At 51.1% G+C, this 140571-nt stretch overlaps 6 protein-coding genes, 1 long non-coding RNA gene and 2 pseudogenes across 12 annotated transcripts; 4 read left to right on the top strand and 5 right to left on the bottom strand.

Moving 5' to 3' along the window:
- Window positions 1–8271: 8271 nt before the first annotated feature.
- LOC140897232 (interferon-inducible GTPase 5-like) lies at window positions 8272–12538 on the top strand (annotated as a pseudogene).
- Window positions 12539–13920: 1382 nt separating this feature from the next.
- Window positions 13921–15884, top strand: LOC140897045 (uncharacterized). Its single transcript, XM_073309315.1, has 2 exons — window positions 13921–14664; window positions 15253–15884. The coding sequence occupies exons 1-2, from the start codon at window positions 14082–14084 to the stop codon at window positions 15792–15794; spliced, it is 1125 nt and encodes a 374-aa protein (XP_073165416.1). The 5' UTR covers window positions 13921–14081; the 3' UTR covers window positions 15795–15884.
- A 15068-nt stretch (window positions 15885–30952) lies between these two features.
- On the bottom strand, window positions 30953–34294 carry RNASE10 (ribonuclease A family member 10 (inactive)). Its single transcript, XM_073309314.1, has 2 exons — window positions 34163–34294; window positions 30953–33206 (listed from the first exon to the last, which is right to left on the bottom strand). Exon 2 carries the CDS (start codon window positions 33180–33182, stop codon window positions 32712–32714), a length of 471 nt encoding a protein of 156 aa, XP_073165415.1. The 5' UTR covers window positions 33183–33206; window positions 34163–34294; the 3' UTR covers window positions 30953–32711.
- Window positions 34295–38980: 4686 nt separating this feature from the next.
- Window positions 38981–48291, bottom strand: LOC140897043 (ribonuclease-like). Of its 2 annotated transcripts, XM_073309313.1 has the most exons (3): window positions 48119–48183; window positions 40816–41033; window positions 38981–39772 (listed from the first exon to the last, which is right to left on the bottom strand). In XM_073309313.1, exons 2-3 carry the CDS (start codon window positions 40828–40830, stop codon window positions 39317–39319), a joined length of 471 nt encoding a protein of 156 aa, XP_073165414.1. In that variant the 5' UTR covers window positions 40831–41033; window positions 48119–48183; the 3' UTR covers window positions 38981–39316. The 2 variants fall into 2 exon arrangements, with proteins under 2 accessions (XP_073165414.1, XP_073165413.1); XM_073309312.1 differs by lacking the exon at window positions 40816–41033 and having other exon boundaries at window positions 48119–48291.
- Window positions 48292–56329: 8038 nt separating this feature from the next.
- Window positions 56330–62860, bottom strand: LOC140896609 (uncharacterized). 3 transcript variants are annotated; one of them, XM_073308503.1, is made up of 2 exons: window positions 62746–62860; window positions 56330–58915 (listed from the first exon to the last, which is right to left on the bottom strand). In XM_073308503.1, the coding sequence occupies exon 2, from the start codon at window positions 58902–58904 to the stop codon at window positions 57873–57875; it is 1032 nt and encodes a 343-aa protein (XP_073164604.1). In that variant the 5' UTR covers window positions 58905–58915; window positions 62746–62860; the 3' UTR covers window positions 56330–57872. The 3 variants fall into 3 exon arrangements, with proteins under 3 accessions (XP_073164604.1, XP_073164601.1, XP_073164603.1); XM_073308500.1 differs by lacking the exon at window positions 62746–62860 and adding an exon at window positions 62592–62739; XM_073308502.1 differs by lacking the exon at window positions 62746–62860 and adding an exon at window positions 62607–62739.
- Window positions 62861–70899: 8039 nt separating this feature from the next.
- LOC140896608 (uncharacterized) lies at window positions 70900–77425 on the bottom strand. 3 transcript variants are annotated; one of them, XM_073308499.1, is made up of 2 exons: window positions 77311–77425; window positions 70900–73485 (listed from the first exon to the last, which is right to left on the bottom strand). In XM_073308499.1, exon 2 carries the CDS (start codon window positions 73472–73474, stop codon window positions 72443–72445), a length of 1032 nt encoding a protein of 343 aa, XP_073164600.1. In that variant the 5' UTR covers window positions 73475–73485; window positions 77311–77425; the 3' UTR covers window positions 70900–72442. The 3 variants fall into 3 exon arrangements, with proteins under 3 accessions (XP_073164600.1, XP_073164598.1, XP_073164599.1); XM_073308497.1 differs by lacking the exon at window positions 77311–77425 and adding an exon at window positions 77157–77304; XM_073308498.1 differs by lacking the exon at window positions 77311–77425 and adding an exon at window positions 77172–77304.
- A 30166-nt stretch (window positions 77426–107591) lies between these two features.
- On the top strand, window positions 107592–129810 carry LOC140897099 (ribonuclease-like). Its single transcript, XM_073309405.1, has 2 exons — window positions 107592–107697; window positions 128815–129810. Exon 2 carries the CDS (start codon window positions 128839–128841, stop codon window positions 129280–129282), a length of 444 nt encoding a protein of 147 aa, XP_073165506.1. The 5' UTR covers window positions 107592–107697; window positions 128815–128838; the 3' UTR covers window positions 129283–129810.
- On the bottom strand, window positions 109667–114362 carry LOC140896606 (uncharacterized). The gene is made up of 2 exons (XR_012154588.1): window positions 111550–114362; window positions 109667–110777 (listed from the first exon to the last, which is right to left on the bottom strand). It is a non-coding gene; the product is annotated as an uncharacterized lncRNA (long non-coding RNA).
- Window positions 129811–137525: 7715 nt separating the features above from the next.
- On the top strand, window positions 137526–137675 carry LOC140897433 (U4 spliceosomal RNA; annotated as a pseudogene).
- The last annotated feature ends 2896 nt before the right edge of the window (window positions 137676–140571 follow it).

Below are 140571 nucleotides of genomic sequence, written 5' to 3'. Positions count from 1 at the left end.
GACAGTGGACGAGAAGCTGGATATGAGTCAGCAGTGTGCCCTGTTGCCAAGAAGGCCAATGGCATTTTGGGATGTATAAGTAGGGGCATAGCGAGCAGATCGAGGGACGTGATCGTTCCCCTCTATTCGACATTGGTGAGGCCTCATCTGGAGTACTGTGTCCAGTTTTGGGCCCCACACTTCAAGAAGGATGTGGATAAATTGGAGAGAGTCCAGCGAAGGGCAACAAAAATGATTAGGGGACTGGAACACATGAGTTATGAGGAGAGGCTGAGGGAGCTGGGATTGTTTAGCCTGCAGAAGAGAAGAATGAGGGGGGATTTGATAGCTGCTTTCAACTACCTGAAAGGGGGTTCCAAAGAGGATGGCTCTAGACTGTTCTCAATGGTAGCAGATGACAGAACGAGGAGTAATGGTCTCAAGTTGCAGTGGGGGAGGTTTAGATTGGATATTAGGAAAAACTTTTTCACTAAGAGGGTGGTGAAACACTGGAATGCGTTACCTAGGGAGGTGGTAGAATCTCCTTCCTTAGAGGTTTTTAAGGTCAGGCTTGACAAAGCCCTGGCTGGGATGATTTAACTGGGAATTGGTCCTGCTTTGAGCAGGGGGTTGGACTAGATGACCTTCAGGGGTCCCTTCCAACCCTGATATTCTATGATTCTATGATTCTATGATTTATGAAGATATTGAATAAAACCGGCCCCAGGACCTACCCTTGGGGCACTCCACTTGATACCGGCTGCCAACTAGACATGGAGCCGTTGATCACTACCCGTTGAGCCGACAATCTAGCCAGCTTTCTACCCACCTTATAGTGCATTCATCCAGCCCATACTTCCTTAACTTGCTGACAAGAATACTGTGGGAGACCGTGTCAAAAGCTTTGCTAAAGTCAAGAAACAATACATCCACTGCTTTCCCTTCATCCACAGAACCAGTAATCTCATCATAGAAGGCAATTAGATTAGTCAGGCATGACCTTCCCTTGGTGAATCCATGCTGGCTGTTCCTGATCACTTTCCTCTCATGCAAGTGCTTCAGGATTGATTCTTTGAGGACCTGCTCCATGATTTTTCCAGGGACTGAGGTGAGGCTGACTGGCCTGTAGTTCCCTGGATCCTCCTTCTTCCCTTTTTTAAAGATTGGCACTACATTAGCCTTTTTCCAGTCATCCGGGACTTCCCGGTTCGCCACGAGTTTTCAAAGATAATGGCCAATGGCTCTGCAATCACAGCCGCCAATTCCTTCAGCACTCTCGGATGCAACTCGTCCGGCCCCATGGACTTGTGCACGTCCAGCTTTTCTAAATAGTCCCTAACCACCTCTATCTCCACAGAGGGCTGGCCATCTCTTCCCCATTTTGTGATGCCCAGCGCAGCAGTCTGGGAGCTGACCTTGTTAGTGAAAACAGAGGCAAAAAAATCATTGAGTACATTAGCTTTTTCCACATCCTCTGTCACTAGGTTGCCTCCCTCATTCAGTAAGGGGCCCACACTTTCCTTGGCTTTCTTCTTGTTGCCAACATACCTGAAGAAACCCTTCTTGTTACTCTTGACATCTCTTGCTAGCTGCAGCTCCAGGTGCGATTTGGCCCTCCTGATATCATTCCTACATGCCCGAGCAATATTTTTATACTCTTCCCTGGTCATATGTCCAACCTTCCACTTCTTGTAAGCTTCTTTTTTATGTTTAAGATCCGCTAGGATTTCACCATTAAGCCAAGCTGGTCGCCTGCCATATTTACTATTCTTTCGACTCATCGGGATGATTTGTCCCTGTAACCGCAACAGGCTGCAGAGGCTGTCTGCAAAACAATTTTGAAGGTCTAAATCCATCCCTTGGTCCCTTTGCACAATTGTCTGGGAAATTCCTCTAAAGACAGATACGGGGCAGCAGAACCCCACTTCCAAAGAGCCTGGAGTATAAAGCCAGCATAGTCACACACCAGCTATAAAGCTACTGGGCTCTCGTTGGGTGAGCTAGAGGCTAAACTACTGCTTTGAACACACAAAGTCACAGATTCAAATCCTTCATGACTTAAATATTCTGCTTTTAGTCAATGACCCAGTGTTACAAATAGAAGGTCCATGCTATCTTCTCTTGGCAGTCATTCATCTCTGGCCTCTATCACATTTTCAACAGATAATGATATTGTTTCAAGCTCTTGTAGAATAGTTTCAGTCATAAATGCTCAAGTCGTCTCTTTCAGTGGTACGAAACCCAAAAAATGTTCCTTTATGAGCACTTCAGTATTATCTTTATCTGCAGACTTTTCCATATTCACAAAACAAATGATCATCGTGATTTGTTCAACATGATTCACATCTGGTGTACAGTCCAGTGTTACTGAAAAACATTTTGCAGAATGGGCAGCGTCTACAATTTTTTTTTAATGGCATTTGCTGGGATTTGAATCAGTTCATTCTGCATATTTTTTCCTAACTAATGAACCTGTGTTTCATGATCAGTTATTTTACGTAGATGCTCCTTCATGCTTGGATCAAACAAAGCGAGGTATTCAACAAATTTTTAAAAGTTTCCATTACCCAGAAGTGTATAATTTTTCATTTCTACCATGGCTGCGGAATGCTAAAGTTTGCCCACCAAGAACTCTGACTAAAGCAATCAGATGCTCTAGTATTTGTTGCCAATGTTCTTCTTTTTCCTTGATCACACGTAAATTTTCTTCATCAATAGTTTTTCCTTTTTTCAATTGTAATTCAAGTTCTTTCCAATTTTGAAAACATTCCAAATGTTCTGTACTTCTTTCATGTGAAGAGAGAATTGAAGATATGTTTTTCCAGTCCTTCGAACCATTGTCAGTAAGTGATGTACCAATGCCTTGATTTCTCAACAATTTGCAGTAAAAGCAAAACACAGAGTCCTTCGACACTGAATACTGGAACCAGTTTCGATGAATTTCTTCCCCATTAATGAGTTTCCTCTTGTAATGCTGAGCAGAGAATTTTCTTTTATTTCCATCCTTAGCCACACACTGTCATCACATCTGGGCCATGAAGCTGGATCCCCATACTGTAACTTGTTTGTAACTTCCTCATCCTTTCTTCCTTCTACTTCATTTACTTCAATTTATACATTTGCTCTGAAGGTGAATAAATTTTCTCCACTTCTATATCAGCCTGATGCTGTGAGCTGCCTTCATCTAGTTTCCATCATCTTGAGTTTCCAAACTGCTTTTTTGTGGATGTAAGCTACCCTCATCTTGAAGTAATATACCTTCATCTTGATGTTCCAAACTGCTTCCATGTGGATGTGAGCTAACCTCCTCTCCAAGGAAAATTCCTTCATTTGGATGCTGTGAACTGCTTCCATCTTTATTTGGATTAAAGAGAAGATATTTCAGGAAGGATCCCTGCTGTTTTGCTTGGTCCTTTTCCTTCTCAGACTTTCATTTATAATACTCAGCTCCTGAGGGTTTTCTTTTTCCTCTTGCTGCCATGGGGCATTTGAATATTGTTATGTACTGTGCTCCCGACTGCAAGTATTATAGCGTTAAGGATGGCTGACACACCCACCACATTGTTGGCGATTTAAACCACATTGCAGCCATCCCAACACGTCTTTTCACTGCTTAAAGATTCAATGATTAGTAACATACACTCACTTACCTATTAAAACAGCTAGTTACAGTGTTTACACGGAAACAAAATGACCTTTTTCAACGTTATAACCCGACACCGGTTGTTTGGAAAATAATCCCCTCCCTCACGGTTACCCGCTTGGAGTGTGATGTTGTCACTTTCATAGTCTATTAAGCTTTAACGCTGTTATTTTTCTTTTATCGACCTTATTTATTACATGTGAACCAATTAAAACAAAGAAAGTTCATAATTATACAGCCCGATAATAACGCTAAGGTTTAATAACGCTTAAAGATACTCACATTTTGGATTTATAATGCTGAAAGACATTATTCTTTGGCACCAAGAAACACAAGTTTCCGCAATATTCCCTCAATTCTTAACCATCTACCTGTGACATGTGTTAAAATGACTGCTGGGCATAGGGAACTGTGCGCGGTTTTGGCGGGGGGGGCGGTGCTGTGGTTCTCACGTAACATGCTGGGGGCCACATTAAATCAAGGCTGCCAGGTCTAGTTACTTGGATGTGACATTTGCAGCCCGTCACCCCCATCTGCCTCTTCCCACCGGGGGTCTCGTGCGTCCATCTGGCTGCGAGCCAGTAGCAGGAGTGTCCCTGCCTTGTTTGCGTTACGCTGCTGAGCTGGGCAGAGGGTTTAAAATGCATTAAAACTATTCACGGATTCAGGTCCAATCCGGCAAATGGTTTCCGCTGACTAGCAAATGAGGCAAAACTTGCTCAAGAGTTGAAATGATTCGTTTCGACATTTTCACAACGGCGTGTTTCCACATTTTGTTTTAACACATTTCCAAGGCGAAATGTTGACAGGATGTTTTGCTCAACCCGAACCCTTTCCCGCTCTTTCTTTTATTAGTTTCTTTGTTTCAGTGAGAAAAACTGAAGGGAAAAAACAACGGTGTGGGTTAGAAATGAACCGATTGTTTTCCTGGTTTTTTTTTGGCTTAGCCACCAAACTGAAAAATTGCGTATTTGCTCAGCTTCAGTGAGGGCAGGTGAACTCCTGTTTAATGCTTCTGCTGCTGGGCCCGAGAAGCCTGGGCTGAAGGGAGGCGAAAAGGAGCAGGGGCTCCCGGGGCAGAATGAACAGGAGAAGAATGGGGGTGGGCAAAAAGGAGTATGGTGAAGCAGGGACAGAGCGCCAGGCTCCCCTCCCTGCAATGCTGCATCTGGCTCGTCTGATCTTCCCCCTCCCCTAAGAAATCCACAGACACCAGCAGAAAAGCAGGTTGCCCACACTGATGTGCAAGGCTCACAAATCACCCGGGTCAAAGGTTTGACTAGATTGTCCGTGTGTTGTAGGGACAGGTCTTGTTCCCTTCTGCCCTGAAGAGAAGCCCCCACATTCATCCCCTTCTCCCATGGCCCCGCCCCCACTCTGCCTCCCCCCCCAAGTCCCTGCCTCTCCCCACAGCTGCAGCCCTGAAAACAGAAAAGCTCTGCAGAGGGGAGCAAGAGCTCCTCCGCCCCGCCCCAATAGCTGGGGAAGATTTTTCCAGGGGCCCCAAATTGGCCGAGGCCCATAGCCCATGTGGGAATCTGCCACTGAGACCCCTTCCCCCGCCCCCCACGGCAGAACGAGGTTTGCGGAGGCTTAGCCTCTCCTAGCCTCCGTTATGCGCCGCCCATGAAGAAAATTTTGGATATAGAATCTCTTTTCTAGACAACCTCCCTATTACAGATAAGGAAATTACTCTGGAAAGAAGGAATGACCCCATTTAGCTTAAGATGGTGCACTATACCCTTTTGGGGTGGCCAAATCACAGAACAAGTAGCCAGGAAAGATGTGGCCAGAAGCTGTTTTTGGTGGCTGGTGTTAGATCAAGATATAGAAACCACCAGGCTCTTCTGCTGAAGGAAGACAGCGTTGATATTCAGATCTGTGAGATAGTTGGTAGAGGCCTCTTGATCCGCTGTTACTGGACGTGACCCCTGAAGTTACTAAAGATGGCAAAAGGTTTGGTTGTCAAGAGGAAGATGATGATGAGGAGGAGATGGTAGTTCTAGAAGAGGGTGCCCACAGCGAAATCGCAGCCCTCACATAAGATTACATTTAAGATTTTGTTTTTATTGTGCCTGTCAATTAAGGAATGTACTGAGGAGGAGGCTGGTGGATTGAAAACTGTGTTACAATGATAAGCTCTTGCTTTCAATGTCATAGAATATCAGGGTTGGAAGGGACCTCAGGAGGTCATCTAGTCCAATCCCCTGCTCAGAGCAGGACCAATCCCCAACTAAATCATCCCAGCCAGGGCTTTGACAAGCCTGACCTTAAAAACTTCTAAGGAAGAAGATTCCACCACCTCCCTAGGTAACGCATTCCAATGTTTCACTACCCTCCTAGTGAAAAAGTTTTTCCTAATATCCAACCTAAATCTCCCCCACTGCAACTTGAGACCATTACTCCTTGTTCTGTCATCCACTACCACTGAGAACAGTCCAGATCCATCCACTCTGGAACCCCCTTTCAGGTAATTGAAAGCAGCTATCAAATCCCCCCTCATTCTTCTCTTCCGTAGATTAAACAATCCCAGTTCCCTCAGCCTCTCCTCATAAGTCATGTGTTCCAGTCCCCTAATCATTTTTGTTGCCCTCCGCTGGACTCTTTCCAATTTTTCCACATCCTTCTTGTAGTGTGGGGCCCAAAACTGGACACAGTACTCCGGATGAGGCCTCACCAATGTCAAATAGAGGGGAATGATCATGTCCCTCGATCTGCTGGCAATGCCCCTACTTATACAGCCCAAAATGCCATTGGCCTTCTTGGCAACAAGAGCGCACTGTAGACTCATATCCAGCTTCTCATCCACTGTAACCCCAGGTCCTTTTCTGCAGAACTGCTGCTGAGCCATTCGGTCCCTAGTCTGTAGCAGTGCATTGGATTCTTCCATCCTAAGTGCAGGACTCTGCACTTGTCCTTGTTGAACCTCATCAGATTTCTTTTGGCACAATCCTCTGATTTGTCTAGGTCCCTCTGTATCCTATCCCTACCCTCCAGCCTATCTACCTCTCCTCCCAGTTTAGTGTCATCTGCAAACTTGCTGAGGGTGCAATCCACACCATCCTCCAGATCGTTTATGAAGATATTGAACAAAACCTGCCCCAGGACCGACCCTTGGGGCACTCCACTTGGTGGCGGGAAGCGCTGGGAGGTAGGCAGAGGAGCGAGGACGTAGCGTGCTCAGTGGGGATGTGGGGGAAGGGGAGCTTGGCTGTCTGTGTGTGCAGGGCACCTACTTATTTTTCCCTGTGGGTGCTTCAGTCCTGGAGCACCCATGGAGTCAGTGCCTATGGCGGGCAGCAGGAAATAACTCCGCAGACCACATGTGGCCCACGGGCCGTGTGTTTGAGATCCCTGGTCTAGAGCAAGGCAGGTGAGTTGTGCTGCTCTGCCTTAGGGAGCACCCTGCTTTGTCTCTCTCTGGTTTGAGTTCTTGTGTGTTAGGGCTTTGGATTCTAAGCAAGAATATCTGGGTTTTTTTCTAAGTTCTCTGTGAACATACTATTGGATAACTCAATTTAAAAAGCACTTTTTTGGTCATCTAGAGACAGACTGAGGTGGTTGAAATAAACCTATTCCCCAAACAAATCAGGGCCTAATTCCATACCATTTTATACCCACTTTGCATTTATTTGCACTATACGAGATTGTCAGGGTTTCCTCCCCACTCTGAACTCTGGGGTACAGATGTGGGGACCCACATGAAAGACCCCCTAAGCTTATATTACACCAGCTTAGGTTAAAAACTTCCCCAAGGCACAAATTCCTTTCCTTGTCCTTGGATGGTATTGCTGCCACCACCAAGTGATTTAAACAAACATTCAGGGAGGGGCCACTTGGAGCCCTATCTCTCCCAAAATATCCCCCCAAGCTCCTTCACCCCCTTTGTAGGGAAGGCTTGAGAATAATAAACCAACCAAATAGGTTAACAAGGTGAGCACAGACCAGACCCTTGGGCTTTTAGGACACTAAAAACCAATCAGGTTCTTAAAAGAAGAACTTTATTATAAAAAAAAAAAGTAAAAGAAGCACCTCTGTAAAGTCAGGATGGAAGGTAATTTTACAGGGTAATAAAAAGATTTAAAACACAGAGGATTCCCCTCTAGGCTCAACTTCAAAGTTACAAAAACAGGAATAAACCTCCCTCTTGGCATAGAGAAAATTCACAAGCTAAAATAAATGATAATCTAATGCATTTCCTTGCTATTACTTACAATTTCTGTAATTTTAGATGTATCAATTCAGTAGGAGCTGGATTACCTACTTGGTCTCTCTCTTTGTCTCAAGAGGGAACACAAAGAGAGCACAAACAAAACCTCCCCCCTTCCCCCCCCCAGATTTGAAAGTATCTTCTTTCCCCATTGGTCCTTCTGGTCAAGTGCCAGCTAGGTTAATTGAACTGATTAACCCCTTACGGGTAAGTGATTCTGTACCTCTGGCCAGGGAGGATTTGATGTTACTGCATACATAAAGGTTGTTACCCTTCCCTTTATATTTACAACAAAGATGAAGAACTATGGCGAATTGGGCCTGTATTTGTGGATTCTTACACCATCCAGGGTTTTCTTATTCTGCCTTTTTAAAACAAACAATGAGTGAAATATTCCCTTTCTTTTCTGGGGCAGATGGAAGCTCTCACAAATTTCATGATGGCCCTGGATCTGGACTCAGACCAAAAGGAAGTTGTCGAGATGGGTCTACAGAGCTATGGAAACCTCCTGGCTCATTTCCAAACTGAAGACCCATCAGAAGCAGCTTACAAAATGAAGGAGGAATTGAAGTCATTTGAAAATGCCACGCTAAATATTGCCATCACGGGAGAGACAGGTGCTGGAAAATCATCCTTCATCAACGCCATCCAGGATGTGGGACATAAAGATGAAAATGCGGCTGCGACTGGGGAGACATACTCCAAAGTAACATTCTGGGGCATACCAGGAGTTGAAACACCTGGTTTGAAACACCTAGATTTTCAGCTAGACCAATATCCTGAAAAAGTAAACTTTGACAGCTATGATTTCTTCATCATTATCACTTCTGAGTGATTCAAATCCAGCCATGACAAGCTCGCTAGGGAGATTCAGGGATTGGGAAAGAAGTTTTACTTTGTGCGCGCCGAAGTAGATGCCAACTTGTATAATGCCAAGAGGCAACGACCCTCCACTTACAAGGAGAAAATCTTGGAAGAAATGAAAGAGAATTGCATACTGCACCTGGAAGCAGAAGGGATGACCTATCCTAAGGTTTTCCTTCTCTCCAGCTTTGATCTAGAGAAGTACGATTTCCATGACCTGGTGGACACTTTGGATCATGAACTTCCCAGTCACAAGAGACAGGATTTCCTGCTCAGCCTGCCAAACATTTCTCCACAGACCTTACAAAAGAAGAAGGAAACCCTAAAACAGCAGATGTGGAAATTAACCCTCCTGTTGGGAGCTGCTTCTAGAGATGTGGCTGTGATTCTTGGTCCTCATGTCAAAAGTCTCTCTCTTGCTTTTAATGTTCCCATCTTGCTGAAACGCACGCATGATTATTCCAAGAGCTTCGGCCTGGAGAATGAAAAACTCCCTTGCATAACTCACTGAGCACTCTGGAAAATCTGTCAATGACCTGAAAGCCGTGATAAAAACCCCACCGGCAAAAGATCTAACAGTCAAATATGTGTGGGAATTACTGAAGCAGAGCCTGGTCCTGTTCACTTTAAAGTCAATGGGTGCTTTATTAACATCTTCAATGGGAGCTAAATTGGAGGCCATAACTGAGACTTGGATGCTGGTACCAGATTTTAGTGAGTATTGTAGGAAAGTCCTACCAGTGTTATGTGCCCTCACAGCTGGAGGAATTTCTTATAGTGCCCAGAAGCTGGGAATGGGCGACAGGGGATGGATCACTTGATGATTACCTGTTCTGTTCATTCTTTCTGGGGCACCTGGCACTGGCCACTGTTGAAAGACAGGATACTGGGCTAGATGGACCTTTGGTCTGACCCTGTAGGGCCGTTCTTATGGTCTTATGCCACCAGCTTCACGCTGCATAGATTCCTAGATGGTGTTGCTGAAGACACCTAATGAGTTCGGGAGGTTGTTTTGGAAGAAGAAGGGAAAAAAAATCTTTATAACAGCAACGGACTGTCCATAGCCTTGGGAGTGAATGAAAAAGCTGAACTCCGGTGAAGATTGGAGCTGGACTATTCGAAAGCCTCACCTATGCTAGCCAAAGGGAGACTTTTTTATTCTTGAATTTGCTCCAGCAGAAGAGAAGAAAATGCCAAACAAGACTTCAGGGTGCCTGTTTGATTTGTATTCCATTTTTCATTCACTGAATTAAATGAACTTTCCAAGATACCGCATGGCACTACTTATCCATATGAAATCATTGTGGGGTAAGCTTGCAAATTTATACCCCCAACATTGGAACAAGATCAGAAAGATAAACGCTCCTGTGATATGAGAGAGTTTGGTATGTCTAGAACTGAAAGGTGAAGGGTAATTATTTTAGTACTTCCCCAAATATGACCAACTGTTCCAGATCTTAGATTCATAGAATCATAGAATCATAGAATATCAGGGTTGGAAGGGACCCCAGAAGGTCATCTAGTCCAACCCCCTGCTCGAAGCAGGACCAATTCCCAAATTGTCCAAGATTGTAGCTTGCAGGTTTTTTGGATTTCAGAGTAAGGATTTTGAACAAAGAAGATAAATGGTCCCATTTGCTGTCTAAACAACGAAACATTTCCTATATAAACTGCTTCCCAGGTGGAGAAACTTTCTATTTTTTTAAACATATAATTACAACAATTCTGATATTCTTAGGGAGCTATGTTAAGTTCTTCCTTTGGGGGCCTTTATGTAGATAGACCTGAGTGTATGGAGATGGATAGATGGCTGTGTGTAGATAGACTGATGGGAGTGTATGGGGATGGCTGGCTGGCTGTGTGTAGATAGACAGATGGTAGTGTGTGGGGACGGATAGACGGCTGTGTGTAGATAGACAGATGGGAGTGTCTGGGGATGGATAGATGGCTGTGTGTAGATAGACTGATGGGAGTGTATGGGGATGGATAGCTGTCTGTGTGTAGATAGACAGATGGTAGTGTGTAGAGATGGAAAGATGGCTGTGTGTAGCTAGATAGATGGGAGTGTGTGGAGATGGATAGATGGCTGTGTGTAGATAGACAGGTAGGAATGTATGGGAACAGTTTCCATTAACCTTCAATTTTCAAGAGAAAAAAATTCCATTTTTGTCAAAAATAAAATCAGGTTTTTTTGAAAAAACAGAAACATTTTCCAGACTAAGTTTAGTTTTTACCTCCTGAATGAGAAGGTACAATATTGGCTTCGGGGGGGTTGTTCTATCGATGATGCCCTGAAAAAATTGTCATCCATTTATTTTGCACCAGCGAAAAATGTTTTTCAGGCAATTCTTTTGTCAGAAGGACTATCCTTTGCTCCCAAGCTGCAGACGACGTTGCAGACAAACCGACGTTTCAAGAACAAGGTAAAGAAACTTGGTTTAAAAAATTCCTTTTACATTTAGAACAACTTTGGCTCTTTGAAAATTCTTGACACGTGAGAGGGGAACGGGGCCCACTTTTACCAGGCAGATGATGCCAAGGCCACTTCTGCCCAAAACAAGACACATACCCTTAAATCTACCAGACACAGAGCTGGTACTTATTGTGAGGCTCATTTCTAGCCACAGTGCAACTGTGGCCATCTCTACAGACAGAGTTTTCGCTCTACCTGTGGCTGGAAATGTGTTATCCCCTCGGCAAGCTGCGGTTAAATTCTTTGCCAAGGCAGTAATTGGAAAGTGCAGTTCAAAATGTTACATCATAGAATAAAAACGTGTTTCCCATTTAAGGGTTTGTTACTCAGCGATTCAGGAGATGGGAAAACCTGAAATCCAGCGTGCTGCAGCTAATGCAAGATTTACTTAATCAATAAATATGGTTATTTTTCATGAAGGACTAATCTCTAGCTGCAAACAGAGAGGGCTCAAAGAGAAGGCGTCAGGACTGGAGAGATGTCACTGGGATTGAAAAGGCTGGGACTGTAAAAGGAGATGAAGGAGAGGGGCTGTGATAAAGGTTAGAAATGAATGACAGCTCAGAGGAGGTAGAACAGGGCCTTCCACGTCTAACACCAGGCAAGGGGTCATGGAAAGTGTGCAACAAATGGAATGGACACAGGACAGGAACATGTGACCTTTTATGGCCAAAACTGCAATCTAGGCTCTAACCCACGCCCTGGTGACTAAACACCCTTGCAAAGGGTAGTGTGACTCAGCAGTTTTCGGGGAATGTGGGTTCTAGTCAGTCTGGTGACATGGGTTCAAATCCCATTGTTGCCATGCTCTTCTCTTCAGAGGCATTTCTCACATACATGTGCAAACATCACAAGCTGTGTTTAGAAGCACATTCATAACAGCCTAAGGGAGCCAGGCACCCAAAGAGCAGTACTTTCTAGTGCACCTTAGTGACATTAGCATCCCACAGGTGTCTGCTCTTTGCTCCAGCTGCTTTCTAAAGGCAATTTGCAAAATCAAAACCTCTGGGCTTGTCAGGGATTTGAATGCAGGACCCCAGCACCCAAAGTGAGAATCATACCCCTAGACTAACTATCTAAACAGGGAAAGAATGAATTGGGGCTTCTCTGAGCTAGGATGGCTCCCACTGCACTCAAGCATCTTTGCCTCTTTAATTGCTGCCTCCACCCTGGGTGTCTCTGGCATTGACATCAGTCCATGAAACTCCCTGCCCCTGGATGTTACTCAGTCTGTCAAAAGGCTCCTTCTCATCTCTAGGACCCACACCTGTCTGCTCTGCTTTTTCAGGATGCTGCACCAGCTGTGGAGGATTTCCCTGCCTCCGTCCAGGGCTGGACGGTCACTCTGCAGAGAGAGGTTGTTCCATAAATGGCAAATTGAACAACATTCTCCTGTCATTGGGGCAACCTGTGGACTTACCCTGGCTTCGTTTGAATCTTTACACATAGTTAACCATTTTATCATCCATTAACCTTTGATACTGGGATGGAATTGAGACTCAGTTTTCCTACAGTTACTTTTGTGTAATCAACAGATCGTATCGCTCCTTTAGTTACCTTAATTTATACCACGGAATCACCTTCTTTCTTCTTTGTAGTTCATGTCATCGTGTTTGTTTTCATTCAGTTTCATTTTCTTCCTGTAGCATTTGAATTAAACATCATCTATTTCAAAGGTAAGTTCCTTTGCTTGGAGGATCACAGTGCAGGGACTAGCCCCTCCAGGGGGAGAATGAACCAGGCACAGATATTAACTGCTAGCCCCAACTCCAGCCTTTGTGCATGTTTGTCGGATGAGACAAGATGAGTTAATAATTCCACCGGCCAGACTGGGACTTCTCACCGGTCAGTGATTTGGAAAATTTGGGTTTGGCTTTGCATTTGCAGTATTCATTTTGAATGTTAAAATTCCCAGGGACTCACCAGTTTGAAGGACACCCTTTTGCCCCTTGAGGCAGGAAAGAGGAATATGAACACAGGACCTGTGACAGCTATAAGAACATCCAGCCATGTGCTGGGCCAAGCTAATGGAATTATGACAACCATCACTGACCCTAGCTGAATTCCTTTTGGGGGCCTCTGTATGAACAATGTGTTTGGGGGTGTGTGATTGTACTTGGGCTTGGCGACACCGAAAACATGACAGCGTCACAGCTGCGCAGCCATAATGCTGCAGTGTAGACGCACCTACGCCTCCCAGAGCAGTTCTCCCAGCAGCGTGGTTAATCAGCTCCCCAAGAGGCGGGAGCTAGGTTGAGGGAAGAATTCTTCCATCAACCCAGCACTGTCTCCATAGGCACATGGGTCGGCTTAACCAAATTGCTCAGAGGTGTGGATCTTTCACACCCCTGTGCGACGTAGTTAAACAATTTTCTGGCGACGACCGGGCCTCTGCAGGGAGGGCACATGATGTGGGCCTGCTCAGACAGACTGTGTTGTGCTGAGGATAACACAGTGAAGGAAGGGAATTGCTAGGCCTGGAGATCCCTAGATCCCTCCCGAGCCTTAGAGGGATTTCACAGCCTAGTGTGTACAGAGGACGGATTTTAACATTCAGCCCTGGTCTACGCTAGGACGTTAGGTCGAATTTAGCAGCGTTAAATCGATGTAAACCTGCACCCGTCCACACAATGAAGCCCTTTATTTCGACTTAAAGGGCTCTTAAAATCGATTTCCTTACTCCACCCCTGACAAGTGGATTAGCGCTTAAATCGACGTTGCCGGCTCGAATTTGGGGTACTGTGGACACAATTCGATGGTATTGGCCTCCGGGAGCTATCCCAGAGTGCTCCATTATGACCGCTCTGGACAGCACTCTCAACTCAGATGCACTGGCCAGGTAGACAGGAAAAGAACCGCGAACTTTTGAATCTCATTTCCTGTTTGGCCAGCGTGGCAAGCTGCAGGTGACCATGCAGAGCTCATCAGCAGAGGTGACCATGATGGAGTCCCAGAATCGCAAAAGAGCTCCAGCATGGACCGAACGGGAGGTACGGGATCTGATCGCTGTTTGGGGAGAGGAATCCGTGCTATCAGAACTCGGTTCCAGTTTTCGAAATGCCAAAACCTTTGTGAAAATCTCCCAGGGCATGAAGGACAGAGGCCATAACAGGGACCCAAAGCAGTGCCGCGTGAAACTGAAGGAGCTGAGGCAAGCCTACCAGAAAACCAGAGAGGCGAACAGCCGCTCTGGGTCAGAGCCCCAAACATGCTGCTTCTATGATGAGCTGCATGCCATTTTAGGGGGTTCAGCCACCACTACCCCAGCCGTGTTGTTTGACTCCTTCAATGGAGATGGAGGCAATACGGAAGCAGGTTTTGGGGACGAAGAAGATGATGATGAGGAGGAGGTTGTAGATAGCTCACAGCAAGCAAGCGGAGAAACCGGTTTTCCCGACAGCCAGGAACTGTTTCTCAACCTAGACCTGGAGCCAGGACCCCCCGAACCCTCCCAAGGCTGCCTCCTGGACCCAGCAGGCGGAGAAGGGACCTCTGGTGAGTGTACCTTTTAAAATACTATACATGGTTTAAAAGCAAGCATGTGAAAGGATTACTTTGCCCTGGCATTTGCGGTTCTCCTAGATGTAGTCCTAAAGCCTTTGCAAAAGGTTTCTGGGGAGGGCAGCCTTATTGCGTCCTTCATGGTAGGACACTTTACCACTCCAGGCCAGTAACACGTACTCGGGAATCATTGTAGAACAAAGCATTGCAGTGTATGTTTGCTGGCATTCAAACAACATCCGTTCTTTATCTCTCTGTGTTATCCTCAGGAGAGTGAGATATAATTCATGGTCACCTGGTTGAAATAGAGTGCTTTTCTTCAGGGGACACTCAGAGGAGCCCATTCCTGCTGGGCTGTTTGCCTGTGGCTAAACAGAAATGTTCCCCGCTGTTAGCCACAGGGAGGGGGGAAGGTTGAGGGGGTAGTCACGCGGTGGGAGGAGGCAAAATGCGACCTTGTAACGAAAGCACATGTGCTATGTATGTAATGTTAACAGCAAGGTTTACCCTGAAAGAGTGTAGCCACTGTTTTATAAAATGTGTCTTTTTAAATACCGCTGTCCCTTTTTTTTTCTCCACCAGCTGCATGTGTTTCAATGATCACAGGATCTTCTCCTTCCCAGAGGCTAGTGAAGCTTAGAAAGAAAAAAAAACGCACTCGCGATGAAATGTTCTCCGAGCTCATGCTGTCCTCCCACACTGACAGAGCACAGACGAATGCGTGGAGGCAAATAATGTCAGAGTGCAGGAAAGCACAAAATGACCGGGAGGAGAGGTGGCGGGCTGAAGAGAGTAAGTGGCGGGCTGAAGAGAGTAAGTGGCGGGCTGAAGACAGGGCTGAAGCTCAAATGTGGCAGCAGCGTGATGAGAGGAGGCAGGATTCAATGCTGAGGCTGCTGCAGGACCAAACCAGTATGCTCCAGTGTATGGTTGAGCTGCAGCAAAGGCAGCTGGAGCACAGACTGCCACTGCTGCCCCTCTGTAACCAACCGCCCTCTTCCCCAAGTTCCATAGCCTCCACACCCAGATGCCCAAGAACGCGGTGGGGGGGCCTCCGGCCAACCAGCCACTCCACCACAGAGGATTGCCCAAAAAAAAGAAGGCTGTCATTCAATAAATTTTAAAGTTGTAAACTTTTAAAGTGCTGTGCTTAAAGTGCTGTGTGGCATTTTCCTTCCCTCCTCCACCACCCCTCCTGGGCTACCTTGGTAGTCATCCCGCTATTTGTGTGATGAATTAATAAAGAATGCATGAATGTGAAGCAACAATGACTTTATTGCCTCTGCAAGCGGTGATTGAAGGGAGGAGGGGCGGGTGGTTAGCTTACAGGGAAGTAGAGTGAACCAAGGGGCGGGGGGTTTCATCAAGGAGAAACAAACAGAACTTTCACACCGTAGCCTGGCCAGTCATGAAACTGGTTTCCAAAGCTTCTCTGATGCGTACCGCGCCCTCCTGTGCTCTTCTAACCGCCCTAGTGTCTGGCTGCGCGTAACCAGCAGCCAGGCGATTTGCCTCAACCTCCCACCCCGCCATAAACGTCTCCCCCTTACTCTCACAGATATTGTGGAGCACACAGCAAGCAGTAATAACAGTGGGAATATTGGTTTCGCTGAGGTCTAAGCGAGTCAGTAAACTGCGCCAGCGCACCTTTAAACGTCCAAATGCACATTCTACCACCATTCTGCACTTGCTCAGCCTGTAGTTGAACAGCTCATGACTACTGTCCAGGCTGCCTGTGTACGGCTTCATGAGCCATGGCATTAAGGGGTAGGCTGGGTCCCCAAGGATACATATAGGCATTTCAACATCCCCAACAGTTATTTTCTGGTCTGGGAATAAAGTCCCTGCCTGCAGCTTTTGAAACAGACCAGAGTTCCTGAAGATGCGAGCATCATGCACCTTTCCCGGCCATCCCACGTTGATGTTGGTGAAACGTCCCTTGTGCTTCACCAGAGCTTGCAGCACTATCGAAAAGTACCCCTTGCGGTTTATGTACTCGGCGGCTTGGTGCTCCGGTGCCAAGATAGGGATATGGGTTCTGTCTATGGTCCCATCACAGTTAGGGAATCCCATTGCAGCAAAGCCATCCACTATGACCTGCATATTTCCCAGGGTCACTACCCTTGATATCAGCAGATCTTTGATTGCGTGGGCTACTTGCGTCACAGCAGCCCTCACAGTAGATTTGCCCACTCCAAATTGATTCCCAACTGACCGGTAGCTGTCTGGCGTTGCAAGCTTCCACAGGGCTATCGCCACTCGCTTCTCAACTGTGAGGGCTGCTCTCATCTTGGTATTCATGCGCCTCAGGGCAGGGGAAAGCAAGTCACAAAGTTCCATGAAAGTGCCCTTACGCATGCGAAAGTTTCGCAGCCACTGGGAATCGTCCCAGACCTGCAACACTATGCGGTCCCACCAGTCTGTGCTTGTTTCCCGAGCCCAGAATCGGCGTTCCACAGCATGAACCTGCCCCATTAGCACCATGATGCATGCACTGGCAGGGCCCATGCTTTCAGAGAAATCTGTGTCCATGTCCTGATCACTCACGTGACCGCGCTGACATCGCCTCCTCGCCCGGTATCGCTTTGCCAGGTTCTGGTGCTGCATATACTGCTGGATAATGCATGTGGTGTTTAATGTGCTCCTAATTGCCAAAGTGAGCTGAGCTGCCTCCATGCTTGCCTTGGTATGGCGTCCGCACAGAAAAAAGGTGCGGAACGATTGTCTGCCGTTGCTCTGACAGAGGGAGGGGTGACTGACGACACGGCTTACAGGGTTGGCTTCAGGGAGCTAAAATAAACAAAGTGGGTGTCTTTACATCAAGGGGTATTTCAGGCAGGACTTCACAGAGGGTTCCAATAAGAAATGGTGCACCTAAGTTATCGTTCTTATTGGAACAAGGAGGTTAGCCTGGCCTCTGATTGATACATGGCTAGATTTACCTCGCTGCATCTTCTCTGTGAGTGACTGCAGTGTGACCTAGAGGAATGAGTCCCCTAGACAGGGGAGGAGGCAAATGAGTACAAAACAAATCTGGTCTATTTCTTGTTTTGACCCACTCCATCTATCTTTTACATCTTTGGCTGGCAGCAGAAGGTGCAGAAAGACTGCATGCCATCCACATCTCATGGCTGCTCGGCAGAAGATGGTACAGTACGACTGCTAGCCATCCTCATCTCTTGCCTGCCTGGCAGAAGATGGTACAATACGACTACTAGCAATCCTCATCTCTTGCCTGCCTGGCAGAAGATGGTACAGTACGACGGCTAGCAGTCCGTATCGCCTGCCCGCTCACCATAAGACGGTTCAATAGGACTGACTGCAGGACTAAAGAGAATGACCTGGTCAAGTCACTCCAAATTTAGTCCCTGCGCCCATGTCTGCCCAGGCGCTCCCAGCCGACGTGGCCAGGAGCACTTCGGACACGATGAGGACGACTACCAATCGTATTGCACCATCTGCTGCCAGAAGGCAATGGGTTGCTGCTACTGTGCAGCAAAGCCGTACCGCGTCTGCCAGCACCCAGGAGACATAGGGTGACGGTTACCTGAGCTGGCTCCATGCTTGCCGTGGTATGGCGTCTGCACAGGTAACTCAGGAAAAAAGGCGCGAAATGATTGTCTGCCCTTGCTTTCATGGAGGGAGGGAGGGAACGGGGGCCTGACGATACGTACCCAGAACCACCTGCGACAATGTTTTAGCCCCATCAGAGTGCTCCATTGTGACTGCTCTGGACAGCACTCTCAGATGCCCGATTGTCTGCCATTGCTCTGACGCCGGGAGGGGCGCTTACAGGGTTGGCTTCAGGGAGCTAAAATCAACAAAGGGGGTGGCTTTCAATCAAGGAGTATTTCAGGCAGGACTTCACGGAGGGTTCCAATAAGAAATGGTGCACCTAAGTTATTGTCCTTATTGGAACAAGAAGGTTAGCCTGGCCTCTGATTGATACATGGCTAGATTTACCTCGCTGCACCTTCTCTGTAAGTGACTGCAGTGTGACCTAGAAGAATGTGTCCCCTAGACAGGGGAGGGGGGAAGCAAATGAGTACAAAACAAATCTGGTCTATTTCTTGTTTTGATCCACTCCATCTATCTTTTACATCTTTGGCTGGCAGCAGACGGTGCAGAAGGACTGCATGCCATCCACATCTCAGGGCTGCTCGGCAGAAGATGGTGCAATAGGACTGCTAGCAGTCCGTATCGCCTGCCCGCTCATCATAAGACGGTTCAATAGGACTGACTGCAGGACTAAAGAGAATGACCTGGTCAAGTCACTCCAAATTTAGTCCCTGCGCCCATGTCTGCCCAGGCGCTCCTGATCGACCTCACAGAGGCGACCAGGAGCACCTCGGACATGACGATGACGGCTACCAGTCGTACTGTACCGTCTGCTGCCACAAGGCAAGGGGTTGCTGCTACTGTGTAGCAATGCCGTACCGCGTCTGCCAGCACCCAGGAGACATAGGGTGACGGTTACCTGAGCGGGCTCCATGCTTGCAACGGTATGGCGCCTGCACAGGTAACTCAGGAAAAAAGGCGCAAAACGATTGTCTGCCCTTGCTTTCACGGAGGGAGGGAGGGAACGGGGGCCTGACGATATGTACCCAGAACCACCCGTGACAATGTTTTAGCCCCATCAGGCATTGGGATCTCAACCCAGAATTCCAATGGGCAGCGGAGACTGTGGGAACTGTGGGATAGCTACCCACAGTGCAACGCTCCGGAAGTCGACTCTAGCCTCGGTACTGTGGAAGCGCTCCGCCGAGTTAATGCACTTAATGCACTTAGAGCATTTTCTGTGGGGACACACACACTCGAATATATAAAACCGAGTTACTCAGGCTGACACCTCAGCCGCAGGCCATCAAAAGGCTTGTTCCTGTTTCAAGTGACCCACAGGGTCCTGCTTGGCTCTGTCAGGATGGTGCATCAGCGGTACTAAAGCTGTGGCAGGTGTCCCTGCCTCCATCCAGAGATGGCTTCTTGCCAGACATTCTTCCAAACGAGATTGTTCCATAAATGCTGAATTGTACCATCTTCCCCTGTCGCTGGGGTGACCTGTGGACTCCCACTCACTGTGGAATTTGTACCCTCAGCCCCACTTAATCATTTTATCACCCACTCGCCTTTGATCTTGGGCTGGACTTGGTACCTGCTGTTCACACGGTGACTTGTATGTGATCAGATTGGAGCGCTCTGTCAGTTGCCTTAGACCCTGGCTAGTCCGTCACTTTCCTCTGCTTGCTTTTCAGCACCTATTTCCGTTCCTGCCTTTTCCTTTTCCTCCTGTACCATTTTAATTGATGAGTTTTCATTAATGCCAATAGCCAATCCCTTGGGTTTGTCAGGGCTGCATCAGCCATCAGATGCCTGGCTCCACCTCCAAGGCCCTTCCTGGCCAACCTGTCTCCTCTCACTCCCCGTCACTGCCCACCTTCTTCCACTGGTCCCCTTTTCAAAGAGGCCCCTTCCTGCTTCCTCCCACACCTCCCCTCCCACCGGGGCCGTGCTCCCTGGGCATGGCGGCAAAGCCGCCTCTTCACCCTCCTTGGGATACCGCCTCACAACTCACCTTTGCCAAGAGGCCCCCAAAAATCAGCACAGCAGTTCGGCTGCTGAGGCCAGTGCCCATCACAGGTAACAACATTGTCTGTGGGTTCCCTTTCCTCCCCTATTTCCATCCCTCAGCTTTTGTCTTATGCTTCGATTGCAAGCTCTGTGGGGCAGGGACCCACTCTTCTGAACTGTTTTTGTGCAGCACCTGGCACAATGGGGTCCTGGGCCCCCACTTGGGCACCGAGGTGCTACAGCAATGATTCAAAACAATGCTAACGAACCAAGGGGGCAGAAAGGAGGATCCCCTTCCTGGGACAGCCTCCGACCTGATGAATGCCCACGCCCCAGCTTCTGAAATACAGGGGATGTGGGAGGAGAAAGTCCTGGGTGGGGAATGCAGAGATGCAAGGAGCTCGGCCAACACAAGCTGTGGAGGGTGTGACCCTCTGGTGAACCTGCCTGTTGTGTGTCCCGGAGAATCCACCACGACCCTTGGTAAGTCGTGCCAATGGGTAATTCCACTCACCATTAAAACCCTTCAGCTTCTGGACCAATGTGGAGAGAGGACTGGCAACCTCCAGATCCAGCAATTCAGCTGGAAAACAAGGGGGCAATTTGCTTGGGTTTATCTAAAGAAGAGTCCAGGGGGAGATTCACATGTTGTGTCCAGTGTTCCTTCTAATTTTTCCCACGCAGATGCGGAATGAATTGTTTTATGTGCACCAATATGGAGGTGATGTGTGGGGGTGTGGGCTTTGGGGTACAGGCTGCCCCAGGGTTACGGCTGGGAGAGAGGACTCCCCACAGCTCTGTCTCCCCACAGGAGCACCTGGGCTAGGGTGGAGTGGTGCCTCTTCCTGCCACGGCAGCTCCAGGGCTTGGCTGGGTTGGGGCTGGAGGGGAGGCACCTCTCCCCATTGTGGCAGGTCAGGGGCTGGGGCAGAGGTGTCTCTACTGCATGCAGGGCTGTCCTTACCCATATGCAAAGTACGCCGCAACACAGGGCACCAGGAAATTTGGGGCACCAAATTTCCTGGTGCCCTGCACAGCTGCCTGCTGCTCCAGCCCCTGCACTCACTGGTGGCGGGAAGTGCAGCAGCCTGGCCCCAGCCATGCTGCCGGTGAGTGCTGGGGGGGTGGGTTGTGCTGCCGGTGAGTGCTGGGGGGGGGGGGTGGGAGTGCTTGGGAGGTAGGTTCCCCCCTACCTCCCAAGCCAGCCCCCCCACTCCCTCCCGCAGAGGCCTGGGGTCCCACACTCCCCCACCCTGGAGGGGGGCTGCGTAGTGCCCCAGAATAGCTAGGGACGGCCCTGCCTGCGTGGCATTTAAGAGGCTGCTGCGTGACCATGCAGCTTAGAGGAAACTTAGGTCATGTCTGCAGCTGTGCACCGAGGCTGTTTTAAGAAGGAAGATGAGGCCAGGCGCTGACATCTGGAACTCACACATCCCGAGCAAGCAGCGAGCCACATGTTCAATGGAAGACTTTGAAAAGCAGCTCCTGTCCGCAGGGGACCCATAGCCACCTCAGGTGCGAGTTACCGTCCTGCTGCTAGCGTCAATGCATCCTTGAGGCACACTCTGGCTTGAATCTTGCTCTAGGCTCCACTACTTTAAATCAGCTGGGAAAAGTGCCAAATATTAAATGGGGAGATTCAAACTTCTGCCATAAGCAACATTTCTTTCCCCTCAGAGACTCAGGAGATGGCAAAAGCTCATGGGATGCCCCCCCCCCCGAAAGAGCTAGAGAGACAGGTGGGTGCAGATGGAGATGGAGAGATGGGCGGGGGCGGGTGGGGATAGCTAGACAGGTGGATGGGGTGCCTAGGGATGAACTGAGGGATGGATGGATGACCAGCATTGCTCAGGGCTTGGCAGATGGAGGGGAATAAGACCCCCAGCCAAAGGGAGAATGCAGCCACCAATCCTTGCTCTACACAGCACAGGCCTGAGCGATGGAGCTGTCGGGTCCACCTGCTCACTGAAATCTTCATTTATCTCGACCTTGGAGTAACAGCTGCTGCTGCTGGAAATGCCTCCGTCTTTCCAACGGCCAAACTGCAGCTGAATTGTCAGCCAGGTAAACTATCCACCTGGGAATAAAACCCCCTTCCCGCTTCTCGGGACTCGGGAAATGGGGAAGCCCCCACCCAGTTCCCTAAGGCTCCTGTGAGATTGTGATCAAAGACTTACCATTGGGATCTTTCACTGAGGAGGAATCTCTAGCTACCAACAGACAGAGCTCAGAGAAGGCCGCAGGCCGGGAGAGAGGGCTGTACAAAGAGAGATGGAGCAGGCTGGGGCTGTAAAAGAAGACAAATGAGAAGGAATGTGACAGAGGCTGGAAAGGAACGACCACCTAGAGAAGGCAAAGGAGACCAAGCAAGGGGGCCCTGAATGCTGGTAGCAAAAATTTATGCCACTGGGGATTTTGAATCTATAACTTCTTATAGCTAAATCTGCAACGTAATCACTCCATCGGGAGCAGGAGCTGACCAGAGCAGTGAGGGGTTTGAGGTGCTGGCTTGGGGCTCCTGTTTTTTCGGGGATGTCAGTTCAAACCTACCTGTCGAGGTCACTGACAGCCGCTTCACACACAGATATAAAGGGGATGATGGAGGGAGCTAGACGCTCACAGCTGTGTTCAAAAGAGCCTAAGGGGGTTAGGCACCCCATATAGTCACCAACACAGCAGGTCTTTCTAACCCATCCATAGCCTCTCCAGCAGACCTCAGTTCTGGGCCCCGTCAATCTCTTTTTCCCAGCTTCGGAACTGTGCCCACCCACCCTCTGGCTGCTTTCTACAGGCCATTTGCAAAGCCCAAACAGCTGAGCTCATCCAGGGTCTGAACCCAGAACTTTTCACGCCTAAAGCGAGAATCATACCACTAGAGCAACAAGCCACATGCCAAAACCCCTCCACCCATGGCACCCTCTCTGAGCCAGGATGTCTCACTCGGCCCTCAGGCACCTTGGCACCTTTAATAGCTGTGTCCACCCTGCAGGCTCCACCTCTCATGGGTGTCTTTGCTGTTGGCATCAGCCCACAGAACTCCCAGCCACTTGAAGTTACTCAGGCTGACACAGCCCCAGGCCATCAAAGGGCATATTCCTGTCTCTAATTACCCACAGGATCCTGCTCAGCTCTGTCAGGATGGTGCTTGAGCTGTACTCAGGCAGTGGAAGGTTTCCCTGCCTCTGCCCAGGACTGGCTCCTTTCCAGTCATTCTTCAAAGCAAGATTATTTCACAAGTGGTTAATTGAACAACATCCTCTTGTCAGTGGGGCAACCTGCTACCTTGCACTGGCTGTGTGATTTGTTTCTTTAGACCTAGTTAATAATTTTATCACACATTAACCTTTGATACTGGGCTAGAATTGATACTCAGTATGGTTACTTTTGTGTAATCAATACATTGTATCTCTCCTTTAGTTACCTTATATTACAGTTTTCAATCCATTTCTTTCCTCTGTATAGTTTACATTATCATATTTTCTTTCCTTCATTTTCATTTTCTTCCTGTATCATTTTAATGAAACATTTTGATTTATTTCAAAGCTAAATTCCTTTGGTTGGAATCCCCAAGTGCGGGCACCGGAATCTCCGGGGACAGAATGAGCCTGTGATAAACGAAAGGGGGGGGGGGGGGCAGGGGTATCTCCCTTTTTTGAACCGCCAGCCATTCAGGTTAGGTATAAAATCTCTCTTAGTAGCTGTTCTCTACTTGCTTTAACTGTAAAGGGTTAAAAAGTCTCCCTGCGATGCATAGGTAAAAGGAAGGGAGTGGGCACCTGACCAAAAGAGCCAATGGGAAGGCTAGAACTTTTTAAAATTGGGAAAAAACTTCCCCTTTGTCTGTCTGTGGTTGTTCTGGGGGAAAGGCAGACAGGGAGTAACTATGCTGTAAGAAGCTTGGGGCCAGGTATGAAAAATCCTAGGTATCATATCTAGAAACTACTCATTTGAAACCCCTGATACGTAAGTAAATCAGGAAATGTCTAGGAAGACACCATTAGATTTATTTCTTTATGGCTTGTGGACTCCTCTGTGCTAACCCCCAAAATTACCTTTTTTAAGAACAGAATTGGATTTTTGTGTCTTAAGAGGTTTGCGCCCATGTTGTTTAATTAGCTGGTGGCAACAGCTGATTTCCTTTGGTTTTTTTCCTCAGCTCTTCCCTGGAGGGGGGTATGAAAGGGCTTGAGGATACCCCAAAGAAGGAATTCCCAAGTGTGCTTTAATGGGTCTCAAAGGGGTTTTGCATTTGGGTGGTGGCCTCATCTACCACTTCAAGGTCAGAGAAAAGCTGTAACCTTGGGAGTTTAATACAAGCCTGGAGTGGCCAGTATTAATTTTTAGAATCTTTGCGGGCCCCCACCTTCTGCACTCGAAGTGCCAGAGTGGGGAATCAGCCTTGACAGAGCCAAACCAAAATTAACCAGTAGCCTCAAGTCCCCTTTGATCTTATTTCCCCTGAACTAGTCATAGGAGAAGCAATGAGTTAATAATTCCCTGTGGGAGACTGGAGTTTATCCCAGTTAGCAATTTTGAAAATGTGGGTTTGGTTTTCCTTTTGTAACTCACCAGTTTGCAAGACTCCCTAGAGACAGGACAGGGGAATATGAGCCCACAAACTGACAGATCTAACAATGTCTGACAATATGCTAGCCAAATTTATGGGACTAAGACAATTACTGAATTAAGTTTAATCCCTTCAGGGTCCATTGTATTGCAAAGGAAATTGTGTGTGTGTGCTGGCGGAATTGCACATAATTCCTCCAGGTGAATGACTAGTGCAATCTGTGGATAGCAGTAGGAACTTGAAAGGGCTTCAGACAACAATGCATGCAAAGTGGATTTCCTAGAAAGCACCTGAGAGAAGGGAAATGCACATTCTCCACAACCTTTTGAAGCTATGCCCTGGAGAGAGAGACCCATTATCTACTGGCGACCTGCTCCTGGAAACTCCAGATCAAAGATCCCCGAACTGTACAAAGGACAGACTAGACTTTCCATGAGCAGGCTACTTTTGTACTAAGGCTGCTCTGAACTTGTCAGCACAAAAGAGGCCCCCTTGTGGGCATTTGAAGGATTCACTAGAGCAAAAGTTGGAGACAACCAGGGTGACATCCATGAGGTTATTAGCACGTCTCGGTTCTTCTGTTGTTTCTGATATGTTTTCTCTGGACTGCTTTGACCTCGGGGATGGAATAGGCTTGCACAGGAAGTGCTGAGTGGTAAGTCGTAATTGTTGGCAAAGACTCTGTTAGTCTCAGAAGAGAAAGCAAGCAGGCCTGTTTAGGCAGGCTCTCTTCTGCTGAGAATAACGCAGTGAACTATGTAGCCTGCAAATACCTTGATCCGCCCAATGGCCTGTGTTCAGGTTTGGTAGTCAGAGACAGGAAAGCCCCGATCACTCTCCCTCTGGTTCGTGCCAGATTCTCATTAAAAAACTGACAGTGCTATTTGTCACTGAAGAATAATCTCTACTTACTACCAGAGAGGAGTTGCTCAGAGAGAAGGCAACAGGGCTGCAGAGATGTCTGTACAAATAGGATTAAAAATGCTGGCCCTGTAAAGCAAGACAATTGAAAGGGGACGTGACATGACTAACTGCCTAGAGGAGATCGATTGGAACCTTTCTTTTTTAACACAAGAACAAGAGGACATCAAACCAGTGTGTCAAATCTAAGTCATGCAGGATTTGAATCTGTAACATCTTATGTCCAGAGCTAGAAGCTAACCACTGGGCCACTAACCAGAGAACAGTTCACCTCTGCAGCTGGTTGTGTACTGCCATGTACCCTTCTTGGGAGGGATTTCACCAGTGCTTAATTTGTAATGAAAGAAGTGCTGGGGCTCAAACAATGTTTTTACTTTTATAACTGATGTGCCAAGACCACATGAACTGGGGCTCTGAACTGCCAGGCCCGGAGATGCCAGGTCTCTGAAGTGCCAGGCCTGGAGGGGTCGGGGCTCTGAACTGCCAGGCCCAGAGGTGCCAGGCCCCCTCTAGAGCTCTTTATCCCACCTTCACAACTGAGCTCACCCACCCCTGTTTGCGCCTTGTCCCAGATCTAGCTGCTTCCTAAAGGCAATTTGAAAAACTAGCACTGCTGGGCTCATCTGGGATTGGACCCCACGCCTCTCACATGCACCATGAGACTCAGGCCACTACCCCCCCACAGCAGACATCATGTTGTCTCTGAGCAGGGTTGTGTCACTCCGCACTCTGGCATCTTTGGCTCTTTTATAGCTGGCTCTGCCCTGCAGGCTCCGCCTCTCATGGGTTTATTTGGTGTTGACATTAGCCCACAGAACTCCCTGCCACTGGATGTTGATCAGGCTGACAGCTCAGCCTCAACCTGTCAGATGGCTCTGTCCCATCTCTAGTTACCCACAACATCCTGCTCAGCTTCGTTAGGATAGTGGCTGAGCAGTACTAAGGCTGTGGAGAGTTTCCCTGCCTCCGTCCAGGGTTGGCTTCTTTTCAATCATTCTTCCAAGGGATTTTATTTCATAAATGGCGAATTGAACAACATTGTCCTGTTGTTGAGGTGACCTGAGGACTTAGAGTGACTTTGTAATCCTATTTCTTTAGACTTAGTTAATCATTTTATTGTACATTCGCCTTTGATACTGGGCTGGACTCGATACTCAATGTTAGTACAGTTACTTCTGTGTAATCAACAGATCGTATCGCTCCTTTAGTTAATTTTTAGTCTGTCAAATCCAGTTCTTTGCTCCTTATCCTCTCCATCATCCCATCAAGGGCCTGTGCTCAGGTTTGTTTCTCAGAGACTCAGGAGATGGGAGAGCCCCAGCCCAGCTCCCTCGGGCTATTGCCAGATTTTTTATTAAAGACTGAATAGTGTTATTTGTCACTAAGGACAATCTCTAGGTGCCAGCAGAGAGGGCTCTGAGACAAGGCAGCAGAGCGGGAGAGGTCTGTATGAAGGGAGATGGAAAAGGCTGGGACTGTAAAAGGAGACGAATGAGAGAGGATATGCTAGAACAGTGGTCCCCAAACTTTGGGGGTTGCGCCCCCCCTTACCTCTGTCCATGGCCCCTGCTCCCCCGGAGCCAGGACTGGGACCAGGACCAGGGCCATGGCTCCGGGGTGTGTCTGGGGGAACAGACAAGGGTAAGGGGTCCGAGGCTGGGGCCTCAGCTGGGGGTGATTCTGGGGCCAGAAGTGAGTCTGCAGCCAGGGACTGAGGCTGGGGCAGGAGTGGAACCGCACCGAGGCTGGGGAAGAGGCCAGCTGTTGGGCCAGGAGCCTAGGACACGGCTCGGGGCAGGACCGGAGCAGAGTTGGGGGTGGGAGGGGCTGGGTGGCTGTGCCTTTAGAGGTGTGGGTTCAAATCCCACTGCTGCCAATTGCTCCCTGTGTGAGGGGGTTTCACAGACTTTGGTGTAAAGGGCAGGGGGACGGGACTGATTTACACGAGTTGTTTTCAAACCAGCTTTAGAGTTAGGCACTCAATATATTCACCAATTAAAGCAGGACTTTCTAACCCACGCTCAGCCTCTCCAGCGCGCTTCATCCCGTCTTAGCAACGGTTGCTGCCCAAGCATGTCTGCTCCTCTTCCCAAACCTAGCCTCTTTGCAAAACAGGTCTGATCCAGGATTGGAACCCTGACCCACTTAACACCAGTGATGAGCTGCCAAAATCTTAACAACTGGTTCCCTCCTCACCCCACGAGGGGGTCGTTGCCCACCCATGACTCCCTGGACTCCTGCCCCATCCAACCCCCCGCGTCCCTTGACTCTCCCCCAGGACCCCTGCCCCATCCAGCCCCATCCTCTGTTCCCTGACTGCCCCAGGGTGGGAACTGGGCAGGAGGGTCTCATGGGCCACCGTCATGGGTGCCTACCCTACCCCTAAGAGGCAGAGGGACCTGCCGGGGGGGTGAGGTGGGGAGTCCTGGGGGTGCTTACCTGGGGCAGCTCCCAGGAAGCATCCGGCAGGTCCCTCTGGCTCCTAGGGGCGAAGTAGCGTAGCGAGGGGGGAGCAGGGGGAGCGGCTGCTCCCCCCACTGATCACACCAAAAGTGGCGCCTAAGGCACTGACTCCGTGGGTGCTCCGGGGCTGGAGCACCCATGGGGAAAATTTGGTGGGTGCAGAGCACCCACCGGCAGCTCCCTGCCCCACCCGGCCCCAGCTCACCTCCGCTCCGCCTCCTCCCCTGAATGCACTGCCCCGCTCTGCTTCTCCACCCCGCCCCGGCTTCCTGTGAATCAGCTGTTTGGCGGGAAGCCAGGGAGGGCTGAGAAGCAGGGGGCAGCTTCCCACTCAGGCTGAGGGTGGCGGAGGTGAGCTGGGGCAAGGAGCGATTCCCCTGCGCGCCTTCCCCCGGGTTACCTGCTGTGGTGCGGGTGGCCCTCCTCGCGCCCCCCCCGCCCCAGCTCACCTCTGCCTCCCTGGGCCTGAGGGCGAAGCCGCCATCTGCGTCTCAGCCTGCCCCGGCTTCCCGCACGAACAGCTGATTCATGGGAAGCCAGGGGTGGGGGAGCGGAGAAGCAGAGTGGTGCGGCGTGTTCAGGGGAGGAGGCGGAGCAGAGGTGAGCTGGGGCCGGGGGTGGGGTGGGAAGCTGCCGGTGGGTGCTCTGCACCCACCAAATTTTCCCCTTGGGTGCTCCAGCCCTGGAGCACCCATAGAGTCGGCGCCTAAGGTGCCACTTTTGACGGGTTAAATTTAGAAGTCCTTTTAGAACCAGTTGTCCCTCGCGGAACAACTGGTTCTAAAAGGGCTTCTAAATTTAACAACCGGTTCTAGCTCAAGCTCACAACTGCTTAACACCCAAAGCAAGCATCATACCCCGTCCCACAAGCCAGCTGGCAGAGTCTTCTACACTAGGGGTACTCAATAGGCATACCGCGGGCCAGATCCGGCCTGCCAGATGCTTTTGAACAGACTCCAAAATCTTTTCCTGTACTTATTATTATAATTATTGTTTTCTTATTTTCTCTGGAGTCTGGACCTTGACTAGACCTTGACCAAGTAATTTGGACCTTGACAAAAAATAATCGACTACCCCTGTAAATCTACACAGTCTGTAAATCTACACATGCCTCACTCTGCAGTCATGTCTCTTTGACCTCTGTTGTGACCACGGAGCCTACAAAGTGTACCCCTGTTGGGAGCTCAAATGTAAAGAGTATGGGAAAGTGTGTAAGACATTACATCCGCCATGAAAAACAGGCCAAATCATTAACAATGCTGAATGTTGTAACAAGTGCAAGTGACCCACACGAAGAAGCTGGATTCATCCAAGCAAAAAGGCCCCACGGATACCATTCGAGGATTGCTGAAATCATGCATGGTGAAACACAGAAGATGTGGAACCAGAAATGAATAGACCAAAATTGGTGTGACTAATTTGGGGACACAATAATGAGCGGGGTGAAGTACGCTGCCCACTTGTCCCCTTTTTGGGTTTCCTAAAAAGAGGCTTTGATAAAACACACGATCAGTTCAGCTCGTCCTCCAGCCCAGCTTGTCTCGCCTCATCTTCCCGCAGCTCTTCCCTGCCCTGCCAGCACTGCAGCTCAGCTGTCATCCTGAGAAGGAGAACCCCCAGCCTTGCTCTTGGTTAAGGAGCATTGTTTTTCCCCTGTGAAGACTGAAAGTCGTCACCTGGTCATGCCAGCTCATTTGTGTGTGGACAGAAGGAGGGAATGGCTCAAACCTGAATCAGTGCCCGGGATTAGTGTAGACATACCAAAGGACTGTCAGCTGGCTGTGGAGCTCCAGACCTGAGTTGTTAAGCACCTACAGTCTCTATGTAAAAGAATAAATGGACACAAATCAGGCGTCAAGAATTATAACATTCAAAAACCACTCGGAGAACACTTCAATCTCTTTGGTCGCTCAATTACAGACCTAAAAGTGGCAATTCTTCAACAAAAAAACTTCAAAAACAGACTCTAACGAGAGACTGCTGAATTGGAATTAATTTGCAAACTGCATACAATTAACTTAGGCTTGAATAAAGACTGGGAGTGGATGTGTCATTACACAAAGTAAAACTATTTCCCCTTGTTTATTTCCCCTCCTACTGTTCTTGTAAAGTGCTGGAAATTGCCCACCTTGATTATCACTGCAAAAGGTTTCCCCCTCCCACCCTCCTGCTCTCCTGCTGGTAATAGCTCACCTTTCCTGATCACTCTTGTTACAGTCTGTATGGTAACACCCATTGTTTCATGTTTTCTGTGTATATAAAATCTCCCCACTATATTTTCCACTGTATGCATCCAATGAAGTGAGCTGTAGCTCACAAAGCTTATGCTCTAATATATTTGTTAGTCTCTAAGGTGCCACAAGTACTCCTTTCCTTGTTATGGATATAGACTAACATAGAATCATAGAATCATAGAATCATAGAATATCAGGGTTGGAAGGGACCCCCAGAAGGTCATCTAGTCCAACCCCCTGCTCAAAGCAGGACCAATTCCCAGTTAAATCATCCCAGCCAGGGCTTTGTCAAGCCTGACCTTAAAAACCTCTAAGGAAGGAGATTCTACCACCTCCCTAGGTAACGCATTCCAGTGTTTCACCACCCTCTTAGTGAAAATGTTTTTCCTAATATCCAATCTAAACCTCCCCCACTGCAACTTGAGACCATTACTCCTCATTCTGTCATCTGCTACCATTGAGAACAGTCTAGAGCCATCCTCTTTGGAACCCCCTTTCAGGTAGTTGAAAGCAGCTATCAAATCCCCCCTCATTCTTCTCTTCTGCAGGCTAAACAATCCCAGCTCCCTCAGCCTCTCCTCATAACTCATGTGTTCCAGTCCCCTAATCATTTTTGTTGCCATGGCTACTACTCTGAAACCTGTTACTATGCTCTAGGCATGGCTGAATGACTCCTACTAGCAGCAATTAACCATGGTCTCCTGTCCACAAACTTTATCTAAACTCGGTGCATAGAGTTTTCACCTCTTAGAATTAGGATTCAGCCCAAACTAGTGTTTTCCCCAGGGATTGAAATACGAGGGGGAGTTCAAATGTATGGGTTGGGGATTGTAAAACCACTAAATTGGCAACACTGATGTAACTGGTTGACCACTGGGGGAGGAGGATGAGGAAGTTCAGGGGGGTGTTCACCCAAAACCCTCATGGCCACATCTCAGGGGGCTCCGAATTATAACCACCGTGGCAGAGCCCGAAGAGACATGGCCTCCTTGCAGATCAAGCAGCATTCGGGTTCATTTCTGATTAGGTCCTCAAGGGGGTCTGTAATGAATAATGACTTTATTCAAGCAACAGTACCATTTGGCTACTGGAAACGGAGGTGGGGCCAAGAACTGGAACTAGGGAGACTGGGACAGAAAATTTAAGGCTTAGGACCATTTCCTAAAGTTTCAATTCTTGCAGGTTCGCTGGTATATTGGGACTCCTGGGTTCAAATTCCTGAGGAAGCCTGGTGAGAAAACTTCCTGAGTATCATTTTCCAGAGCTGCTGGGCTCCATACGTTCCTGTTGGGTCAGCAGAAGTTTTGGCTGCTTGGTGGTTCTGAATAGCAGGCCGCGTTCCTCAAACCTGAGCATGGATGTGGCTGCTTGGCTGTCGCTGAGAATTTTCCACTTCTAATTCTCAGTCAGACCAGAGACTGGGAAGAGACAGCGCTTCTGGGAAGTTAATAGGAGCTGGGCATTCAGATCCCATTTGGAAAACCCCGCCCCCACCTGAGCCATTAGTCTGGGCTAATGACAAAACCGGAGTCAAACCCCAATATGGAAGGACTGTCCATAAAACTCCTTGGGCGTGGTTTATTATCCATATTGCAGTTGCACCCAGTGTGCCCATTATTATTATTATCATTATCCATATTGCAGTTGCCCAGCAACCCAGTGTGCCTGGCACTGCACAAACACAGAACAAAGAGACAGGCCTGCCCCAGAGAGTTGGCACATAAGTAAGGTCAGAGGTTGGATCTGAGGAGGATTCGGCGGTTGATCTGAGGAGGGTCGGAGTTTGGATCTGAGGAGGATTCGGGGGTTGATCTGAGGAGGGTCGGAGGCTGGATCTGAGGGGGATTTGGCGGTTGTTCTGAGGAGGGTCGGAGGTTGGATCTGAGGAGGATTCGGGGGTTGATCTGAGGAGGGTCGGAGGTTGGATCTGAGGAGGATTTGGCAGTTGATCTGAGGAGGGTCGGAGTTTGGATCTGAGGAGGATTCGGGGGTTGATCTGAGGAGGGTCGGAGGCTGGATCTGAGGGGGATTTGGCGGTTGTTCTGAGGAGGGTCGGAGGTTGGATCTGAGGAGGATTTGGAAGTGGATCTGAGGAGGGTCAGAGGTTGGATCTGAGGAGGATTCGGCAGTTGATCTGAGGAGGGTTGGAGGTTGGATCTAAGAAGGATTTGGGAGGGGATCTGAGGGGGGTTGGAGGCTGGATTGAAGGAGGATTCGGGGATTGATCCTGGTAAGGTCTGGGTTTGGATGCAGGACTTGGTGGGAGGACTCAGTGTCCCTTAGAGGGATCACAGCTCATTCCCCTCCCCTGCCTGACTCTCAACCTGTGTCTCAAAGTGGACTGGTTCTCCATCAACGCAGGCAATGACGATCCTGCTGGTGCTACTGGACCCGCTGTAGTCACAGTTGGGGGGATCGGCTCCTCCTTGGAGCTCACAGACGGTGAGGGGGAAGGGGTCTTCACTGAGGCGCAGGTCTCCTCCTGCCGGCTCCCCCCCATCCCCGCAGACAGGCTTGATCTGGTTGGCGCTGCTGTGGATGAAGGTGTTGAGGTGTTTGCACTTGTGGGCAGTGGCCATGTCCCGGCGCCGCATCAGGAGGTTGCAGTAGCGCCGGGCGTCCGGAGGGCTGGGGTCGGAGGCATCTACGTGCTGCCTCAGGAACTTCTCATAACGTGACTCCTCTTGGGCCAGGGCCAGACTGGCAACCAGCAGGACGAGGGGCAGCAGGAGTGTGGGGCGGGTTCCCCTCAGGGCCATGGCTGAGTCTGTCCCTGGATCAACCTGCAGTGGGGAAAGAGGGAGGAGATGGATGGAGACAGTGCAGGGTGGGGATCTGCCTTCTCCACGGAACCTTCTGGGCACTGCCCAGATCCCGACAGAGATCAGGGCCCCTGTTGTGCCGGGTGCTGCACAGACCCCGACTAGGGTGTCCCAATATACCAATTTTATAGGGACAGTCCCGATATTTGGGGATTTTTTTTATATGGGCTCCTATTACCTCCCACCTCCTGGCCCAATTTTTCACACTTGCTATCTGGTCACCCTAACCCAGTCTGAGATCAGGGTACCTGTTGTGCCAGGTACTGCACAGACCCCGCCTGAAATCAGGGCCCCCATTATGCCGGGTGCTGCACAGACCCCTCCGATATCAGGGCTCCCATTGTGCCGGGCACTGCCCGAACCCCAACTGAGATCAGGGCTCCTGTTGTACTGGGTGCTGTTGTGATGTTTCTTCAGGTGTCCGGAGCTGTAAATCACCGCGTCACCCCCCTGCCTCAAAGCAAGAGAGATTTGCAGCTGCTAAAATGAGTCTGCTCCCTGCCTCTCCCGTCGGCTGGGTGGCCCGGCACACTCCTCTGGTCCTGGCACACCCTGGCCTTGCTTTACAGGTAGCCCTTGGGGCTCTCCAGTTCCCCAGCTCTTCAGAAGCATCTCCCTGCAGCAGGCAGCCTGGACAGGCAGAGAAATCACCCAGGCCGCCACCCCGAAAGAGCCAGGACATGGCAAGCCTGGTGGCTCTGCTGGGTCCTCACCCTTCCCTTCAATATCACAGCACTGAGATGCATTTATAACGAACCAGGGTCTAGTCCTGACTAAAGAACAGAGCTTTCTGTGCCATGAAGCAGAGAGACCAGAGGCTAAAATGGTCACAGAGAAGACACACATACGACCTCCAGCCCCAGTGACTCTACCTGCCCTCAGCCAGCCAGAATCCACAGCGAAGCTCCCTGTCTTACCTAATGTGACTTCTCGGTGTCCCTCTCCCACGTGGCTAGGAACCCTCTATGCAAAGCTTCAGAGAGACCCAGCTGCTCTGTCCTCACGTGGTGGCCAGAAAGGTGATCTCTCCCCTTCTCCTTATAGTCCAACTGACCTTAGACGGGCCAGGTAAAGGTCTCTGCCCCGCTGACTGTTCTCCAATCAGCTGACACACTCCTGGCTCCCTCACCCGACTCTCAGCTGGCTTTTCCTGTTGACTCAGACGCATGTAACTTCCCAAGTCTCTGGCCTTAGTCAGAGTGGTAAAGCCACATTTCTGTGTCAGGATGAACTTGTAGATCAAGTGTGTCCCTGAAACACATGCGAGGACCATCTGTGTGGCACATACCTCGTTATGTACCTTTTGTGCCTACGTCACACCATGGTGTTACTGAGCAGTGTGTCACCGGTTTTCCTTTGCTGTGCCTTGCAGAGAAATACTGTGGCAGTGTTAGGGGCAGTGAGATGAATTTGTAACAAAACCAGGGTACATTTAGGACTAAAGAACAGAGCTTCAAGTGCCACATAGCAAAGAGAATAGAGACAGAAAATGATCACAGATAAACCACAAGTATAAACTCTCGGTGACTCAACCTGCCTTCAGCCAGCGACAACCCATAGCTAAGCACCTCAGTGTGACCCTGAATCCCTGTGTTCACACCCTGCATTTATTGTAATAATCTCCATGCCAAGGATTCCATGCAAGGTAGCATTTAAAGAGTAATGACAGCCTGATGGGTAATATTCATGTGAAATGTGTGCACGAAATGCATAGCCAGAGTTATGAACATGAGCTGAGATTATGATTGCAACGTGTTTGCCAGGCGAGTCTGGGGGCAGGCTAAACTGCGTTCACAAAGACAAAGCACAAGCTCATGCCTCTGGTCAGGAGTCAGCAAAGTTGATGGGCCCTCACCTGTCAAATGGCCTGTCTTTGCCAAGAACGGGGGGCTCTGTCCCCATGAGACCCCATGTCTCCATCCTCACTGTGGGAATGACCTTTATGAGGGGTAACTGTCCAGAAACTGCATTTCAGAGGGTGACCGGACTATTAAAGCGAGGGGCAAAAACACCCCAGATCATCTCTTAGTCCCCTAAGAAGCTAAAGGGACCAGCTTTTTGGCTTTGGGAGTTGATCCTGATCTGAGAATCTGGTTTGCCAGGTTGCTGGGACCATGTGGGAAGGATTTTCCCTTCAACCAAGTCTAGCTTGTTAAGTTTTTGCTGCGGGGAAGCATTTTATCTTCATTTCTCTTGTCTTTCCTGACTTTCATGCCTGATGCTCGAACTCACTTGAAAGCTCTCAGTGCATCTGTAAATCAACTTGCTTTATCTTTAATCTGAACCCATCCAGTGCTGTGTTTCATGTGAACCATTTGATAACTCCAGTTAAAAGAATAGACTTGGTTTGATCCTCCCGGGGGTTGGGAGGGCAATGGATCTTCAATATCTGAGCTGCCCAGGAGAGGGACGGACGATGCAGAACTCACCATCTGGGGAAAATCGGGGCTGGGAAGAGTTAACCAATGCTGGGGGCCCAGTGGCCAGCTGTGGCGCTGCAGGCAGGCTCCTGAACCCGAAACTTTGGCTCAGGACTGCCTAATGCATAGACGCGAAGAGGCTGCTTCCTGCGGCCTGCCGGCATCCCAGGCAGAGACAGGTAAAAGGGGACACGAGTCTTCAGTGCTCCGGATTGCCCCTCCTGCAGCAGGTCACACTGACCCAAAGCAAATTTTCAGGTTCACACTCCCATATGGCAGGGGATCCACTGTACAGCCAGAGCCAGCCCCTTGGAGTGATGGGCACAAAGAGGATCTCTCCCCTTCGCCTTATAGTCCAGTTGCCCTTAGACGGGCACCCTTAGGTAAAGGTCTCTGCCCCTGTCATAAATATAAAGGGAAGGGTAAACACCTTTAAAATCCCTCCTGGCCAGAGGAAAAATCCTTTCACCTGTAAAGGGTTAAGAAGCTAGGATAACCTCACTGGCACCTGACCAAAATGACCAATGAGGAGACAAGATACTTTCAAAAGCTGGGAGGAGGGGAAGACCAAAGGGTCTGGGTCTGTCTGTGTGATGCTTTTGCTGGGGACAGAACAGGAATGGTGTCTTAGAATTTAGTAAGTAATCTAGCTAGATATGCGTTAGATTATGATTTCTTTAAATGGCTGAGAAATTAAGTTGTGCTGAATAGAATGGATATTCCTGTCTGTGTGTCTTTTTGTAACTTAAGGTTTTGCCTAGAGGGATTCTCTGTGTTTTGAATCTAATTACCCTGTAAGATATTTACCATCCTGATTTTACAGAGGTGATTCTTTTTTACTTTTTACTTCTATTAAAATCCTTCTTTTCAGAAACTGAATGCTTTTTCATTGTTCTTAAGATCCAAGGGTTTGGGTCTGTGGTCACCTATGCAAATTGGTGAGGATTTTTACCAAACCTTCCCCAGGAAGTGGGGTGCAAGGGTTGGGAGGATTTTGGGGGGAAAGATGTTTCCAAACAACGCTTTCCTAATAAAAATAAACCCAGATAAACATTTGGTGGTGGCAGTGGAAGTCCAAGGGCAAAGAGTAAAATAGTTTGTACCTTGGGGAAGTTTTAACCTAAGCTGGTAAAAGTAGGCTTAGGAGGTTTTCATGCAGGTCCACACATCTGTACCCTAGAGTTCAGAGTGGGGAAGGAACATCTGTACCCTAGAGGTCAGAGTGGGGAAGGAACCTTGACAGCCCCGCTGACTGTTCTCCAATCAGCTGACACACTCCCGGCTCCCTCACCCGGCTCTCAGCTGGCTTTTCCTGTTGACTCAGGCACATGTAACTTCCCAAGTCTCTGGCCTTAGTCAGAGTGGTAAAGCCACATTCCTGTGTCAGGATGAACTTGCAGATCAAGTCTGTCCTTGAAACACGTGTGAGGACCATCTGTGTGGCACAGACACATAACTCTGTGCACCGTTTGTGCCTATGTCAGGCCATGGTGTTACTGAGCAGTGTGTGCAGCTTTCCTTTGTTACACCTTGCAGAGAAATACTATGACTGCACCCTGTTATGGGCAGTGAGTGTGTTGGGCCTCAGAGGAGTTACAGAACAGAGGGACTTCTGCCAGGTGGCATGCAGGGGCGCTAAGGGTCACAGCTGCACAGATCCCGACCGAGATCAGGGGCTCGTTGTGCCAGGCACTTTCCAGTCCCCGACTGAGATCAGGGCCCCATTGTGCCAGGCACTACACAGACTCCGACTGATATCAGGGCCCCCATTGTGCCAAGCACTGCCCAGAACCCAACTGGTATCAGGGCCCCCGTTGTGCTGGTCACTGCCCAGACCCTGACCTGATCAGGGCCCCCATTGTGGTGGGTGACGATGCCCAGCTCCAGGGGCCTCATTTTTCCTCCTCTCCCCGAGACAGTGTCAGGGTTCGGGCCCTTGGCTCTTGCCGGGTTGCGCCCCCTGTGGCCAGGTGGATCTTCTGGGCTATTGACCGGTTGTATCAATGGACTGGAAAAAACAGATCAAGTTTTCAGCAAAGACGGGGGATGGTAAATAACAAGGGCCGGGGGTCACTGCTAGAGGACAATGTGGATTGGTTGGTAAACTGGGCCTAAGCAAGCAATGTGTGTTTGGATCCAGCTAAACGTAAAGCCATGCAGCTAGGAACAGAGACCATCAGTGTATCTCCATTGCAAGGTTGTGGCTGCTTGGTACAGGAAACGCCTTTGGCACCAGGAGAGGCCATGAGCGGGTTAGGACAGAGCCATTTAGCTGGGCACAGGGAGTGCCCAAGTCTGGGGCTGTGCACGTTGTTTACCGTGTGCATGGTCATGGGTTCAAATCCTGGTTAGAAGCAGCCGTGAGCTCTAATTGTTTACTGTCATGGGAGGAAATTAACCCTCATCTGACAGAGCTCACTTGTGTCTGTCATCGGATGGGAGGGACCACCAGAAGTCTGTCTGCCCAGACGCCAGCTCCCGTAAGAGAGGAACGAGAGAGTCACCTCATTTGGGAGGGGGGGATTTGGTAGCACTTTCTGGGGTAGCACTTTTCCACCATTGTGGGTTCAAATTCTGCCAGGAGCCCCATGCTTTGGGGGCCCGGGCCATGAATTCCTTGTCTCATCCTCCCCAAACCCATCTGGGAATTGACACATCTGGACCAGGAGGCTAGTGTGTGTGGGGGGGCTGGCTGCTACAGGATCCTATTTTCAGGGCCCTCCATCTGGAGCAGCCCCACCAGGCCCAGCCAGGAGCCTCCCCAGAACCCCAGTGGAAAGGTGGAGTAGATGCAAAGGGGATAAGGAAAAGGGGGTTTAATGAGGAAAAACAACACACTTAATCCTGTAACCCAGGGGTTCCTGCCCTGGGCTTGTGAAGTGCAGGATCAGGCATTCACATCTTTCGTGGGCCGTTTGGCGGCTTGCCATGAAATTCCCAGCTCTGCCGTCCCTCTCCCAGGACTGATGGTGTCTCCACACGCTGCAGCCCTGCCTAGACACTGGTGCTTTGGTTTGTCCCTGTGTATCGGCTATATTTTATATGCAACATTAAACCCAAGGGGATTTGCACCATGTCGGGAGATTTTCACACCCAGCTTTTCTCATGGGCTGTCTCCCACCTGGCGTCTCATGGGAAAGGAAAATTGTCTGGAACCAGCACCCCATAGAGGAGAAAGGCCCCATGTCCCATTCCCTGCCCCTTTTGAGCAAGACAGTCATGTTTGTCAGCTGCTACTGAAGCACTGGAAATAGGGAGTGCTGTCTTGCCTATAGCAAATCCCCCACAACCCCCCCTCAGCCATTCTGCACTTGCAAAAAGTATTTTATTGCAGGAAGAAGCAAGAGAAAACAGCATCCAGGGCTCAGGCTGGTAACATCTCCACTGCACTTTGACCCCTCCCTCGCCTCCCCCTCCATGGATAAAGGATGGGGAAAAGGTGCCCACATTATATAATAGGCACTAGGGGGAGCAGAGGGTGGGGGAGGGGAAGGGGCAGCTATAATTTGCCATAGAAAAAGGAATAACAGCCTTTGTTGCTGTCCCCAGTGCGGTGTCCAAATACCCTGTTGGGGAGGAGGAAGGGCGCGCAGGGCTGCCAGCATTGCCAAAGCCCAGAGGAGTTGCAGGTCTCCATGTCCGCCCCACGGCTCACGGGCCGCTGCACACCGATGGCAGGGCATAGTGCACAGGCTGCTCATTTGTGCAGGCGACACAAATTCTCTTATGGCTGACGACTCCCCTGTAAATGCAGCGGGGCCAGAGGGACGCCCCTGTGGTCTGGCAGTCTGTGACTGGGAAGGGTGAGTTGCTGTAGTAAAAGTTCCCATGATGCCATGTCCCCTCTGAGCTGCAGATGGCAACTACCCCCGCCAGCACCCCGTGGACGAAGCTGTTGAGCTCTTTGCAGCTGGACACCGTCATGTTCCTCCGCAGCATCATGAGGTTGCAGTAGCGGTTGGGGTCGGGCTCCCAGCTCCTGGAGGTGTCGACATGCTGCCGTTGGAACTTCTCGTACGGCATCTCCCTCCTGGCCATGGCCATGTAGGCCAGCAAGAGGAAAATCAGCAGCAGAAGGCCTGGACCCATCCTTTTCTTCATCGTTGGCTGGAGGGGAGAAAGCGGGAGGTGGGTGTGAGATGGGAATGTGAGACCAGCACGGCATGGACCCCCTTTGGGCGACTCACCTCCGCTGCAGTGATTTCAGGGCTTGTCCTCGCCGAAGGCTGCGGCGACTAGAGGATGCCAGTGTCACTCTATCACATAACATACAGTATTTAAATGGCCTCATGGCAGTGGCATTACCCTAGCTTTCCCCCCCTTCCCCTAAAAAGAAAAGGAGTACTTGTGGCACCTTAGAGACTAACCAATTTATTTGAGCATGAGCTTTCGTGAGCTACAGCTCACTTCATCGGATGCATACCGTGGAAACTACAGCAGAAGTGAGCTGTAGCTCACGAAAGCTTATGCTCAAATAAATTGGTTAGTCTCTAAGGTGCCACAAGTCCTCCTTTTCTTTTTGCGAATACAGACTAACACGGCTGTTACTCTGAAACCCCCTTCCCCTAGTTTCTCTTCACCCCAACCATGGCCCAGCCATTTCCAAGCCAGTCTGCTAGTCGTTCATGTAAAGCAGAGTGGTTTGGAAGGGATCCCCTTGCCCGAGTGACCCTGGCAATGCCCCAGACACCGATGTGCCACGCCAAACATCCAGGCGCTCTGCCCAGGTGGGTGGGATTTAGAGTGTTTTGAATGCTTGCCAATCCCAGGGATTGTGCTGCCAAACTTCCCCTGCTCCTAAGGGTACGTCTACATTGCAGTGTAAGCTCAGGGTTAGTGGGACACCACTCAGCCGAGCCATGTTGGGAACCCTGAGCTTGGGCGTCTATGTGGTATTTTAACCAAAGGGCTTTTCTAACTTGGGCTCAAACCTGGGGATCTGGCACCCACACTGCAGCCTGCAGACCCCCTAGCACCCCACAATATGGCCGCTCTAGCCCTAGGGCCCATGGGAAAACTTTTCTGCCTGCCCTGACTGTGAGCAGGAAGCAGCTGGCTTTGCAAAAGGCTTGCTGGGTTCGTTCTCTGCTGCCAAACCAGGCAGCTCTCTGATAGTGCATGTGGTCAGAAGAGAACGGGTCCACACTGACCTGAGCTGTGGCCATGAGAGGAGTAAGGAAGTTGTCCTGTGGAACTGTGGGATACTTCTAGCTGATTCCCAGGACCTGAGTCAAGCGGCGCTGCGTCTACACTGTAAAGCAGTAGGGCTCAGCCTCTGGGTCCCAGCTTCACTTCAGCTGGGACCCTCCAGCTAAGTTCCCTCTAACCTGCACGGCTGAGGGCTGCACAGGAGCATAGCTACACGGGCCTGGAGAGGAGAGAGGTCGGAGGTGGGTGGGTACTGGGGAGTGGAGCAGAGCAAGTTGGGGCATGCAGGGCTGCCGTGGGCCTCTCCCCTGGCCCCGGGGCTCCTGCCGCCACGGAGGAGAGGTGCCTCAGCCCTGGCCCCAGAGCTGCTGTCGGCAGGGAGAGGTGTCTCTCCCCCAGCCCCAGCCCCAGCCCCGGAGCTGCTGCCAACAGGGAGAGGGCTGGGGGGAGTCCTCTGAGCCCAGCCCCTGGGCAGCCTGCACCCTAAACTCCTCATCCCTGGCCCCACCCCAGAGTTTGCACCCCCAGCTTGAGCCCTCACCCCCCTGCACCCCACCTCTCTGCCCCAGCCCTGAGCCCCCTCCCGCACTACAAACCCCTCAGCCCCACCCCCCGCCACACATCACCTCCATATTGGTGCACATAACAAAATTCATTCTGCACATGGATGTAAAAAATTAGAGGGAACATTGCCCACCTGCCCTGCAGGGTCCTGGGTCTGAGCCCTGGGTTAGCACAGTTGCAGTGTAGATGCAAAGGAGTGGGGTGGTTGGCTTGAATCCAGGGTGAGGCACGGCCTTACATTGCAGCGTAGACACTAATTTTGGAATCATAAGTAGGGCTCTACCAAATTCACAGCTGTGAAAAATGTGTCACAGACTGAAATCTGGTCTTTTGTGTACTTTTACCCTATACTATACAGATTTCACCAGCATTTCTCAAACTGGGTGGGGGGAGGGCTCCGGCCCAGAAAAGGGTCACAGAGAGGGTTGCAAAGTTCTTATGGGGGGGGGTGTCTCAGTATTGCCACCCTTACTTTGCACTGCCTTCAGAGCTGGGCGCCCGGACAGCAGCCACTGGTCTCCAGTTGCCCAGCTCTGAAGGCAGCACACCGCCAGCAGCAGCGCAGAAGTAAGGCTGGCAATTCTGCAACCCCAATACAATAACTTTGTGGCCCCCGCACAACCCCCTTTTGGGTCAGGACCCCCACAGTTACAACACTGTGAAATTTAAGATTTAAATTTCCAAAATAATGAAATTTAGGATATTTAAAATCCCATGAGTGTGAAATTGACCAAAATGGGCCGTGAATTTGGTAGGGCCCTAATCATAGGTCTGGAAACTGGATCTTGGTTCCTGGTGCTACCTGAGCACAACAGTCTGTTTTACGTGAATATTGCCTGGAGCTTTACCCTCCAGCAGCGAGAGGGGAAAAAAGCAGTGTGGAAGCAGGAGGGTATTTTTAAAAAGTGGTTGCTTCTGGGGGTGCTGTATTTTGGGCCTCCCTTGGCAAAACCCCAACTTTGCACCAGGAGACTTCAATAGCACTTGAGACTCCCCTCAGTCCTGAGACCTTTGGAGCAGGTCTTTGCTGCTGGAGTGCCCACGCCCGAGCTGCTCTGAGAGCGACCCATGGCGGCAGGCGTGAGAGAATCGTTACAGCTCTGAACGCCCCAACTCTCAGGTCTTTGCAGCTAGTGGGCACCATCTCAGAGCCAAGTAGCCTTGAACAAGGGATGTGGGGGACCCAGGCTGGGATTCACGAGTCTTAGATTCTAGTCCTGGCTCTACCACTGACCTCTTGTAGGCGGCTTCAGTTTTGTTTGCCTCAATTTCCCCCCTGTAAAGTGACACCCACCTTCTTTGTACAAAGCTTTGAAGCTTCCTAGAATCATAGAATCACTCTCACAAAGTTTTTGAATTAATTTCCTTGGTTTTGTAAGTTTATTTATTCCTTGACCTCCATGGTGAATTCTGCCACTTGCAAAGCTGCTGAAGGAATTCAAAGGTCCAATGAGTTAAAAAAGTAAGGGCTGGATGAATGGACTATAAGGTGGATAGAAAGCAGGCTAGATTGTTGGGCTCAACGGGTAGTGATCAATGGCTCCATGTCTAGTTGGCAGTAGGTATCAAGTGGAGTGCCCCAAGGGTCGGTCCTGGGGCCGGTTTTGTTCAATATCTCGATTAATGATCTGGAGGATGGCGTGGATTGCACCCTCAGCAAGTTTGCAGATGACACTAAACTGGGAGGGGAGGTAGATACGCTGGAGGGTAGGGATAGGATACAGAGGGATCTAGACAAATTAGAGGATTGGGCCAAAAGAAATCTGATGAGGTTCAACAAGGACAAGTGCAGAGTCCTGCACTTAGGATGGAAGAATTCCATGCACCGCTACAGACTAGGGACCGAATGGCTCAGCAGCAGTTCTGCAGAAAAGGACCTAGGGGTTACAGTGGACGAGAAGCTGGATATGAGTCTACAGTGTGCCTTTGTTGCCAAGAAGGCCAATGGCATTCTGGGATGTATAAGTAGGGGCATTGCCAGCAGATCGAGGGACGTGATCGTTCCCCTCTATTCGACATTGGTGAGGCCTCATCTGGAGAAATGTGTCCAGTTTTGGGCCCCACACCACAAGAAGGATGTGGAAAAATTGGAAAACGTCCAGCGGAGGGCAACAAAAATGATTAGGGGACTAGAACACATGACTTATGAGGAGAGGCTGAGGGAACTGGGATTATTTAGTCTGCGGAAGAGAAGAATGAGGGGGGATTTGATAGCTGCTTTCAACTACCTGAAAGGGGGTTCCAGAGAGGATGGATCTAGACTGTTCTCAGTGGTAGCTGATGACAGAACAAGGAGCAATGGTCTCAAGTTGCAGTGGGGGAGGTTTAGGTTGGATATTAGGAAAAACTTTTTCACTAGGAGGGTGGTGAAACACTGGAATGCGTTACCTAGGGAGGTGGTGGCATCTCCTTCCTTAGAAGTTTTTAAGGTCAGGCTTGACAAAGCCCTGGCTGGGATGATTTAGTTGGGGATTGGTCCTGCTTTGAGCAGGGGGTTGGACTAGATGACCTCCTGAGGTCCCTTCCAACCCTGATATTCTATGATTCTATGATTCTATGAGAAGTGAGATTTTCAAATCCCTTTGAAAATCACAACCTGTAAATGGGAGGAGGAAGAAAAGTGCTTGTGAGCTGATATTTCCAGGTAAGGAGGGAAGATGGATGCTTCAGGCACCAGGGCACAGGAGAGGGGCCGCTGGTCATGCCATGAAAGGGTTGTTGTTGGGGAGCCAGGGGAGGGGTGGGGGATTAGAGGGGTGAGGGAATGAGTGGCTGAGTACACTGGGGTGCAGTGCGGAGAAAAAAGAGGTGTGTTCTCAGCTGCCTGTGGGTCAGGATTGCATTAGCAGGAGCGTTGCCAGCAGATGAGGGAAGTGATTATTCCCCACTCTTTGGCACTGGTGAGGCCACACCTGGAGTATTGCGTCCAGTTTTGGGCCCCCCACTACAGAAAAGATGTGGACAAATTGGAGAGAGTCCAGCGGAAGGCAATGAAAATGATTAGGGGGCTGGGGCACATGGCTTATGAGGAGAGGCTGAGGGAACTGGGCTTAGTTAGTCTGCAGAAGAGAAGAGTGAGGGGGGATTTCATAGCAGCCTTCAACTACCTGAGGCGGGGCTCCAAAGAAGATGGAGCTCGGCTGTTCTCAGTGGAGGCAGATGCCAGAACAAGGAGTAATGGTCTCAAGTTGCAGGGGGACGGGGGGAGGCCTAGGTTGGATATTAGGAAAAACTATTTCACTAGGGGGGTGGTGAAGCACTAGAACGGGTTACCTAGGGCGGTTATGGAATCTTCTTCCTTAGAGGTTTTTAAGGCCCTGCTTGACAAAGCCCTGGCTGGGATGATTTAGTTGGGGTTGGTCCTGCTTTGAGCAGGGGGTTGGACTAGATGACCTCCTGAGGTCTTTTCCAACCTTAATCTTCTATGATTGGATGATCTAGGGAATGATCGGGAAGAAAAGCGGGCCAGCTTGGAACTTGATTTTGGGGGGATAGTTGCATTCAAGACTCCCCGATGCTACCTGGAGAATGGGGGATCAGCACTCCGAGAAAGCAAGCCAAGGTACTTAGAGCACCCCAGCGATCAGGAGTCAGGCTGGCAAATGTTCCCAACAAGATAAAGGAGCACTGTTCCCATGGTACAGGGGGATATGGGCAGCGTGGGCTATGGCTTAACCTTTATTCCCCCCTCGTGTGGGACCCCCCTTCCCCCAGTCCCCTCAGGATCCCTGTTCCCAGGGAACCCCTTCCCCCAATCCCCTGAGGATCCCCCTTCCTGGGGACAGCCCTTCCCCCAATCTCCTTAGGGTCACCCCTTCCCAGGGACCACCCTTTGCCCATCTCCCCCTTCGCAGGAACTCCCCTTACCCCCATCCTCTCAGGATCCCCCTTCCAAGGGACCCCCCCCCTTTGCCAGGCCCCACCCTTTCTCCCAATCCTCTCATGATCCCACTTCCCGGGGAACCACCCTTCCCCCATTCCCTCAGGATCACCGTTCCCAGGGACTCTCCTTCCCTCCCATCAGGATCCCCCTTTCCTGGGACCCCCTTCTCCCCCAGTCCCCTCAGGATGACTGACAGATATATAGCCAGTTGCTCTTGTGGATCAATATTAAAAATGTTCATGAGCCCAAACAGCCATGCTAACCAGCTAACCAGATGAGCTAAAGGAAAGCAGCACAGGGCAGGACGGAGACATACATACCCCCCTTCTTGGGAAGCAATTAATATGGTGGCGTGTGCACCGTCCACGGCAAATCTGCTGCACACACATTCATCTAGGAGGCCCTGTATTTATATCCACTAGCTGGAGGGAATGGCACATATCCCCCACCAGCCGTTACTTGTTGCATGCCTTTTTTGGCTCTGATTTGGTAACCACATTCTATACCAGTCTGGACGTGACAGCACTCCCTGCCTGTACCAGGACACAACCCCAGTGTATCTTGTCTTTGTTCCCTCCCACCTTGTGAAATAGCTCAATGTGAGAGAACAGCACGGTGGGGGAAAGCAGACCAAAACAATGAGGTCAGCACAGCATTAAGGTTCCTTGGTGCTTTGTCGTCCTCTCGCAGAACATTTCGCAGGGCAAAAGGCAGTCTTAGGAAAAACAGGCAATGAAAAGTTAAGATGCCAGCACAACCTTAACTCTGTCCTCTTCTGGCGCTACCTAATACACCCCATTAATGTTTATTTTGCCAACCTGGTTCACCTCCATGTACAAACCCATTCACCCACAGGCTTCCTGTTAAGGCTAGTAAAGGACAAAGCGGCATTAGCAGCGTTATATTCCACTCAGTGCTGGCAATATCCATTTTAACAAAAGCCCCATGGCCCGCCACTCCCACAGCTTGCGGCTATGCAATTCTCCATCGGGGTTCTCCCATCGCTGAAATTCATCCACCTCCCCAAAGGGCACAGCTAGGGTAGCGGAAGAATTCAGAATCCTCCCTGTTCCATCTGGGGATTTCGATTTGTGTGCAAATGCAAAGTCTTTGAGATTGCAATTCCATGGCATGGACAGGCGGAGTCAGACCAGTCCAACGAGGCAAACGAGGCCACTGCCTCATGCCTGTCAGGTTTAGAAAAGGGAGCCAACCAGCGGCGAGGGAAACCTGTAACGGAGGAGCAGCACTGCGTTGTTTCTAGTCACAACATCTATGTACATGTGACATCGCCTCTTTGTTCTACTGCCTGGAGACACACCGGGTAATAACCCCAGTCCCAATCTTTGACAATGACTCTACAGTAGACAGGAAACCAGATCCCCAGGAGAAGCTAGGAGAGTCTGTCTTTAGCAATCTTTAGTATACATATCAGCCCCTTAACTAGGCCCCGCTGACAGGGCGGGGCAAAGGGGGCAACTGCCCAGAGGCCCAGGCAATTTAAAAGGGCATGGGGGACCCCGGCTCAAGTCGGTGCAGAAGGAGCCAGGAATGGGCTGGGGGAACGAGGACCGGCAGGAAGAAAGGAAGCAGGAAAAAGAATGAACAGAGACACGGGGGTGGAGCTTTGTAGCCTCCAGGGGGAGCTGGGAGCCCAGGCTCAGCAGCTTCTCCTTCCCCAGCTGTGGCCTGCACCAGGGACAGACTTTCATTGAAAGTCTTTGTGTGCCCACCCCGGGGGGACTTTCTCCAGCTGGACCCAGCCCCGGGCTCTGCTGCCCCTGGCCCAGAGCTATAGGCCCAGCTGAGATCATGGCCCTATTCTGCTAGGCATTTTACAAACATGTAGTAAGAGAGGGTCCCAGCCGAGAAGAGATTACAATCTCCATAAACCAGCATGAACCTGCGATGAACAGGACTCTATTCCAGGAGGAGGGCTGGGGAGCTGAGATCAGGGTGGGGAGGAGCAGCTCTAAAAGATACCTTTAAGAACAAGACTTTGCCCTTCTTCAGTCCCTGATGTTTTAGCTCCCAAACCCACTGCAACGACAAACCAAAGTTTTCAGAAATGGCCTCTGGGTTTGGGGGGGCCAGCTCAAAACTTGAATTTGGGGGGGATAGTCGCACTCAAGGCTCCCCGATGCTAGCTGGAGAATGGGGGATCAGCGCTCCAAGAAAGCAAGCCAAGGTACTGAGAGCACCCCAACGATCAGGAGTCAGGCTGGTAAATGTTCCCAACAAGATAAAGGAGCATTGTTCCCATGGTACAGGGGGATATGGGCAGCATGGGCTATGGCTTAACCTTCGTTCCCCCCTCATGTGGGACCCCCCCTCCCCATTCCCTCAGGATCCCCCTTCCTGGGGACTGCCCTTCCCCCAATCCCCTGAGGATCCCCCTTCCTGGGGACTGCCCTTCCCCCAATCCCCTCAGGATCCCACTTCCAGAGGACCCCCTTCCCCCAATCCCTTCAGCATCCCCCTTCCCAGGGACCTCCCCTTTCCCCAATCCTTCAGGATCCCCCCTTCTTGGGGACCACCCTTCCCCCATTCCCTCAGGATCCCAAGTAGTCTTGAACAAGGGATGGGGGGGACCCCGGCTGGGATTCATGAGCCCTAGATTCTCATCCTGGCTCAACCACTGACCTCTTGTAGGCAGCTTCAGTTTTGTTTGCCTCAGTTTTCCCCCCTGTAAAACAACACCCACCTTCTTTGTACAAACCTTTGGAACGTATAGGAGAGAAGAGCCTTGTCTGAACTCCTCTTTGGTGCATTTCCTACCATTCCTCTCTACTAGCTAAACTGCTGAACAATCCTGCCTGGATTATACCAGTGCCCTTCTCCCATGCTCTCCCACTCACCCTAGTGCTGGTGCCTCTGTTTCCCCCGGAGAATTGATCCAGCTGTCTGCAGAGCTGGCCTCCCCCTGGCTGCATAAGAGTTAAAAGAAGAGGGAACTGGTGGCAGAGAAATATCTGACGTTAAGTATTTCATAATCCAGGCCCACAAGAAGCGGCAACGCCCCATCGAAAGGGGAAGCTTTGCCCTGACCCATGGCAGGGTGGTTGGGACATACTCTGCTCACACTTATCACAAAGACCTGCCCCTCGCTGTGCACTAGGGTCCCCATCCCAGTGCCCTCCGGGGTGCTGGGGGCGGGGAGTGACTAGCACTGGGTGGCGTCCCGGTGCCGGGTCAGGATGCACATCCTCATGGCACCGTGGGAGGCAGATTTCCTCAATTCTGTGATGCAACCCGGCAGCAGAATTAACCCACATTGCCAGGGCAGAGTTAATGGAGTGGCTGGGCGCTTTGTAGAAAAATGCACAAACATCAGCACAGAACAGGGCACAGCACCCCTTCCTGAGTCACCCATCCCACTCTCTGCCCCCCAGCACCATGCTGGGGCATTTGGGTCAGCTCTGATTCCAAGGGTGGAATGCCCCCTACTGCATCCCCTCTCACCCTCTGCCAAGGCGCACCCCTTAGGGTTACTGATCCAAATTTGGGGTCATTTGACCCAGAGGTTCCTGAGATACAGGCTGCCTGGAAAAAAATACCAGCTTTTCTCACCGTTGATGTATTTTTGCAACTTATTCTTTTTTTGCCCAGACCTGGGGGGTTGAACCACAGCTCTGGTGCTGGCATGGTGGTCTCGCTCCTTTGAGGAATACCCCCTGTGAGTGCATGGCACCCCCCGCAGGTCTTTGGGGGAGCAGGAATCAAAGCCTAACCTGCGTGAGAGTTTCGTTCTCCGGGGAGGCTGGTCCCTTAACTCGTCAGAGGTGCCGGTTTTGCTGCAAGCGGTGTTCCGGAAGGGCGCCGTATACTGCCACGCAGCCGGAACGCTGCATTGCTGTCGGTTTTTTGTCAGTGAATATTTATCCTCTTCCCTGGCAGCTGCATCACCCCAGCGCAGGGAGAGGCTGAACTCTGGAGGGGCATCGGCATCCCCAAAGGAGCATGTCCTCCAGGGGCCATGTCGGTGATTAACTGATTGACACCGATCACCCGGACCCAACTGGGGAGTCCAACCCCGACCTCCAGGGCAGAGAAGAGTTTGGCTTTAGAAAACCTGAGCTCCTTTGCCGCGTAGATTCCAAGGCCAGACGGGACCATTGCGATCCTCTGGTCTGACCTCCTGTAGAGCACAGGATGGCGAGCTGCCCCAAATTGATTCCTGTTTGAACGAGGGCAGAGCTTTTCAAAAACCAGCTGCCAGGGACTGAGCTGCCACCGCAGCCCTTGGCAAGTGTATCCCTGGAGCTAAGTCCCACCAAGTTGTCTGTGGTCTACTAGAAGTTGCCAGGTCCCGTTAGGTTTTGGGTTGGACTATTCAAAGTACAGTGACACTCCTGTATAACTCTCCTGTCCAAGAGCCTATCCAGTGTCTTTTGTACAGCCCCGTAAGCAGCCCGGTACCCTGTACTGGCCCCCAAAACAGGCGGCGCGCCTGGTACTTGGGTTCTCTACAGCCAGAAGCGTCTTTTGCTGAGATCTCCTGGAATCGCAAGAGCAGCTGCTTGAACTCTTCCCTTTGCCGATCGTTTCCCAGGGCATCTGCCCGCTGAAGCGTGTGACAATGTGGGAATATTCTGTAATATGTTTATGAGGCCTGGCTGTGCCTCAGTTTCCCCTATGTGCTGTGTTGTTGCACCATGAGTGAAAGGGGACTGCTGGCTCCCTGGGCAGACTGAGACACATAAGTGTGGGTGTCCCCTAGCCATCTGACCCTAAGTCTCCATCTCAGGGGAGCATCTGAGAAGACAACCCCGAGGAGCCAACACCTAGCACCCAAGGACCGCGAGGGGCATGGACTGCCCCACCTCTCTGCAGGGAAGTTGAACAACCCCCCAGCAGGAGAAGAAAGGACTGGGAGGTGTGAGGTGGAGGATGAGAGCTGGGGCCTGGGAGAAGTCGGGGCTCTCACCTGGAGGTCAGGTAGCGCTTGAACCAAGGGGTTCCCTTCAGCTTGGCAGGGCTCTGGACTACCCAGCACGGTCTACACTTCACCCTTCATCTCTCTGTGCTACCCTAAGGACGTCCTAGTCTGTGTCCAGGTGACTCATGAACCCGACTGTTCTGACAGCGCCGTGTGACCGTCACTGCCAATGCTGGGCTAGGCGCGTTCATCCCGGCAGCGCGGCCAAGTCTCCGTCGGGGGCTGTCTCTCATGGACTTGCTGGGCAGAGCTCATGGGTTGCAGCAGGGGGGCTTCAGGCCCAGGGGTCCAGTCTAAGGAGATGGCGAAGCCACGTGGATTACCCTGGAGTAAGAGCTAGAGTCTGCGGGGGCCCTCAAATACACAGAGTTACTGGCCCAGCCATGAATGTGAAAGAAAAACCAGCTCTGTGTGCTCTTTATGGGGGTTATTAAAAATCAGTAAACAAGGAAGCCTTTAAAAGCAATTAAACTTCTCATTAAGGCTGGCTCCTTTTCAGCTTTATGAAACTAACCCAATATTAGAAGATACATTGCTCAAATTGGGAAAACAACTGGGGCTGAGCCAGTCAATGAACAAATGGACAGTCCTGTTATATTGTATCAGCAATTGAACAAGTCAGGAAGGGGCAGATTTTTAAAGGAATTTTATTGCCTAGTGGGATTTTCAAATGCACTCATTGAAATCAATCAGAATGAAGCATCCACATGCTTTTGAAAATCCTACTACAAGCCTAAATACCTTTAAAAATCTGGCTCTTAACGGACAGAGCAAGTGATCGAGCCATGAGGTTTGTGCAGGTCGTGGTTACTTCTTAGAGTTACTTATCCAGGAAATGTAAGGAGGCCTCATTTAGCTCCGAGCCCTTCGAAGTTACTGTACAATTGGGATCTGTCCAGAGAGCAATCGGGATGCAGCGTGTGGAGACACTAGCTTTGATCGAACCCGCTCGCTAAAGATAGCAGTGTAGCCAGGGCGCCATGGGCAGCCCCTGGCACAATCCCAGCTGGGACCCTGAAGACATACGCAGGGGGATAACCTCTCTGGCCGTGGCTACACTGATCTTTGCAGGGGCCCAGCTCAACCACAGCTCTACACGTACTGCCCCGACACAGGGCGGACGTCCCCTTGTACAGCTGGCTCCCTGCCCGGACTAATGCCCCTACTTTTGAAACAACAGCCGTGAGCAGCAATAAGTCCCCCGTTTCCAGAGGAGAGCGGGTTCCCCAGCAGGTGAGGATGCTCCGGTGCTCTGATGTGCACTAATAAAGGGCATGCAGGGAACGGCACCAGGCACACAGGGCTGCGAGTGGGGGAAGGAGCTGAGAACAGGCGTCATCGGTGCATGGAACAGGCCCTGCAGCAGTGCCACTGGGGGTGGGGAATGGGAACAACCGCTGAGCAGAATGGAGCCGTTCACATGTCTCAGAGCTATTGCTCCAGGCCGGCTTATCGACATGGGGTGTCCACTCTGTGCTGCCCAATATACAGTATAGCCATCCCTTCCCCACCCCCACCCTCTGTTCCCCCTCGTGCCCATTATACAGTATAGCCATCCCTTCCCCACCCCCACCATCTGCTGCCTCTCGTGCCCAATATATAGTATATCCGCCCCTTCCCCACCCCCACACTCTGCTGCCCCTTGTGCCCATTATACAGTATAGCCGCCCCTTCCCCACCCCCACACTCTGCTGCCCCTTGTGCCCATTATACAGTATAGCCACCCCTTCCCCACCCCCACACTCTGTTGCCCCTCGTGCCCATTATACAGTATAGCCGCCCCTTCCCCATCCCCACCCCCACCCTCTGCTGCCCTCTGCACCGTCCGGCCCTCTGCTGGTGAGTCCCCTGGCAAGGAGACCCCTGTACTCCTCTGCTGACGACACCTACGCAACACTGTGCTGGGACAAGGGGTTCCGGGTCCCTGGCGCTGCACATGCGCCTCTGTCCTGTGATCATGCACATGGCGAGGGACCTGAGGCCAGCCAAGATGGGCAGGGCCCCTCCATATTTTCTCCATCACCAAGCTCTGCCCCACTCCTCAAACTGATCTCCAGATCTCCTCATATCACAACCACCGCTCTGCCAAGCCGCTCCGTCTTACCTCCTCACCGTTCGGCTGCACCCAACCCAGGGACTGCAGCTGCCATGCACACGGCTAATTCCCTGTGGTGCTTGCCGATTCCAGGGGGGCAGCGGTAAAGTTGTGTGGGTGTCACAATTTGTGTCCCCCACTCCGTGGTCCAACAAGGACACCCACCCTCAGCCTTCTGGCTCAGCTGTTGCCTCCCTTGGGCGGAGACCCACATCTCTCTCCCTCCTTTGCTAGCTCTATCCCCAGGAATGTCAGCCTACTTCACTGTGCTCCTCAGAGAGGGTGAAGTGTATAATTACCACAGTCAAACTACCGCTCCCTTCTTTCTAAGAAGCACCTTTATCCTTAAGGTCAAAGCATTCCAGAGAAAACAGATCGGAAACCCAAAACCTGCCCCACCAGCAGGTAGGCAGCAGCAGGTCCTGAGTAGCTGCACCCACCCGATGCTGTCCAGATATTATTGGTGCCATCCCGCTATTCGGGCTGTGTCTTATATATGTCATTATTCCCCCGCCAGGAAAAACAAGTGTCCCGGCTTTGCACACATGCTTTCTGGGCCCCCTAAACATTACGTACACACCCTTTTCCCCTGCTGAAAGATACGAACCGCAACACTGAGTTCGGGGGTGGGAATCATAGAATCACTGAATCATAGAATATCAGGGTTGGAAGGGACCTCAGGAGGTCATCTAGTCCAACCCCCTGCTGAAAAGCAGGACCCATCCCCAATTAAATCATCCCAGCCAGGGCTTTGTCAAGCCTGACCTTAAAAACTTCTAAGGAAGGAGATTCCACCACCTCCCTAGGCAACGCATTCCAGTGTTTCACCACGCTCCTAGTGAAAAAGTTTTTCCTAATATCCAACCTAAACCTCCCCCACTGCAACCTGAGACCATTACTCCTTGTCCTGTCCTCTTCCACCACTGAGAATAGTCTAGAACCATCCTCTCTGGAACCACCTCTCAGGTAGTTGAAAGCAGCTCTCAAATCCCCCCTCATTCTTCTCTTCCGCAGACTAAACAATCCCAGTTCCCTCAGCCTCTCCTCATAAGTCATGTGTTCCAGACCCCTAATCATTTTTGTTGCCCTTCGCTGGACTCTCTCCAATTTATCCACATCCTTCTTGTAGTGTGGGGCCCAAAACTGGACACAGTACTCCAGATGAGGCCTCACCAATGTCGAATAGAGGGGGACGATCACGTCCCTCGATCTGCTCGCTATGCCCCTACTTATACATCCCAAAATGCCATTGGCCTTCTTGGCAACAAGGGCACACCGCTGACTCATATCCAGCTTCTCGTCCACTGTCACCCCTAGGTCCTTTTCCGCAGAACTGCTGCCTAGCCATTCGGTCCCTAGTCCGTAGCTGTGCATTGGGTTCTTCCGTCCTAAGTGCAGGACCCTGCACTTATCCTTATTGAACCTCATCAGATTTCTTTTGGCCCAGTCCCCCAATTTGTCTAGGTCCCTCTGTATCGTATCCCTGCCCTCCAGCTATCTACCACTCCTCCCAGTTTAGTATCATCCGCAAATTTGCTGAGAGTGCAATGCACACCATCCTCCAGATCATTTATGAAGATATTGAACAAAACCGGCCCCAGGACCGACCCATGGGGCACTCCACTTGATACCGGCTGCCAACTAGACATGGAGCCATTGATTACTACCCGTTGAGCCCGACAATCTAGCCAGCTTTCTACCCACCTTATAGTGCCTCCACGGTGAATCCTGCCACTTGCAAAGCTGCTGAAGGAATTTGAAGGCCCAATGAGAATTGAGATTTTCAAATCCCTTTGAAAATCACAACCTGTAAATGGGAGGAGGAAGAAAAGTGCTTGTGAGCTGATGTTTCCAGGTAAGGAGGGAAGATGGATGCTTCAGGCACCAGGGCACAGGAGAGGGGCCGCTGGTCATGCCATGAAAAGGTTGTTGTTGGGGAGCCAGGGGAGGGGTGGGGGATTAGAGGGGTGAGGGAATGAGTGGCTGAGTACACTGGGGTGCAGTGCGGAGAAAAAAGAGGTGTGTTTGCAGGTGCCTGTGGGTCAGGATTGCATTAGCAGGAGCGTTGCCAGCAGATTGAGGGAAGTGATTATTCCCCACTCTTTGGCACTGGTGAGGCCACACCTGGAGTATTGCGTCCAGTTTTGGGCCCCCCCACTACAGAAAGGATGTGGACAAATTGGAGAGAGTCCAGCGGAAGGCAATGAAAATGATTAGGGGGCTGGGGCACATGGCTTATGAGGAGAGGCTGAGGGAACTGGGCTTATTTAGTCTGCAGAAGAGAAGAGTTAGGGGGGATTTGCTTGCAGCCTTCAACTCCCTGAAGCGGGGTTCCAGAGAGGATGGAGCTCGGCTGTTCTCAGTGGAGGCAGACGCCAGAACAAGGAGCAATGGTCTCAAGTTGCGGGGGTCGGTGTTGGGGGGAGGCCTAGGTTGGATATTAGGAAACACTATTTCTCTAGGAGGGTGGTGAAGCACTGGAATGGGGTTACCTAGGGTGGTGGTGGAATCTCCTTCCTTAGAGGTTTTTAAGGCCAGGCGTGACCAGGGCCGTCCCTACCCATACAGAAAATATGCAGCTGTGTAGGGCACCAAATTTCCTGGTGCCCTACGCAGCTGCATGCGGCTGCAGCCCTTGCTCCGCCTCTTCCCCATGGCCCTGGCCCCTGCTCTGCCCCAGCCCCACCTCTTCCCACCTCTGCTCCGCCCCAGCCCCGCCGCCACTCCACCCCTTGCACTGAGGACTGCAGCAGGGGTCGTGCCTGCCCTGCACTCGCTGGGCGGCGGTAATTGGAGCGACCCGGCCCCAGCCCGCTCTGTGCCGCTGGCTCCCAGCCGAGCTGCTGGTGAGTGCTGGGGGGCGGTTCCCTCTGCCCCCCAAACCCGAAGGCTGGGAACCAGGGGAGCAGATCGGAGCGGCCTGGGGCTGGGTCACTCCACTTCCCGCCGCCCCGTGAGTGTGGGGTCAGGCCCGCCCTGTACTCACCAGGTGGCAAGAAGTGGAGCCACCCGACCACAACCCGCTCCATTCTGCCAGCCCTGGGCTTGACAAGCCCTGGCTGGGATGATTTAGTTGGGGTTGGTCCTGCCTTGAGCAGGGGGTTGGACTAGATGACCTCCTGAGGTCCCTTCCAACCCTAATCTTCTATGATTCTATGATCTAGGGAATGTCGGGGAAGAAGAGCGTTATGAAATAGTTTGGGTAGTGTTGCTTTTAAAAATGAGTACAGTGTGATTTGCTAATGCTTTGTGATGCATGCTGCATTTTTATGTGTGTCCAGAAAGGCAACGAGGCTGGAGCTAGCGTTCCTCTGTTTGTTTGTTAATTATGTGGTAGGGCTATATTTGTGTAATTATGTCTGTAGCTGTTAAGGTTCAGAAGGAAACCTTCCAAATGTGACCTGAGAGCAACTGAGGCAGCCAAGTCTACTTGAGTTTGCAGAGAGCCTGAAACGATAGCTTGACGTGGGAACTCCCCGATTTATTTTAATGGGCCACAGCTGCAATATTAGCGAAGCACTCAGGGCAAAAGGAGCAACAGCTGCACATGCCATTCCTCAGTCCCCTCTGAGCTAGCCAATGCCACTAACACAGGGCCAGGTTGGAAGTGGTGCCTGTAAGAGGGAAGGCTCTGTATCCCATTCCTTGACACAAACGCTCCGCTGAGCCAGCACATCCTCAGCTGGGCTGGATTTCACTTGGCATCCTAGAGGTGAAAGGCTGCATAGTCTGCTGCCCAGTCTCTCTGGAGGAGCCTTTCACCCTGATCTGGAGCTAGGTTGGGGACCTAGAGATGAAAGGCTCCATATTCCATTCCCCAGATGCCCTGAGCTCTGAAGCTCATTGGAAAGAACCCCAAACTTGTCCTTCGTCCTGATCTCATTTCTCTTGCCTAGTGGACAGTTTTGCCCCACGTGCTGCAACGCATTGTCCAGTTTTTAGGAACGGAATTTATGAAGCCGGCTGGGCAATGAGTCCCGATCCCTCCCCTCCAGCACACCTCCCGTTAAGTAACATGCACACGAACAAAAGGAAGAAACACGGCAGGAGTCACTTTATTTTACGCTTTGGATAATTTTGTTGATACAAAGTTATTTATGTGAAATTGGAGTCTTTGGTCGCAGCTTCTAGTAAAGACGAGCCCTTGAGAAAACTGACTTGGCTAATTCATAGCCAGAAGTAACAACAGGCACAAAATAAAACTACACACAATCCTATGTGACTGAGAAAACACACTGAGGCTCTTCCCCCACCCTTTTCACCTGTGATCTGTGCAGATCACTGAAGGGTGGTGATCTCTGCCTGCTGTGTAAGGGTTACTTCCCAATCCCAGAGCTGATTTTATGTCTGGGAGTGAGCCACCGAAATCCTGCCTAAAATCCCAGCTTGCAGAGGCGTAATCACAGCGCTCCCTGAGCAAACCTCTTGATCCCATGTGACAGGAGAGTGGAACCAGAGCGACGGCAGCACTATGAGGTAGGGGTGTCATTCGCTCATGCACATATACTCCTGCGAGTGCAAATAGCAATGCACCTGTGTTAGCGCGGGGAGTAGCAGCGGAGGCACGGTGGAGCCCTGTTAAGTACAAACCCGCCTGAAACTGGTGTGTATGTTACTCCTGGGGGAATTCTGCACCACTGTGCAATGCAGAATTTGCACAAAAATTAATGTTGTGCACACAGAATTTCCTTTCCTCCCCCCGAGTAGAAATGGGCTGCAGAGCTGCTGGCCACCACTACGGGCTTCTGGACCCGGCAGAGCCCAGCTCGCACATAGAGGACATTGCTGGTAAGAGGTGGGGGAGGAACTGGAGGGTTCCCAGCAGCAGCAGTTCCCCGCACCCCATGTAAGAAGGAGGCAGCGTGCAGGAAACTCCACACAAGCTCGGGACCCAGCATCAGGCTGTTTGTTCCTCTGGATTCCTGGGCTCTGCGGGGAGGGGGTGCGAGTGTCTGGCCCCTCTCCTTGGCTCTGCCGGGAAGGGGGCAGAGAAACGGGGAATTTTTTGTGTGTCTGTGTTGTTACAGGTATTTTGAAATAAATTATGAAAATAATTGAAACTGGTGTGATTAAATCGTGTTATTTTGATAAATAATATATGTGATATTTTGCAGAATTTTAAAATATTCTGCCCAGAATTTTAAATTTTTTGGTGCAGAATTTTTAATTTTTTGGTGCAGAATCCCCCTGGGAGTAATAGTATGTGCTCAGCATGGCTCGGCTGGGTGGGGATGCTGCAGCGTTGATCCTTCTAGTCAAAGAGTGAAAAAATGCTCTGTCCATGCTGGCTCAGGAAATGCTTTTCCAGCCATGTTAGCTGCAAACCCGTTGGCAACCGGTTTTCTGGAAGCCCATGGTACGATCATTATGGTAGATTGCAGGGTTGTGTCTCTGTATCTTAATCCTAGTTGCTATTCCTAAGGGCAGACTGGGCCTCACTAAACACCCTGCACTGCAAAGCCACTACGACTACTGTAAAATACTAACCCTAAATATACCCCCGACAACCCCAATTCTTAGCAATACTGCAAGGCAGCGAGCGGGCCCTTAGGTATTCCTGGGAGCTCCCTATTTCAGATCACTGGTTAAAAGGCGGGAGGGGGACTTCAGTAGGTGGGTTTGGATTGTCGTTGAATTTCATGTCACGGCAGAACAAGACGCTTTTCTTGCCCAGGCCCAGCTGGTACTGCCATATGTAGATCTTCTCTCTTGGCTGCAGGGTCAGGCTGACAGACTCTTCCACGTCGGTGGCCTCGCTCCAGTTCTCCTTCTCCGTGTTGACGCTTTTCCCGCCGTATTGAGTAGTGAGGGAGAACTGGTACTTGGCAATGGCTTCGGTGAGGGCTCCTGACTGGTATGATGCTGAGATGCTCACGTTCCAGTTGTGCTCTATGCTGCTCATCTTCTCCTTGGCATAGCCCACCTTCCTGGTGATCTTCTTGTTCCAGGTGATGGGCGTGTTGGAATCATTGGAGATGGTCTTGATGGCCTCCCAGGTGCCGAAAGCTGAACCCTGGGTGATAGCCAACCCACCAGGGAGGAAGTTGACCACATCCGGGTGGAAGGAATAGGTTACGGCATCCACGTTCTCGTGAAAATTGGTGGTTCGATAATACTGGATCCCCCATTCGTCATGGGGCTTGACAAAATAATAATAGCCCCTGACACCCCAGTAATAGAGGCCATCTCTGCAGGACGGGTGGAGGCTGTATTCGACAGCATCAGAATCGGTGTTCATGTTGGTGACCTTGCGGTAGACACCTTTGCTCTGGAAGACAATGTAGAAGTGCCCAAAGGCTGAGAGATAGTGGTCTCCTCCCTGGCAATTGGGGTGGAGATTGTAGACTACGGCTGCTGTGTCCATGTTCATGTTGGACACACGGCGATAAGACCCTCCTTTGATGATGTAGAAGAGGTCATCCTGGTAGGCGAGATAGTGCTCCCCGCCCTGGCAGGAGGGGTGCAGACTATACACGTTCAGATCTTTTCCTTGGTTGAAATTGGTCGACCTCATGTAGCAGCCCAGGTCTGAGCGGACGATGTAGTAATACTCGCCCACTCCGCAGAAATCGACCCCCGGGGCTTTGCTCTTGGGGACTATTGCAGGCATGGTGTTCAGCACTAGAAGATAAAATAGTTTCTTCCCATTAATTATTTTGTATTGGAGTGGCACCTAGAGCCCGCAGCTGGGATCACAGCCCTGTTCTGCTAGGCATTTTACATACATGTGGTAAGAGAGGGTCCCAGCTGAGAAGAGATTACAATCTCCATAAGACAGCATGGTGGGGCCTATGGCTAGGGTGACCAGATGAAACGGAGAAAATATCGGGACACATGGGGGAAGCAAAAAAAAAAAAAAAAAAAAATAATGGCCGGAGTTCCCGAAGCAAAAAACACCCAAAAAAACACCGGAACGGCCAAAGCCACAATATCGGGACAAATGGCATCCCGACCGTGCGTCGGTCGGGATGTGGGACAAAGACCTAAAAATCGGGACAATCCCGATTTTATTGGGATGTCTGGTCACCCTACCTACGGCTGTGATGAACAGGACCCTATCCCGGGATAAGGGCTGGGGAGCTGAGATCAGGGTGGGGAGGAGCAGCTCTAAACGATACCATTAAGAACAAGACTTTGCCCTTCTTCAGTCCCTGACGCTTTAGGCTCCCAAACCCGCTGCAACATTCAAACCAAAGTTTTCAGAAATGGCCTCTGGGTGTGGGGGGGCCAGCTCAGAACTTGATTTTTGGAGGATAGTTGCACTCAAGGCTTCCCGATGCTAGCTGGAGAATGGGGGATCAGCGCTCCGAGAAAGCAAGCCAGGGTACTTAGAGCACCCCAATGGTCAGGAGTCAGGCTGGCAAATGTTCCCAATGAGATAAAGGAGCATTTTTCCCATGGTACAGGGCGATATGGGCAGCATGGGCTATGGCTTAACCTTTGTTCCCCCCTCTCTTGGGACCCCCCTACCCCCAGTCCCCTCAGGATCCCTGTTCCCCGGGAACCCCTTCCCCCAATCCCCTGAGGATCCCCCTTCCTGGGGACCGCCCTTCCCCCAATCTCCTTAGGGTCACCCCTTCCCAGGGACCACCCTTCGCCCATCTCCTCAGGATCCCCCTTCGCAGGAACTCCCCTTCCCCGTATCCTCTCAGGATCCCCCTTCCAAGGGACCCCCCCTTCCTCTCATGATCCCCCTTCCCGGGGAACCACCCTTCCCCCATTCCCTCAGGATCACCGTTCCCAGGGACTCTCCTTCCCCCCCATCCCATCAGGATCCCCCTTTCTCAGGGGGAGAAGGGGGTCCCAGGACAGAGGGGATCCTGAGGGGATTGGGGGAAATGCAGCCCCTGGGAACGGGGGATTCTCAGGAGGAGAAGGGGGACCCAGGAATCCCCCGTTCCCAGGGGCTGCACTTCCCCCAATCCCCTCAGGATCCCCTCTGTCCTGGGACCCCCTTCTCCCCCAGTCCCCTCAGGATGACTGACAGATATATAGCCAGTTGCTCTTGTGGATCAATATTAAAAATGTTCATGAGCCCAAACAGCCATGCTAACCAGCTAACCAGATGAGCTAAAGGAAAGCAGCACAGGGCAGGACGGAGACATACATACCCCCCTTCTTGGGAAGCAATTAATATGGTGGCGTGTGCACCGTCCACAGCAAATCTGCTGCACACACATTCATCTAGGAGGCCTGTATTTATATCCACTAGCTGGAGGGAATGGCACATATCCCCCACCAGCCGTTACTTGTTGCATGCCTTTTTTGGCTCTGATTTGGTAACCACATTCCATACCAGTCTGGACGTGACAGCACTCCCTGCCTGTACCAGGACACAACCCCAGTGTATCTTGTCTTTGTTCCCTCCCGCCTTGTGAAATAGCTCAATGTGAGAGAACAGCACGGTGGGGGAAAGCAGACCAAAACAATGAGGTCAGCACAGCATTAAGGTTCCTTGGTGCTTTGTCGTCCTCTCGCAGTGACATCGCCTCTTTGTTCTACTGCCTGGGGACACACCGGGTAATAACCTCAGTCCCAATGGCCCGCCACTCCCACAGCTTGCGGCTATGCAATTCTCCATCGGGGTTCTCCCATCGCTGAAATTCATCCACCTCCCCAAAGGGCACAGCTAGGGTAGCGGAAGAATTCAGAATCCTCCCTGTTCCATCTGGGGATTTCGATTTGTGTGCAAATGCAAAGTCTTTGAGATTGCAATTCCATGGCATGGACAGGCGGAGTCAGACCAGTCCAACGAGGCAAACGAGGCCACTGCCTCATGCCTGTCAGGTTTAGAAAAGGGAGCCAACCAGCGGCGAGGGAAACCTGTAACGGAGGAGCAGCACTGCGTTGTTTCTAGTCACAACATCTATGTACATGTGACATCGCCTCTTTGTTCTACTGCCTGGAGACACACCGGGTAATAACCCCAGTCCCAATCTTTGACAATGACTCTACAGTAGACAGGAAACCAGATCCCCAGGAGAAGCTAGGAGAGTCTGTCTTTAGCAATCTTTAGTATACATATCAGCCCCTTAACTAGGCCCCGCTGACAGGGCGGGGCAAAGGGGGCAACTGCCCAGAGGCCCAGGCAATTTAAAAGGGCATGGGGGACCCCGGCTCAAGTCGGTGCAGAAGGAGCCAGGAATGGGCTGGGGGAACGAGGACCGGCAGGAAGAAAGGAAGCAGGAAAAAGAATGAACAGAGACACGGGGGTGGAGCTTTGTAGCCTCCAGGGGGAGCTGGGAGCCCAGGCTCAGCAGCTTCTCCTTCCCCAGCTGTGGCCTGCACCAGGGACAGACTTTCATTGAAAGTCTTTGTGTGCCCACCCCGGGGGGACTTTCTCCAGCTGGACCCAGCCCCGGGCTCTGCTGCCCCTGGCCCAGAGCTATAGGCCCAGCTGAGATCATGGCCCTATTCTGCTAGGCATTTTACAAACATGTAGTAAGAGAGGGTCCCAGCCGAGAAGAGATTACAATCTCCATAAACCAGCATGAACCTGCGATGAACAGGACTCTATTCCAGGAGGAGGGCTGGGGAGCTGAGATCAGGGTGGGGAGGAGCAGCTCTAAAAGATACCTTTAAGAACAAGACTTTGCCCTTCTTCAGTCCCTGATGTTTTAGCTCCCAAACCCACTGCAACGACAAACCAAAGTTTTCAGAAATGGCCTCTGGGTTTGGGGGGGCCAGCTCAAAACTTGAATTTGGGGGGGATAGTCGCACTCAAGGCTCCCCGATGCTAGCTGGAGAATGGGGGATCAGCGCTCCAAGAAAGCAAGCCAAGGTACTGAGAGCACCCCAACGATCAGGAGTCAGGCTGGTAAATGTTCCCAACAAGATAAAGGAGCATTGTTCCCATGGTACAGGGGGATATGGGCAGCATGGGCTATGGCTTAACCTTCGTTCCCCCCTCATGTGGGACCTCCCCTCCCCATTCCCTCAGGATCCCCCTTCCTGGGGACTGCCCTTCCCCCAATCCCCTGAGGATCCCCCTTCCTGGGGACTGCCCTTCCCCCAATCCCCTCAGGATCCCACTTCCAGAGGACCCCCTTCCCCCAATCCCTTCAGCATCCCCCTTCCCAGGGACCTCCCCTTTCCCCAATCCTTCAGGATCCCCCCTTCTTGGGGACCACCCTTCCCCCATTCCCTCAGGATCCCAAGTAGTCTTGAACAAGGGATGGGGGGGACCCCGGCTGGGATTCATGAGCCCTAGATTCTCATCCTGGCTCAACCACTGACCTCTTGTAGGCAGCTTCAGTTTTTTTTGCCTCAGTTTCCCCCCCTGTAAAACAACACCCACCTTCTTTGTACAAACCTTTGGAACGTATAGGAGAGAAGAGCCTTGTCTGAACTCCTCTTTGGTGCATTTCCTACCATTCCTCTCTACTAGCTAAACTGCTGAACAATCCTGCCTGGATTATACCAGTGCCCTTCTCCCATGCTCTCCCACTCACCCTAGTGCTGGTGCCTCTGTTTCCCCCGGAGAATTGATCCAGCTGTCTGCAGAGCTGGCCTCCCCCTGGCTGCATAAGAGTTAAAAGAAGAGGGAACTGGTGGCAGAGAAATATCTGATGTTAAGTATTTCATAATCCAGGCCCACAAGAAGCGGCAACGCCCCATCGAAAGGGGAAGCTTTGCCCTGACCCATGGCAGGGTGGTTGGGACATACTCTGCTCACACTTATCACAAAGACCTGCCCCTCGCTGTGCACTAGGGTCCCCATCCCAGTGCCCTCCGGGGTGCTGGGGGGGGGAGTGACTAGCACTGGGTGGCGTCCCGGTGCCGGGTCAGGATGCACATCCTCATGGCACCGTGGGAGGCAGATTTCCTCAATTCTGTGATGCAACCCGGCAGCAGAATTAACCCACATTGCCAGGGCAGAGTTAATGGAGTGGCTGGGCGCTTTGTAGAAAAATGCACAAACATCAGCACAGAACAGGGCACAGCACCCCTTCCTGAGTCACCCATCCCACTCTCTGCCCCCCAGCACCATGCTGGGGCATTTGGGTCAGCTCTGATTCCAAGGGTGGAATGCCCCCTACTGCATCCCCTCTCACCCTCTGCCAAGGCGCACCCCTTAGGGTTACTGATCCAAATTTGGGGTCATTTGACCCAGAGGTTCCTGAGATACAGGCTGCCTGGAAAAAAATACCAGCTTTTCTCACCGTTGATGTATTTTTGCAACTTATTCTTTTTTTGCCCAGACCTGGGGGGTTGAACCACAGCTCTGGTGCTGGCATGGTGGTCTCGCTCCTTTGAGGAATACCCCCTGTGAGTGCATGGCACCCCCCGCAGGTCTTTGGGGGAGCAGGAATCAAAGCCTAACCTGCGTGAGAGTTTCGTTCTCCGGGGAGGCTGGTCCCTTAACTCGTCAGAGGTGCCGGTTTTGCTGCAAGCGGTGTTCCGGAAGGGCGCCGTATACTGCCACGCAGCCGGAACGCTGCATTGCTGTCGGTTTTTTGTCAGTGAATATTTATCCTCTTCCCTGGCAGCTGCATCACCCCAGCGCAGGGAGAGGCTGAACTCTGGAGGGGCATCGGCATCCCCAAAGGAGCATGTCCTCCAGGGGCCATGTCGGTGATTAACTGATTGACACCGATCACCCGGACCCAACTGGGGAGTCCAACCCCGACCTCCAGGGCAGAGAAGAGTTTGGCTTTAGAAAACCTGAGCTCCTTTGCCGCGTAGATTCCAAGGCCAGACGGGACCATTGCGATCCTCTGGTCTGACCTCCTGTAGAGCACAGGATGGCGAGCTGCCCCAAATTGATTCCTGTTTGAACGAGGGCAGAGCTTTTCAAAAACCAGCTGCCAGGGCCTGAGCTGCCACCGCAGCCCTTGGCAAGTGTATCCCTGGAGCTAAGTCCCACCAAGTTGTCTGTGGTCTACTAGAAGTTGCCAGGTCCCGTTAGGTTTTGGGTTGGACTATTCAAAGTACAGTGACACTCCTGTATAACTCTCCTGTCCAAGAGCCTATCCAGTGTCTTTTGTACAGCCCCGTAAGCAGCCCGGTACCCTGTACTGGCCCCCAAAACAGGCGGCGCGCCTGGTACTTGGGTTCTCTACAGCCAGAAGCGTCTTTTGCTGAGATCTCCTGGAATCGCAAGAGCAGCTGCTTGAACTCTTCCCTTTGCCGATCGTTTCCCAGGGCATCTGCCCGCTGAAGCGTGTGACAATGTGGGAATATTCTGTAATATGTTTATGAGGCCTGGCTGTGCCTCAGTTTCCCCTATGTGCTGTGTTGTTGCACCATGAGTGAAAGGGGACTGCTGGCTCCCTGGGCAGACTGAGACACATAAGTGTGGGTGTCCCCTAGCCATCTGACCCTAAGTCTCCATCTCAGGGGAGCATCTGAGAAGACAACCCCGAGGAGCCAACACCTAGCACCCAAGGACCGCGAGGGGCATGGACTGCCCCACCTCTCTGCAGGGAAGTTGAACAACCCCCCAGCAGGAGAAGAAAGGACTGGGAGGTGTGAGGTGGAGGATGAGAGCTGGGGCCTGGGAGAAGTCGGGGCTCTCACCTGGAGGTCAGGCAGCGCTTGAACCAAGGGGTTCCCTTCAGCTTGGCAGGGCTCTGGACTACCCAGCACGGTCTACACTTCACCCTTCATCTCTCTGTGCTACCCTAAGGACGTCCTAGTCTGTGTCCAGGTGACTCATGAACCCGACTGTTCTGACAGCGCCGTGTGACCGTCACTGCCAATGCTGGGCTAGGCGCGTTCATCCCGGCAGCGCGGCCAAGTCTCCGTCGGGGGCTGTCTCTCATGGACTTGCTGGGCAGAGCTCATGGGTTGCAGCAGGGGGGCTTCAGGCCCAGGGGTCCAGTCTAAGGAGATGGCGAAGCCACGTGGATTACCCTGGAGTAAGAGCTAGAGTCTGCGGGGGCCCTCAAATACACAGAGTTACTGGCCCAGCCATGAATGTGAAAGAAAAACCAGCTCTGTGTGCTTTTTATGGGGGTTATTAAAAATCAGTAAACAAGGAAGCCTTTAAAAGCAATTAAACTTCTCATTAAGGCTGGCTCCTTTTCAGCTTTATGAAACTAACCCAATATTAGAAGATACATTGCTCAAATTGGGAAAACAACTGGGGCTGAGCCAGTCAATGAACAAATGGACAGTCCTGTTATATTGAATCAGCAATTGAACAAGTCAGGAAGGGGCAGATTTTTAAAGGAATTTTATTGCCTAGTGGGATTTTCAAATGCACTCATTGAAATCAATCAGAATGAAGCATCCACATGCTTTTGAAAATCCTACTACAAGCCTAAATACCTTTAAAAATCTGGCTCTTAACGGACAGAGCAAGTGATCGAGCCATGAGGTTTGTGCAGGTCGTGGTTACTTCTTAGAGTTACTCATCCAGGAAATGTAAGGAGGCCTCATTTAGCTCCGAGCCCTTCGAAGTTACTGTACAATTGGGATCTGTCCAGAGAGCAATCGGGATGCAGCGTGTGGAGACACTAGCTTTGATCGAACCCGCTCGCTAAAGATAGCAGTGTAGCCAGGGCGCCATGGGCAGCCCCTGGCACAATCCCAGCTGGGACCCTGAAGACATACGCAGGGGGATAACCTCTCTGGCCGTGGCTACACTGATCTTTGCAGGGGCCCAGCTCAACCACAGCTCTACACGTACTGCCCCGACACAGGGCGGACGTCCCCTTGTACAGCTGGCTCCCTGCCCGGACTAATGCCCCTACTTTTGAAACAACAGCCGTGAGCAGCAATAAGTCCCCCGTTTCCAGAGGAGAGCGGGTTCCCCAGCAGGTGAGGATGCTCCGGTGCTCTGATGTGCACTAATAAAGGGCATGCAGGGAACGGCACCAGGCACACAGGGCTGCGAGCGGGGGAAGGAGCTGAGAACAGGCGTCATCGGTGCATGGAACAGGCCCTGCAGCAGTGCCACTGGGGGTGGGGAATGGGAACAACCGCTGAGCAGAATGGAGCCGTTCACATGTCTCAGAGCTATTGCTCCAGGCCGGCTTATCGACATGGGGTGTCCACTCTGTGCTGCCCAATATACAGTATTGCCGTCCCTTCCCCACCCCCACCCTCTGCTGCCTCTCGTGCCCAATATATAATATAGCCGCCCCTTCCCCACCCCCACACTCTGCTGCCCCTTGTGCCCATTATACAGTATAGCCGCCCCTTCCCCACCCCCACACTCTGCTGCCCCTTGTGCCCATTATACAGTATAGCCGCCCCTTCCCCACCCCCACACTCTGTTGCCCCTCGTGCCCATTATACAGTATAGCTGCCCCTTCCCCATCCCCACCCCCACCCTCTGCTGCCCTCTGCACCGTCCGGCCCTCTGCTGGTGAGTCCCCTGGCAAGGAGACCCCTGTACTCCTCTGCTGACGACACCTACGCAACACTGTGCTGGGACAAGGGGTTCCGGGTCCCTGGCGCTGCACATGCGCCTCTGTCCTGTGATCATGCACATGGCGAGGGACCTGAGGCCAGCCAAGATGGGCAGGGCCCCTCCATATTTTCTCCATCACCAAGCTCTGCCCCACTCCTCAAACTGATCTCCAGATCTCCTCATATCACAACCACCGCTCTGCCAAGCCGCTCCGTCTTACCTCCTCACCGTTCGGCTGCACCCAACCCAGGGACTGCAGCTGCCATGCACACGGCTAATTCCCTGTGGTGCTTGCCGATTCCAGGGGGGCAGCGGTAAAGTTGTGTGGGTGTCACAATTTGTGTCCCCCACTCCGTGGTCCAACAAGGACACCCACCCTCAGCCTTCTGGCTCAGCTGTTGCCTCCCTTGGGCGGAGACCCACATCTCTCTCCCTCCTTTGCTAGCTCTATCCCCAGGAATGTCAGCCTACTTCACTGTGCTCCTCAGAGAGGGTGAAGTGTATAATTACCACAGTCAAACTACCGCTCCCTTCTTTCTAAGAAGCACCTTTATCCTTAAGGTCAAAGCATTCCAGAGAAAACAGATCGGAAACCCAAAACCTGCCCCACCAGCAGGTAGGCAGCAGCAGGTCCTGAGTAGCTGCACCCACCCGATGCTGTCCAGATATTATTGGTGCCATCCCGCTATTCGGGCTGTGTCTTATATATGTCATTATTCCCCCGCCAGGAAAAACAAGTGTCCCGGCTTTGCACACATGCTTTCTGGGCCCCCTAAACATTACGTACACACCCTTTTCCCCTGCTGAAAGATACGAACCGCAACACTGAGTTCGGGGGTGGGAATCATAGAATCACTGAATCATAGAATATCAGGGTTGGAAGGGACCTCAGGAGGTCATCTAGTCCAACCCCCTGCTGAAAAGCAGGACCCATCCCCAATTAAATCATCCCAGCCAGGGCTTTGTCAAGCCTGACCTTAAAAACTTCTAAGGAAGGAGATTCCACCACCTCCCTAGGCAACGCATTCCAGTGTTTCACCACGCTCCTAGTGAAAAAGTTTTTCCTAATATCCAACCTAAACCTCCCCCACTGCAACCTGAGACCATTACTCCTTGTCCTGTCCTCTTCCACCACTGAGAATAGTCTAGAACCATCCTCTCTGGAACCACCTCTCAGGTAGTTGAAAGCAGCTCTCAAATCCCCCCTCATTCTTCTCTTCCGCAGACTAAACAATCCCAGTTCCCTCAGCCTCTCCTCATAAGTCATGTGTTCCAGACCCCTAATCATTTTTGTTGCCCTTCGCTGGACTCTCTCCAATTTATCCACATCCTTCTTGTAGTGTGGGGCCCAAAACTGGACACAGTACTCCAGATGAGGCCTCACCAATGTCGAATAGAGGGGGACGATCACGTCCCTCGATCTGCTCGCTATGCCCCTACTTATACATCCCAAAATGCCATTGGCCTTCTTGGCAACAAGGGCACACCGCTGACTCATATCCAGCTTCTCGTCCACTGTCACCCCTAGGTCCTTTTCCGCAGAACTGCTGCCTAGCCATTCGGTCCCTAGTCCGTAGCTGTGCATTGGGTTCTTCCGTCCTAAGTGCAGGACCCTGCACTTATCCTTATTGAACCTCATCAGATTTCTTTTGGCCCAGTCCCCCAATTTGTCTAGGTCCCTCTGTATCGTATCCCTGCCCTCCAGCTATCTACCACTCCTCCCAGTTTAGTATCATCCGCAAATTTGCTGAGAGTGCAATGCACACCATCCTCCAGATCATTTATGAAGATATTGAACAAAACCGGCCCCAGGACCGACCCATGGGGCACTCCACTTGATACCGGCTGCCAACTAGACATGGAGCCATTGATTACTACCCGTTGAGCCCGACAATCTAGCCAGCTTTCTACCCACCTTATAGTGCCTCCACGGTGAATCCTGCCACTTGCAAAGCTGCTGAAGGAATTTGAAGGCCCAATGAGAATTGAGATTTTCAAATCCCTTTGAAAATCACAACCTGTAAATGGGAGGAGGAAGAAAAGTGCTTGTGAGCTGATGTTTCCAGGTAAGGAGGGAAGATGGATGCTTCAGGCACCAGGGCACAGGAGAGGGGCCGCTGGTCATGCCATGAAAAGGTTGTTGTTGGGGAGCCAGGGGAGGGGTGGGGGATTAGAGGGGTGAGGGAATGAGTGGCTGAGTACACTGGGGTGCAGTGCGGAGAAAAAAGAGGTGTGTTTGCAGGTGCCTGTGGGTCAGGATTGCATTAGCAGGAGCGTTGCCAGCAGATTGAGGGAAGTGATTATTCCCCACTCTTTGGCACTGGTGAGGCCACACCTGGAGTATTGCGTCCAGTTTTGGGCCCCCCCACTACAGAAAGGATGTGGACAAATTGGAGAGAGTCCAGCGGAAGGCAATGAAAATGATTAGGGGGCTGGGGCACATGGCTTATGAGGAGAGGCTGAGGGAACTGGGCTTATTTAGTCTGCAGAAGAGAAGAGTTAGGGGGGATTTGCTTGCAGCCTTCAACTCCCTGAAGCGGGGTTCCAGAGAGGATGGAGCTCGGCTGTTCTCAGTGGAGGCAGACGCCAGAACAAGGAGCAATGGTCTCAAGTTGCGGGGGTCGGTGTTGGGGGGAGGCCTAGGTTGGATATTAGGAAACACTATTTCTCTAGGAGGGTGGTGAAGCACTGGAATGGGGTTACCTAGGGTGGTGGTGGAATCTCCTTCCTTAGAGGTTTTTAAGGCCAGGCGTGACCAGGGCCGTCCCTACCCATACAGAAAATATGCAGCTGTGTAGGGCACCAAATTTCCTGGTGCCCTACGCAGCTGCATGCGGCTGCAGCCCTTGCTCCGCCTCTTCCCCATGGCCCTGGCCCCTGCTCTGCCCCAGCCCCACCTCTTCCCACCTCTGCTCCGCCCCAGCCCCGCCGCCACTCCACCCCTTGCACTGAGGACTGCAGCAGGGGTCGTGCCTGCCCTGCACTCGCTGGGCGGCGGTAATTGGAGCGACCCGGCCCCAGCCCGCTCTGTGCCGCTGGCTCCCAGCCGAGCTGCTGGTGAGTGCTGGGGGGCGGTTCCCTCTGCCCCCCAAACCCGAAGGCTGGGAACCAGGGGAGCAGATCGGAGCGGCCTGGGGCTGGGTCACTCCACTTCCCGCCGCCCCGTGAGTGTGGGGTCAGGCCCGCCCTGTACTCACCAGGTGGCAAGAAGTGGAGCCACCCGACCACAACCCGCTCCATTCTGCCAGCCCTGGGCTTGACAAGCCCTGGCTGGGATGATTTAGTTGGGGTTGGTCCTGCCTTGAGCAGGGGGTTGGACTAGATGACCTCCTGAGGTCCCTTCCAACCCTAATCTTCTATGATTCTATGATCTAGGGAATGTCGGGGAAGAAGAGCGTTATGAAATAGTTTGGGTAGTGTTGCTTTTAAAAATGAGTACAGTGTGATTTGCTAATGCTTTGTGATGCATGCTGCATTTTTATGTGTGTCCAGAAAGGCAACGAGGCTGGAGCTAGCGTTCCTCTGTTTGTTTGTTAATTATGTGGTAGGGCTATATTTGTGTAATTATGTCTGTAGCTGTTAAGGTTCAGAAGGAAACCTTCCAAATGTGACCTGAGAGCAACTGAGGCAGCCAAGTCTACTTGAGTTTGCAGAGAGCCTGAAACGATAGCTTGACGTGGGAACTCCCCGATTTATTTTAATGGGCCACAGCTGCAATATTAGCGAAGCACTCAGGGCAAAAGGAGCAACAGCTGCACATGCCATTCCTCAGTCCCCTCTGAGCTAGCCAATGCCACTAACACAGGGCCAGGTTGGAAGTGGTGCCTGTAAGAGGGAAGGCTCTGTATCCCATTCCTTGACACAAACGCTCCGCTGAGCCAGCACATCCTCAGCTGGGCTGGATTTCACTTGGCATCCTAGAGGTGAAAGGCTGCATAGTCTGCTGCCCAGTCTCTCTGGAGGAGCCTTTCACCCTGATCTGGAGCTAGGTTGGGGACCTAGAGATGAAAGGCTCCATATTCCATTCCCCAGATGCCCTGAGCTCTGAAGCTCATTGGAAAGAACCCCAAACTTGTCCTTCGTCCTGATCTCATTTCTCTTGCCTAGTGGACAGTTTTGCCCCACGTGCTGCAACGCATTGTCCAGTTTTTAGGAACGGAATTTATGAAGCCGGCTGGGCAATGAGTCCCGATCCCTCCCCTCCAGCACACCTCCCGTTAAGTAACATGCACACGAACAAAAGGAAGAAACACGGCAGGAGTCACTTTATTTTACGCTTTGGATAATTTTGTTGATACAAAGTTATTTATGTGAAATTGGAGTCTTTGGTCGCAGCTTCTAGTAAAGACGAGCCCTTGAGAAAACTGACTTGGCTAATTCATAGCCAGAAGTAACAACAGGCACAAAATAAAACTACACACAATCCTATGTGACTGAGAAAACACACTGAGGCTCTTCCCCCACCCTTTTCACCTGTGATCTGTGCAGATCACTGAAGGGTGGTGATCTCTGCCTGCTGTGTAAGGGTTACTTCCCAATCCCAGAGCTGATTTTATGTCTGGGAGTGAGCCACCGAAATCCTGCCTAAAATCCCAGCTTGCAGAGGCGTAATCACAGCGCTCCCTGAGCAAACCTCTTGATCCCATGTGACAGGAGAGTGGAACCAGAGCGACGGCAGCACTATGAGGTAGGGGTGTCATTCGCTCATGCACATATACTCCTGCGAGTGCAAATAGCAATGCACCTGTGTTAGCGCGGGGAGTAGCAGCGGAGGCACGGTGGAGCCCTGTTAAGTACAAACCCGCCTGAAACTGGTGTGTATGTTACTCCTGGGGGAATTCTGCACCACTGTGCAATGCAGAATTTGCACAAAAATTAATGTTGTGCACACAGAATTTCCTTTCCTCCCCCCGAGTAGAAATGGGCTGCAGAGCTGCTGGCCACCACTACGGGCTTCTGGACCCGGCAGAGCCCAGCTCGCACATAGAGGACATTGCTGGTAAGAGGTGGGGGAGGAACTGGAGGGTTCCCAGCAGCAGCAGTTCCCCGCACCCCATGTAAGAAGGAGGCAGCGTGCAGGAAACTCCACACAAGCTCGGGACCCAGCATCAGGCTGTTTGTTCCTCTGGATTCCTGGGCTCTGCGGGGAGGGGGTGCGAGTGTCTGGCCCCTCTCCTTGGCTCTGCCGGGAAGGGGGCAGAGAAACGGGGAATTTTTTGTGTGTCTGTGTTGTTACAGGTATTTTGAAATAAATTATGAAAATAATTGAAACTGGTGTGATTAAATCGTGTTATTTTGATAAATAATATATGTGATATTTTGCAGAATTTTAAAATATTCTGCCCAGAATTTTAAATTTTTTGGTGCAGAATTTTTAATTTTTTGGTGCAGAATCCCCCTGGGAGTAATAGTATGTGCTCAGCATGGCTCGGCTGGGTGGGGATGCTGCAGCGTTGATCCTTCTAGTCAAAGAGTGAAAAAATGCTCTGTCCATGCTGGCTCAGGAAATGCTTTTCCAGCCATGTTAGCTGCAAACCCGTTGGCAACCGGTTTTCTGGAAGCCCATGGTACGATCATTATGGTAGATTGCAGGGTTGTGTCTCTGTATCTTAATCCTAGTTGCTATTCCTAAGGGCAGACTGGGCCTCACTAAACACCCTGCACTGCAAAGCCACTACGACTACTGTAAAATACTAACCCTAAATATACCCCCGACAACCCCAATTCTTAGCAATACTGCAAGGCAGCGAGCGGGCCCTTAGGTATTCCTGGGAGCTCCCTATTTCAGATCACTGGTTAAAAGGCGGGAGGGGGACTTCAGTAGGTGGGTTTGGATTGTCGTTGAATTTCATGTCACGGCAGAACAAGACGCTTTTCTTGCCCAGGCCCAGCTGGTACTGCCATATGTAGATCTTCTCTCTTGGCTGCAGGGTCAGGCTGACAGACTCTTCCACGTCGGTGGCCTCGCTCCAGTTCTCCTTCTCCGTGTTGACGCTTTTCCCGCCGTATTGAGTAGTGAGGGAGAACTGGTACTTGGCAATGGCTTCGGTGAGGGCTCCTGACTGGTATGATGCTGAGATGCTCACGTTCCAGTTGTGCTCTATGCTGCTCATCTTCTCCTTGGCATAGCCCACCTTCCTGGTGATCTTCTTGTTCCAGGTGATGGGCGTGTTGGAATCATTGGAGATGGTCTTGATGGCCTCCCAGGTGCCGAAAGCTGAACCCTGGGTGATAGCCAACCCACCAGGGAGGAAGTTGACCACATCCGGGTGGAAGGAATAGGTTACGGCATCCACGTTCTCGTGAAAATTGGTGGTTCGATAATACTGGATCCCCCATTCGTCATGGGGCTTGACAAAATAATAATAGCCCCTGACACCCCAGTAATAGAGGCCATCTCTGCAGGACGGGTGGAGGCTGTATTCGACAGCATCAGAATCGGTGTTCATGTTGGTGACCTTGCGGTAGACACCTTTGCTCTGGAAGACAATGTAGAAGTGCCCAAAGGCTGAGAGATAGTGGTCTCCTCCCTGGCAATTGGGGTGGAGATTGTAGACTACGGCTGCTGTGTCCATGTTCATGTTGGACACACGGCGATAAGACCCTCCTTTGATGATGTAGAAGAGGTCATCCTGGTAGGCGAGATAGTGCTCCCCGCCCTGGCAGGAGGGGTGCAGACTATACACGTTCAGATCTTTTCCTTGGTTGAAATTGGTCGACCTCATGTAGCAGCCCAGGTCTGAGCGGACGATGTAGTAATACTCGCCCACTCCGCAGAAATCGACCCCCGGGGCTTTGCTCTTGGGGACTATTGCAGGCATGGTGTTCAGCACTAGAAGATAAAATAGTTTCTTCCCATTAATTATTTTGTATTGGAGTGGCACCTAGAGCCCTGGGATCACAGCCCTGTTCTGCTAGGCATTTTACATACATGTGGTAAGAGAGGGTCCCAGCTGAGAAGAGATTACAATCTCCATAAGACAGCATGGTGGGGCCTATGGCTAGGGTGACCAGATGAAACGGAGAAAATATCGGGACACATGGGGGAAGCAAAAAAAAAAAAAAAAAAAAATAATGGCCGGAGTTCCCGAAGCAAAAAACACCCAAAAAAACACCGGAACGGCCAAAGCCACAATATCGGGACAAATGGCATCCCGACCGTGCGTCGGTCGGGATGTGGGACAAAGACCTAAAAATCGGGACAATCCCGATTTTATTGGGATGTCTGGTCACCCTACCTACGGCTGTGATGAACAGGACCCTATCCCGGGATAAGGGCTGGGGAGCTGAGATCAGGGTGGGGAGGAGCAGCTCTAAACGATACCATTAAGAACAAGACTTTGCCCTTCTTCAGTCCCTGACGCTTTAGGCTCCCAAACCCGCTGCAACATTCAAACCAAAGTTTTCAGAAATGGCCTCTGGGTGTGGGGGGGCCAGCTCAGAACTTGATTTTTGGAGGATAGTTGCACTCAAGGCTTCCCGATGCTAGCTGGAGAATGGGGGATCAGCGCTCCGAGAAAGCAAGCCAGGGTACTTAGAGCACCCCAATGGTCAGGAGTCAGGCTGGCAAATGTTCCCAATGAGATAAAGGAGCATTTTTCCCATGGTACAGGGCGATATGGGCAGCATGGGCTATGGCTTAACCTTTGTTCCCCCCTCTCTTGGGACCCCCCTACCCCCAGTCCCCTCAGGATCCCTGTTCCCCGGGAACCCCTTCCCCCAATCCCCTGAGGATCCCCCTTCCTGGGGACCGCCCTTCCCCCAATCTCCTTAGGGTCACCCCTTCCCAGGGACCACCCTTCGCCCATCTCCTCAGGATCCCCCTTCGCAGGAACTCCCCTTCCCCGTATCCTCTCAGGATCCCCCTTCCAAGGGACCCCCCCTTCCTCTCATGATCCCCCTTCCCGGGGAACCACCCTTCCCCCATTCCCTCAGGATCACCGTTCCCAGGGACTCTCCTTCCCCCCCATCCCATCAGGATCCCCCTTTCTCAGGGGGAGAAGGGGGTCCCAGGACAGAGGGGATCCTGAGGGGATTGGGGGAAATGCAGCCCCTGGGAACGGGGGATTCTCAGGAGGAGAAGGGGGACCCAGGAATCCCCCGTTCCCAGGGGCTGCACTTCCCCCAATCCCCTCAGGATCCCCTCTGTCCTGGGACCCCCTTCTCCCCCAGTCCCCTCAGGATGACTGACAGATATATAGCCAGTTGCTCTTGTGGATCAATATTAAAAATGTTCATGAGCCCAAACAGCCATGCTAACCAGCTAACCAGATGAGCTAAAGGAAAGCAGCACAGGGCAGGACGGAGACATACATACCCCCCTTCTTGGGAAGCAATTAATATGGTGGCGTGTGCACCGTCCACAGCAAATCTGCTGCACACACATTCATCTAGGAGGCCTGTATTTATATCCACTAGCTGGAGGGAATGGCACATATCCCCCACCAGCCGTTACTTGTTGCATGCCTTTTTTGGCTCTGATTTGGTAACCACATTCCATACCAGTCTGGACGTGACAGCACTCCCTGCCTGTACCAGGACACAACCCCAGTGTATCTTGTCTTTGTTCCCTCCCGCCTTGTGAAATAGCTCAATGTGAGAGAACAGCACGGTGGGGGAAAGCAGACCAAAACAATGAGGTCAGCACAGCATTAAGGTTCCTTGGTGCTTTGTCGTCCTCTCGCAGTGACATCGCCTCTTTGTTCTACTGCCTGGGGACACACCGGGTAATAACCTCAGTCCCAATGGCCCGCCACTCCCACAGCTTGCGGCTATGCAATTCTCCATCGGGGTTCTCCCATCGCTGAAATTCATCCACCTCCCCAAAGGGCACAGCTAGGGTAGCGGAAGAATTCAGAATCCTCCCTGTTCCATCTGGGGATTTCGATTTGTGTGCAAATGCAAAGTCTTTGAGATTGCAATTCCATGGCATGGACAGGCGGAGTCAGACCAGTCCAACGAGGCAAACGAGGCCACTGCCTCATGCCTGTCAGGTTTAGAAAAGGGAGCCAACCAGCGGCGAGGGAAACCTGTAACGGAGGAGCAGCACTGCGTTGTTTCTAGTCACAACATCTATGTACATGTGACATCGCCTCTTTGTTCTACTGCCTGGAGACACACCGGGTAATAACCCCAGTCCCAATCTTTGACAATGACTCTACAGTAGACAGGAAACCAGATCCCCAGGAGAAGCTAGGAGAGTCTGTCTTTAGCAATCTTTAGTATACATATCAGCCCCTTAACTAGGCCCCGCTGACAGGGCGGGGCAAAGGGGGCAACTGCCCAGAGGCCCAGGCAATTTAAAAGGGCATGGGGGACCCCGGCTCAAGTCGGTGCAGAAGGAGCCAGGAATGGGCTGGGGGAACGAGGACCGGCAGGAAGAAAGGAAGCAGGAAAAAGAATGAACAGAGACACGGGGGTGGAGCTTTGTAGCCTCCAGGGGGAGCTGGGAGCCCAGGCTCAGCAGCTTCTCCTTCCCCAGCTGTGGCCTGCACCAGGGACAGACTTTCATTGAAAGTCTTTGTGTGCCCACCCCGGGGGGACTTTCTCCAGCTGGACCCAGCCCCGGGCTCTGCTGCCCCTGGCCCAGAGCTATAGGCCCAGCTGAGATCATGGCCCTATTCTGCTAGGCATTTTACAAACATGTAGTAAGAGAGGGTCCCAGCCGAGAAGAGATTACAATCTCCATAAACCAGCATGAACCTGCGATGAACAGGACTCTATTCCAGGAGGAGGGCTGGGGAGCTGAGATCAGGGTGGGGAGGAGCAGCTCTAAAAGATACCTTTAAGAACAAGACTTTGCCCTTCTTCAGTCCCTGATGTTTTAGCTCCCAAACCCACTGCAACGACAAACCAAAGTTTTCAGAAATGGCCTCTGGGTTTGGGGGGGCCAGCTCAAAACTTGAATTTGGGGGGGATAGTCGCACTCAAGGCTCCCCGATGCTAGCTGGAGAATGGGGGATCAGCGCTCCAAGAAAGCAAGCCAAGGTACTGAGAGCACCCCAACGATCAGGAGTCAGGCTGGTAAATGTTCCCAACAAGATAAAGGAGCATTGTTCCCATGGTACAGGGGGATATGGGCAGCATGGGCTATGGCTTAACCTTCGTTCCCCCCTCATGTGGGACCTCCCCTCCCCATTCCCTCAGGATCCCCCTTCCTGGGGACTGCCCTTCCCCCAATCCCCTGAGGATCCCCCTTCCTGGGGACTGCCCTTCCCCCAATCCCCTCAGGATCCCACTTCCAGAGGACCCCCTTCCCCCAATCCCTTCAGCATCCCCCTTCCCAGGGACCTCCCCTTTCCCCAATCCTTCAGGATCCCCCCTTCTTGGGGACCACCCTTCCCCCATTCCCTCAGGATCCCAAGTAGTCTTGAACAAGGGATGGGGGGGACCCCGGCTGGGATTCATGAGCCCTAGATTCTCATCCTGGCTCAACCACTGACCTCTTGTAGGCAGCTTCAGTTTTTTTTGCCTCAGTTTCCCCCCCTGTAAAACAACACCCACCTTCTTTGTACAAACCTTTGGAACGTATAGGAGAGAAGAGCCTTGTCTGAACTCCTCTTTGGTGCATTTCCTACCATTCCTCTCTACTAGCTAAACTGCTGAACAATCCTGCCTGGATTATACCAGTGCCCTTCTCCCATGCTCTCCCACTCACCCTAGTGCTGGTGCCTCTGTTTCCCCCGGAGAATTGATCCAGCTGTCTGCAGAGCTGGCCTCCCCCTGGCTGCATAAGAGTTAAAAGAAGAGGGAACTGGTGGCAGAGAAATATCTGATGTTAAGTATTTCATAATCCAGGCCCACAAGAAGCGGCAACGCCCCATCGAAAGGGGAAGCTTTGCCCTGACCCATGGCAGGGTGGTTGGGACATACTCTGCTCACACTTATCACAAAGACCTGCCCCTCGCTGTGCACTAGGGTCCCCATCCCAGTGCCCTCCGGGGTGCTGGGGGGGGGAGTGACTAGCACTGGGTGGCGTCCCGGTGCCGGGTCAGGATGCACATCCTCATGGCACCGTGGGAGGCAGATTTCCTCAATTCTGTGATGCAACCCGGCAGCAGAATTAACCCACATTGCCAGGGCAGAGTTAATGGAGTGGCTGGGCGCTTTGTAGAAAAATGCACAAACATCAGCACAGAACAGGGCACAGCACCCCTTCCTGAGTCACCCATCCCACTCTCTGCCCCCCAGCACCATGCTGGGGCATTTGGGTCAGCTCTGATTCCAAGGGTGGAATGCCCCCTACTGCATCCCCTCTCACCCTCTGCCAAGGCGCACCCCTTAGGGTTACTGATCCAAATTTGGGGTCATTTGACCCAGAGGTTCCTGAGATACAGGCTGCCTGGAAAAAAATACCAGCTTTTCTCACCGTTGATGTATTTTTGCAACTTATTCTTTTTTTGCCCAGACCTGGGGGGTTGAACCACAGCTCTGGTGCTGGCATGGTGGTCTCGCTCCTTTGAGGAATACCCCCTGTGAGTGCATGGCACCCCCCGCAGGTCTTTGGGGGAGCAGGAATCAAAGCCTAACCTGCGTGAGAGTTTCGTTCTCCGGGGAGGCTGGTCCCTTAACTCGTCAGAGGTGCCGGTTTTGCTGCAAGCGGTGTTCCGGAAGGGCGCCGTATACTGCCACGCAGCCGGAACGCTGCATTGCTGTCGGTTTTTTGTCAGTGAATATTTATCCTCTTCCCTGGCAGCTGCATCACCCCAGCGCAGGGAGAGGCTGAACTCTGGAGGGGCATCGGCATCCCCAAAGGAGCATGTCCTCCAGGGGCCATGTCGGTGATTAACTGATTGACACCGATCACCCGGACCCAACTGGGGAGTCCAACCCCGACCTCCAGGGCAGAGAAGAGTTTGGCTTTAGAAAACCTGAGCTCCTTTGCCGCGTAGATTCCAAGGCCAGACGGGACCATTGCGATCCTCTGGTCTGACCTCCTGTAGAGCACAGGATGGCGAGCTGCCCCAAATTGATTCCTGTTTGAACGAGGGCAGAGCTTTTCAAAAACCAGCTGCCAGGGCCTGAGCTGCCACCGCAGCCCTTGGCAAGTGTATCCCTGGAGCTAAGTCCCACCAAGTTGTCTGTGGTCTACTAGAAGTTGCCAGGTCCCGTTAGGTTTTGGGTTGGACTATTCAAAGTACAGTGACACTCCTGTATAACTCTCCTGTCCAAGAGCCTATCCAGTGTCTTTTGTACAGCCCCGTAAGCAGCCCGGTACCCTGTACTGGCCCCCAAAACAGGCGGCGCGCCTGGTACTTGGGTTCTCTACAGCCAGAAGCGTCTTTTGCTGAGATCTCCTGGAATCGCAAGAGCAGCTGCTTGAACTCTTCCCTTTGCCGATCGTTTCCCAGGGCATCTGCCCGCTGAAGCGTGTGACAATGTGGGAATATTCTGTAATATGTTTATGAGGCCTGGCTGTGCCTCAGTTTCCCCTATGTGCTGTGTTGTTGCACCATGAGTGAAAGGGGACTGCTGGCTCCCTGGGCAGACTGAGACACATAAGTGTGGGTGTCCCCTAGCCATCTGACCCTAAGTCTCCATCTCAGGGGAGCATCTGAGAAGACAACCCCGAGGAGCCAACACCTAGCACCCAAGGACCGCGAGGGGCATGGACTGCCCCACCTCTCTGCAGGGAAGTTGAACAACCCCCCAGCAGGAGAAGAAAGGACTGGGAGGTGTGAGGTGGAGGATGAGAGCTGGGGCCTGGGAGAAGTCGGGGCTCTCACCTGGAGGTCAGGCAGCGCTTGAACCAAGGGGTTCCCTTCAGCTTGGCAGGGCTCTGGACTACCCAGCACGGTCTACACTTCACCCTTCATCTCTCTGTGCTACCCTAAGGACGTCCTAGTCTGTGTCCAGGTGACTCATGAACCCGACTGTTCTGACAGCGCCGTGTGACCGTCACTGCCAATGCTGGGCTAGGCGCGTTCATCCCGGCAGCGCGGCCAAGTCTCCGTCGGGGGCTGTCTCTCATGGACTTGCTGGGCAGAGCTCATGGGTTGCAGCAGGGGGGCTTCAGGCCCAGGGGTCCAGTCTAAGGAGATGGCGAAGCCACGTGGATTACCCTGGAGTAAGAGCTAGAGTCTGCGGGGGCCCTCAAATACACAGAGTTACTGGCCCAGCCATGAATGTGAAAGAAAAACCAGCTCTGTGTGCTTTTTATGGGGGTTATTAAAAATCAGTAAACAAGGAAGCCTTTAAAAGCAATTAAACTTCTCATTAAGGCTGGCTCCTTTTCAGCTTTATGAAACTAACCCAATATTAGAAGATACATTGCTCAAATTGGGAAAACAACTGGGGCTGAGCCAGTCAATGAACAAATGGACAGTCCTGTTATATTGAATCAGCAATTGAACAAGTCAGGAAGGGGCAGATTTTTAAAGGAATTTTATTGCCTAGTGGGATTTTCAAATGCACTCATTGAAATCAATCAGAATGAAGCATCCACATGCTTTTGAAAATCCTACTACAAGCCTAAATACCTTTAAAAATCTGGCTCTTAACGGACAGAGCAAGTGATCGAGCCATGAGGTTTGTGCAGGTCGTGGTTACTTCTTAGAGTTACTCATCCAGGAAATGTAAGGAGGCCTCATTTAGCTCCGAGCCCTTCGAAGTTACTGTACAATTGGGATCTGTCCAGAGAGCAATCGGGATGCAGCGTGTGGAGACACTAGCTTTGATCGAACCCGCTCGCTAAAGATAGCAGTGTAGCCAGGGCGCCATGGGCAGCCCCTGGCACAATCCCAGCTGGGACCCTGAAGACATACGCAGGGGGATAACCTCTCTGGCCGTGGCTACACTGATCTTTGCAGGGGCCCAGCTCAACCACAGCTCTACACGTACTGCCCCGACACAGGGCGGACGTCCCCTTGTACAGCTGGCTCCCTGCCCGGACTAATGCCCCTACTTTTGAAACAACAGCCGTGAGCAGCAATAAGTCCCCCGTTTCCAGAGGAGAGCGGGTTCCCCAGCAGGTGAGGATGCTCCGGTGCTCTGATGTGCACTAATAAAGGGCATGCAGGGAACGGCACCAGGCACACAGGGCTGCGAGCGGGGGAAGGAGCTGAGAACAGGCGTCATCGGTGCATGGAACAGGCCCTGCAGCAGTGCCACTGGGGGTGGGGAATGGGAACAACCGCTGAGCAGAATGGAGCCGTTCACATGTCTCAGAGCTATTGCTCCAGGCCGGCTTATCGACATGGGGTGTCCACTCTGTGCTGCCCAATATACAGTATTGCCGTCCCTTCCCCACCCCCACCCTCTGCTGCCTCTCGTGCCCAATATATAATATAGCCGCCCCTTCCCCACCCCCACACTCTGCTGCCCCTTGTGCCCATTATACAGTATAGCCGCCCCTTCCCCACCCCCACACTCTGCTGCCCCTTGTGCCCATTATACAGTATAGCCGCCCCTTCCCCACCCCCACACTCTGTTGCCCCTCGTGCCCATTATACAGTATAGCTGCCCCTTCCCCATCCCCACCCCCACCCTCTGCTGCCCTCTGCACCGTCCGGCCCTCTGCTGGTGAGTCCCCTGGCAAGGAGACCCCTGTACTCCTCTGCTGACGACACCTACGCAACACTGTGCTGGGACAAGGGGTTCCGGGTCCCTGGCGCTGCACATGCGCCTCTGTCCTGTGATCATGCACATGGCGAGGGACCTGAGGCCAGCCAAGATGGGCAGGGCCCCTCCATATTTTCTCCATCACCAAGCTCTGCCCCACTCCTCAAACTGATCTCCAGATCTCCTCATATCACAACCACCGCTCTGCCAAGCCGCTCCGTCTTACCTCCTCACCGCTCGGCTGCACCCAACCCAGGGACTGCAGCTGCCATGCACACGGCTAATTCCCTGTGGTGCTTGCCGATTCCAGGGGGGCAGCGGTAAAGTTGTGTGGGTGTCACAATTTGTGTCCCCCACTCCGTGGTCCAACAAGGACACCCACCCTCAGCCTTCTGGCTCCTCAGCTGTTGCCTCCCTTGGGCGGAGACCCACATCTCTCTCCCTCCTTTGCTAGCTCTATCCCCAGGAATGTCAGCCTACTTCACTGTGCTCCTCAGAGAGGGTGAAGTGTATAATTACCACAGTCAAACTACCGCTCCCTTCTTTCTAAGAAGCACCTTTATCCTTAAGGTCAAAGCATTCCAGAGAAAACAGATCGGAAACCCAAAACCTGCCCCACCAGCAGGTAGGCAGCAGCAGGTCCTGAGTAGCTGCACCCACCCGATGCTGTTAGGATGACCGGATGTCCAGATATTATTGGTGCCATCCCGCTATTCGGGCTGTGTCTTATATATGTCATTATTCCCCCGCCAGGAAAAACAAGTGTCCCGGCTTTGCACACATGCTTTCTGGGCCCCCTAAACATTACGTACACACCCTTTTCCCCTGCTGAAAGATACGAACCGCAACACTGAGTTCAGGGGGCAGGAATCAGCCAAGAAACAGGAACAGGAAGGTAAGACGTGCACCAGTTCACGTCTTGCTCCGACCACGATGTGAGCCGGGGAACAATCTTTGGATTCCCTCCCGGGGGTTTCTGTGCTCACCGCTTTTGCTGAGAACCAGCACACTCGTGCTGCTGAGAGTCCCTCCTTTGTCCAGGGTGAGTCTGGGAAGTGCCTGTGAGGCTGTGATCAGCCAGACCTTGCGTAGCCAGAGCAGGTGCATTTGCTTCCATCGCCTGGAACCAGAGCGACGTCTGCACCACCAGGAAAAAGTGCTTCACTTATCACTCTTATCTTAGACCATTGGTGGTCTTTGCCACTCCTAGTGCTTCTCAAGGTTTGCAAGCTCACCCCAGAGTGAGGCACTGCACAGACCCTGACCAGAAGAGGGCCCCCCCCTTGTGCTGGGTGTTGCTATGATGACCAGATGGCAAGTGTGGAAAATCAGTATGTGTGTGGAGGGGTACTAAGTACCTATATAAGTCAAAGCTCTGAATAGTGGGATGGTCCCAATAATATCTGGGACCCTAGGTGCTGAGTGAGTTTAGGGCCTATAGGGTTTGGAGGCAGCTGAGTGGGGGTTTTGTGCCTGATTTTGGGGCCTGATTTTGGGATTCAGGCACCTGACTACCTCTGATGTACCTAAGTCCCTTTGTGACTCTAGCCCCAGGAGACCAGCCTAACCAGGGGCTTTGTTCTGGGGCCTTTAAGTTTTGGATATGAGCTGAGGTGAGGACCTTATGACCTGTTCATCATTACTCCACTCCGGAAGCTGAATTACCCGGGGGACATGTTAGTTTGTTTGTACGTGTTGGTCCTTCCTTGCCCCGGGCTGTGAAAGTGACCCTATTACTGCCCCAATTGGCAGAGATTAAAGCGTGTCACACTTGGAGCACCATGCCTGGCTACAACGGGGTGCACAGAGATGGCTCACACCTTACTCCGGAGAGGGAACGCCGTCCCTCAGAAATTGCAAGCAATTATACCCTCTACGGTTGGTAACACCGCCCTCACCCATGTCCAAAGTCCAATCCCCTAATTTGAGTAGGGGTCTCTGCTCTTTTCCATTGGACAGTTCTGTTGCTGAGTGGACAGTCCATTGTCGGGTGCTGGATTTGCTCCGGGAGACAGTTAGTTCTACTCCTTGCATTTTTCTTTATTTTCAATGATAACGGGCAATTTCAACTGGTTTTGCAGCTGCTTTTTTAGCCTTCCTTTCAGGTCAGCTTGACCTTGGCCTAAGGCTTCAACTACTTTAATTACTTATGCTAAGCTAGTAACTTATGCTAAATTATAAGAACAAACTTATTAAACATTCATATAAAATAGCATATAAGCCCTTTCTTGTAACAGTCCCCCCTTTGATTTTGTAGGCATCCCTGCCTACTTATTCTACAATTTATTTTGCATAAGCATTTTGCGATAGCCTTGAAAAGAATGGATTAACATATTCTGCAAAAGCTCCCTAATACATGACACTGTATAGCATAATATTATTAGTACAATTAATACAGGAAGGAGAATCTTAAGTAGTAAACTGAATAAACTACTAAGGCATGATGATAAACCTCACCCCGAAAATAGAGTTTGCAACCAATCACTTTCAGGAGCGGTGTAGGCAGCTTGTGCCCCGACTTGGGCATGGGCCTCTGCCCGTACCACTTCCTTATAGACTTTATAGCTATTATTATTTACATACACATAACAACGGGACCCAATGAGAGCGCAGACCCCTCCCTGGGATGCTAAAAGGTAGTCTAAGGCCAACCTGTTTTGGAGGGAATACGTTCTGAGTTGTTGCACTTTCTTATTTAATGTTTTTACCGCTGATTCCAAACCACTAATTGAGTCTTTTAACTCCAAGGCAACCTTTTTAAGTACCATTTGAAGTCTCACGGTGTAACGGCCTATGCATGTCATGTCTGGCCCTGTTAGTAGTGGTACTATCCCCAGAATGGAACACCCTATGAGCTTCCCTGTCGTGAGGGGATTCTTTGCGTTGCCCTCCAACGCAGCATTTAGCTGTTGAAGAGTTTCCCCCCGTGATTCAATAGGGGTATTCCGGATGTTTCTAATTTTGCCTTTAGGTAACTAGTAGTAACATAAAGATGGGGAATTCCATGGGCTATATAACAGCTACCAGTTAGCTGGTAACACCTTATAAGCTTTCTGGCCACACCCAAAATAATGACCCTGTAGGGCCCAATAAGGACTGGTTCTCAGGGAAATTCCTTCACTGTTTAATGCTGCTTTTCCAAACAGCTTATATGCTCCCAATGGGGCTTCCCATCCTCCTTGTTGACTATGGGTAGGGGTGTTTTTGGTTGTACCATTTAAATTATACTCTTTATAGGGACTACTACAAACCCACTATTGGCCTGATATATCAGAGACATTAACCAAACGACAAGTTATACCTGTCCGACTCCCTATTGTGGAGAGGTCATTTGTAAGAGTCTCTTTGAAAGGGGAAGAATCACTACTCCCACATTGCCAGCCTCCTCCCTCGGTCTTTATTTAATACCCATTTGCCCACTGAATGATAATACAAGAACTCTTCCCTACAGGACGCGCATACTGGTCAGATTGATTCCAGGTAAAACAAAATACTCCCTTAGTTAGTATTGCAATTGAATACTCCCGATCCTGATAGGTGGCTTGCTGTAAAGACGTTCTATCCCAAAAGGGCGAGTCTGTTTGATTAAGAGGGATAGGTACCCCTATCAACGGGACCCCCTGACCCAAATCTGTGGGGGTATGAATACAAATCCAACACTGTGTTCGATTTACACCCTGTTTTATGGCGCGGGTTAAATTCAAAAAGCTATTGCCCTCCCATCCTTGTACTGGACTTGGGAATAGGGAGAGGACCCCCCAGGCAAACCATACCAATGTCGGCATTCTCCTCTATACCATACAAAAAACAAAACCACCAATGTAAGTCCAATAAACAGGAACACAAGAAGTCCTGGTGGGCTGTAAAGGTCCCAATAACTGGAAAGCTCAGTCCATGGGTTGGTAGTGGCGTTCATTCCTGAAGTGGCTTGTCCGATGGCTTGTCTGGGTCAGGTGGGGGTCCCAGCGCCAACTTAATGTAGCTATGATGGATCCAGGAACCTTTACCTGCAAAGGAGTGGTGGCAGATGGTGGGAGTAATGTTCGTGGCTGTAAGGTGTTTTTGGTATTCATTATCCGGAAAACAGTTAGGGAGGACAGTGCATTCTGATGGTACTTGCCCACAAGCACAGATTCCAGCTCCTGGAATAAACTCACCCCACCACTTCACTCCACATTCGCAAGAATACATCCCGCAGCTCCCTCCCTGCCAGTGTACAATGCTCCGTCTTTGCCACCAAGGCCAATTCTTAGTGTCTTTTTCAGTCAGGAATCCTTGGATCTTGGTGGTTTCAGCAGAGCAGGCGTTCCTTCTTCTCTCTTGGAACAGGCATGATTTTGTATTATACAGGGGAGAGGTTACTAGCATGTCACCCTGTAGTGCTTTGGTTTCTTTAGCAAATACTGAATGCAGGTTAGCTCTGTCAGTGGACAAGGGAGAGGTTACTAGCACTTCACCTTGTCCTTTCCCCTGCTGTCCAAAAGGAGGAAAGAAAAATCCCAGAAGGAGGGACAGGTTGATCAGTAGTCGAAGTGAAGTCATCTCGAGGCGGAGGGGTCTTTTTGCAGTAAGAAGAATGGGTCCAGGCAGTCAGTCCTTGGCACTTCACAGCAGTGTTGGTAGTTAGCAGGACTTAATAAGGGCCTTTCCAGCGTGGGGCCAAAGTAGCCTTTTGTTGATGGACCTTTATGTAGACCCAGTCACCTGGTTTTAACAAATGGCAGGTTTGCTCAGGATCCTTGGAGCGGGACTTCTTTCACCTATAAATACAGAGACCTAACACATTTCGTTACTGTCTGGCAGTGTTTTGCAGATTTCACAGGTGCTTGGGCATATTCAAGCCCCCCTCTTTCTTGGCTGTCAGCCAAATCCTAGCTGTGAGTAGTGTCCTTGGGCAGGCCAGCATCTTATCTTTGGACCGAGCCTGCCAGCTACAGAGTTAAATTAGCTCATTTTTTGTTCTTTTTCTTTTCTCTTCTTGGCTTCTATTAACCTGCAAAGGAAACTTTTACTTTTTACTTACACACCTTTTTTTAAAAATGAACACATATACATTGCCCATTATACAGCACTTTAGTCTTATTGTTTAATGTATGCCACATACACCCTTCTAGGAAAATGACTTTATTACGGAGCTTTGGAGCAACAAGCCAGGACAAGCACACTCACTTTTGAGGAGTCCACTTGGTACAATCTCTGGTGTCCAATAGCTTTCCTCCCTCTTCAGCCCTCTGGCTAGAAATTTGAGGTAGCCAGAAGGATCTCATGTATAATATGGGGAGTGGGTTAACCTTTCATGTCCTTGCTTCCAAAGACTGTTGGTGTGCAAATTTTAACAACAATTTTTTAATTAAAAGATCTGACCAATGAAATTTCTTTTTTTTTACTTAAGCAAATGTATTAAACTTTAGTATATCACATTTTCCTGATATTATCCAAACACTTTATAGTCCAAGTTGAATAAAACAAGTATTTGCATTTTGATTTAACCCTTTTATTTAATTTTAAATTAAACTGTCCTATGAAAAATTATACACAGCAATTCTGGCCACAAGACAAACACAAGACAGAACATAGAACATAGAACATAATTCCTATTGTGCCAGTAAATTCATGATATGTTGAATTGCTTTTTAGCTGGCATCAGTTTTCTCTGATTTTTTGAAAGACAAAAAGAACACAGATTTACCCCTTCTGGGCAGTCAGTCATTGCTTAAAATATTTCCTTTTTATACAAATACCCTTGTTAATTGCAGGCAAAACAGAGGAATTACACATATTTTCTTGTATTTGTTTCATAGGCAGCTCAGGTTTCAGTGGCTTTTACCTTATCAGTGAGCTATAGCTCACGAAAGCTTATGCTCAAATAAATTGGTTAGTCTCTAAGGTGCCACAAGTACTCCTTTTCTTTTTGCGAATACAGACTAACACGGCTGTTACTCTGAAACCTACATTAAAACAAATGCTTTCCGGCTTGCTTTTGGATCTACAGCTTGGATCTATTTTTGGATCTATCAGTAAAGATTTTTACTTTAAAAAGGGCACAATAAACTTTACCAAACTTTTGATTGACTTTTACTTTTAACTCCAGCTGTTAAACATGCAGCGACCTTTTCTTTCACTATGGCCTCCAAGTTTCCAACCTGTTTTTCAATCTCTCTATTTGTTGCCTGCCCGCTTGGGCCCGATCCTGTTTTTCTCTCTGAACTGTCCCTTCCATGAGCACTAGCTTTGTCCCACTACCAATTTAACAAGGAGGGTGGGCTTCTTAACTAGCCCCCAGCCCTACTGGTCTCTTCTCTTAAATATTCTCACTTACAAGGGCTACCCGAGTCCTCCCCCGTGAGGCTTGTCACCTGGACAGAATGCATGGCCAATTGGCAAGCAAGGAGGTGAGGGGCATAAGTCAGAAAGTCGAGGGTAAGCCAGAGGAGGGGCAGAATCAGGCATAGCACAGAGTGGAGCTGGAGACCCCGGAGATGAATAAGAAAAGGAGGAGGAAAGAGGACGTCCTTTCACACGCGCATAAGCCCAGTTGTCCCACACATACCAATAATCCATCCGTTTAGGAAACCTATCTTCCAATTGTTGGCATAAAAAGGTTAATTCTTGTAAATCAAAAGTCCCTACGCCTGGCCATCGCTCCGCAGGATTACCGCCGTTGGTTAAAAGCGGCCAGTCCTCCTGACACAGGTGTACCAATTTCTTTTTCCCTAGCCCCTTGGTACCATCAATCCTCCTCCAATTTTCCAGCACTTCAGACAAGGGCATCCCCTTTTCTACGCCTGAAGAATTACCCATCCTATATTTTCTCCTTGGGCTGCGCCTTATGCTGATCAGGCCACACACCCTTCCCAAGTGCACTTTAACCAGAAACCAGATTTTGGAATTTAGAATGTGGGAAATTAAGGCTCACCCTTCGGTGCCTCCTGCTGCCAAAGGTCCCAGGTGAACTCACCCGTTGGCGCCAAGTGGATGTTTGGAGGCGAGAGGCCCCGACGATGGTCGCCTAGAGTCCTGCCGTGGTTGCCAAACTGTTAGGGAAAAAAAACAATTAGCCCCCTCTCATACCACTTTAGGTGCTTGATTCGACTCTAGGATCCCACAGAATTCTAGATTCAGAGTCCAGTTTATACAGGCATCTTTTATTGGTGTACAGAAATACAGCTCGAGCTGGGTGCCTCTGGAGAGGGAACCCCGCCCCTCAGAAATTGCAAGGAATTATACCCTCTACAGTTGGTAACACCGCCCTCACCCATGTCCAAAGTCCAATCCCCTAATTTGAGTAGGGGTCTCTGCTCTTTTCCATTGGACAGTTCTGTTGCTGAGTGGACAGTCTATTTGTCGGGTGCTGGATTTGCTCCGGGAGACAGTTAGTTCTACTCCTTGCATTCTTCCTTATTTTCAGTGATAACAGGCAGTTTCAACTGGCTTTGCAGCTGCTTTTTCAGCCTTCCTCTCAGGTCAGCTTAACCTTGGCCTAAGGCTTCAACTACTTTAATTACTTATGCTAAGCTAGTAACTTATGCTAAGTTATAAGAACAAACTTATTAAACATTCATATAAAATAGCATATAAGCCCTTTCTTATAAAAGATGTCAGTTTCCACCCTATGGTGCTGATTTACAAATACACAACAGCTTGAGTTAACCAGAGCACAAACCCCGCCCTGGTTTGCAAGGAGATAATCCAGGGCTAGGCGGTTTTGCAATGTAGTTTGGGATAGCTGATTTAGTTCAATTTGAAGGGCAGATAAGGCGTCTGCAGTAGCATTTGCCATTAATTCCAAAGCAGCTGGAATGTTAACTATGGCTTTTTCTAGCTCGCTTACTCCTAACCATGGCAGAAACCAATGCACAAAAGAGTGAAAGCCTGTGGGCCGTTGAGAAAGAGGGTTTAAAGGAATACTTCGTCGGTTTCTCCCTACTAGATTGCGGATCTCTTCCTGGGTCAGGGTTTGGTGTACTGTCACGGCGGGTACTATAGCCCTGAAGGTACATGTACCACACCATCCTGTCGGGAGAACCTTATAGGCCATGTGATTGCATAACCAATACCAGCCAGCCCCCTCAGGGACTAGCCATGGGGCCCCGGAGTAGGTGGAGGGGCCTGCTGCACCAGAGCTGACCTGGGTGGTGTCCTTGCACCCCACAAAATTCCCCACAAAAACTGTATTTTCCATGCCCTTACGTTGTGACACACATAAAGCATAATTACCCTGGGCCACCATATCAATAGACCATCTTTGGATCGTAACATTCCAGTTAAATGTAGTGTTTGCCCATAAGCTTAGCTTGGAGTGTTCGATTAAGAGGGATAGGTACCCCTACCAACGGGACCCCCTGACCCAAATATGTGGGAGTATGAATACAAATCCAACACTGCGTTCGATTTACACCCTGTTTTATGGCGCGGTTTTGCATTATACAGGGGAGAGGTTACTAGCACATCACCCTGTAGTGCTTTGGTTTCTTTAGCAAATACTGAATGCAGGTTAGCTCTGTCAGTGGACAAGGGAGAGGTTACTAGCACTTCACCTTGTCCTTTCCCCTGCTGTCCAAAAGGAGGAAAGAAAAAACCCAGAAGGAGGGACAGGCTGATCAGTAGTCGAAGTGAAGCCAAAGTAGCCTTTTGTTGATGGACCTTTATGCAGACCCAGTCACCTGGTTTTAACAAATGGCAGGTTTGCTCAGGATCCTTGGAGCAGGACTTCTTTCACCTGTAAATACAGAGACCTAACACATTTCGTTACTGCCTGGCAGTGTTTTGCAGATTTCACAGGTGCTTGGGCACATTCAAGCCCCCCTCTTTCTTGGCTGTCAGCCAAATCCTAGCTGTGAGTAGTGTCCTTGGGCAGGCCAGCATCTTATCTTTGGACCGAGCCTGCCAGCTACAGCGTCGTGTTAACTCGTCCTCCATTCTTTTTCTTCTCCCCTTCTTGGCTTCTATTAACCTGCAAAGGAAACTTTCACTTTCCACTCACACACCTTTGTTCAAAAATGAACATTATACAGCACTTTAGTCTTATTGTTCAATGTATGCCACATACACCCTTCTAGGAAAATGACTTTATTACGGAGCTTTGGAGCAACAAGCCAGGACAAGCACACCCACTTTTGAGGAATCCACTTGGTACAACCTCTGATGTTCAGTAGCTTTCCTCCCTCCCCAGCCCTCTGGCTAGAAATTTGAGGTAGCCAGAAGCATCCCATGTGTAATATGGGGAGTGGGTTAACCTTTCATGTCCTTGCTTCCAAAGACTGTTGGTGTGCGAATTTTAACAACAATTTTTTCAATTAAAAGATCTGGCCAATGAAATTTCTTTTTCTTACTTAAACAAATGTATTAAACTTTAGTATATCACATTTTCCTGATATTATCCAAACACTTTGTATTCCAAGTTGAATAAAACAAGTATCTGCATTTTGATTTAACCCTTCTATTTAGTTTTAAACTAAACTGTCCTATGAAAAATTAAACACAGCAATTCTGGCCACAAGACAAACAGAAGACAGAACATAGAACACAGAACATAATTCCTATTGTGCCAGTAAATTCATGATATGTTGAATTGCTTTTCAGCTGGCATTAGTTTTCTCTGATTTTCTGAAAGACAAAAAGAACACAGATTTACCCCTTCTGGGCAGTCAGTCATTCCTTAAAAATATTTCCTTTTTATACAAATACCCTTGTTAATTGCAGGCAAAACAGAGGAATTACTCTTGTATTTGTTTTATAGGCAGCCCAGGTTTTAGTGGCTTTTACCTTATCAGTTAGCTAATTAACATTAAAACAAATGCTTTCTGGCTTGCTTTTGGGTCCACAACTTAAAGATTCTTACTTTAAAAAGGGCACAATAAACTTTACCAGACTTTTGATTGACTTTTACTCTTAACTCCTGCTGTCAAACACACAGTGACCTGAAAAGGAAGACACCACCTATTGTAGCCCCTAGGAGCCTAATAAGATATTAATTAAGTGGCACTGTATAATTGCATTCCTTTGGACAAGGGCCCATTTTCCTCAAAATGGCTGCAAAGAAACCAAGAATTCTTTTTCTTTCTAGTATTTCACAAAGTTCAACTGATTAATTCCCTCCAGCAACTACAGAGTTAACTTCTCACTTTCCTTTCTTAAATCACTTGCTTATCTCCCAAAACTACACCCAATCAACTCAGATTTTACCATTCCAAGCATTATTCCGGGATTTACGTTTCCCATTCCTGTAATTATTTACTCCTCTTTTTTTCACTATGCCCTCCAAGTTTCCAACTTGTTTTCCAATCTCTCTATCTGTTGCCTGCCCGCTTGGGCCCGATCCTGTTTTTCTCTCTGAACTGTCCCTTCCATGCTCACCAGCTTTGTCCCACTACCAATTTAACAAGGAGGGTGGGCTTCTTAACTAGCCCCCAGCCCTACTGGTCTCTTCTCTTAAATATTCTCACTCACAAGGGCTACCCGAGTCCTCCCCTGTGAGACTTGTCACCTGGACAGAACTTGGCAGTTTAACTATTTAATTTCCTCTTATGGCAGACACACTGTTGTTATGGCATATGCTGAGCACAAATGGTTAAATTTTGACAAGTCTCTGAAGGATTGGTACTTGCTTAGCCAGTGCTTCCTTTTCTGCCTGGAAGTCCTGTCTTAAGGCTTGCAACTGGTTCTGGGCATAGGTCAGAAAGCCGAGGGTAAGCCGGAGGAGGGGCAGAAGCAGGCATAGCACAGAGCAGGGCTGGAGACCCCTGAGATGAATAAGAAAAGGAGGAGGAAAGAGGATGTCCTTTCGCAGCGCATAAGCCCAGTTGTCCCATACATACCAATAATCCATCTGGGCTGGAGCTTTGTCCTCCAGCCTTTTCCTATGTGCTGTTAATTTTTCCCCAGCAAAAGACCCATCTGATGGCCATTCGAAAAATGTTTGAGTTGTTAGTGCTGGCCACTCAACCTTGCACAAGATTACAGCTTTCTTTTTACCTAACCCATGGGTACCAGAAATATTCCCCCAATTCTTGAGAATTTCAGTCCCCTTACTTACACTCTGCCTAGAATCCATAATGGGCTACCAAAAGGACACCAAATGTGCCACCTTATCGCCTAAGCGACGGCTCACACCCCCGCTCCTCGGAGTTCTCAAAGGTGAACTCACCCTGTGCCGGCTGGAGCTGTCCGAGAGGAGGAGTGTAGTCTCACTTGTTGGGGTGAGCCTAGAGTCCCTTCGTGGTCGCCAAAACTGTTACGAATTACACCTGATAGGTCACGCACAAGAACTGCTACGAATTATACCTGATAGGTCACGCACAGTTCGAGTCTAGGCTGAGTCACACGAACAAAGTCCACAACTGCAGAGTTTCCAGAGACACTAAGTTTATTACGCTTGAGTGTGGTGCCCCCCTGCTAGTCAGGAGGGGACCCCGAATGCAGGTTATACAAAGATTACATATCTTTTAGCAAAGCATGTTGCCCTTGTGCATCGGAAACCTTAGCCAATAGACAAACCCTTCCCTTATCTACCACCTATCCCTGCTAGGTACATTCCCCTTGCTAAACCATTACTTCAACTAAAGCAATGCATCAGTAGCCTTTCTTATCAGGATGGGAGGCTCACATCGAGGCCAGGAGGCAGGGAGTTAGGAACAGACAAAGAACAGAAACCGGAAGTCGAGACAGGCTGGAAACAAGGGGGGGGGGTCCACAGGAATGCAGTATCTAAGGAACACTCCTCCTGGTGCATGATATACTTGCTTTTAAACAATGGTGGGCCCGAAACCAAAATGGAGTCACATATGCTAACTTTTCCTTAACAGGGGCAGCAGGGGTAGATCAGGCTGGCTGGGCTGAGGGGCCAATCGGGGCGGGGGGGAAGGGGCAGGAGATAAGTCTGGCTGGGCCGTGGGATGCAGCTACCCACGTGGCAATGGGCTGGAGAAGCTAGGCTGCAGGAGGGAGGAGTTGGATGGAGGCCCCTGGCAGTCAGTCTGTGTGCACAGGGCTGGCATACCCAGCTGCTGGTCCAGCGTCTCTGTAACTAGTTCCCTGAGTAAAGAGCCTGTGCAGTGTTAGGGACACTGTGTCCTTGTGTTATCAGCTTACAGTTCATGAACCAAGGCAGGGAGAGGATGGACAAACTGGGCCAGTGGTCCAACCAGTGGGCCAGTGGGGAAGGGAGAGGCCAGGCTGACTGGACTGAGGGCTGCTACATTTCTAGCAGCCAGGCCTGCCCTACCCTGTGGCTAGGGTCTCTGCTCCTCTCGCTGCATGTGTGTGTGTGTGTGTTTGTGTTTGGGTGGGGCTGAGGGTGGGTATGTAGATGGGTGTGTGTGTACTGGTGTGTGGCATACGTGGATGGGGATGTCTGGGTGTGTGTCTAGATGGGTATGTGGGTGTTAACCTCGCATCATTCCTTCCTCCACAACCATAACGACACCCCACATGGGAGCAGGGCTCTATGGATAACAGCGGGGAACGAGCAGCCATTGGCACATCCTGTGGCCTGGTGGAGTCACCAACCGTTAGCCCATTGCCCAATCCCGGGTTGGGAAACTTCCCCTGTGTGTGCAGGGTTTTCCCCACCGTCCCGGGGAGAGCAGCCTGCCCCAGGCCACAGGCAGGGATCCAGCAACGTCCCAACCACCAACCGAGCCCCGGTGAGCCACAGGGCTGGGCAATGCAGGACCAGGGAGGGATAGCTCAGTGGTTTGAGCACTGGCCTGCTAAACCCAGTGTTGTGAGTTCAATCCTTGAGGGGGCCATTTAGGGATCTGGGGCAAAAATTGCAGATTGGTCCTGCTTTGAGCAGGGGGTTGGACCAGATGACCTCCTGAGGTCCCTTCCAATCCTGATATTCTATGATTCTATGACAGGTCCTCGGGCCTTGCTCCCTGCCTGGGATGGGCTGGGTCTGGTCCAGGCTGATGGAGTTGGGGGCAGCCCCGTTAGGGCCAGATCTGGGCCTGCCCTGGGACTGGGAGGTGTCAAATCCCTGAGCCCGTGAGCACCGGGGGACACTGCACGGTGAATGGGACAGGGCCCTCATAGCCGGTGCCAGTGGAGAGAAGTGGCTGAGAACCAGCCCCTGGACTCAGACCCTCCCCGGTCACTGTCTGTGGGGTCCGGGCTGGTCAGGGGGAAAACCAGAAGAAACAGAGTGTCAGACTGGACAGTTTATCCACCCAGCCTGGTCTGCCCCAGATCCCCCTGGGCCCAGCCTGCCCGGCCTGCCCCAGAGACCCCTGGGCCAAGCCAGCACGTCCCACCCTGGATTCCCCTGGCCCAGCCAGACTGGCCTGTCCCGGATCCCCCCTTGGCCCAGCCTGCCCAGTCCTCCTACTCCAACAGGACACATCAGGGGATCAGATGGTGACGAGGTCAGATGGTGAGAAAGGCCCAGATCAGACAGACACAGGGACCAATGTACCCCCGACCACAGAGTGACACAAACACAATGAGAGCACACCCCCCCACACACAGACACATGCATTCACACATGCATACACACGTGCTTTGCAGACGTGCACACGCACACACACATGTACCCTGCACAGATATACACACTGCTCACAGATATACACACAACACATACAGACTTGTCAGACAAACACACTCCTACACACTGCAGGGAGCATGACAGAAACCCAGAAGAGATGCCAAGAAGCCGCAGGCAGTTCCTAGTCATACATGTTCCCTCCAGTCCTTGCCCTAACCCCAGGCCCTGGGGCTCAGAGGGCACTGGGGGGTAGGACCTGTCTCCCACTGGCTCCACTGGGCATGGGTGTCTCCAGCAGCCAGGCCTGCCCATCCCCTGGCTGGGTTGCTGCCCCTTGCTATGCCCAGGGACCGGAGCAGGGACCTGGGCAGGGACTGATTGGGGCAGGGGATTTTGGTTATGGGGTACCCAGGGCACCCAATAAGGGGATAAACCTGTAGCAGGGTAGATTCACTGGGGAACCTGGGTCAGAACTCCTGGTTCCATCCCCAGTCTGGGAGGGGAGTGGGATCTAGTGGGTTAGAGCAGTGGGGGCTCAGAGTCAGGACTCCTGGGTTCCATTCCCATCCTTGGGGAAACACTGGGCTGAGGATCACAGGGGGAGGTGCAACAGGCACTGGGGCTGGGGGGTTCTCAGTGTCTCAGCATCCTGCCCTGTGCCCGCTTCCTCCCTAACTCCCTGCCCCACCTGGAGAAGGAGACTCAGGGACACTCATCTCTGACAGGAGCCCCAGGATTTGGGTGAGCTGAGAATGGAGCCCAGTTAGGGGGGAAATGCAGAGGAAGGGTCACTGCGGATTGACCTGGGGGGGGGGGGGGCTGGAAGCAGAAGCGGACCCTGACTCACTGCACTCAGGGGGTGACTCTGGATTGATCCCCAGGGCAGCTGAGATCACATTCTTGGCAAGAGGGTGAAAGGCAGATTGGAGAACAGCTGGAACTCGGACTCCTGGGTTCTAACCCAGATTCCGGCAGAGGAGTGGGGTCTAGTGCTTTGAGGAGGGTGGCGGGGGGCGGGGAGTCAGGACATTGGATGCATTATAGACAACGCAGTAATGCTGACAGTTCAGTTTGTGGCTGGATGCTCTGCTAGGCGTGGTTCTCCACAGGGGTTTAGGAGCCCTGGGTTTCATTCCCTGCTTTTTAGAATGAGGATTTCCAAGGGCCCCCCCTCCACCCCCACCCCACATGCAGGCCAAATCCTGGGGTGTGTCCATGGGAGTTGGCCCCCCAGAGGGAGCTGAAGAACTTAATTGGAACTTCTCTCTGCTCAGTTTCCACACCTGTAACAGGGGGAGAAGAAACTTTTCCTTCCCTGCTTCCTGTGTAGGGCGAGCTCTGCCTGCATTTCACTCTGTGTCTGGGACACTCAAAGCTGAAAAAAGAAAAGTACTCCTTTTCTTTTTGCGAATACAGACTAACACGGCTGCTACTCCGAAACCTGTCAAAGCTGAAAGGGGCCCTGATCTCAGTCAGGGACTGTGCAGCACCTGGCACAATGGGGCCCTGATCTCGAATGGGGTAATGAGGCTTTAGGGGTAGAATGGGCTGGCAGGGGGAGGGGTTGAGGCCTAGGAGGTTCCATGGAGGAGGCAGATCCCCACCATCGTGTCTCCATCCATCTCCCCCCTCTCCCCAGTGCAGGTCCATCCAGTGACAGACACGGCAATGGCCCTGAGGGGACCCCACTGCTTGCTATTCCTGACCGTCCTCCTGCTGGCCGCATGCCTGGCCCACTTCAGACTGCCCAACAGCTTCCAGTGGTTCGTGAGAGAACATGTTGATTTCCCCAAGACCAGCACCACTAATGACCATCGCTACTGCACCCTCATTATGCTGGAACCTGACCACTCCCTTCTGCAAACCCTCCCACACGTTCATCCACGCCCCTGCCAGCCAGCTCCCACACGTTCATCCACGCCCCTGCCAGCCATCCACACCCCTGCCAGTCATCCACGCCCCTGCCAGCCTCTGCGGCCACGGTGGGACATGTGACAGATGCTACCACTGTGACAGTAAGGCAGCCTTCTGCCTCACCACCTACTGGGTGGAGCCCGGCTCCCACCCGGGCGCTGCACATACCAAGGCAGAGCCCACACCAGCAGGATCAGCCTGACCTGCAGCCAGGAAAGGCACGTGCACTTTGACAGAGTCCGGTAGAGCCCAGGTGCTGGCCATGCGCAGGGGGTCCCCTGCTGCCCCTTTTGCTCCTGGGAAGCCTTCTGTTCTTGGGGCTCTCCTGTCCCATCCCTGCCCCTCCTGGGCAGCACCCACGATGAGTGTCCACAGAGACATTCAGCATCTCCCCTAATCCCACAGGCCGGCAGCTTGGGGCCTGCGGAGGGTGGGGGTTCCCACCCTGGGTGCCCAGTTTCCATCCACACGAGTGAAAATCCAGACACCCAGCCCCCCTGACTGGCACTGGGACTCTCAGCCCAAGCCCAGAGCCCACCTCACTGGGTGCCCATCATACAGTACAGCTGCCCCCTCCCACCCTGCATCCAGGGGGTATCAGAGGCAGGTTGTGGGCAGAAGATTGTCCCAGGTGGGGCCCTGGAAGCTCTCACTGAGTTTTGTTTCCTTGCTGCTTCTTGCAATAAAACACTTTCCTGCCAATGCAGAACGAGTTGGTGTGTTTGGAGGTTTGGGGGCATTTTCAGGCTCTCAATGAGGCCTGTTTGCCTTGCTGAGCCTGACGCTGAGCTGTGGAGTGACAAGGAAAAACTCCAGGAAGAAACAAAACCCGCAGGGGGAGGGGTGCCCTGTTTAGGTACGGACAATGTGGTCAGAGGGTGTCATGGGGGGACTGAGACGCACTCTGATCCTACCCAGGGGGGACACACCTCAGCTTGGCCTGTCTCTGAAAGGAGGGTCCCAGCCAGCTTGGCTGGAGATCACTACAAAGGCTGCGGGTGGGCAAACTTCATCAGCCCGGAATGTGTCCTCTTAGCTCGCTCTCGGCTCTACCAGGTGGACTCTGGGTTTAGTTCCCATGTAGCCATTTGCTGCCAGTATTTTCCCTTGTGAGTTCACCAATGACTGTTAAATAAATTTCCCCTGGATTTCAGTGCACCCCAGGCCGGTGCTGTGCGTCCAGGGGGGTGGTGACCGCAGAGGAACCTGGGGACCTGGGGCCCCATCCCTCTGCCAGCAGCGAGTCTGTGAGTGCCGTGTGTGCTGGGGAGCCGGGGCTGGGCACCGCAGGGGGATGCTCGGGGGTTGGCATGTGCCTATTGCTCCAGAAGAATGGCCATCCCGGGTCAGACCAATGGGCCAGTGGTCTGTCTCTGAGAGCGACCGGTACCAGTGATCCATCCCCTGCCAGCCAGGCCCCATCTTCTGGCTTCTGCTCACCTGCGGAGGGCGCCCGCGTATGCCGAGAGGGGCAGGTTTGTGTCGCTTGTGACTGGTGGAGTTGGGGACCTGCCCCCAGCTGGCACAGACATTCCCAATAAGGGCAGGCGGTGGCTCATGGCCCTGGGCACCCTGAAAAGGCATCACCCCCGGGTATGGGGCAAAGTGGGAACAGAGGTGCACACAGCACCTGGCATAAGTAGGGAATGGGGGACCCTGGTGTGGGAAGGGGGCAATGAGGGGGGGCACATGGAGACCCTGGAAAGGAAGAGATTGGGGGGAGATGTGAGGAGCCCCTTGAGGGTAAGGGCTCCAAGATTGTGAAAGCTTCCCTTGTGTGTGCGGGGTTTTCCCAGCCGTCATGGTGACAGCAGCCTGCCCCAGACCACAGAGTGCTAGAGGGGATCCTGTCCGACACCTGCAACATCCCAACCAACACCCGAGGAGCCAGCGCGGAATGGACACTCAGGCGTCGCACCCTTCCCTTTATATTTATGACATATACGTAGGGGCATTGCCAGCAGATCGAGAGACGTGATCGTTCCCCTCTATGCGACATTGGTGAGGCCTCATCTGGAGTACTGTGTCCAGTTTTGGGCCCCACACTACAAGAAGGATGTGGAAAAATTGGAGAGAGTCCAGCGGAGGGCAACAAAAACGATTAGGGGACTGGAACACATGACTTATGAGGAGAGGCTGAGAGAACTGGGATTGTTTAGTCTACGGAACAGAAGAATGAGGGGGGATTTGATAGCTGCTTTCAACTACCTGAAAGGGGGTTCCAAAGAGGATGACGCTAGACTGTTCTCCGTGGTAGCTGGTGACAGAACAAGGAGTAATGGTCTCAAGTTGCAGTGGGGGAGGTTTAGGTTAGATATTAGGAAAAACTTTTTTATTAGGAAGGTGGTGAAGCACTGGAATGGGTTACCTAGGGAGATGGTGGAATCTCCTTCCTTTAAAAAGAAAAGGAGTACTTGTGGCACCTTAGAGACTAACCAATTTATTTGAGCATAAGCTTTCGTGAGCTACAGCTCACTTCATCGGATGCATACTATGGAAACTGCAGAAGACATTATATACACAGAGACCATGAAACAATACCTCCTGCCACCCCACTCTCCTGCTGGTAATAGCTTATCTAAAGTGATCACTCTCCTTACAATGTGTATGAAAATCAAGTTGGGCCATTTCCAGCACAAATCCAGGTTTTCTCCCCCCCCCCTCCCCACCTCCCCCCCAAGACACACACAAACTCACTCTCCTGCTGGTAATAGCTCATCCAAACTGACCACTCTCCTTACAATGTGCATGATAATCAAGGTGGGCCATTTCCAGCATAAATCCAAGTTTAACCAAAATGTCGGGGGGGGGGGTAGGAAAAAACAAGGGGAAATAGGCTATCTTGCATAATGACTTAGCCACTCCCAGTCAAGCCTAAATTAATAGTATCCAATTTGCAAATGAATTCCAATTCAGCAGTTTCTCGCTGGAGTCTGGATTTGAAGTTTTTTTGTTGTAAAATAGCGACCTTCATGTCTGTAATTGCTTGACCAGAGAGATTGAAGTGTTCTCCGACTGGTTTATGAATGTTATAATTCTTGACATCTGATTTGTGTCCATTTATTCTTTTACATAGAGACTGTCTAGTTTGACCAATGTACATGGCAGAGGGGCATTGCTGGCACATGATGGCATATACCACATTGGTGGATGTGCAGGTGAACGAGCCTCTGATAGTGTGGCTGATGTTATTAGGCCCTGTGATGGTGTCCCCTGAATAGATATGTGGGCACAATTGGCAACGGGTTTTGTTGCAAGGATAGGTTCCTGGGTTAGTGGTTCTGTTGTGTGGTATGTGGTTGTTGGTGAGTATTTGCTTCAGGTTGGGGGGCTGTCTGTAGGCAAGGACTGGCCTGTCTCCCAAGATTTGTGAGAGTGTTGGGTCATCCTTCAGGATAGGTTGTAGATCCTTAATAATGCATTGGAGGGGTTTTAGTTGGGGGCTGAAGGTGACGGCTAGTGGCGTTCTGTTATTTTCTTTGTTAGGCCTGTCCTGTAGTAGGTGACTTCTGGGAACTCTTCTGGCTCTATCAATCTGTTTCTTCACTTCCACAGGTGGGTATTGTAGTTGTAAGAATGCTTGATAGAGCTCTTGTAGGTGTTTGTCTCTGTCTGAAGGGTTGGAGCAAATGCAGTTGTATTGCAGAGCTTGGCTGTAGACGATGGATCGTGTTGTGTGGTCAGGGTGAAAGCTGGAGGCATGTAGGTAGGAATAGCGGTCAGTAGGTTTCCGGTATAGGGTGGTGTTTATGTGACCATTGTTTATTAGCACTGTAGTGTCCAGGAAGTGGATCTCTTGTGTGGACTGGACCAGGCTGAGGTTGATGGTGGGATGGAAATTGTTGAAATCATGGTGGAATTCCTCAAGGGCTTTTTTTCCATGGGTCCAGATGATGAAGATGTCATCAATATAGCGCAAGTAGAGTAGGGGCGTTAGGGGACGAGAACTGAGGAAGCGTTGTTCTAAATCAGCCATAAAAATGTTGGCATACTGTGGGGCCATGCGGGTACCCATAGCAGTGCCGCTGATCTGAAAGTATACATTGTCCCCAAATGTAAAATAGTTATGTGTAAGGACAAAGTGACAAAGTTCAGCCACCAGGTTAGCCGTGACATTATCGGGGATAGTGTTCTTGACGGCTTGTAGGCCATCTTTGTGTGGAATGTTGGGGTAGAGGGCTTCTACATCCATACATCCAAACATCTGATGAAGTGAGCTGTAGCTCACGAAAGCTCATGCTCAAATAAATTGGTTAGTCTCTAAGGTGCCACAAGTCCTCCTTTTCTTTTTGCGAATACAGACTAACACGGCTGTTCCTCTGAAACCTGTCAAAATACATCCATAGTGGCCAGGATGGTGTTATCAGGAAGATCACCGATGGATTGTAGTTTCCTCAGGAAGTCAGTGGTGTCTCGAAGGTAGCTTGGAGTGCTGGTAGCGTAGGGCCTGAGGAGGGAGTCTACATAGCCAGACAATCCTGCTGTCAGGGTGCCAATGCCTGAGATGATGGGGCACCCAGGATTTCCAGGTTTATGGATCTTGGGTAGTAGATAGAATATCCCAGGTCAGGGTTCCAGGGGTGTGTCTGTGCGGATTTGATCTTGTGCTTTTTCAGGAAGTTTCTTGAGCAAATGCTGTAGTTGCTTTTGGTAACTCTCAGTGGGATCATAGGGTAATAGCTTGTAGAAAGTGGTGTTGGAGAGCTGCCGAGCAGCCTCTTGTTCATATTCCGACCTATTCATGATGACAACAGCACCTCCTTTGTCAGCCTTTTTGATTATGATGTCAGAGTTGTTTCTGAGGCTGTGGATGGCACTGTGTTCTGCATGGCTGAGGTTATGGGGCAAGTGATGCTGCTTTTCCACAATTTCAGCCCGTGCACGTCGGCGGAAGCACTCTATGTAGAAATCCAGTCTGCTGTTTCGACCTTCAGGAGAAGTCCACCTAGAATCCTTCTTTTTGTAATGTTGGTAGGGAGGTCTCTGTGGATTAGTATGTTGTTCAGAGGTATTTTGGAAATATTCCTTGAGTCGGAGACGTCAAAAATAGGATTCTAGGTCACCACAGAACTGTATCATGTTCGTGGGGGTGGAGGGGCAGAAGGAGAGGCCCCGAGATAGGACAGCTGCTTCTGCTGGGCTGAGAGTATAGTTGGATAGGTTAACAATATTGCTAGGTGGGTTGAGGGAACCATTGCTGTGGCCCCTTGTAGCATGTAGTAGTTTAGAAAGTTTAGTGTCCTTTTTCTTTTGTAGAGAAGCAAAGTGTGCGTTGTAAATGGCTTGTCTAGTTTTAGTAAAATCCAGCCACGAGGAAGTTTGTGTGGAAGGTTGTTTTTTTATGAGAGTATCCATTTTTGAGAGCTCATTCTTAATCTTTCCGTGTTTGCTGTAGAGGATGTTGATCAGGTGATTCCGCAGTTTCTTTGAGAGCGTGTGGCACAAGCTGTCAGCATAGTCTGTGTGGTATGTCGATTGTAATGGATTTTTACCTTCAGTCCTTTTGGTACGATGTCCATCTGTTTGCATTTGGAAAGGAAGATGATGTCTGTCTGTATCTGTACAAGTTTTTTCATGCAGTTGATAGATTTCCACTCCTTTTCCTTCCTTTGAGGTTTTTAAGGTCAGGCTTGACAAAGCCCTGTCTGGGATGATTTAGTTGGGGTTGGTCCTGCTTTGAGCAGGGGGTTGGACTAGATGACCTCCTGAGGTCCCTTCCAGCCCTGTTATTCTATGGTTCTATGATTCTACACTACGCCCCCAGATGCGTTCTCACGTGCGTACACACTCTGCTCACCCACATACTCATACACACTGCTCAGACACACACACACACAAACACACTCGTCCACTGCTCATGTACTCGTACACACTGTACAGACATTCCCATTCATACGCTGGCTCTGGCTCTCTCTCACTCTCACACACAACTGCAGGGGAAGGACACACACCCAGGCGAGATGACCGCACCCCATGTCCCTTGCCCTTCCCCCAAGCCCTGGAGCTCAGGTGGTGCTGCAGGGGCGGGAGCTGGCTTCCATTAGCTTTGTTGGGCATCAGAATCTCCAGCACACAGGCCTGTCCCCCCTTTGGCTGGGTCACTGCCCCTCTCGATGGCCAGGAACCTGGGCAGGGACTGATTGGGTCAGGGGGTTGTGGTTCTGGAGTATCCAGGGCTACAGTATGGGGGTAGATTCACTGGGGCTCCAGGGCCATGTGGTTAGAGGAGAGTGGAGCCAGGACTCCTGGGTTCTATCCTCAGCTCTGGAGGGGGAATGGGATCTCTTGGCTTAGAGCGGGGGAGGGGGGGCGGCTGGGAACCAGGACTCCTGGGTTCCATTTCCATTCTTGGGGAAACATTGGGTTGAGGGTCACAGGGGCAGGTGCACAAGGCACTGTGGCTGCAGAGTTTTCAGTGTTTCAGGACCCTGCCCTGTGCCTGCTTCTCCCCTAACTCCCTGCCCCACCCAGAATCTCTGGGGCCTTTGGTAAGAAGAGCTGCCCCACCCCAACCCCAGCTGCCTTGTTGTGCTCTATATAACAACAACCGAAGGGGAAGGAGGCTCAGGGGCTCTCAGCTCTGCCGGCAGCTGGATCCATCTCTGACAGGAGCCCCAGGAGTTGGGTAAGCTGAGCACAAACCCAGCCAGGGGGGAAATGTAGAGGAAGGGACACTGTGGATTGACACCAGGGGAGCTGGGAGCAGAATCTGGGCTGGACCCATTGCAGATGGGGGTGACTCCAGATGGGGTGGGATGCGGGGGAGCTAGGCGCAGATTCCTTTCCACCCCATTGCAGAAAGGGAGTGCCTCCAGATTGACCCCGGATAAGAGCAGATCACAATCTTGGTAAGAGATTGAAAGGAATGTTGGGGGACACCTGGAACTGGGACCCCTGGGTTGTATCCCCAGCTCTGAGAGAGGAGTGGGGTCTAGTGGTCAGAGGAAGGGGGATATGGTAGTCAGGACAATGGACACATTACAGACAAAGTAGTAACACTGACAGTTCAGTTCCTGTCTGGCTGGTCTGCTAGTCGTGTGCCCCCAAGGGGGTTTAGAAGCCCTGGGGTTTCATTTCCTGTTTCTGAGGATTCAGATTTCCAAGCCTCCCTACCCCCACCCTGGATGCAGGCCAAACCCTGGGGTGTGTCCATGGGAGTTGGGCCCCCCAGAGGCAGCTGAGGACCTCAACTTGAACTTTTCTCTGCTCAGTTTCCCTACGTCTAATGCAGGGAGAAGAACCCTTTCCTTTCCTGCTTCCTGCCTTCTGTCTGCATTGCATTCTGTGTCTGGGACACTCCAAAAAGTAAAGGAGTACTTGTGGCACCTTAGAGACTAACCAATTTATTTTAGCATAAGCTTTTGTGAGCTACAGCTCACGAAAGCTTATGCTAAAATAAATTGGTTAGTTTCTAAGGTGCCACAAGTACTCCTTTTCTTTTTGCGAATACAGACTAACACGGCTGCTGCTCTGAAACCTGTCATTATCCAAAAGGAAAGGGGCTCTCATCTTGGTTGGGGTCTGTGCAGCGCCTTGCATAATGAGGGCCCTGATCTCAGTCAGGGTCTGTGCAGTGCCCAGCAGAACGGGGCCCTGATCGTGGTCGGGGTAATGAGGCTTTGGGGTAGAAAGGGCTGGTAGGGGGAGGGGTTTGGGCCCAGGAGGTTCCATGGAGGAACCAGATCCCCACCCCACCCTGTCTCCATCCATCTTCCCCCTCTCCTCACCGCAGGTCGATCCAGTGACAGATGCAGCCATGGCTCTGAGGGGACCCTTCCCTTTGCTCTTCCTGACCCTCGTCCTGCTGGCCACCAGCCTGGCCCAGCACAGGCCAAGCAACCGCAACCAGCGATTCCTCAGATGCCACATTGATTTCCCCAAAACCAGTGCCCCCAATGACCAAAGCTACTGCAACACCATGATGCAGCGCTGGGGTCTGACTCACCATTTTTGCAAAATCACCAACACATTCATCCATGCCCAGGCCCCCCTGCTCCAGGCCATCTGCATCCTGGGTGGGAGATGCAGCTCAATCTGGCATTGCAACAGCAAAGTACCCTATGAGATCACCACCTGCTGAGTGGTGCCCGGCTCCCACCCAGGGCGCTGTGTCTACAGGGTGTGACGTTATTGACTTGAACTGGGACCATATAGAACATTGTTGCAGCCAAGGTCCTGTGGTGGCACCAAATCTTGTATAAAGGGGGCCAAATAAGGTGTCTAAGACAAGGTTATGGTTTGCTAGTTAGGATTGTGCTGTCTATATGCATGTATCATTTTTGTATTTAAAGTTATAAGTATTGGCTCTATACTGTCTGTAGTTCAAACTTATGCTATGCTTCTGGGTGACACCCCAGAGAAGTTGGTGTCAGCTCTGCCTAGCCTGCTTGATGGCCCATTAAGGACCATCAGCTATACAAGTGACCCATTGAGAGAAGGCAGACACGCCTGGGGACTCAGCAAGGTGTGCGGGGACCTGCCTATGGAGAGAACTCTGAGGTGTTTCCAGGCCATGTGAGGGACAGCTTGTCTTTGGGAGAAAGAAAGAGAGACCACATGGCAAGAGACTATAAAAAGCTGCTGCAGCTCCTCCATCTGGTCTTCAATCCTGCTTCATACCTCTGGAGGGACTTTGCGACACTGAAACTTTGAACGAAGGACTGAATGACCCATCCCAGCAGTGGATGTGCTCCAGAGACTTGATTTGAACCTGCAGTTTATTCCATCACTGCTGCAAGCCTGAACCAGGAACTTTGCCATGACTATATGTAATTGTTTCCATTTAACCAATTCTAGCTCTCATCTATAGCTTTTTCCTTTTATGAATAAACCTTTAGGTTTTAGATTCTAAAGGATTGGCAGCAGCATGATTTGTGGGTAAGATCTGATTTGTATATTGACCTGGGGCTTGGTCCTTTGTGATCGAGAGAACCCTTTTTCTTTCCCTGCGGTATTGGTTTTCATAACCATCTGTCCGCATAACGAGGGGCACTGCTGGTGATACTGGGAAACTGGAGTGTCTAAGGGAATTGCTTGTGTGACTTGTGGTTAGCCAGGGGGTAAAACCAAAGTCTTCTTTGTTTGTCTGGTTTGGTTTGCCTTGGTGTGCATTGAAACCCCAGCCTTGGGCTGTAACTGGCCTGCTTTAAGCAATTTGTCCTGAATTGGCACTCTCAATTGGGTCCTGCCAGAACCAGCCTCGTTACACAGGGCCAGATCCTGGACCCGCAGGATCCTTGTGGGCTGTAACCGGCAGCAGCAGCCCGGGCGCTTCATCAGAGTCCTGTAGATTCCAGGCGCTGTCCATGGGCTGGGAGCAGGGAGGCCCCTGCTCCCTGCTTTTGCTCCTGGGCAGCCCTCTGTCACTGAGGGATCTCCTGCCCTATCCTTGCCCCTCGTGGGCAAAGCCAGTCATTGGTCTCCACAGGGACATTTAGCATCTTCCCTTATGCAACAGGCCGGCAGTTTGGGGCCTGTGGGGGGATTTCCCACACTGGGTGCCCAGTTCCCATCCACACGAGTGAAAATCCAGGCACCCTAGCTGGCACTGAGACCCTCTGCCTGAGCCCAGCGCCCGCCTCGCTGGGTGCCCATTATACAGTACAGCCACCCCCTCCGACCCAGCATGCATTAGGTATCGGGGCAGGTTGTGGGGAGAAGATTGCCCCAGGCGGGGCCCTGGAAGCTGTCCCTGAGTTTTGTTTCCTTGTTGCTTCTTGCAATAAAACACTTTCCTGCCAATGCAAAAGGAGTCAGTGTGTTTGGGGGGCTGGGGGCATTTTAGGGCTCTCAGGGGGGCCTATTTGCCCTGCTGAGCTTGATGCTGAACCTTGGGGTCTGAAGTCACAAGGAAAAGCTCCAGGAAGAAACAAAACCCGCAGGGGAAGGGGTGCCCTGTTTAAGCAATGGACAATGGGGGCAGGGGGTTTCACGGGGGTACTGAGACACACCCTGTGCTTAGCTGAAGGGTCTCTGCCAGCTGGCGGCAACTTCCCGACTCTGCCGGCCATGGGTGACACAACCCCTCCTCTCTCGGCCACACAGACGCCACTGTCCCTCTGCGGCTGGGCAGAAGCCAGAAGCAGAGCCTTGCAGGCAGGGGATGGATCACCTGATAATTGCCCTGGTCTGTTCATTCTCCCTGAACCATCTGGCACTGGCCACTGTCAGAGACGGGCCACTGGCCCATTGGTTTGACCTGGTGTGGCTGTTTTTCTGGAGTACCACGCACATGCCAACCCCCGAGCGTCCTCCTGCGGTGCCCAGCCCTGACTCCACGGCACACACGGCCTTCACAGACTCACTGCTAGCAGAAGGACAGAGCCCCCCAGCTCCCTCTCGGGTCACCCCCCCGCCCCAGACACACAGCACCGGTGTGGGTTACACTGAAATCCAGGGGAAGTTTATTTAACAGCGCTTGGTGGAGTCGCAAGGAAAAGACCGTGAACACCCCGGGGAGGCTCATGACCAATGTTCACTCTAATTTTTGTCAGGCTGTGTGCACAAAAAAATTCTTCTGTGCAAATTGTTGTGCTTCTGTGCAAATTGCTGTGTGCGTGGTGTTTTGCCGTGTGCGTGCAGTTTAGGAACTGTGTGCTCGTGCACACGTGCACAGCTTAGAGGGAACAGTGCTCATGACTCTGGGCACCCCAGGGAGGCGTCACCCCCTGGAGTGGGGGAAAGTGGGAACAGAGGTGTACGTAGCATCTGGCATGAGGGGGGGCATGGGACCCTGGTATGGGGAGAGGGCACTGGGGGCACATGGAGATCCTGGAAGGGAAGGGATTGGGGGGAGTTGCAGGAGACCCTGAAGTAGATTTAGTTGGGGCTTGGTCCTGCTTTGAGCAGGGGTGTCATAAATATAAAGGGAAGGGTAAACCCCTTTAAAATCCCTCCTGGCCAGAGGAAAAATCCTCTCACCTGTAAAGGGTTAAGAAGCTAAAGGTAACCTCACTGGCACCTGACCAAAATGACCAATGAGGAGAAAAGATACTTTCAAAAGCTGGAGGGGGGAGAAACAAAGTCTCTCTCTGTCTGTGTGTGTGATGCATTTGCCAGGAACAGAAAGGAATGGAGTCTTAGAACTTAGTAAGTAATCTAGCTAGATATGCGTTAGATTATGATTTCTTTAAATGGCTGATAAAATAAGCTGTGCTGGAGGAAATGTGTATTCCTGTTTTTGTGTCTTTTTGGAACTTAAGGTTTTGCCTAGAGGGATTCTCTATGTTTTGAATCTAATTACCCTGTAAGGTATTTACCATCCTGATTTTACAGAGGTGATTCTTTTACTTTTTCTTCTATTAAAATTCTTCTTTTAAGAACCTGATTGCTTTTAAGATCCCAGGGTATGGGTCTGTGTTCACCTATGCAAATTGGTGAGGATTTTTATCAAGCCTTCCCCAGGAAAGGGGGTGTAGGGTTTGGGGAGGATTTTGGGGGAAAAGACGTTTCCAAGCGGACTCTGTCCCGGTTATATATCTGTTAGATGCTTGGTGGTGGCAGCAATAAGTCCAAGGGAAAAGGAAAATAGTTTGTACCTTGGGGAAGTTTTAACCTAAGCTGGTAAAAATAAGCTTAGGAGGTTTTCATGCATGTCCCCACATCTGTACCCTAGAGTTCAGAGTGGGGAAGGAACCTTGATAAGGGGGTTGGACTAGATGACATCCCGAAGTCCCTTCCAACCCTAATACACTGGGGGCACATGCAGAGCTTGGGTGGGGGAACGGGGAGATGCAAGGAGCCCCTGGAGGATGCCCTCTTCTTGCTGGGACACATCACTCTACACCGAGGCACTTTCTGCTGTGACATTTCCCATCACCTCCCCCAGCTCTTAAGTGCCTTGGGTGGAAAAGTTTCCCCCCTAAAGTCAGACACCTCCAGCCCCGTCCCTTCACCCATTTCCTCAGCCACAATCCATGGGCCCAGGGGTTGTGAAAGCTTCGCCTGTGTGTGGAGGATCTTTCCAACTGTCATGGTGACAGCCGCCTGCCCCAGACCACAAAGAGCAAGAGGGGATCGTATCCGACGCCTGCGACATCCCAACCACCAACCGATATCCGGGGAGCCAGTGGGGCTGGGCAGTGTGCAGGGGTGCCATTTAAGATTTTGGTTGTGGGGGGAGGGGGACACAACTGTAACCATGATTACAGGGGCTACTTAGGCACCTGAAAAGTCTAGTTATTTTGCAGACAATACCTTGGAAATTAGCTGACTATGTTTATAAAGAACCTCCAATACTCAGCTCTAACACTAACATGTTCTGACGTCTTGTGTCACATCACTTAAGGGACACTGGTTAGGTTTAAAGTTTTTAAAGTATATTCTTACTCTTAAACAACAATTGAAACAATTGTAGAAAAATCTACAATTACTTTCCATCATTTAGGCTATTTTCTTTTTGCAGTTCACCAAGGTGTTGGGATAGATCATGTAACTTTTGGAAACATCCTACTTGGGCAAGACCCTGTGAGTTTATGCTACACCTGCCTGGGGCTGTAGGAGTGTTACCACACTGCAAATAATAGACTAGAAACTGACTTTAAATAGGAGTGAAACTGACACTTTCAAGTCACTTTCACAGTATTGCCAACCACAAATGTTCCAAAGTCGTGAGTCAGGCTCACCAAAAATCATGAGATTATGTACAAATAACAGATTTGGGGGGCTCTTTTTATTTGCCTTCTGCTTTTTGAGCCTTTAGGGGGCACTGGGGTCACATTTTGAAGCTTTCTCCACAGGCATGAGGGCTAGAAACTCCATTTTTCTTTAAGAATGAAGGCTGAAATCACCACATATCCACTGGACTCCAGGAGCTGGGGTTTTAAGGAAAACAATAATTATCATGAGTGAGACTCATGACAAAATCATGAGTTGGCAACACGGCTTTCACTTCTGTTTAAAGCAGGGGTCTCAAAGTCCCTGCCTGTGGGCTATCTGTGGCCTGAGAACCTCCCCACTGTGACCCAAGGAATCTTTTTAATAAAGTTCTTTCATCCGCCCCTTGTGGTTGCCTGCTGTGGGGGAGGTGTGGCGGTTCAATGACAAGACAGCACAGAGCTTTTAGCAAGCAAGCGGCTGGTCTGCTAACAGGCTTCTGCCTGTCAGCTTTCCACCTTCCCCTTTATTCTTTCTCTCCTCCTGCGCATTACATTCTCCAACAGATAAAAGGAATACACTGGCTTTGTTTACCATTCTTTCTATCTACCGCATTCCTTGCTCTCGGGCCTTGAGCCCAGTCCTGGGAGGCTTCCCACGATTCACGACATCTGGGTGAGATTCCAAGGTTGATGCCCTTGAGAGGAGCTGTGTGTGCACAGGTCCAGCACAACACTCCGGGTGTGCCCTGAATGTTGCCAAGCGCATGAACCTTGTATGAATCCTACATCCCCTCCTTTTTTGTTTATTTGTGCTTGGCCATCTCATGGTTGCCATCAATTTGCTTTTGCAAGCCAATTAACTCCCAGACAGACAAGGACATAACTTGTGGAGCCTGCCAGGGCGGGTCTTGACAAAGCCTTAACAAAAAGGAAATACATTGCACACAGCAACAGCAAAAAATAAGCTTAAGAAGGTAAAATGTAATTGGCCGGGCCCCAATTAGCCATGCTAAAGTACTGGGAAGAGAGGTTCGCGTAAGCAGCGAGCATCATCTCATTTCCAATTTCCTCAGGGTGATGACATACTGGAATAAGGCACGTACCTAACAATTCTTCAGCTGCTACAAAATCAGATAAACAGAAGTGGGTAACATTTGCTATTGAAGCCAATCTTTCCCATAGATTATATGTCATTCGGGCCCGTAACGGAGAAAGCGCTCCCGAGCCAACCCCTACAGGAAATAGCAGGCACAAAAGACATACAGTCAATACAGAATTAGCAGTAATTTGGGTGAGAATTGCCACAAACAAAGTCTCAGGAGTCTCTGGCTGTTGGTTTGCTGCCAGTCTTCATTGAGCCGCGGCGACCAATGCTTTTACTGCTCCCCATGTCACGGGCTGGCTTGGGACGCTACTCCTCCTCTCTTTCCGTCCTGGCGTTGTCGACCCGGGAGGCACCGCGTTCTCCTCCAAGGTCAGCTGAAACTCCGATATGGGGTTTGACAGCCCCTGGTGCCACGCCATGCTGTTTCAGTGCTGGTCGCACACACCGGGCCGGAACCCACAACGGTCCTGCAGGGAGAGACACAGCAGCATATCTCCGACCCCAAGTAATTAAAGGCACTGGGCCCAGCCATTGCAGATTGGGCAGCTAACGGTAATAGACACGCGGTCTTTCCAGTACCTCGGACTTATGAAAATGCCAATCCGTGGGGGTCTGCTGATCTGCTTTCAGCGTTAAATTATTTAAAATAAACAAAAGGACATGCAATTGTTGCTGAATGTCTCCTAAGGTTCGGAGACGCAGCTCCCCTTGTTTTAATTGTTTGTCGAGCAAGATTTTTAGTGTGCAATTTGCACGTTCAACAATAGCTTGGCCCGTGGAGTTATAAGGGATCTCGTGTGTGAGACAGATGTCCCATTGGACACAAAAGGCGGAAAGGGCTGTGGAGCAGTAGGCTGGGGCATTATCTGTCTTTATCTGGCTCGGCCGACCCATAACAGCAAAACGGGCTAGCAAATGGTGAACAACTTTGGGAGTGGCTTCCCCAAGCTGTGGGGTCGCCCAGAGGAATCCCGAATAGGTATCAATGGAAACATGTAAAAATGAATAGGGGCGGAATTGTGGCACGTGAGTGACATCCCTTTGCCACAGCTGATTCGCTGCGGTACCTCTGGGGTTAACGGCATAAGAAAAGGTAGGGGCAGCAGCGGCACAGTGGGGGCAGGAACGAACAATGGAACGTGCATGATCAGCAGGAATGTGAAACTGCTGGGCCAAAACAGAGTCAGACTGATGAAAAAAGGCCTGGCTTTCAGTGGGGTCAGGAAAAAGGGAATTTACCTGACCACGTAACGCGCGATCAGCGCGCGCATTGCCATCAGTAAGCAGTCCAGGCAGAGGGGTATGACTGCGAATCTGAGCAACAAAATAAGGGAAATTACGAGTGGTGATGAGATACTGTAAGGACAAAAACAGGCGAAGAAGGTCCGCATCGACCTGAGGGGTAATAAGGGCAAGGGGTAAATGATCAATTACCTGATAAACATAATGCATGTCCACAATCAAATTAAAGGGACAATCAGCAAAAAGTTGAAAGGCCAAAATAACAGCAGCTAGTTCCAAGGACTAGTGAAGCTCTCCAAGCGCTGTGCATACAAATATTGTTGTACAAGTGAATGAAGCGCTTTCAGTTTTTCTAAGGGGAGGGGCCACTGGTCAATCCATAAGGGCTCTAAGGATTGGCATACCAATGGTAATGTGGATGGCAAGGTGGGTGAGGGAGGATTTTGGGCCATTCTATATTAATATCGAGGGTGGTGTCCAGCTTTGCAAGTAAGTCACGGCCCCAAATATTGAGGTGGACAGGGAGTACAAAAAGATGGATTGTAGCAAGGGCACGGCCTCCTAGTTTGGAGACCGTGACCCAAGACAAACTTTGGCGCCCGGGTTTGCTACCCCCAATCCCCCACAACTCTTTAGAAGGAACTGTTGGCCAACCGACCAGCCATTCCAGATCATGAATCACCGTAACGTCAGCTCCAGTGTCCACCAGCCCTGTAAAAGGAACATTATTTAAGAGAAGTGTTAACTGAGGTTTCGAGGGGCGGACCGACATTGTTAGAGCAACAAGTGGAGAGGACGTGTTGTGAGATGGCGACTGAGCCAGCGTCGATCCAAAGCCGCCTCCGCCCCAGGCTCGATCCTCTGCAGCTGGCACCTGATTGGGGACTAAAATCAATTGCGCAATTGACCGTCCACGCGGGAGCGACTGTGGAAGATGAGTCCACACCTGAACCTTAATAATGCCGGTGTAATCGGCATCAATGACCCCTGGAATGACAAAAAAGCGCTGTTTCCCAGCATGTGAGCGAGGGAGAACGAGACCCACAAAGCCAGCAGGGAGAGGTCCCGTCAACTGCGTAGGTATGGCGCAGACCTCCCTTGGCAGCCGAAAATCAGTGTCCTCCTGCATGACCAAATCAAGCCCTGCACTTCCAGCAGTCGCCGCCCTCATAGAGTCTACAGATTTTAAGGCAGAGGAATGGTTGTCTGAGTGGGAAACACCCCCATTTGGCCCTGGGTTCGGGGGGGACCCATTGCGCGGTTTCCCGACCTGCTACGACACTGATTAGCCCAGTGATAACCCTTCCGACACTTGGGGCACTTCTTTGAGGGTCGGGCAGGTGCCTTTGAGGAGCAGCACTCCCGCTGAAAGTGACCCTCCTTACCACAGCGGTAACAACGCTTCCCCTCCTTCCTGGTTTTTCTCAGGGCGGCAGCCAGAACTCCAGCCTTGTGGGCTTGTATGCCGATGTTCTGGCACGCCCGCAGCATGTCTGAGAGCTCTAGAATTCCAGAGGCTTTTGCCGCCTGGAGAGCACGGCGGCAATCCTCATTCGCATTCTCAACTGCCATTTTTAACAGGATCTCCTGAGCTGATCTCAGGTCTCCTGAGCTGCTGCAGGGCTATCCACCTGCTGGAGGATAGCCTCCTGCAATCTGTTGGTAAAATCCATAAAGGACTCTGATGCACCCTGATGGATACTGGCAAAGCTTTTGGTAGGCTTGCCCGAATCCGGGACCTTCTGGAAAGCATGCTGGGCGCAGGCGGAAATAATGGGGAAGACGGCCTGAGGGAGTTGAGACTGCATCTGAACAGTAGCAAACTGGCACTCCCCTGCCAAATGCTCATAAATGATACCTTGCTCTCTATATACCTGGGCTTGGCGTTCTGCCATCTGCCGATACTCACTAATCCAAATAACATACTGACTGGGTGTTAACATCATGCGCAACAGCGCCTTCCAATCTTCAGGGATTAGGGAGTACCCAGTACCTATCCCTTCAATGAGACCACGCACAAAGGTGCTAGTCAGGCCAAACTCACGAATTGCTTTCTTTACCTCTCTAACCACCGAATAAGGCAAAGTGACCCAGGTTCCAACGGGGTTGCCCTGGTCATCATTCTGCCAGGTCATCGGACAAACTGAGACCAAGATCAGCCAGCTCCTCTGCTGTAAGATCTGAGCGAGTCTTCGCTGCATGAACCATTTGTTGCACCAGCGAAAGCCGCTGAGCAGATGTGTTCGACCCCCCAGGGGGCCCCGGAGCATGGTGGGGATGGTGATCACACACCGGCTCTGGTGGGGAAGGCCAGGGAGGCGGTGGTAATAGAGGCACTGGGGGCGAAGCAGGGGGAGGGATGGTTGCAGGAGTAGACAGGGGTGGCAGGATCGGCAGCCCCTCTGTTGGCGCGGGAGAGGGTCTTTCCGAGGCGACACACTGTGTCGCATCGCCAGGAGGGGGGATGGCTGCAGGAGCGGACGGGCGTGGCGAGATCACCAGCCTCTGAGGGAGGGCCTGTCCGAGGCGACACGCTGTATCGCGTCGCGGCAGAGGTGCCAGGCTTGTAAAGCCTGCACGGGCGCCCGAGGCTCTTTGTGCAATGTCTGGCCCAACCGCTCCCAGTCCGCTAGCTTAAGGGTTCCAGCTTCAGGGTACCACGGGCATTGGGCACTCACCTCCTGTAGCAGGAGAGTGAGTTCTCGAGTGGGGCAGTCGTGCTGAGCCTTACGCAGCAAATACTGTAGCTCACTGCGGTGTTGCACTTGCAAAGCAGAGAGGGAGCTTCCTATACTTACCACAACGAAAAATACTCACCGGGATCCGTGAAGCGGATGAGTGATGCGTCTGAAACCCTTGCCGGGCGAGGTGAGTGCTGAGGGCCCCACGTTTGGGCGCCAGTTGTGGCGGTTCAATGACAAGACAGCACAGAGCTTTTAGCAAGCAAGCGGCTGGTCTGCTAACAGGCTTCTGCCTGTCAGCTTTCCACCTTCCCCTTTATTCTTTCTCTCCCCCCGCGCATTACATTCTCCAACAGATAAAAGGAATACACTGGCTTTGTTTAACATTCTTTCTATCTACCACATTCCTTGCTCTCGGGCCTTGAGCCCAGTCCTGGGAGGCTTCCCACGATTCACGACATCTGGGCGAGATTCCAAGGTTGATGCCCTTGAAAGGAGCCGTGTGTGCACAGGTCCAGCACAACACTCCGGGTGTGCCCTGAATGTTGCCAAGCATATAAACCTTGTATGAATCCTACAGGGGAGGTTTGGGGGGCAGGCGGGGAACAGATAGGAGAGATTCATATGCTCCTCCCCCCAACATTGAATGCTGCTCATTCACTGCAGGCAGCTCTGCTCCCTGCAGGCGGTTCCCTATCCCTGCTGTTGTGAGCGGAGCTGCAGAGGAGAGACCGATGCAGCCATGCTGCCGGCTGTCTGCTGCAGGCGCTGCCCCCTGCAGCTCCCATTGGCTGGGGTGGAGAGGGATGGAGATATCATAACTTGTCGCTGGGCAGAGTCAGCCGGGGCAGCATGAGGCCAAGGGAGTGAGGGAAAAGGGTGGGAAATGGGCTGGGAGGTGGTGTGAACACCATCTTCAGTAGCATCATTGGCCCACTGGGAGGACTTGAGGACTGGCACTGGCCCTAAGGTAAAATGAGTTTGAGACCCCTGGTTTAAAGACTAGTTACTTTCCAAAAGCTCTTAAGAAAAACACGCAGTGATTGAGTTGCAGTTCTCACAGGACAATATTTAAAACCAAGCACCAAGAAAATTCCACGTTTTAAAGTTGAGAAAAAATTGACTCTTCTGAGGCATATCAGGGCTACTGAAGGCAGGAAAGGAAAATAAACAGGCACAGGAGCTCTGGGCAGCTCTTCCTCTTGAAAAAAAGTTGGAGGGTCAAATCTTCCAGCCCTTAATCAGGTAAAACGTCCATTGCTGTCAGCGCCTGCACTCATAGATATTAACATGTGCTCAATAATTATACACTTCATACTTAAATATCGGAGCCATCTTAACCAGCGCTACACATGTGATACACGTTGGCTCAGGGACTATATTTTCTGGCATATCTGAACAGTGCTGAGCACACAGATGGTGTCAGCCATACCGGGTACCAGGAAATGGCCCACCTTGATTATCACTACAAAAGGTTCCCCCCTCACCCCCCACTCTCCTGCTGGTAATAGCTTACCTTACCTGATCACTGTTGTTACAGTCTGTAGGGTAACACCCATTGTTTCATGTTCTCTGTGTATATAAAATCTCCCCACTGTATTTTCCACTGCATGCATCCGATGAAGTGAGCTGTAGCTCACGAAAGCTTATGCTCAAATAAATTGGTTAGTCTCTAAGGTGCCACAAGTACTCCTTTTCTTTATGGGAAGGTTGTTGTTTGCTGCTTATGATTATACTTTCTGTATGTGTTTATCATTTTTGTATTCGAAGTTATGAATCTTGGCTATGTACTTGTTTGATTCTCAGCAGCCTCAGTGAAGCATTTTGTCAGCTTCTTGAGAAAGGACTATTCTCAGTAAGTGCCCAATCAAGAAACACTTAACTGACAATGACATTGCGAGATGTCAATCCACATCTGAGCTTTCCTGGGAACGTTCAAACTAAACTAACATAAATACAAAGAAATCTGATGAGGTTCAACAAGGACAAGTGCAGAGTCCTGCACTTAGGATGGAAGAATCCCATGCACCACTACAGACTAGGGACGTGCAGAAAAGGACCTAGGGGTTACAGTGGATGAGAAGCTGGATATGAGTCAACAGTGTGCCCTTGTTGCCAAGAAGGCCAATGGCATTTTGGGATGTATAAGTAGGGGCATTGCCAGCAGATCGAGAGACGTGATCGTTCCCCTCTATTCGACATTGGTGAGGCCTCATCTGGAGTACTGTGTCCAGTTTTGGGCCCCACACTACAAGAAGGATGTGGAAAAATTGGAAAGAGTCCAGCGAAGGGCAACAAAAATGATTAGGGGACTGGAACACATGAGTTATGAGGAGAGGCTGAGGGAACTGGGATTGTTTAGTCTGCAGAAGAGAAGAATGAGGGGGGATTTGATAGCTGCTTTCAACTACCTGAAAGGGGGTTCCAAAGAGGATGGCTCTAGACTGTTCTCCGTGGTAGCTGATGACAGAACAAGGAGTAATGGTCTCAAGGTTCAGTGGGGGAGGTTTAGGTTGGATATTAGGAAAAACTTTTTCACTAGGACGGTATGAAACACTGGAATGCGTTACCGAGGGAGGTGGTGGAATCTCCTTCCTTAGATATTTTTAAGGTCAGGCTTGACAAAGCCCTGGCTGGGATGATTTAGTTGGGGATTGGTCCTGCTTTGAGCAGGGGGTTGGACTAGATGACCTCCTGAGGTCCCTTCCAACCCTGATATTCTATGAATTGCGTCGGCCTGTGTCATAAATATAAAGGGAAGGGTAAACCCCTTTAAAATCCCTCCTGGCCAGAGGAAAAATCCTCTCACCTGTAAAGGGTTAAAAAGCTAAAGGTAACCTCACTGGCACCTGACCAAAATGACCAATGAGGAGACAAGATACTTTCAAAAGCTGGGAGGAGGGAGAAAAACAAAGGGTCTGTGTCTGTCTGTATGCTGCTTTTGCCGAGGACAGAACAGGAATGGAGACTTAGAAGTTTTAGTAAGTAATCTAGCTAGGTATGTGTTAGATTATGATTTCTTTAAATGGCTGAGAAAAGAACTGTGCTGAATAGAATGACTATTCCTGTCTGTGTGTCTTTTTTGTAACTAAAGGTTTTGCCTAGAGGGATTCTCTATGTTTTGAATCTAATTACCCTGTAAGGTATCTACCATCCTGATTTTACAGACAGGATTTCTTTACTTCTATTAAAAGTCTTCTTGTAAGAAAAGGTTTCAGAGTAACAGCCGTGTTGGTCTGTATTCGCAAAAAGAAAAGGAGTACTTGTGGCACCTTAGACTAACCAATTTATTTCATAGAATCATAGAAGATTAGGGTTAGAAGAGACCTCAGGAGGTCATCTAGTCCAACCCCCTGCTCAAAGCAGGACCAACACCCAACTAAGTCATCCCCGCCAGGGCTTTGTCAAGCCGGGCCTTAAAAATCTCTAAGGATGGAGATTCCACCACCTCCTTAGGTAACGCATTCCAGTGTTTCACCACCCTCCTAGTGAAACAGTTTTTCCTAATATCCAACCTAGACCTCTCCCACTGCAACTTGAGACCATTGCTTCTTGTTCTGTCATCTGCCAACACTGAGAACAGCCGAGTTCTTTGGAACCCCCCTTCCAGTAGTTGAAGGCTGCTCTCAAATTCCCCCCTCACTCTTCTCTTCTGCAGACTAAACAAGCCCAGTTCCCTCAGCCTCTCCTCATAAGTCAAGTGCCCCAGCCCCCTGATCGTTTTCGTTGCCCTTCACTGGACTCTCTCCAATTTGTCCACATCCCTTATGTAGTGAGGGACCCAAAACTGGACGTAATGCTCCAGATGTGGCCTCACCAGTGTCGAATAGAGGGGAATAATTACTTCCCTCGACCTATTGACAATGTTCCTACTAATACAGCTCAATATGCCGTTACCGTTCTTGGCGACAAGGGCACACTGCTGACTCATATCCATCTTCTCGTCCACTGTAATCCCCAAGTCCTTTTCTGCAGAACTTCTGCTCAGCCAGCTGGTTCCCAGCCTGGAGTGGTGCATGGGATTCTTCCTTCCTAAGTGTGGGACTCCACACTTGTCCTTGTTGAACCTCATCCAGTTTCTTTTAGCCCATTCCTCCAGTTTGTCTAGGTCACTCTGAATCCTATCTCTACCCTCCAGTGCATCTACCTCTCCCCACAGCTTAATGTCATCCATGAACTTGCTGAGGGTGCAATCCATCCCATGCATCCATATCATTAATGTCAGCAGGGAGCTGTGAAACCCACTGGTAAAGTGTCTCCATCCCTCTCTAGTGGTAGAGCCACCGAGAACGTGAAAGCTTTCTGTTGCTACCAGTTAGCTAGCTAGCTCAAGTGTCTGAGGACTGTGTGTGGCACCAGAGAGCTCAGCCTTGCTTTGCTCTCAAAAGCTTATGTTCAAATAAATTGGTTAGTCTCTAAGTTGCCACAAGTACTTCTTTTCTTCTTGTAAGAAAACTGAATGCTTTTTCATTGTTCTAAGATCCAAGGGTTTGGGTCTGTGTTCACCTATGCAAATTGGTGAGGATTTTTATCAAGCCTTCTCCAGAAAGTGGGGTGCAAGGGTTGGAAGGATTTTTGGGGGAAAGACATTTCCAAACAACTCTTTCCCAGTAACCGGTTAAACGTTTGGTGGAGGCAGTGGAAGTCCAATGGCGAAGTGTAAAATAGTTTGTAACTTGGGGAAGTTTTAACCTAAGCTGGTAAAAGTAAGCTTAGGAGGCTTTCATGCAGGTCCCCGCATCTGTAACCTAGAGTTCAGAGTAGGGAAGGAACCTTGACACCACCCCAAAGAGATGCCTGAAAGAAACTGGAACAAAGGACAGTAACTATGGGGGGTGTGAGTGATTGCTGGACCCAAACGAGGAAGGAGTCTAGTCTGTGAAAGAAGCTTATTGGAACATCTCTGAGGGTGAGATTTATCTGCATTCAGTTTCCTACTGTATTAGACTTGTGTGTTTTTGTTTCATTTTGCTTGGTAATTTACTTTGTCTTGTCTATTATTACTTGGAATCACTAAAATTCTACTTTATATTTAATAAAATCACTTTTTACTTATTAATTAACCCAGAGCAAGTAATTAATACCTGGAGGAGCAAACAGCTGTGCATACCTCTCAATCAGTGTTATAGAGGGCGAACAATTTATTAGTTTACCTTGTATAAGCTTTATACAGAGTAAAATGGATTCATTTGAGGTTTGGATCCCATTGAAACTGTGTGTCTGGGTGCTAGAGATAGGAGCACTTCTTAAGCTGTTTTCAGTTAAGTCTGCAGCTTTTGGGGACGTGGTTCAGTCATAGAATCATAGAATAACAGCGTTGGAAGGGACCTCTGGAGGCCATCTAGTCCAACCCCCTGCCCAGAGCAGGACCAATCCCAACTAAATCATCCCAGCCAGGGCTTTATCAAGCCTGACCTTAAAAACTTCTAAGGAAGGGGATTCCACCACCTCCCAAGGTAACACATTCCAGTGTTTCACCACCCTCCTAGTGAAAAAGTTTTTCCTAATATCCAACCTAAACCTCCCCCACTGCAACTTGAGACCATTACTCCTTGTCCTGTCATCTGCTATCACTGAGAATAGCCTAGATCCATCCTCTTTGGATCCACCTTTCAGGTAGTTGAAAGCAGCTATCAAATCCCCCCCATTCTTCTCTTCCGTAGACTAAACAAGCCCAGTTCCCTCAGCCTCTCCTCATAAGTCATGTGTTCCAGTCCCCTAATCATTTTTGTTGCCCTTCGCTGGACTCTCTCCAATTTTTCCACATCCAGAAAGGGTAGGGGCCCAAAACTGGACACAGTACTCCAGATGAGGCCTCACCAATGTCGAATGGAGGGGAACGATCACGTCCCTCAACCTGCTGGCAATGCCCCTACTTATACACTCCAAAACGCCATTGGCCTTCTTGGCAATAAGGGCACACTGACTCATATCCAGCTTCTCATCCACTGTCACCCCTAGGTCCTTCTCTGCAGAACTGCTGCCTAGCCATTCGGTCCCTAGTCTGTAGCTGTACATTGGGTTCTTCCGTCCTAAGTGCAGGACTCTGCACTTGTCCTAGTTGAACCTCATCGGATTCCTTTTGACCCAATCCTCTAATTTGTCTAGGTCCCTCTCTATCCTATCCTACCCTCCAGCGTATCTACCGCTCCCCCCAGTTTAGTGTCATCCACAAACTTGCTGAGAGTGCAATCCACACCATCCTCCAGATCATTTATGAAGATATTGAACAAAACCAGCCCCAGGACCGACCCTTGGGGCACTCCACTTGACACCGGCTGCCAACTAGACATGGAGCCATTGATTTCATTCCTACATGCCCGAGCAATATTTTTATACTCTTCCCTGGTCATATGTCCAACCTTCCACTTCTTGTAAGCTTCTTTTTTATGTTTAAGATCCGCTAGGATTTCACCGTTAAGCCAAGCTGGTCGCCTGCCATATTTACCATTCTTTCAACACATTGGGATGGTTTGTCCCTGTAACCTCAACAGGGATTCCTTGAAATACAGCCAGCTCTCCTGGACTTCTTTCCCCTTCATGTTAGTCCCCCAGGGGATCCTACCCATCCGTTCCCTGAGGGAGTCGAAGTCTGCTTTCCTGAAGTCCAGGGTCCGTATCCTGCTGCTTACCTTTCTTCCCTGTGTCAGGACCCTGAACTCAACCAACTCATGGTCACTGCCTCCCAGATTCCCATCCACTTTTGCTTCCCCCACTAATTCTTCCCGGTTTGTGAGCAGCAGGTCAAGAAAAGCTCCCCCCATAGTTGGCTCCTCTAGCACTTGCACCAGGAAATTGTCCCCTACGCTTTCCAAAAACTTCCTGGATTGTCTATGCATCGCTGTATTACTCTCCCAGCAGATATCAGGAATATTAAAGTCACCCATGAGAACCAGGGTGTGCGATCTAGTAGCTTCTGCGAGCTGCCGGAAGAAAGCCTCATCCACCTCATCCCCCTGGTCCGGTGGTCTATAGCAGACTCCCACCACTACATCACTCTTGTCGCTCACACTTCTAAACTTAATTCAGAGACATTCAAGTTTTTCAGCAGTTTTGTACCGGAGCTCTGAGCAGTCATACTGCTCCCTTACATACAGTGCTACTCCCCCACCTTTTCTGCCCTGCCTGTCCTTCGTGAACAGTTTATAACCATCCATGACAGTACTCCAGTCATGTGAGTTATCCCACCAAGTCTCTGTTATTCCAATCATGTCATAATTCCTTGACATCACCAGGACCTCCAGTTCTCCCTGCTTGTTTCCAAGGCTTTGGGCATTTGTGTATAGGCACTTGAGATAACCCGCTGATCGCCCCTTGTTCTCAGTATGAGGCAGGAGCCCTCCCCTTTCGCATTCTCCTGCTCATGTTTTCTCCCGGTATCCCACGTCCCCACTTACCTCAGGGCTTTGGTCTCCTTCCCCTGGTGAACCTAGTTTAAAGCCCTCCTTACTAGGGTAGCCAGCCTGCTCGCGAAGATGTGGAGCCCGTCTCTGCCTAGCACTCCTCCTTCTTGGAACACCATCCCATGATCAAAGAATCCAAAGCTTTCTCTCCGACACCACCTGCATAGCCATTCCTTGACTTCCACGATTCGACGATCCCTACCCCGGCCTTTTCCTTCCACGGGGAGGATGGACAAGAACACCACTTGCACCTCATACTCCTTTATCCTCCTTCCCAGAGCCACATAGTCTGCAGTGATCCGCTCAAGGTCATTCTTGGCAGTATCACCGGTGCCCACGTTGAAAAGCAGGAAGGGGTAGCAGTCCGAGGGCTTGATGAGTCTCGGCAGTCTCTCCGTCACATCACAAATCTTAGCCCCTGGCAAGCAGCAGACTCAGTCCCCCTGAGGAGAGAGTCCCCGACCACTACCACCCGCCTCCTTCTCTTGGGAGTGGTGGTCGTGGAACACCCAACCTTAGGACACTCTCAGCAAATTTGCGGATGATACTAAACTGGGAGGAGTGGTAGATATGCTGGAGGGCAGGGATAGGATACAGAGGGACCTAGACAAATTGGAGGATTGGGCCAAAAGAAATCTGATGAGGTTCAATAAGGATAAGTGCAGGGTCCTGCACTTAGGACGGAAGAACCCAATGCACAGCTACAGACTAGGGACCGAATGGCTAGGCAGCAGTTCTGCGGAAAAGGACCGAGGGGTGACAGTGGACGAGAAGCTGGATATGAGTCAGCAGTGTGCCCTTATTGCCAAGAAGGCCAATGGCATTTTGGGATGTATAAGTAGGGGCATAGTGAGCAGATCGAGGGACGTGATCGTTCCCCTCTATTCGACATTGGTGAGGCCTCATCTGGAGTACTGTGTCCAGTTTTGGGCCCCACACTTCAAGAAGGATGTGGATAAATTGGAGGGAGTCCAGCGCAGGGCAACAAAAATGATTAGGGGTCTGGAACACATGAGTTAGGAGAGGCTGAGGGAACTGGGATTGTTTAGCCTGCAGAAGAGAAGAATGAAGGGGGATTTGATAGCTGCTTTCAACTATCTGAAAGGGGGTTCCAGAGAAGATGGTTCTAGACTATTCTCAGTGGTAGAAGAGGACAGGACAAGGAGTAATGGTCTCAAGTTGCAGTGGGGGAGGTTTAGGTTGGATATTAGAAAAAACTTTTTCACTAGGAGGGTGGTGAAACACTGGAATGCGTTACCTAGGGAGGTGGTAGAATCTCCTTCCTTAGAAGTTTTTAAGGTCAGGCTTGACAAAGCCGTGGCTGGGATGATTTAATTGGGGATTGGTCCTGCTTTGAGCAGGGGGTTGGACTAGATGACCTCCTGAGGTCCCTTCCAACCCTGATATTCTATGATTCTATGGTACTGAAGTCCCAAGCTGCCAGGGAAAATGGGCTCAGAAATAATCTCAGCACATCAGGTGGCAGTCACAAGGGGGTTTCTGTGACCCAACACATCATAGCCTGACTGCCAGTGGATGCATGGGTTGTGGGCAAGAATTCAGAAGATGCCAAAGACAAGTGAGGAATATGGTCCATAGTAGACCATATTGGAGGATTCTTGGTGGCCTGAAAGGGCAGTGAACTCTAAGGGAGCCATCTTGTGTGTGACTGGTCCGGGCGAAATGAGGGACCCCTCTATGGACTCCACTAACTCTGGAAGTCCATGCACTGGGTGGGGAAAAGATATGCTTGGGTGGGATCCACATCCATGGAATTGCTTGAAGGCACCCGAGTCCACCAGTATCTCTAAGTTAGTGCTGGGCTTTGCAAAGTGCCAGAGCTGGAGAGGGAGTTGGAGATGTGTTGGTTGCTGATTGGCCATCACCAGGGTACTGGCAGATGAGTGTCGGTGTGCGCTGCTGGGGAGGGAGGAAGGGTGCCAACACAGCCTGGACGACCTTATCAGGGCTGGTGTCTGGCATTTCCTGACCTGGGCACAGCTTGGGCCCTGGGAGGGCAGCTTGTTGCAAAATATCCTGGTTCCCCACAGTATAGGCAGAGGCCCAATGCCAGATGTCCATTCTTTTCTATGTTGGAGAGGTGGGGCCAGACCTGAGTGACTAACATCCGTTTGCCAATAGAAAAGGGACCGGTGATGGCGGAGCTGGAGCTGGCAGGAGCGAGGCAAACCATCTTACTTCTTGGAGGCCTTTGGTCAGTTAGTTGTAGATCTTAATGAAGGCCGGATGTGGATTCCACCCAGACCAGTTTATTTTTCACATTGTTGTTTAGGTCAAGCTGACTCTAATTTAGGAATCCACTAAATTTATCATGATTGCTATGGAATGCATCAGCTAGGTAGAGCTTGAGTTTGTCGGAGTCAGAGCTGAAGGCAGCTTGGCTTGAACTTGCGCCTCCAGGGTGGCAACTTGGGCTTTGACGATCAGTAATGGACTCAAGAACAGCTCTGGTGACTCTTGCAGCAAATCAGACAATGTAGCCAATCAGGCAGTGTGCTGTTGACACCAATCAGCTCTACTGGTACAAGCTTCTTTCCACTGGTATTACTGCCCCAAAAGGAAAATCCAAAATTCTTGCTTTTGTGAGTCACATCTGTCCATGTTCGGGATTGGTCCTGCTTTGAGCAGGGGGTTGGACTAGATGACCTCCTGAGGTCCCTTCCAACCCTGATATTCTATGATTCTATGTGTCATGTTTGGGCTTGTATCTGCGTTTGTGTGGGTCGGTCTTGTGTGTTTCATTTTTTGTCTGGTGTGGTTTTGTGTTCTGTGTGTTTGAATCCCTGGCTTGTACTAGTGTTGTGTGTCTCATATGAGGTTCTTCTGTGTGCGTTTGTGCTTTGTGCATGGGTGACTCTTGCTTGGAACAATCTTGCATGGCTTCTCTTCCAACTTGTGTGCACGTTTTTATCTTATGTTGGGGTGTCACAGGGCGAGTACACCCCGTCCCCCCTTTGGGTAGGGCAAGAGTTTTACAGCCCTGTGGCTAAGTCCACTTGGCCGCCCTTTACCTCAGGAAAGCCTGGCCTAGTGTCCAGAGTCAATATAGCTGTCTTCTCCCCCAGGGAAGTGTGGTCTAAAGGCCAGAGTCAGGATTGGGGCCCTGTCCCTGAGGACTGAGTGGCCAATGGCCAGAGTCAGTATAGAGGGCTCTGCCTCGCAGGATATATGCCCTAGTAGCTAGAATCAATATAGATGCCCTCTCCCTTGGGGCCGTGTGACCCAATGGCATTGCTTAATGGCTGTAAGGGGGGGATGGGCCACCACCAAGGGGGGGGTTGCTGGCGGGGGTAAGGGGATCTGGGCCCTCCCTACTCCATGAGGCCCCAGCCCTGGGCCCTGTCAGCGGCGAGTGTACTCATCACTGAGTCAGCGAGGATCCTAGCAAAACACACTGACTTATCACTCAGTTCCATTACCAGATCAATGTATAGTCCCCCTGGACTACTTCCTACCCTGTGTCCGGATGCGGTGGTCCTGGTGTCTCTGGGTTCCTCGGCCTGTGCAGCTCTCTGCAGCTCCGCTCGCCCTCAGGCATCCTCAGGTAGGCAGGTAACAGCCTGGGTCTCAGCGGGTCTGGCTTCCACAATTTGGGGCTTCAGTGGCTCCCAGGCTCAAGCTGGCAATGTGTGTCCTCTCTCTCTTTGGTGGACAGCCCTGACTGAGCTAAGCTGCTCCCTTTTATACTGGTGCTCCAGTTGGAGCATGCCCAGCAGGGGCGAGGGGGTATGGCTTTCTTGGCCCACAGTGCGGGGTTAACACTTCCCTGTCCAGTGTGAGGTGAGTACACCTGGCTTGGGTCAGTCAGATCCTTGTCTGTCTCCAGTGTTGTGCCCTGTGTGTTCTTGTGTGTCTATCTGCATGCATTCCTCCAAGTGTCTCTTTCCACATACCATCTTCCTTCCCTTGCCCAGAGCCGATGGGTGAGCAAGCCGAAACGCCAACCCCGCCCTACCCAACCTGTTCCTTTTGAAACAGGGACGTGACTTCGGTCCCAAGAGAAAAAAATTACAACACTCCTGTGTCACTCTCTCTCTCTCTCTCTCTCATCATGTTCTTCCTCATCTCTCTCTCTCCTTTCATTATTAAAATTCCAAGCACACATTTCTTCCCCTCACAAATAGGGCAGACACCCAATGGCATCCAATAGGGGGTTCTTCTTCCTTCAGAGAATCATTCTTATCCTGAAGGGAAAGAATCACTTAGCTGCAGGTTGGCCATGTGTCTGGTTTTGAACCAGACGCCTCTTTTTAGGTGGTTTGTCCCCAGATACAATGGGATGTGCTTTTTTCTGGTGTTGGACAAGGGACGCCTTTTGGAAGAATGCGCAGTTCTGCCACAGCCAGCGTGACCTGGCACTCATGGGGATGGAGTAGCATGCTCTTTGAAATTGCATCCTCCGTATGGCATGACCTCATACGTACCATGTCTACTAGGTCACGCCGGTGGGAGTGGGGTCACCCCGTTCCCAGAAGTACCATCGTTTCTGGGATTCTGGGAATGCGTGAGTGGCCACCGTACGTGGATGTGTGAGGTGTGCTGTCACACCCGGCCCTTAAGACTGAGTTTGATCTCCTCTCTTCCTGTTCTGACAGCACGATAGCCCCAGGGATACGTGTGCTGTAACTGCCATCTTCAAATCACCCAAGGGATTTAGATGTCCAGTTTCCAGCTAGTTCTCATGGCCTCCAAATTCCTTATGTGCCTGAGAAAATCTCAGACCTCAGTGTGCTTGGATGCAGAGCTCTGCCTCCCACTCTCTTTCCGCTGTGCTTTTGGAGACATGATGGCCTGCTGATGTAGAACGGATGAATGAAATTGGTTTTAATTGTTCACTTTATTAATATAACTTCATAAGCAAAGTTTTATGAATGAAACAACATTCATTCATAAAACCAGTTACCCCAATAACTGGTTAATTGAGTTTCACTTTCAATCCAATTGCTGCTTAAATCACTGAAACTTGCACTGCTTCAACATTGTAACGCAATAAATATATAAATAACAAATAAATTTGTTAGTCTCTAAGGTGCCACAAGTCCTCCTTTTCTTTTTGTGAATACAGACTAACATGGCTGCTACTCTGAAATTGTAACTTTGTTCACTGTTTGCCATTCCTTACACTTGTCCATGTTGTAACCCAAACTCCATTTTAACTTGTCCCAAACTCCATTTTAAAATGCTCACTTCATTTTTGCAAAACCCTGCTGTAATCTTATTAGTTTAGTTTAGATGTGTGAATGAGGTATGTATGGATGATGGAATCAACCTCCAGCCCCAGCCTGTCCTGATGAAATAAAAGTGTAAACACCAATGGCTGAAGATGCAGACAACAGCCCTGACAAAGCAAGGAGAGTCCACCCTAACAAGAAAAGAACAAAAGTACAACTGAAGAAACATCAAAGCCAGGTCCCAGGCTGAAAATCATGTCTGCAATTGACGGGTGATCAATCACACCAAACCCAGAGGCAGCGTGACACAGCACGATCTATAGACTCTGGATTCAAACTAAAGCCTACAAAAAGGATGGGTGAGAGGGAAGACTTTGGAGGGTAACATTCTGCTGCCAACATGGAAGGGCATCCGTGCATGCCCAACAGAGACCCAGCCCTTCCTTGTGCCCGGCTTTCTTGGCCAGTTAGCCGCCACAAGCTACGAACCCAAGCCACGAACTCAAGCTACATACAGGACTGGTAACTATACAGCAGCTGCAGAACATTTGGGGGGTGTGTGGATGTGTATGTGTATACATAGGTATTAGATATTAGTTATTGGTCATAAATCAAATTGTGTTATAATAAATGTGACGTCTTGTCCCCTGAAACGATCCTGTGCAGTTTTGTCTGTATAACACTGATCAGATGAAGAGAAACCATTATAGTTCCTCATTAAGGTCCAGAGCTGCCTGAGGAAAGGAGAGTGGTGATGCTGCTGGTCAGAATTGAAGGACACGGGCATGAATGTGTTCATGGGGAACCCAGGGCAGAGAGAGAGTAGGGGGCTGCAAGCTGAGATTGAGGTGCATTAGCAGAGCTCGGTGTGGGTGGGGAGAGGCCAGGGCTGGGACAGCAGAGGCTGTGGGTTGGGAGTGAGGGGCAGCGGCAGAGCTGTGAGTTTCCAGGTTTGGGCTGGATTAGGAAGGTGCCAATGGGTCAGGATTTAGGCTCTGTCTGCAGCAAATGAAGAGTATTTGTAGCACACGTCAGCACTGCTATGCTAGCTTTAATCTAGCTAACACAGGTTAAAAGGGAAGTAGAGACATAGTGGCATGGACTTCAGCATAGGTTACCAACCAGAGTAGCTTCTGGCGGTCTGGAACTTGATTGATTAAAGCTGGCCCAGCTCTGCCCACCCATGCTACAATCACACCTTTGCTTGCTGGGTAGACACACCCTGAGATGTTTCCATGAAGCCCAGGTGTCTAGCAGGACATGTGCTATTTATTCCCCACCCATGCCCTTCCTGCCAGGTCAAAGCTTTTAATTGCCAGGTATCAGGAAGTCCTGCTGACACAATTGTTTACTGGATTTGCCCTCTCACTCCATGTTTGGCTGGGCTCTATATAACCCATGCCAAAATGTGCAGGAGGATCAGGGTGAGGTTCAGCTCTGCAGAGGCTGGGATCCATCTCTCTGATAACAGCAAAGGAACAAGGACTTGGGTAAATTGCAGGAGATTCCACCAGCTGGGAGACAGGAGAGAACAGTGTCACATGGGGCTGCAACTTCAGGATTTGTTTCTGTGATGCAGCATGACCTAGTGGTTAGAGCAGGTGGACAGGGAGTCAGGACTCCTGAGTGCTATCTCCCCTCTGGGAGGGGAGTGGGGAATAATGGGATAGAGTGGGGAGGCCCTGATTTCAACTGGGGTCTGTGCAGCACCTGACATAATGGGGGCCCAGATCTTCGGCAGGGTATTTAGGTGCCATGTGATAAAAATAATAACTCTCTTATATTTGGGCAAGAGTTGGGTGGGAGGTGAGGGGCCCTGGGGCTAGAGTGGGATGGGATCATGGGTTGTGGTGGTTTTTGGGGGACAGAGTGGGGTGCGAGGGTATAATGGTGGGCTTGGGGTTCAGGCCCTGGAGGTTCCATGGAGGAGACAGATCCTCCCCCGCCATGCTGTCTCCATCCATCTCCCCCCTCTCCCCACTGCAGGTCGATCCAGTGACAGACACGGCCATGGCCCCAAGAGGACCCCGCCCCACGCTCCTACTGCCCCTCATCCTGCTGGCTGCCGGCCTGGCCCAGCTCAGTGAAGGTGCCAGCTACCAGCAGTTTGTGACACAACACGTCAACAACCCCAAGACCAGTGCCTCCAGCAACCGGCTCTACTGCAACCTCCTGATGCAGCGCAGGGGCCTGACCCGCCGCCAATGCAAACCAACCAATACCTTCATCCACGCCCCCACCGGCCAGCTCCGAGACATCTGCGGCAGCAGAGGGAGACCCGTCAGCGGCAACCTCTATGACAGCAACAGATCATTCAGAGTCACCACATGCCGGGTGCTGCCTGGCTCCCGACCAGGGCACTGTAGATACAGGGCTGCAACCGGAGTCACCAGGGTCCGTGTGGCCTGTGTCCAGGGGCTGCCTGTGCACTTAGAGCCAACGTACCTGCCATGAGCTGGGAACAGGGGATCCCCCTGCTGCCCCCACGCCCCTTTTGCTCATTGGCATTCTTCTTTCGCTGGGGACTCTCCTGCCCTATCCTTGCCCCACCTGGGTAGCGCCCGCCATGAATCTCCACAGGGACATTCAGCATCTCCCTTTATCCCACAGGACAGCAATTGGGGCCTGTGGGGAGATTTCCCACGCTGGGTGCCCACTTCCCATCCACGCAAGTGAAAATCCGGGCACCCAGCCCCCCCCAGCTGGCACTGAGACCCTCAGTCTGAGCCCAGCGCTCGCGTCGCTGGGCAGGATCCAAACACAACTGGCCTGGACTTGGGCTGGGCTGCCCCGAACCACCAGGAGTGGAAGAGGCCAAACAGCTCTGAAATCCCAGACTGATTTGGTTCGGGTCCCCTACTTTACTCTCCCAGGATAGACCAAAATTCCCATGAACCCCTTGGTGGCCACCCCTCCCCCATCCCCTGCTCCCTGCTGCCCCTAGTGCCCATTATACTGTACAGCCCTTTCCCATCCCTGATCCACTGGATGCTGTGTGGATGTTGTCTCAGGGTGAGCCCTGGGGAAGCTGTCACTGAGTTTCATATTCTCGCTACTTCTTGCAATAAAATACTTTCCTGCAAATGCAGAACAAGGGGGAGTGTTTTTGTGGGGGCTGGGTGCAGAATCACTGGTTATCCGGAGTTATTTAACCCTAGCAGCATGCCAGGAATACAGCTAGATTGCTCAGAGGGATCAGGGAATGGAATAAGGTGCAGAGGCTCCGATCCAGCCCTAGGTCAGGGGACCAGCTGGCTCAGGGGGCGGGGGAGTGCAATCTGGGGCTTTTCCTCTTTAAGGGGCACTGGCTCTGATCTGGCTCCAGAACTGGCTGGCTCACGGGGGTGGGGATTGGATATGGGGCCTTTCCCTTTCAGAGGCCCTGTCCCTAGTCCCTGTGTGGCCACAGGCTGGGTGGCTTGGTGGCAGTTGGGGAACATGGTACAGGACCTCTTTGTTTGAAGGGCACCAGCTGCAATGTTGACCCAGAGCGGTAGGGTCTGGCTGGGTCTGGGTCCATATCTGGGAGGGGGATCCAGGAATAAAGAGGCTTCCTCTGAGATTTGCCAGTGAATGGCTCATCTGCTCGCAGCCACAGGCTCCATGGCGATGGAACGGTGCTTGGTGCTGAGTTGCAGCAGGCATTGGGCTCTATCCTGCCCCCTGGAACCAGTCTGATTTGGGTGTGGAGGAAAGGGGGAGTTGGGATCAAACTGGGATCAGATCCCGGGCTTCCAACATCCAGTATAGGCAGAGCCAGTGTGAGCTCTTTAGCACAGCCACCGTTGCAATTGTCTACAGCTTGGACAACTGGCGGCCTGCACTATTAGCATCTTCCAGCAGACCAGCACCTCTGCCCGCCCTCACAATAGTATGAGATACATTGGCACCACCTGACCCTAGGGTTGCCAGGTGTCCGGTTTTGCTACCGGAACGCCCGGTCGAAAAGGTAGCCTGGCGGCTCTGGTCAGAACCGCAGACTGGGCCGTTAAAAGTCTGGTTGGTGGTGCTGTTGATTTAAGACAGACTAGACCCTACCTGTCCCGGCACCATGCTGCACCCTGGAAGTGGCTAGCAGGTCCGGTTCCTAGGCAGAGGGGCCATGGGTCTCCCCGTGCTGTCCCTGCCCCAAGCACTGGCTCTGTGCTCCCATTGGCCAGGAACCGTGGCCTATGGGAGCTGGGGGGGTGGTGCCTGCACGTGAGAGCAATGCACAGAGCCTCCTGCCCCACCCCCAGCTAGGAGCTAGACCTGCTAGCCATTTCTGGGGTGCAGCACGGAGCTAGGACAGGCAGGGAGCATACCTTTGCCCTGTTATGCTGCTGACTGGGAGCTGCCCGAGGTAAGCCCATGCCCGAACCCCAACCCCAGCCCTGAGTCCCCACCAAACACAGAGCCCCCTCCTGCACCCCAACTCCCAACCCTGGGCCCACTACAGAGCCTGCAACCCCAGCCGGAGCCCTCATGCCCCCCATCACCTCAACCCTCTGCCCCAGCCCAGAGCCTATCCCACACCCTAAACCCCTTATATCAGGCCCCACCCCAGAGACCACAGCCCCAGCCCAGAGCCTATACCCCCTCCTTCATCCCAACCCTCTGCCTCAACCCACAGCCCCCTCCCGCACTCCGAATACCTTGGTCCCACCCCCCATCTGGAGCCCCCTCCTGTACCCGAAATCCCTCACCCCAGAGCCTACACTCCTAGCTGGAGCCCTCACCCCCTTTAAGATCTTTTAAATACCTTTAAAATCCCTCCTGGCCAGAGGAAAAATTGTCTCACCTGTAAAGGGTTAAGAAGCTAAGATAACCTCGCTGGCACCTGACCAAAATGACCAATGAGGAGACAAGATACTTTCAAAGCTGGAGGGGGGAGAAACAAAGGTCTGTGTGATGCTTTTGCCGGGGACAGAACAGGAATGGAGTCTTAGAACTTAGTAAGTAATCTAGCTAGGTATGCGTTAGAGTGTTTTGTTTAAATGGCTGATAAAATAAGCTGTGCTGAATGGAATGTAGATTCCTGTTTTTGTGTCTTTTTGGAACTTAAGGTTTTGCCTAGAGGGATTCTCTATGTTTTGAATCTGATTACCCTGTAAGGTATTTACCATCCTGATTTTACAGAGGTGATTCTTTTACTTTTTCTTCCATTAAAATTCTTCTTTTAAGAACCTGATTGCTTTTTCATTGTTCTTAAGATCCAAGGGTTTGGGTCTGTGTTCACCTATGCAAATTGGTGAGGATTTTTATCAAGTCTTCCCCAGGAAACGGGTTGTAGGGTTTGGATTTTGGCGGGGGAAAGACGTTTCCAAGCGGGCTCTCTCCCTGTTATATATTTTTTAGAGGATTGGTGGTGGCAGCAATAAAGTCCAAGGGCAAAGGGTAAAATAGTTTGTACCTTGGGGAAGTTTTAACCTAAGCTGGTAAAAATAAGCTTAGAGGGTTTTTCATGCAGGTCCCCAGATCTGTACCCTAGAGTTCAGAGTGGGGAAGGAACCTTGAGACCCTCTCACACCCCAACTCCCTGCCCCAGCTCAGTGAAAGTGAGTGAGGGTTGGGAAGTGTGAGCCACTGAAGGAGGGGGAATGCAGTGAGTGGGGTGGGGGGGCTTCACGGAAGGGCTGGGGTAGGGAGTGGGGTCTCGGGAAGGGGTGGGGCTAGGGTGTTCAGTTTTTTGTGATTAGAAAGTTGGCAACCCTAACTGACACCTGGCAACCCAGAGGGGTTGGGCAGCATGGGACAGGCCCTCGGGCCTCACTCCCTGCTCGGGATCAGCTTGGGCTGGTCCAGGCTGATGGGGTCGGGGCAGCCCCGTTAGGGCCATTTCTCGGCTTGCCCCAGGACTATGAGGGTGTCAAAGCCCCAAGTCCAAGAGCACTGGGGGACACTGCAGGGTGAATCAGACAGGAGTTGGTGCAGAGGGAGCCTGGCAAGCCGGTAACAGTGGGCCCTGGAGCCAGCCCCTCCCCAGTCGTTATCTGAGGGGCTGGGCTGGTCAGGGGGAAAGACAGAAGAAAAAGAGCATCAGACTTGATAGTGTATCCAACCAGCGCAGCCTGTCACGGATCCCCCTGGGCCCAGTCAGCCTGGCCTGCCCCAGATCACCTGGATGCAACCAGCCAGGCCTGTTCCAGGTCCCCCTGGGTCCAGCCAGCCTGGGCTGCCCTGGTTCCCCCTGTCAGTCCAGCCAGCCCAGCCTGCCCCGGAGCCCCCTGGGCCCAGCCTGCCTGTCCTGGATCTCCCTAGGCCCAGCCAGTCCAGCCTGTCCCAGATCCCACTCCAACAGGATAACTCCAGGGATCAGATGGCGACAAGGTGAGCTGGAGAGAAAGCCCCAGATCAGCCAGACACAGGGACAAATGCACCCTTGGCCACAGAGTGACACAAACACAAGCAGTTTGACAAAGCACATACCCCCACAGAGCACTCTACACACACACACACTCACAAACACATTCACTGAGACATCCAGACGCACTCCGCGTGTGCGTGCACACATAGAATAATAGAATCATAGAATATCAGGGTTGGAAGGGACCCCAGAAGGTCATCTAGTCCAACCCCCTGCTCAAAGCAGGACCAATTCCCAGTTAAATCATCCCAGCCAGGGCTTTGTCAAGCCTGACCTTAAAAACCTCTAAGGAAGGAGATTCTACCACCTCCCTAGGTAACGCATTCCAGTGTTTCACCACCCTCTTAGTGAAAAAGTTTTTCCTAATATCCAATCTAAACCTCCCCCACTGCAACTTGAGACCATTACTCCTCGTTCTGTCATCTGCTACCATTGAGAACAGCCTAGAGCCATCCTCTTTGGAACCCCCTTTCAGGTAGTTGAAAGCAGCTATCAAATCCCCCCTCATTCTTCTCTTCTGCAGGCTAAACAATCCCAGCTCCCTCAGCCTCTCCTCATAACTCATGTGTTCCAGTCCCCTAATCATTTTTGTTGCCCTTCGCTGGACTCTCTCCAATTTATCCACATCCTTCTTGAAGTGTGGGGCCCAAAACTGGACACAGTACTCCAGATGAGGCCTCACCAATGTCGAATAGAGGGGGACGATCACGTCCCTCGATCTGCTCGCTATGCCCCTACTTATACATCCCAAAATGCCATTGGCCTTCTTGGCAACAAGGGCACACTGCTGACTCATATCCAGCTTCTCGTCCACTGTCACCCCTAGGTCCTTTTCCGCAGAACTGCTGCCTAGCCATTCGGTCCCTAGTCTGTAGCTGTGCATTGGGTTCTTCCGTACTAAGTGCAGGACCCTGCACTTATCCTTATTGAACCTCATCAGATTTCTTTTGGCCCAATCCTCCAATTTGTCTAGGTCTTTCTGTATCCTATCCCTCCCCTCCAGCGTATCTACCACTCCTCCCAGTTTAGTATCATCTGCAAATTTGCTGAGAGTGCAATCCACACCATCCTCCAGATCATCTATGAAGATATTGAACAAAACCGGCCCCAGGACCGACCCCTGGGGTACTCCACTTGATACCGGCTGCCAACTAGACATGGAGCCATTGATCACTACCCGTTGAGCCCGACAATCTAGCCAGCTTTCTACCCACCTTGTAGTGCATTCATCCAGCCCATACTTCCTTAACTTGCTGACAAGAATACTGTGGGAGACCGTGTCAAAAGCTTTGCTAAAGTCAAGAAACAATACATCAACTGCTTTCCCTTCATCCACAGAACCAGTAATCTCATCATAAAAGGCAATTAGATTAGTCAGGCATGACCTTCCCTTGGTGAATCCATGCTGGCTGTTCCTGATCACTTTCCTCTCATGCAAGTGCTTCAGGATTGATTCTTTGAGGACCTGCTCCATGATTTTTCCAGGGACTGAAGTGAGGCTGAGTGGCCTGTAGTTCCCAGGATCCTCCTTCTTCCCTTTTTTAAAGATTGGCACTACATTAGCCTTTTTCCAGTCATCCGGGACTTCCCCGGTTCGCCACGAGTTTTCAAAGATAATGGCCAATGGCTCTGCAATCACAGCCGCCAATTCCTTCAGCACTCTCGGATGCAACTCGTCTGGCCCCATGGACTTGTGCACGTCCAGCTTTTCTAAATAGTCCCTAACCACCTCTATCTCCACAGAGGGCTGGCCATCTCTTCCCCATTTTGTGATGCCCAGCGCAGCAGTCTGGGAGCTGACCTTGTTAGTGAAAACAGAGGCAAAAAAAGCATTGAGCACATTAGCTTTTTCCACATCCTCTGTCACTAGGTTGCCTCCCTCATTCAGTAAGGGGCCCACACTTTCCTTGGCTTTCTTCTTGTTGCCAACATACCTGAAGAAACCTTTCTTGTTACTCTTGACATCTCTGGCTAGCTGCAGCTCCAGGTGCGATTTGGCCCTCCTGATAACATTCCTACATGCCCGAGCAATATTTTTATACTCTTCCCTGGTCATATGTCCAACCTTCCACTTCTTGTAAGCTTCTTTTTTATGTTTAAGATCCGCTAGGATTTCACCATTAAGCCAAGCTGGTCGCCTGCCATATTTACTATTCTTTCGACTCATCGGGATGGTTTGTCCCTGTAACCTCAACAGGGATTCCTTGAAATACAGCCAGCTCTCCTGGACTCCTTTCCCCTTCAAGTTAGTCCCCCAGGGGATCCTGGCCATCCGTTCCCTGAGGGAGTCGAAGTCTGCTTTCCTGAAGTCCAGGGTCCGTATCCTGCTGCTTACCTTTCTTCCCTGCGTCAGGATCCTGAACTCGACCAACTCATGGTCACTGCCTCCCAGATTCCCATCCACTTTTGCTTCCCCCACTAATTCTACCCGGTTTGTGAGCAGCAGGTCAAGAAAAGCGCCCCCCCCTAGTTGGCTCCTCTAGCACTTGCATCAGGAAATTGTCCCCTACGCTTTCCAAAAACTTCCTGGATTGTCTATGCGCCGCTGTATTGCTCTCCCAGCAGATATCAGGAAAATTAAAGTCACCCATGAGAATCAGGGCATGCGATCTAGTAGCTTCCGTGAGCTGCCGGAAGAAAGCCTCATCTACCTCATCCCCCTGGTCCGGTGGTCTATAGCAGACTCCCACCACTACATCACTCTTGTTGCACACACTTCTAAACTTAATCCAGAGACACTCAGGTTTTTCTGCAGTGTCTCTGCAGAAAAACATACACACTCCCAGCCATGTACTCTATACGCACAGGCATACAAGCACTCCCACACACACACTTTCTGAACACATGTGCCCCTACACACAGATGCACCCCCCAGCCCCATACATATGTAAGGAGACTGTTGTCCCCTTACTAACATTCAGCAGGGGTGTTTTGGCTGGCTAGCTCCAGTACTAAAAGGAAGGGGAAGGGTCAATGGGAAATCAGGACCCTGAGACTGACAGTCCCCAGGAACAATATGGCGAGGCCAATGCTCCAGGTCAGCCTGACTGACAGGCCGGGCAGGCTAATCAGGAAGTCAGGAGGCCAGGGAGGGTCCGGTCCTCTGTGTGACTGGACTTGCGTGGGTCAGACAGAGTGGGGCCAAGCTAAGGAGAGAGCAGGGGCCCGAGCTGAGCTGGGGAGCAGAGCCGGGCCAGCCAGCAGAGCCAGAGACACAGCCCAGGGAGAGCAGACCTGCAGCCACTGAGCCAGAGAAGCAGCCCAGGGGGCTGGAGGCAGAGCAGCGGCATCAGTGCTGAGGCAGAGTGGAGCCAGAGCTAGAACAGTCGAGCTGGAGCAGTCTGGAGCTAGGTGCGGTGAGCAACTGGGGCCAGCCGGGGGGGACCCTGGGCAAAGGGCCCAGCGCAGACTGGGAGAGGGATCTTAACCTGGGAGGGCTGAAGCTGAGAAGAAGGGTCCCAGCACCCAAAGCCTGGAGGTGCGTGGCCACCACCAGATAGAATATCAGGGTTGGAAGGGACCTCAGGAGGTCATCTAGTCCAACCCCCTGCTCAAAGCAGGACCAATCCCCAATTTTTGCCCCAGATCCCTAAATGGCCCCCTCAGGGATTGAATTCACAGTCCTGGGTTTAGCAGGCAAATGCTCAAACCACTGAGCTATCCCTTCGCCCCAACCCACAGTATCCCTGCAGCACAACCAGGGCCTGAGAAGGAGGCCTGGGACCTACAAGGAACAGACTGTGAACTGCCCTGACATCCAGAGACACTCTTTGTGATGTTCCCTGTCACAGAGTAGGGTGACGTGTTTTCCTTTCATCTTTTCCATTTTTCCTTATTCTTTTTAAAAATAATTGTTGATTAAATAACTTGCATTTGCTTTAAATTGTAGGAAATGATCTGTGGGTCAGGGAAGCATCCAGTGCAGAGAGTGCACCTCGCAGTGGGGACACCCTAGCCCCTGTCCTAGGTGAACACATCAGGGTTGGGGGGTCGAGCCCCCCAGGAATCCTGGGCCCAGCCTTGTTGGGGTTACAAGGACTCTGCCAGGCAGGAGAGTGGAAGGGGAGTCCTCAAGGGCGGGGAGGCCTCTGGGTAAAGGAAGTGGGAGCGAGGACTCAGATCCTTCCACTAGCCCACTTCACTGGGGTCGTGCAGAAGCCAGGAAAGTTCCCCACAATAGCGGGGCCATTCCCCTGCTTACACATAATCATGCATTCAGTCTAGCCACGCAGGACTAGTTGACGCTAAAAAGGCTGTGCCAGCATATCTGTACTGGCAGAGCCTCCTAGTGGAGCTGTGGTAAATAGCGACCTAAGGAGCTTTTGCTGGTATAGGTAACCCACCTCGCCAGTGCTTTGCACAGTGGCAGTATCATAGCCAATGAGGTTAATCCGAGGCGCGATTATTGCTAATTGAAAACTTTTCCCAATACCCCGCCATGACGACTTGGAATATAGTCGGCATTGGCAATTTTTGACAGTCTCTACCAATGATTAAGCGATTCCGGTAAAAGGTCTCTTCTGTCAGCATCTGCACAGGATTTTCCACACACAGAGCAACAGAGTTACGCTGGCAAACCTTTGCGATGTAGACCTGGCCTCTGACACACACGCTTTATGCACACGCATGTTTTACATCCCGATGTGCATTTCCTCATGCAGACGTGCATGCACCTTATACACACATATATGCACTCTACACAGACGCACTGGGCAGACACATTGTACACGTATTCTCGGTCCCTCTCACACAGATTCGCATAACTCTGTTTATCAGTACTTGACTGGCCCGACAATCTACACATACAAATAACTATTAAACAGTGAGCACAAGGACAAATTGGCTGGTGATCACAAACACACACAGAAACATGCATCGCCATACTCAGTGTGATGGGGGTGTTCATGCCACACCGCACCTGAAAGGGTTAAGGTATTTGGGACGGATCTAATTAACCTGCTAGGCTGCACCTGGGGGACAACCAGGCTGGCTAAGCCAGTGCTGCAGAGCAGGTGCAGGCTAGGCTTGTACAAAGCCAGTAAGCTGAGAACAGAAAGGGGCTGCAGGGGAAGGAGTCTGCAGTCACTCTCTGGGAGGAGGGACTTCAGGCTGGAAAACCTAGGGAGGAGGGAGCCAGAAGATAGAGCAGAGAAGGCGCACAGGAAGGCACCCAGGGAAACAGAAACAGGGTCTGAGATTGAGCAGACTGTAGTTGCTGGACATAGGGGTTCCTGGGCTGGAACCCAGAGCAGTGAGTGGGCCCGGGTTCCCCTACCAGCTACTGGGAAAGTGGCACTGGACCTAACCAGGGATTGGAGCCTGTCTGGAGCGGCATGAGGTCAGCTGATCCACTGGCCCTGTGATACCCCCAGGAGGGGAAACACAGAGTGGCCGGGATGGAGGGTCAAGTCCCGAAGAGGCAGCGCGCTGAGAGTGAGAGGAGCCGTGGGGACAGTACGTGACAGAAGAAGTGCCAGACTAACAGTCTGTGCAGCCAGGAGGAGGTGCCCTCACGATGTGTAGGCATACATATCTATCTACAGACACACGGAGAGCCAGACAAAAACCCGTACCCATACACATGCCAATTCATAACCCGCAGCCACCCACACCTCTACAGGACTCATCCCCTCCCACTGCGGACAGCAGGGAAGAGTCACGTACACACTTACATTCACACACTCTCTCTCTCACACACACACACACACACACACACACACACAGGCTCATTCTCTCCAGCAGGTGTGGCAGGGATACACACACACACTCATGGCTGGTACCATTTCTGGTCATGCTCCCCAGAAGGAGCAGCCATGTTCTATCCTAACCTCCTATCACTGATCCCAGGGCACTGCATCTTGCTGTGATGTCATGATCCTTGGGATACCCTCCTCCACCCCCCACGAGCTCTTTGTACTTCCCAGGATTGGAGGCAGGGCTGTGGGGCAGGCAGAACAGTGAAACCGAGATGCAGAATTCAAAATGGGCTCATGCAAAGAACATAACTAAAGCGACTTACTGTGGGTGGGAGCTGGGAATCCTGGGGGTTAATTCTCAGATTTTCCCTGGTACAAAACTTCCCCTGCCCATCTGAAAGAGCAGGCAGCACCCTGGTGAGATCATAGAATCACAGAATCATAGAATATCAGGGTTGGAAGGGACCCCTGAAGGTCATCTAGTCCAACCCCCTGCTCGAAGCAGGACCAATTCCCAGTTAAATCATCCCAGCCAGGGCTTTGTCAAGCCTGACCTTAAAAACCGCTAAGGAAGGAGATTCTACCACCTCCCCAGGTAACGCATTCCAGTGTTTCACCACCCTCTTAGTGAAAAAGTTTTTCCTAATATCCAATCTAAACCTCCCCCACTGTAACTTGAGACCATTACTCCTCGTTCTGTCATCTGCTACCGTTGAGAACAATCTAGAGCCATCCTCTTTGGAACCCCCTTTCAGGTAGTTGAAAGCAGCTATCAAATCCCCCCTCATTCTTCTCTTCTGCAGGCTAAACAATCCCAGCTCCCTCAGCCTCTCCTCATAACTCATGTGTTCTAGACCCCTAATCATTTTTGTTGCCCTTCGCTGGACTCTCTCCAATTTATCCACATCCTTCTTGTAGTGTGGGGCCCAGAACTGGACACAGTACTCCAGATGAGGCCTCACCAATGTCGAATAGAGGGGAACGATCACGTCCCTCGATCTGCTCGCTATGCCCCTACTTATACATCCCAAAATGCCATTGACCTTCTTGGCAACAAGGGCACACTGCTGATGCAAACCTCACAATGCCTGGTTTCCAAGGCCAGGGCGTTTCCCGCTGAGCTATGGAGCCAGCTGTCAGAGAAGAGGCAGAGGCAAAGAGAGACACAGACTCAGTGATGTTTTGCAGTGATTTCCCCTGGGCTCCCAGCCAGGGCTCTCTCTGGCAAATTCCCCAGTCTGGGCTGGGCTGCAAGGCCAATTAGATTGCCCACAAGCTTGTGGCTGGCTGACAGTGGGTAGGAATGCTAGATATACACACGTGCAATCACTCTCACGCATGCTATGGAAGGCAGCCGCTGTCGGCAGCATGGAGACTCACCATTGTCCTCCCCATGGGACAGCCTCCGGGAACAAGGCGCTGCACTTTAGCTCCATGTAGCTAGATGAAGTGAACCCCAGGTGGGGGCATCGGGCTGACCTTGGCCAGCTACATGGAGGTGAAATGTACCTGGGCTTCGTCGCCAGGAGGATCGCAGACCTAGTTTGGCTTTGTTTCCCCTGGTGAAGAGTCACAGGCTGCGTGTTGCTCGTCTCCACCCAGGGATCATGCAGTCCTTTGTGTGGCGGCGTGTCCACCTGAACCCCAACTACAGCTCCCACTTGGGGGGGGGGGGGAGAGGGGGAGGAGGGGGCGGGTGGG

This window comes from Lepidochelys kempii, chromosome 13 (genome assembly GCF_965140265.1).
Source record: "Lepidochelys kempii isolate rLepKem1 chromosome 13, rLepKem1.hap2, whole genome shotgun sequence".
Taxonomy (NCBI): domain Eukaryota; kingdom Metazoa; phylum Chordata; order Testudines; family Cheloniidae; genus Lepidochelys; species Lepidochelys kempii.
This window is presented reverse-complemented; position numbering and strand designations above follow the sequence as displayed.

Excerpts from the sequence above, each read along its gene's own strand:
- LOC140897045 (XM_073309315.1), top strand. The coding sequence starts at position 14,082 with ATGCAGAGCTCATCAGCAGAGGTGACCATGATGGAGTCCCAGAATCGC. Across the intron at positions 14,665-15,252 it reads AGGCGGAGAAGGGACCTCTG|CTGCATGTGTTTCAATGATC; the intron begins GTGAGTGTACCT and ends TTTCTCCACCAG.
- RNASE10 (XM_073309314.1), bottom strand. The coding sequence starts at position 33,182 with ATGGCCCTGAGGGGAACCCGCCCCACACTCCTGCTGCCCCTCGTCCTG.
- LOC140897043 (XM_073309312.1), bottom strand. The coding sequence starts at position 48,193 with ATGCAGCCAGGGGGAGGCCAGCTCTGCAGACAGCTGGATCAATTCTCC. Across the intron at positions 39,773-48,118 it reads ACAGAGGCACCAGCACTAGG|CCAACGATGAAGAAAAGGAT; the intron begins GTGAGTGGGAGA and ends TCTCCCCTCCAG.
- LOC140896609 (XM_073308500.1), bottom strand. The coding sequence starts at position 62,658 with ATGCACCAAAGAGGAGTTCAGACAAGGCTCTTCTCTCCTATACGTTCC. Across the intron at positions 58,916-62,591 it reads CAAAGGTTTGTACAAAGAAG|TGCTGAACACCATGCCTGCA; the intron begins GTGGGTGTTGTT and ends TTTATCTTCTAG.
- LOC140896608 (XM_073308497.1), bottom strand. The coding sequence starts at position 77,223 with ATGCACCAAAGAGGAGTTCAGACAAGGCTCTTCTCTCCTATACGTTCC. Across the intron at positions 73,486-77,156 it reads CAAAGGTTTGTACAAAGAAG|TGCTGAACACCATGCCTGCA; the intron begins GTGGGTGTTGTT and ends TTTATCTTCTAG.
- LOC140897099 (XM_073309405.1), top strand. The coding sequence starts at position 128,839 with ATGGCCCCAAGAGGACCCCGCCCCACGCTCCTACTGCCCCTCATCCTG.